At 45.3% G+C, this 142,271-nt stretch overlaps 4 protein-coding genes, 2 long non-coding RNA genes and 2 pseudogenes across 11 annotated transcripts; 5 read left to right on the forward strand and 3 right to left on the reverse strand.

The window, feature by feature from the left end:
- Window positions 1-7,004: 7,004 nt before the first annotated feature.
- On the reverse strand, window positions 7,005-23,121 carry C7H11orf97 (chromosome 7 C11orf97 homolog). Its single transcript, XM_016008826.3, has 4 exons — window positions 22,906-23,121; window positions 18,038-18,142; window positions 9,980-10,105; window positions 7,005-7,264 (listed from the first exon to the last, which is right to left on the reverse strand). Exons 1-4 carry the CDS (start codon window positions 23,042-23,044, stop codon window positions 7,260-7,262), a joined length of 375 nt encoding a protein of 124 aa, XP_015864312.1. The 5' UTR covers window positions 23,045-23,121; the 3' UTR covers window positions 7,005-7,259.
- Window positions 23,122-23,130: 9 nt separating this feature from the next.
- On the forward strand, window positions 23,131-23,663 carry LOC121830739 (uncharacterized). Its single transcript, XR_006073922.2, has 2 exons — window positions 23,131-23,268; window positions 23,552-23,663. It is a non-coding gene; the product is annotated as an uncharacterized LOC121830739 (long non-coding RNA).
- Window positions 23,664-38,023: 14,360 nt separating this feature from the next.
- Window positions 38,024-41,898, reverse strand: Ankrd49 (ankyrin repeat domain 49). Of its 2 annotated transcripts, none has more exons than XM_076575682.1 (3): window positions 41,760-41,898; window positions 39,787-40,135; window positions 38,024-38,584 (listed from the first exon to the last, which is right to left on the reverse strand). In XM_076575682.1, exons 2-3 carry the CDS (start codon window positions 40,042-40,044, stop codon window positions 38,123-38,125), a joined length of 720 nt encoding a protein of 239 aa, XP_076431797.1. In that variant the 5' UTR covers window positions 40,045-40,135; window positions 41,760-41,898; the 3' UTR covers window positions 38,024-38,122. The 2 variants fall into 2 exon arrangements, with proteins under 2 accessions (XP_076431797.1, XP_076431798.1); XM_076575683.1 differs by lacking the exon at window positions 41,760-41,898 and adding an exon at window positions 41,379-41,507.
- On the forward strand, window positions 41,873-93,353 carry Mre11 (MRE11 double strand break repair nuclease). Of its 5 annotated transcripts, none has more exons than XM_006990522.4 (20): window positions 41,873-41,944; window positions 42,659-42,772; window positions 44,173-44,305; window positions 48,296-48,456; window positions 53,162-53,249; window positions 54,498-54,639; window positions 57,929-58,043; window positions 61,526-61,711; window positions 63,494-63,665; window positions 66,940-67,020; window positions 69,397-69,523; window positions 71,400-71,503; window positions 72,494-72,667; window positions 75,269-75,331; window positions 81,241-81,466; window positions 82,747-82,827; window positions 85,516-85,574; window positions 86,998-87,062; window positions 89,565-89,640; window positions 92,298-93,353. In XM_006990522.4, the coding sequence occupies exons 2-20, from the start codon at window positions 42,753-42,755 to the stop codon at window positions 92,349-92,351; spliced, it is 2,127 nt and encodes a 708-aa protein (XP_006990584.1). In that variant the 5' UTR covers window positions 41,873-41,944; window positions 42,659-42,752; the 3' UTR covers window positions 92,352-93,353. The 5 variants fall into 5 exon arrangements, with proteins under 5 accessions (XP_006990584.1, XP_076431796.1, XP_006990583.1 ...); XM_076575681.1 differs by having other exon boundaries at window positions 41,881-41,944; window positions 48,315-48,456; XM_006990521.4 differs by having other exon boundaries at window positions 41,887-42,047.
- On the forward strand, window positions 45,002-45,685 carry LOC121830740 (large ribosomal subunit protein eL34 pseudogene; annotated as a pseudogene).
- An 18,183-nt stretch (window positions 93,354-111,536) lies between the features above and the next one.
- LOC102914262 (small ribosomal subunit protein uS14 pseudogene) lies at window positions 111,537-111,825 on the reverse strand (annotated as a pseudogene).
- Window positions 111,826-115,090: 3,265 nt separating this feature from the next.
- On the forward strand, window positions 115,091-127,731 carry Gpr83 (G protein-coupled receptor 83). The gene is made up of 4 exons (XM_006990523.4): window positions 115,091-115,974; window positions 120,025-120,150; window positions 122,237-122,370; window positions 125,133-127,731. Exons 1-4 carry the CDS (start codon window positions 115,591-115,593, stop codon window positions 125,755-125,757), a joined length of 1,269 nt encoding a protein of 422 aa, XP_006990585.1. The 5' UTR covers window positions 115,091-115,590; the 3' UTR covers window positions 125,758-127,731.
- Window positions 127,732-130,382: 2,651 nt separating this feature from the next.
- LOC121830741 (uncharacterized) lies at window positions 130,383-138,472 on the forward strand. The gene is made up of 4 exons (XR_006073927.2): window positions 130,383-130,517; window positions 136,642-136,780; window positions 138,118-138,183; window positions 138,361-138,472. It is a non-coding gene; the product is annotated as an uncharacterized LOC121830741 (long non-coding RNA).
- Window positions 138,473-142,271: the final 3,799 nt, after the last annotated feature.

The raw sequence follows: 142,271 nt of genomic DNA on the forward strand, positions 1-142,271 counted from the left end.
TATTTGGCCCTGCATAGGTCCTGTAATCCTACATAGCAATCTGAACTCTGCATACTTGAGTAGCGGCTCTTATCCACTGAGCCATCTAGTCTCTGCCCCATTAAATTCTTGATAGAAAAATAAAATGAACACAGGTGCTTTTCATATTGTTCAAATGAACCATTTCACTAAGAGTAAGTTGTTAGCCAATATAAGAATTTGTTGCATTTACTTTATAGTTTTAAGCATATCAGTTCATGCACAAATGTTCTACCTGTACTCTTCCTCAACTGAACTGGGAATTCAAGGATTTTGAGTGTTTGGAAAAATGAACATAGGGAAATGTGAGGCAAAATCAGAAATATTTGCACAGTTTTAAGCATTCCAATCGTTCACTGTTGGTGGAGGGCTTCTCTCCAGGCTCCACCAAGCCCCGCAGTTCCACAATCCACGTATAAAAAAATCACTCAGACGCTTATATTACTTATAAACTGTATGGCCATGGCAGGCTTCTTGCTAACTGTTCTTATATCTTAAATTAACCCATTTTTATAAATCTATACCTTGCCACATGGCTGGTGGCTTACTGGCGTCTTTACATGCTGCTTGTCCTGGCGGTGGCTGCAGTGTGTCTCTCTCCTTCTTCCTGTTTCCCCAATTCTCCTCTCTCCTTGTCCCGCCTATACTTTCTGTCTGGTCACTGGCCATCAGTGTTCTATTTATATAGAGCGATATCCACAGCAGTTCACCTCTACATTCTTCCACACAACTCTTTCCTGAGGTAGTAGTCATTTGCAATCATATATAAAAGTTATGGGATGTGGAATACAAGACTTACTCAAAACAAAGTTGTTTTGACTGGGAAGAGAGCTGAAGCCCAGCTTCCCTTGAGGAACCTGAGTCCTGGTAAGGTACCACATAGAGATGTGGTTGAGACTCTTCCTGGACTCAGCAAGGTTTGCCTGTGCTTGTTCATGCCTGGTGTATATATCCACAAGTTCAGTGATGGCAGGGCAAGGGACAAAGGGTTGTTTATCTTCCATGTCAGTCAAGTTTGGTGGAAACAGATGGGTATATCTCTGAAGCTCGTCATTACTGTGGGAATTACTTACTTTTCTGTTGCTCTGAAAAAACACTACGACCAAGGCAGCTTTTAAAAGGAAGGGTTTATATGGGCTCAGGGTCCCAGAGGAATAAGAGCTCATCCTAGCATCAAGTAATAGGTGTGGCAACACGAAAGAAAGCTGAACGCTCACATCTTCAAGCACAAGTGTGAAGCGAAGAGAAAGCTGGAAATGGCAAGAGCCTTGAAATTGTCAAAGCCACCTTCAGTGACATACTTTTCCAACAAGCCACACCTCCCAAACCTCCCCAAACAGTGCCACCAAAGCCACCTTCAGTGATATACTTCTCCAACAAGCCACACCTCCCAAACCTCCCCAAACAGTGCCACCAAAGCCACCTTCAGTGACATACTTCTCCAACAAGCCACACCTCCTAAACCTCCCCAAACAGTGCCACCAACTGGAAACTGAGTGTTCAAATCCATGAACCTATGGGGGACATTCTCATTCAACCTACCACACTATGTATACAAGGACTTGGAGAATACTGATTAAGAAGCATTTTCCTGACTGATGGAAAAAAGTCTATTATGAACATCTACCTCTGCTAGCCAGCTATAACATATACTATGTAGTATGTAATGTCATGAAATTCTTAACAAAAAAGATAAGTAAGGTTGGGGATTTAGCTCAGTGGTAGAGCGCTTGCCTAGCAAGCACAAGGCCCTGGGTTCGGTCCTCAGCTCCGGAAAAAAAAAAAAAAAAAAGAATTTGGCCAGGAGGTGGTGGCGCATGCCTTTAATCCCAGCACTTGGGAGGCAGAGGCAGGCAGATCTCTGTGAGTTCGAGGCCAGCCTGGACTACCAAGTGAGTCCCAGGAAAGGCACAAAGCTACACAGAGAAACCCTGTCTCGAAAAACCAAAAAAAGAAAAAAGAAAGAAAGAAAGAAAAAAAGAAAAGTATTTTGACATTACTAACACCCATGGATACTGTGTACATGAGTTACTGTCACACAGTGAAGCACATGGCTTGTGCCTAATGAATGCTCACCAAATAAATGAGTGAGCATTGCTACTAATTTTGTACTTCGTGAGGTACTAGTTAAGTAATTCAATTTCTGCAGGTATTCAAATAATGCAAAAGGCTTTAAACTATAAGGCAATGACGAAGGCTACACATGGGCCTCGTAAGTGTTGAGTAAAAAAAAACAATAATGACTGACCAAATCTAATCAGCAGTGATCCCTCAACCTGAGTCTCCTTGAGTTGTCACACATTCTGTTCCAGGACTCTAGACCAACCTGGTTTGGACTTACTGTGGTGTGTACCACTCAATACAGCTGTGTTCCACGAGGTGGCTAGCCCCAGCTTGGACAGCCACCTACCTGGTGATCTGTAGATGGGGTTGGGTCTTGGCTAGCCTCCTCCTCTTACCGTCAGACCTCCAGTTCTTCCACAGACCCAGAGCACACATCAGGGAAAAGAGAATGGAAAAATAACGCCCTCCGCTAAGTTGGATGATTCTCTCTCAAGCAGCTAATAAGCACGATAGGAGGATTGGCTGGGCCCCATCCCACCCATTCCTGTGGTCCTTCCTCCACTCCAAAAGGGGCCTGGGCCACTTAGGTATCAGCAAGCACTTGTTGGATTAAAGCAAACAAGATGACAGACCTATTAATTATTGTATGACACAGAAAATGGCAGAATAAATGCAGACAGCTCCTCGGCAAGGGTGAAAAACATTTTCTAAACATTCAGCTTACAAATTTGCATAAGCCAGCTAGGTGCCAGGCACATGGGGTGTAACTAAACAAACAGAAATCTCTGCCCTCACAGCACATGGTGTCACATTCACCCCATTTATCAGAGTCACAGCTTCAGAAAAAAAAAATTGCATGTGGAGTCTAAAGGTTACATTAGAAGCCATGCTGCATGGGAGTCTGAAGGTTACATTAGAAGCCGTGCCGCATGGGAGTCTGAAGGCTGACTGCGTGGCTTAGCCTCCAGGAACTCTGCCACCCCTGGACTGACTTCCCTGATTACCTTGACTCCTTCGTTGCCATGGATCAATATTGTTTTGTAGTTTGAATTTGTCTTTCTGTTGCTGCCCAAGCCATCCTCTCACCCCAGCCCCCCGAGTAGCTGGCTACAGGCATGCCAATGTGCCTGGCTAGATATTTTATTAGGCACCCGTCTCGATGTGTGCTCAGCTTCCTTTACGGCCTTCTCAGCAAGGGTTGTCAGATGGTCAAACAAAACTTCCAGGTTAAAAGGGAGCAAGTTTCATATGCGGGAGGCAGGAGGCCAGAGCCATCCTTTCTCTGCTTTAGTTACAGAGATGAAATGAGGGATTATAGATTAGAAGGAAGCTCTTTGGCCATACACCTGCTCTAGGCAAGAACTGTAACTAAAATAGCAAAGTAAAGGCAGCTGAGGAGTCCTTCAGTTTTAAAACACAGGGAAGTCCACCAGCCAATGAGCCCTGTCCACACACAAAGAGGTGGAATCAGAATTGTAGTCCCTTGTGACTTTTTTCCAAGTTTATTTTATTGTAGTAAGAACATTTAACAAGAGGTATGCACGTATAATAGGTTTTTAAGTATGTGAGACAGTAATGCTGTCTGTAGCTATACACAAAACTAACTCATCCTGCATCTGAAAGTTTTTAACTTTGTTGTTGTTGGTGATAGTGATGGTGGTGTGTGCATGTGTGCACACGGGAGCACATGTGTGAGTGTGCAGAGGCCAGAGGTACATATCAAGTGTCTTTCTAGGCTGCTTTCCACCTTATTCTTTGAGACAGAGTCTCTCACTCAAGCTAGAACCCATAGATTAGACTGGCTAGTGAGTCCTCGGGATCCTCCTGTCTCCACTAGTGTTCCAGACACGCACTGTGGTGCCCAGGTCTTATGTGGGTACCTAGAATTTGAACTCAGATCCTTACAAAGCCAATTTGTATTTTTGTCTGAGTCAGATCCCTAGTTCCTACTCCTGTTGATTAGCTGTGCTCTTCCCACCCCCCCCCCCCACCCCGCCTCCAGCATCTGGTGCCACAGTCAGTTCTCTCCTTCCGTGTTTGACTATTTAAACTCTTTCTTTCTTTCTTTCTTTCTTTCTTTCTTTCTTTCTTTCTTTCTTTCTTTCTTTCTTTCTTTCTTTCTTTCTTTCTTTTTCTTTTTTCCATTTATTTTTTTTATTTTTATTTTTTGTTTTTGTTTTTCGAGACAGGGCTTCTCTGTGTAGTTTTGGTGCCTGTCCTGGATCTCGCTCTGTAGAGCAGGCTGGCCTCAAACTCACAGAAATCTGCCTGTCTCTGCCTCTTGCATGCTGGGATTAAAGGCGTGCACCACCACTGCCCGGCTGCTATTTAAATTCTTAAAAGAACTAGAATCCTGACAAATTGGTCACTCCATGAATGGGCTTGTTTCAAAATCACCCATGTGGTGGACATTGAGGTGGTTTTGTTACTTGATATTATAAATGATGCTGGTTTTTCAAAAGCCTCTGTATCTGTCTGCTTGGGAAATGAGGCAGTGACCGTAAGTATGGTGTTTAACTGTAAAAGCAGCCTGGCCCTGGAGCAATAAGGATAGAAAGCAGAAGGCCATGCCTGGAGCTGCTGCTTGCCAGCACTAGAGGCAGATCAGAGAAGGCAGCAAACCTGAAATTCAGGGTGTGGGGTGGAGGACTTGTTTATTAGTAAAGTGGTGAGAACGGAAATCTCTGAGCATGTTTGTAACGTCACATTGGGAACCTAAGTAGGAGCAGGGTGTCATTTCTGCTGGGTGACTCTGAGCTGGTGTGTCTTCTCTCCACGTGCACACACTCACAGAAGGGGACATCCTTGGGAAGAAAGATGGGAGCTTGCGATTTTAGACCTGTAGGATGTCGGTGCTTGGCCCTAACTCTCAGCCGTTTCTGGTGTTTCTTGACCACTTGAAGACGCAGTCTCTGGACTTCCACTTCTGGCTCATGGTGCTGTTTTTGAAGTAAACAGTGATGACGAGTTCCGGAACATGGTGGTGGCTGCAGACACACCCATACCCACCCCTTGTCATACACACACACCTCATTCAGGGCGCTTTAACTAAATGGAAAATTTTGTATTTAGCCTGGAAAAGTTTGGATCTTGACTCAAGACACCGACTGTTTCAGTGTGGATAACTCTACGCAGGGGCAGGGCAGACCAGAGAGCAAATTGCTGTTCACTTCATTCCATTAGAAGCAGAGCTGGACTTGAGAATGGGAACTGAGTGGGCTTAAGTGAGCCTATGTTCCGGGGGGAGAACACGGCAGCACAAGCTGGAAAACTCGAGAGAGACAGAGTCTTTACCGTCAGATAATCACAACTGATGTTATAGTACAAACCCGGAAAAGCCCAAACTCCAAGCAAACAGACCAACACATGAGTAAATTAAGTACAATGTGCTGTTGTTTTGAGAGGTCTCCCTCTGTCGCTGGGCTGGCCTAGAACTCACCATGTAGCCTAAGCCAGCCTCAAACTCTTGGCAATCCTCCTGCCTTAGCCCCCAAATACTAAGATTACAGGCTGGAGTAACCACATTCAACTTTATACACATTTTTGTGCAATTATTTATAATGCATAAATGAATTGGAAGTTAAGCATTGTTCCATTAAATAGAATAATAAATGTATATACTCCAGTGATTTTCAACCCTCCTATGGCCCTTTAATACAGTTCCTCCTGTTGTGGTGACTTGGAACCATAAAATTATTTTTATTGCTACTTCATAACTGTAAATTTGCTACTGTTATGAATCAAATATAGGTATCTGATATGCAGGATATCTGATGTGTGACCCCTGTGAAAGGGTCATTTGGCCCCACAGGGGTCATGACCCACAAGTTGAGAATCACTGCTCTACAGCATGATGTCAAACAAGTACCAAAATAAGCGTAGAAGAAGAGGGTAGAATGTCGCAGTGTGCTGCTCATGACTCTGGAAGCTCACATTTTTTCCTTTGTATTTCTGTTGTTGTTGTTTGGGTTAATCTCATGTAGCTCACACTGGCCTCAAACTCATTGTGTAGTCAAGGATGATCTTTAACTCGGATCCTCCTGCCTCCGCCTCTCAAGCGCTGGACACCCAATGTTTACCACAGAACCATGGCTTCAGGCATGCAAGACAAGGACTCTATCCACCAAGTTACATTCCCAGGTAGGCTTCCTTCACAATCTTTTTTTCTGGGATTGAAGACATGCATCACCACTGCCCAGCTTACAGTTTTTTAATTTTTTTAGATTTATTTTTACTTTATGTGTGTAGATGTTATGTCGGCATGTATGTTTATGTATCACATGCTTGTAGTGGCCACAGAGGCTAGAAGAGGGTGTCAGGTTCTCTAGAACTGGAATGACAGTTAGGATTCATTGTGTGAGTAATGGATTCTCTGTGAGAACAGCAAATGCTCTCAATGGTGGGGCCGTCTCTCCTGCCTTCCTTCACGTTTCTTTATCTTCCAATTTTTCCAAACCATGTGACCCTGTCTGTAAAATGGGTGAAAGAATTTTTCTCCTCTCGTTAAACTCTTTTCAAACTCATAAGATTATATATATATATATATATATATATATATATATATTCATGTATATATGAATATATATATATAATCTTATGAGTATATATGTCATGTATATATGAATATATATATATATATTCATGAATATATATATATATTCATGTAAATGTAATAGATAGATAGCCTGGCTCCTCGCCACTTAGTAAGCAAATTCTAGAGAAACAATGAACTCTACTGAGCTGTAAGAAAATAATTGTCTTTGAACCAAAGCTCTTTCATTTGTCATTCACTACTGTGCATTCTGCTCTGGGTCACCCATGTCTGGACCACCCTCTATACCAAACAGGAAGTGGGTTAGCCCATTGCACTACAAGTAGAGTTTCGATTTTATAATGTTTAATTTGAAATGAAGAGCTGTGCCTTTGTTTGATACATTTAATAGAATAAGCTGAACAGAAGCTTAATACATCCCAACTGTGAAAACTAAAAACAAGTATATTTTTCTTAGCACATTTTCCCAATAGTATTTTGTGGCTTGGACTGATTTATATATTGGTATTACAGACTAAAAAACTTTTTTCCATACATCTTAGATTGAGAAACAAGCTTGAGTTTCTTTCTGTCTTTGGACATTAGGAGAACGAAAGTTCCATCTCTGTGGAAGGATGTGTTCATCTTATCCTAGAGTGAGAAAAAGAATATGTGAGCAAATGTGTTTTATTTGGGGAGATGATCTTTAACCCCGTTTCAACCCAAGTTTGGTTAGATTGAACCCAAACACCACCATCCTCACGGTGGTCCACAGGCAGAGCGGAGCAGGAAAGCCATGTGCTGCGTTCTGAGCCACAGTCCAGCCACTGAGCCCCCTGCTGGAGCGTGGTCTGGGCAGTGCCAGCATTACTCAGGTGCTGTCCTGAAATCGCCTGGGACCCCACCTGACTTGAAGCAGAATCGAGTTGTCATAAGGAACCCACGTAATTCATGGGCATGTTCAGGCTTAGCAGTGGCTAATTGACTTCCTTTCTGTTTTGGTTTGTTAGCACGATGCAGACTAAGCAAGTGATGAGAGCAGGTGAACAACCCCTGGGATGTGATGAGGACAGACAGATGAGACAGGTGCTGTGGAGTCCCTACGGCAGGCTTCAGGACTAGCTGAATAGCCATGACTGTAAACTTGGGAAAGTCACACTATCTTGAACACACACACACACACACACACACACACACACACACACACACACACTGGGGGAGAGGTATGCATGAGACTGTGTGTACACACATGTACATGTGACAATGGAGGCCAGGGGTCAGTGTTGGTGTTTCTGGATTGTCCCCACCTTATTCTTTGAGACAGGGTCTCTCCCTTGAACCTGGAGTTCATTGATTTGGCTGGGCTGCCTGGCCAGTGAGTTCCAGGGATTACAGGTTAAATCAGGTTTACTAAAATCACTGATTTCTCTGTGGGTTGTAAATGTGCTCACCTCTCAGATTCTAATGCTGCCTTGCCACGGCCCTGGTATTTGTGCCTGGTTAACCACAGCTATGTGACTTGATGGTTCCACCCTATTGTCCAGTGACCAGAATCTCTGTAACGATGGCCAGTGGGTTACGGCACAGTCTTGGAAGCCCCAGGGGCTTAGACTGGTAATTTCCACTACACCATCAGAATAGGGACCATGTCCTTCCTGTCACCAAATTCTCTTGCCTGGAAGATGGAGCATATCATCCTCAACTTTTGATCATGTGGGCTATACAACTATGTAAAATGCTTGCTGTCCTGCCTTGCATGTGGTAAATAATGGCAACTGCTTTATTATTGCCACCCCATGCTCCGTGGCTGAGTCTTGTTTTATTCTATCCTTCAATCTTTTGTCTTAGTTCTCGGTAGCTGCATCATTCATATTGCACAAACCTGTTCCGGCCTTCTCTTTTGTGGTACTTGTGTTGTGCCCACATGTCACTTAGGGTCAGTAGATATCCCAGTTTCCAGGCTCTGGGCACAGGAGCACCTCATGGTTGAGGGCTTGGGCTCTGGAGATGGGCTTCCTGGATTCAAAGCAAGGACTTCCTCTCAATAGCTAAGTAGCACCGGATAAATTCTTCATTCTTTCTGTGCCTCAATATCCTCATCTGGAAAATGGATTCTGTCTATTCCTTATGGTTGGTGTAATGCTTAAATAAAATAACATGTTAAGAATCTGAAACAATAGTGTTTATAGCATTTGCTGAGGTGATTCATATCCTGGCTAAGAATCCATATTCTGCCGGGCAGTGGTAGCACGTGCCTTTAATCCCAGCACTGGAAGGCAGAGGCAGGCAGATCTCTGTGAGTTCAGGTCAACCTGGTCTACAGAATGAGTTCTAGAACAGGCTCCAAAGATACACAGAGAAACCATGTCTTAAAAAAAAAAAGAGAGAAAAAGAAAACAAAGAACACATATTCTGGGGCTGACTCAGTGATTAAGAGCATGCACTGCTCTAACTGAGGACTGGAGTGTGGATCCCAACATCTACATCATAAAATGACTTTAACTCAAGCTCCAAAAGATCTAATCCTGTTTCTGATTTCTGACCTCTATGGGCACTTAGCAAACACAGACACACACACACACACACACACACACACACACACACACACACACACACTTATAATTAAAATATCTTTAAAAAGAAAGAAGAAAAGAAAAGAAAAGAAAAGAAAAGAAAAGAAAAGAAAAGAAAAGAAAAGAAAAGAAAAGGACGCCCACGCTTGGCTTCTGTGTGCTGCTGTTTTTCCACCCAGGGTCACCTCCCAGTTGTGGACTGATGTGCAGGACTCAAGACTCATGCGCCAGCTGTGTGTCCCTGCACTATCTGCACATTGCTCCCGTGTCAGACCCCTGTCTCCTTTCCATATTCTGCTACAGATGTTGTGACAAATAGACACTGTGACCGTAAGGAGTGAGGAATGCTTCTCTCTGAGCTTATGTCTTCTGAAGAGTGCACTATGCAGGTGACCCACGTACCTTGAGTAAGGTGAAACTTTCGCCTGGGCAAAAGACTTGCCCAGCCCCTCCTTAATTCCCTCACCTCCCTTTCATCACCTTCAGAAGAAAGGGATGCCCATGATGCCTCCCTTAGAGCCTGGCTGTGTACCAGAAACTCTTGTGCATAAGAAGTAAAGGAAAGAGTCAGATGTGTAAGTCTAGATATGAACTTCTCTGCTGTCTGTAGAGGTGTGCTTCTCAGCTGAACTGCATGAGTCCCAGGTGGACAAAGTAGGTAAGTAAAATGTGACCTGACAGAAGCGGGGCAGGGAGGCTGGCTTTGGCTGAGGGTCTTCGTGGTGTGCCACCTGTTCGCAAGCTGAGCAGTCCCCCAGGGCGCCTGCGGGAGTCAAGGGAACAGGGGTCTTACTTCTCAGCCCTCCATGCCTTGAATAGTACTTGGCTTGTGGGAGTGAACTGTTTCTGCTCTGCTGTCCTGGTATCATGCCTCCCACAGGGAGATTCCTTTTAATGCTCCAAATTCCATCCAGGGCCACTGTGAACATTTTAAAAACAAGACAATGATGGTGAGTAGTGTATTCTCTTCCCAGCACAAAGTGTTTCAAAAGTACTTTCCTTTCAGTTAATTGGGTAGAGGTATATTTGACTTAATTAATCAAGCCACCCTAGGGTTTTCTCATCTATTTATTCTTTAACACGTTTCATGCATCCAACTATTACTACATGGAATTAAATCACTATATGCTGTTACATTTGAGTCTCCACAAAGACATGGCAAGTCAATACAGTAACATATTGCAAAACAAAAGAATCAAGAATAAATAAAATAAATTCTGTATACTATTCAGTTTTCCATAGCTGATTCTAATTCAATTCCCTCAATAAGTGGAAATATTTCCACAAATAAGAAAACCATTCACAAGACTGAAGAAATCTTTTAAAAGCCATGAGCCAGGTGTGGCTTAAAGTCCCCATGAAAAATCCACAGCTCACTGGCTCTGCTGTTACGGTTGAACACCTGGGAAATGGTGTCTGTACTGTCACCCGGCAAATGACAGGTCTGGAGTCCTGAAAAGGGTGTCTGCACATTAGCACATGTCTAAGTATTACTAATGCTGTGTGCTAATGCTTTGTACTTGGATCCCCTCTGTATCCTAAAATCATCTGTTTACGTATTTCTTTAACTTCTGTGCTGGCTAGTTTTATGTCGGTGAGACACAGCTAGGGTCACTGGGGGAGAGGAACCTCACTGAGTAATTCCAGCACTAGACTGGCGTCTGGGCAAGCCTGGGGGGGCATTTTCTTGATAGATGATAGATGAGGGAGGGCCCAGCTCACTGTAGGTGGTGTCACACTTGAGCAGGTGGCCCTGGGGTATATGAGAAAGCACAGAGTGAGCCAGAAGCAATGTCCCTCCACAGCCTCTGCATTAGCTCCTGCCTTGACCTCCCTTATGGATGAAGTGTGACCTGAGAGTAATGAGCTGAAAGAATCCTTGCCTCCTCAGGTGCTTTGCTCATGGAGTTTATCACGGCAACAGCAACCCTCTCTAAGACAATTTAACCACAGAGAAAAGCGCAGCCGACGCTGACTGAGGTAGTGAGCTCAGGTGAGCTGCTGACTTCTTGTTCTGACTTTGAGCATGTAAATTGTATTGCTGAGTATTCTCCACAGACCCAGGGCTCTGTGTCCACGGCGGTCTCACTGACACTCTCACGACACTTGGCGTCTCCCTAAAAGGTTGCACAGTAAGTACTGCCCAGGAAGGAGTGCGATCTCTGGGCCCAGAGTGGGGCTTCAGGCCCAGCTCTCCCTGCAGCAGCGGTGAGGCCTGCACCGACTGTTCAAACCTACTGTGTCTGCTTCCTGAGATTTGAAACAAGGAGACTACCACCACCTCGGAAGGCTCTTCTCGGATGGGGATGAGATGATACAGAGTGCTTTGTGTTTAATAAAAGGTTGCTATCATCTTCACGAGGACAGTGACTTCACTGTCCCAGTGTGGCCTCTGGCTCTATCTCCACAGCCGCAGCTCAGAGGGCTTGCCAAACTGAGTGCTAGCCCAGGGCAGTAGCTAAAGCTGCCTGTCGAGATGAGTGTCATCCTTTTTCTAGGTCCTTAAAGGAAGACTTCACAATCTCTTTCTGTCGAGATCTTACAAAACCGAAAGGTTCTTCGTATCTAACCTAAATCTCCTCTCCCGCTCCAGCCGGTTTCCTCTTCTGTCCTGTCTAGAGAGAGGAAAGGCTTCTCCCAGCCGCTGCTCCCAAGAGCAGGTGAAGACAGCCCGTGAGAGGCCAATAATAGCTTCGGATTTGCCCTATTTCGGTAGAAAGCAGTCCAGGCTCTGAGGCAGGGTTCGGCAGACCGGCCACTGAACTGGATACGAAGTGTTGCACCGGCCTTCTTTGGCTCTGCTCCTTCTGATGCACTTCACGGGGTGCTAACGGTTACAAGGGAACAGAAAACACCCAAAATGCACATGAAGATGCTAAGAAGTCTTAAAAACCGCCAAGTCAAACACAGTTGTGCACAAGTGATGACTGCTTCGGAGATGGAGGCTGATAGAAAACTATCAACAACACTGTTTATGGGATGTGCTGTTTGGGTGAAGAAGTTACCAGAGCTGAGGTATCCAAGTGGAACAGGAGAAGCGCTGAAGCCTTAGGGCAGCTGCCCTTTGGGGGAAGCGACCTCCCTGTGTTCCAGGCATGCAGCTTTAAGAAGGTAGCCAGAGGACAGGCAGGGACAGAGCCGAAAGGCCTCAGAGCTGGCACACCTGTCGAGGGAGGGAAGAGAGCAGCAGGCACAAAAGATGCAGATCCTGTCCTAGAACCTTCTAGATTCTTTTCTCTCCTCATGTCCTTGGATCATTTCTATCCAGAGACCTTTTTCTGTGGATTTTTATCCTAAATTTAAAAATTATAAAACACCATACCACAAGGACACTTGCACAACTATGTTCATAGCAGCATATTCGTAATAGTCAGAACCTGGAAACAACCTAGATGCCCCTCAACAGAAGAATAAATAAAAAAAAAATGTGGTATATTTACACAGTGGAGTACTTCTCAGCAGAGAAAAACAATGACATCATGAAATTTGCAGGCAAATGTATAGAACTAGGGAAAAAAATCATCCTGAGTGAGGTAACCCAGATCCGAAAGGCAAAACATGGTATGTACCCACTCATAAGTGAATATTAGATGTAAAGCAAGGGATGACCAGGCTACAATCCACAACCCCAGAGAAGCTAGCTAACAAGAAGGACCCTAAGAGGGACGCATGGATCACCCTGGGAAGGAGAAATAGATGTGATCTTCTGGGTAAACTGGGGGGGGGGCAGTAAAGAAGAGAGGATGGGGGATGGGAACATGAGGGATGGGGATGGTCGAGTTGGGGGAGGGACAGAGAGGGAGAGCAATGAAGGAAATAACTTGACAAAAGGGGCCATTGTGGGGTTAGGGAGAAACCTGGTGCCAGGGAAACTCCCAGGAATCCACAAGGATGACCCCAGCTAAGACTCCTAGCAATGGTGGAGAGGGTGCCTGAACTGGCCTTCTCCTGTGATTGGATTGGTGACTATCCTAATTGTCATCATAGAACCTTCATCTGTAAGTGATGGAAGCAGATGCAGAGATCCACAGCCAAGCACTGGGCTGAGCTCCAGGAGTCCAGTTGAAGAGAGGAAGGAAGGATTATATAAGCAAGGGGGGGTCAAGATCATGATGGGGTAACCCACAGAGAGAGGTGACCCAAGCTTGTGGGAGCTCATGGACTCTAGACCAACAGCTAGGGAGCCTGCGTGGGACCGACCTAGGTCCTCTGCATGTGGCTGACAGTTGTGTAGCTTGGTCTGTTTGTGGGGACCCTAGCAGGGGGACCAGGATCTGTCCCTGGCACACGAGCAGGCTTTTTGGAACCTATTCCCTTGCTCAGCCTTGATGGAGGGGGAGGAGCTTAGTCCTGCCTCAACTTGATATGCCATGCTTTGTTGACTCCCATGGGAGGCCTGCCCCTTCCAGAGGAGTGGAGGGGGTGGTAGAAAGGAGGTGGGGGAGGGAACGGGAGGAGAGGAGGGAGGGGAAATATTGTGGTTGGTATGTAAAATAAATTTTAAAAATTTAATAATTAAAAAAAGATTAAAATTTTAAGTAGTGAAATAAAATACAATAAAAATTATAAAACAACCCATGCTTTCCCCACCCCCAAAGAGTCTAGCCATTGTCTCAGGTTGATCTCACTGGGAAGTTAAACTTATCTTTAAAAATATGTTTTGATTCTTTTGGCTGTGTGTGGACTGAGAGATGAACGGAGAGAACTTGAAAGGCCGGTTTTGAGTCATATCTCCCAGTGTGAACATGTCCAGAGATTTGACCAGGGGAAGGAAAACTTCAAGAGATTTGATTTCTGCTCAGTGATTCCCAGGATCTTGACCTGACAGCTGGTATGTAACGAACCCCTTATACATTACAGATACACAAATCTGCAGGACTCTGGGGGAGGGGATCAAACCCAGCACCTTGTGCATTCTAGGCAAGTGCTCTACGACTGAGTTGTATCCCAGGCCCTTTTCTGGTTCTGATTCTTCTTTTATTTTTTAAAAGAATTATTTATTTTTATTTTATATGCATTGGTATTTTGCATGCATGTATGTCTGTGAGGGTGACAGATTCCCTGGAACTGGAGTCACAGACAGTTGTGAGCCACAATGTAGGTGCTGGGAATTGAACCAGGGTCCTCTGGGAGAGCAGCCAGTGCTCTTAACTGCTGAGCCATCTCTCAGCCCACCTTTTCTGGTTCTTTAAGACAAGGTCTAATATAACTCAAGCTGGCCTCAGGCTCTGTGTAGCCAGGATGACTTTGAACCCCTGCTTATCCCTGCTTCCACTCAAGTATTTGGATTACAGGCATGGGCCTGACTTTTTAATGTTGACAACTGGTTCTGATACAGTATGTACTCGAGAGAAAAATAGACTATCTGAAGGGTGGACTTAGCATATGGCCAATGGTTTGAGATCTTGAGCCAAACTAAGCCTTATTAGATGTGGGCTGTAGCTGCCTGCGGAGGGAGGGGCTTTGGAGTGGCCCTGTCACTTAGTGGATACTGATGCAGGGGAGGGGTAAGCTGGCCAGGTGTGGTGGGGTCAGGAGGGAGGAGCTTTGTCCTAGACATGCTGATCCTGAGGGCTTAAGGGCCACCCGGGAGAGAGTCTGCCTAGAGACGCAAATGTCAAGAGTGTCCTAGTAAGGTCACAGTGGAGGAACTCCAGGAGAGTGAGTGGGACAAGACTAGAAGAGGTGGACATCACCCTGGAAAACCCGAATGTTGGGCAAAGGGGGTACCAAGAGTTCTTAAGAAACAACAACGACAACAGGTGTTCCAGGGAGAAAGCCGGGACAGCTTAGAGTCACAGACCCTGGGGAAGAAGCATCCGGCACATTAAACTCTGAGTCGGTGAGGAGTGGCCCAAACCCCACTGGTCATGGCTGTGTGTCACCAGACACCATCCTGAGTAGAAAGCCAATGGGTTTGGGACAGACTTGAATGTAGAGTGTGATTCTGCCACTTACTGCATAATTCGGGACAACCCAAAAATCCTTCAGGACCCCAGAGCAGGAGAATGTGACTTACCCTAGTGTTTGCCTTTTTCATTTTTTTTTTTTTTGAGATGGAAATTCTGTAGTCCAGGTTGGCCTTGAACTTGTGATATAGCCAAAGACGACCTTCAATTCCTGACCCTCCTGCCTCTACCTCCCAAGTACCAGAATTTAATTTTAAACGGTGAAAAGACACTGTAGAAGTCTGAGTGTGGCTGACATGATTCATCTTGTAGACCATCTGGTTTCTGTGTCGAGAACAGACTGAGGAGACCACAGTGGAGTTTGAGGCCAGCCTGGGCTACACAGAGAGTTCCAGGACAGCCAGGGCTACATAGAGAGACCCTGTCTCGAAAAAGAAGAAGGGGGCTGAGTTACCCATATTTTAGAGGCCAAGTGGAGGCAGAGAAGTTACAGAGAAAAGGTGGAAAGGGGATAGGAGCAGAGCTCAGGGAATGGGGCTTGGTGGCCCCGAGGCCACGTTGAGGCTTTCAGAGGGAAAAAAGGAGTAGACGTCTGTGCCAGATGCCACTGGGAATATGAATGTGCTGGAGGAGTCACAGGCTTTGGTCTTCAAAGGATACTTGCAATCTGGAAATGTTTGCAAACTCATGGGGACCAAACTGTACTTACAACAGGGAAGAGGAGGAACAAAGGATGACCAAGACACGGAGGCAGCCTGCCACGTGCACTCACTGGTAGCATCTGTACATAGCTACTACCGCATACTTGAAAGCTGGATGCAGAATCTGGGCTGTCAGTAATGATGTGTGAGAAGCTACAGCTGTCATCAGGTATTCAAAGATCAGTCTGTCCCCACACACTCTGCTAGAAGGTCTGGTGGCTAGTTAGGGGCTGCCCACACTGCTGCTAGGAAGGAGGAGTTTGTCACCCTCTCTGGGTACTAGTTCCTTATTCTGGACTAGCCCTTTAAAACACTTGGAAAGTTTTCTAGGCAAAATAGTACCTTTGTGCGCCCTCTGGTGGATGCTATAAAAATGCAGCCTGGATAGCTGCGTGCTAAATGAATATTTGAAAATACTTAGAAAAATGAATATTTATTTCCTATTCTCTTAGGCTGTCTTATAGTCAAATGCACTCAGTAAGAATGATACAACATTTGTTTCCTCCTCAGAGAATGGCAAATATGTTATGTAAGGCAAATAGCTTCTGTGTGGTCCCTAAAAACAACAAAGCTGAATCCAAACTGTTATAATTACTTGGAAAAAGTTGCTTAATCACCAAGAATATAGTTCACGTAGGCTCGGTAGGTCATTCTACATCTATTCACAGCATGTAGGGTAGATTTAAAGCTCTTCTTGAAGATGCTCTGTGTCATTGGCCATACAGTAAGTCCCCAAAGTAAACACCATGGCTCCTTAGAAACACACAGTGGGCTGGGGTCTAGATGATACACCTTGAGGTTGTCAGAAACTCATAAGGGGACTGCGCCCCACCTTCCCAGAACAGTCCACCCCAGGAGATGGCCAGTTCTCTGAACACTGGAGTCTGAGGTTCATGGTTCCTCCATTTATTTTACTTTTTATTAGTATGTATGTGTGCATGGTGTATGTGAAGGAATGTATGTGCTTTAGCATGCATGTGGAGGGCACAGGACAACTTTACGGAGTTGATTCTCTCTTTCCACCTTTATATGTTGTGATGATTAGCTCTAATTTTCAACTTTACATAACCTAGAATCACCTAGAAGACTCTCAATGAGAGATTGTCAAAATCAGGTTGACCTGTGGGGCATGTTGGTGGGGACTGTCTTGATTATGCTAATTGACATGCAAAGACCCAGCCACACAATGGGCAGCATCATCCCCTGGGCTTGGAGTCCTAGACTAAATTACAGAGGGCAAGCTCAGCAGTGGGTATGCATGCATGCGTTTTCTCTCTCTGCTCTTGACTGTGGATATGTCCAGCTGCTTCAAGTTCCTGCCTCAACATCCTTGCCATGCACTGTGACTCAGAGCTGTGAGTTACATAAGCTTTCTCTGCTGAAGTTTCTTTTGTCGGGGTATTGTACACCAGGAACATGAAGGGAATTTAGGGGTTGTGGGTTCCAAGGATTGAACTTCCAAGGTCAACAAGGCTTTCTTTCACAGCAGATACCTTACCCTATGAGCCATCTTACTGACCTAGGTATTTCCTCTGGCAAATTCAGGACCCCGTGAACATTGTAATGAAAACCTGATTATTTGAAAGCCAGGAAGTACTTTCCAAATGATCAGTTGCTGAAAAGAAATCATGGACATGAGGGGCCTGTCATCTCAGAATGATGTCTGTAAGGGAGTACGGGCATCACATGACCTATCCTGAGAACTGTCAGTGACTCATGAACTGTGTATTTCTAAAATGATCCATGGGTGGTTTGACCTAGTTCGGTGGCTCACAGTGTGCTGGGACAGTGTTGGCGGGGAGGGTCTCTGCATGAGGAGCACAGACCATCCGGGAACTCGGTAGTCGAGGCATCCGGTCCAGGAAGCTGCTTTTAACGAACTCCCGGGTAACCAATACAATGTAACATTTGGGAACTCCTGCCATTGAGCAAATCTATATTGATAATCTGAAAATGTTACTGTGTGTCCTAAGCATGTGAAACATTCTACTTACTATTAAATAGAAAGAACATCATTCACAAGTATGGACAGAAAAACATACATTGAAAATCTACTTCGTTTTCCTCTACATGTAGATTTGGACATAGGCAAAAAAAAAAAAAAAAAAAAAAAAAAGGCTAAGATTTCCCAGGAACTGACTTCTCTTGATGGTTATAATTTCATCACTAATAAAATAAGCACGCTGCCATCAAATAGACAAATTCATATCCATTTAGCAAACACACTTCCTTGTGGCTTACCAGCAGGTGGGCTTTTTACATGGCATTCATCCCTCTTGATAGAAAGTTCTTCCTCCAAAACCTCCTTGATTCTTTTATGGGGCTCGCAGTATAAAAATGTCTTCCCTGGAAAGGTATTCATAATTAGCTTATCATCAGCTTTACCCAGCCTTTTAGCCATTACTCCTATATGAATAGGTTTTTAAAAAACAGCCTTTCATCCTTTAGAAATAGACAGCTTGCATTGCAGGCTCTCTCTTGGGATGGCCTCATCTATCTATCTATCTTTCTATCTATCTCTGAGACAAGGCTTCTTTGTGTAGTTTTGGTGCCTGTTTTGGATCTCGCTCTGTAGACCAGGCTGAGTTCGAACTCACAGAGATCCACCTGGCTCTGCCTCCCAAGTGCTGGGATTAAAGGCGTGTGCCACCACTGCCCAGCTGGGATGATCTCTTTCATCACAACTTCTGGTTTGGAGGACTTCATACTTTTGTGTAATTCCTGAGTGTGCGGGGTAAGCTTCAGGATTCTCTCTCAGGTATGATGAAGAAATATACAAAATGTTCTCATTACCTTCGTGAACTTTCACTTATCAGTAAGGAGGGGTCCGGGGCTTGTTGTTGGCATTGTTTTGTGACTGGTCCTCCTGTGTTTCCCAGCCTGCTGTACAACCTAAGACCATCTTGCCTCAGCCTCCTGGTGCTGAGATTACAGGCATGCACAACCATGCCCAGCAATGACTTCTGATTAAAGGCCTACTCTGTTCCTGACGTTTTCCTTGGGGATGAGGACAGAGTAAAGAGTAAGGTAAAATCCAGATCTGTGCCTGGATTTTACACTCCAGGTGAGTGTGTGTGTGTGTGTGTGTGTGTGTGTGTCATGCATATGCTCCAGTGTGTATGTGGAAATGAGAGGGCACTCAGATTTCAGTCCACTCCGTCCAAATTGCCTGAGACATGGTCTCTTGTCTCTTTGTTACTTGCCACTGCATGTGCCTAGCTATGTGTTCTGGAAACTTCCAGGAAATCTCCTGTGCTAGCCTCCCATCTCACCACTGAAATTACAGATGGATGCTTCTGTGTCTGGCTTTATGTGCTCTTGAGGTTTGAACTCAGGTCCTCACACCTGCATAGCAAATGCTTAGGCCAGCCTCTCCAGCCTCCCCTCAGCCTCCCCAGCCTCCCCTCAGCCTCCCCAGCCTTCCCTCAGCCTCCCCAGCCTCCCCAGCCTTCCCTCAGCCTCCCCAGCCTCCTCAGCCTCCCCTCAACCTCCCCTCAGCCTCCCCAGCCTCCCCAGCCTCCCCTCAGCCTCCCCAGCTTCCCCTCAGCCTCCCCAGCCTCCCCTCAGCCTCCCCTCAACCTCCCCAGCCTCCCCAGCCTCCCCAGCCTCCCCAGCCTCCCCAGCTTCCCCAGCCTCCCCAGCCTCCCCTCAGCCTCCCCAGCCTTCCCTCAGCCTCCTCAGCCTCCCCTCAGCCTCCCCAGCCTCCCCTCAGCCTTCCCTCAGCCTCCCCTCAGCCTTCCCTCAGCCTCTCCTCAGCCTCCCCAGCCTCCCCTCAGCCTCCCCAGCCTCCCCAGCCTCCCCTCAGCCTCCCCAGCCTCCCCTCAGCCTCCCCTCAGCCTCCCCAGCCTCCCCAGCCTCCCCAGCCTCCCCTCAGCCTCCCCTCAGCCTCCCCAGCCTCCCCTCAGCCTCCCAGCCTCCCCTCAGCCTCTCCAGCCTCCCCTCAGCCTCCCCTCAGCCTCCCCAGCCTCCCCAGCCTCCCCTCAGCCTCCCCAGCCTCCCCAGCCTCCCCAGCCTCCCCTCAGCCTCTCCAGCCTCCCCAGCCTCCCCTCAGCCTCTCCAGCCTCCCCTCAGCCTCCCCAGCCTCCCCTCAGCCTCCCCAGCCTCCCCTCAGCCTCCCCTCAGCCTCCCAGCCTCCCCAGCCTCCCCTCAGCCTCTCCAGCCTCCCCTCAGCCTCCCCTCAGCCTCCCCAGCCTCCCCTCAGCCTCCCCAGCCTCCCCTCAGCCTCTCCAGCCTCCCCAGCCTCCCCTCAGCCTCTCCAGCCTCCCCTCAGCCTCCCCAGCCTCCCCTCAGCCTCCCCAGCCTCCCCTCAGCCTCCCCAGCCTCCCCTCAGCCTCCCCTCAGCCTCCCAGCCTCCCCTCAGCCTCTCCAGCCTCCCCTCAGCCTCCCCTCAGCCTCCCCTCAGCCTCCCCAGCCTTCTCTCAGCCTCCTCAGCCTCCCCAGCCTCCCCTCAACCTCCCCTCAGCCTCCCCAGCCTTCCCTCAGCCTCCCCTCAGCCTCCCCAGCCTCCCCTCAGCCTCCCCAGCCTCCCCTCAGCCTCCCCTCAGCCTCCCCTCAGCCTCCCCAGCCTTCTCTCAGCCTCCTCAGCCTCCCCAGCCTCCCCTCAACCTCCCCTCAGCCTCCCCAGCCTTCCCTCAGCCTCTCCAGCCTCCCCTCAGCCTCCCCAGCCTCCCCTCAGCCTCCCCAGCCTCCCCTCAGCCTCCCCTCAGCCTCCCCAGCCTTCTCTCAGCCTCCTCAGCCTCCCCAGCCTCCCCTCAACCTCCCCTCAGCCTCCCCAGCCTTCCCTCAGCCTCCCCTCAGCCTCCCCAGCCTCCCCTCAACCTCCCCTCAGCCTCCCCAGCCTCCTCAGCCTCACCTCAGCAGCCCTAGCTTCCGTTTTAAAAGATTACAACTGAGTGTTTGCTGCTTCTGTAGAGAACTGGAATTCTATTTCTGACCCCCACAGGGTGGCTCACAGCAGCCTGGAACTCCAGCTCCAGATTATCCAACACCCTCTTCTGGACGCTGTGACCACACACACACACATACACACACACACACACACACACACACACACACACACACACACACAGAAATGATACAGTGAATCTTAAAATAAACAAGCGATTAAACCCATGGAGACTAACCACAGATGAGGGTTCAGGACTTCTCCCTGGCCCCTGAGGCTAGCCCCGCCTCTCACAGCTGCCCCTGCCCAGGCAGGACTGGCATCTGTTCCCAGTGCCCTGCTGCCTCCTTTCCAATCTCCCCAGAGAGCAGAACCCTCGGAGGACAAAAGCACCGTGTGCTTCCTGGCCTGGGGAGTCTGCAGACTGCCCTCACTGTTGGCGTCTCCATGCTCAGTCCCCCTCACCAGCCCTTCTATCAGATCCCACCTCTGCCTGACCAGCCTCTCTCCTGACTTTTTGCCTAAGGAACTGCCACTCACATTTTAAGTGTCAGCTTTACGACATGTCAGTTCCTGGGGAAGATTCCCTGGTTCTGCAACCCAGAACCGTCTTTTTTTTTTTTTTCTTTTTTGCCTAGTAGCCTTTCTTTTCTCTCTTGTTTTATTTATTGTTGTTTCGTTGGCATAGTTCTGTACAATTATTGCGTAATTGATGGCTTGATGTCTTTGAAAACCAGCCATCAATACTTAGAGGCAGAAGTCTTTCTGTTCCACCCATTGGAATATTAGAACCGAGCTTGGCATAAGAGACGGACAGCAGAGCTATGTTCAGGTAGACTAGCACCACACCGCTGCATACACGGCTGTAAACATGGCTTCCTGTCACAATTCAAGGAGCCCTAGAGAACTCAAGCAAATTTTTTACATATTTAAGACTTGATGCTAATCTCACAAAGATACGGCAGGCATCTCTTGTTCTGAGTTAAGCAACAGAGAGCAGGAGTGTACTTGTCCTGAGTGCAGACCGGCCACTTCTGATGATGGGGGCTCAGACACACCCCAGACTCAGAAAAAGTACTGCCAGACACGTTTAGATCCTCACGCTTGTTTCCTGAAGGTTAGGGGTCATGTGAGTAGAAGGCAGTGTGTTACTTTAGCCTATTTTAGACTTTCTCTGAAGAATCATGACCTTCACGGGAAGTGACTGGGCAAGAAAGGAGGCAATGTCTGCGGGCTCACAGAGAGAAGAGCTGCCTGCTCGGAATGCAGGTCTCCTGGTAGACTGCAGTGTGGCAGCCAAGAGAATCCCCGGAGGAAACTGCAGGAGATTTGTGGAGCCTTGAAAATTGATTGATAAAAAGCTAGTGAGGGAGAGTCCTTCCTCAGTTAAGAAAAAGGAAGGGCAGGAGGGAGGGAGAGGAGCTGGAGACAGAGGAAAGAAAAAAAAAAAAGAGAGAAGTCTACTACTGCCTCATCAGCTTCATTGATTGGTCAATAAGCTGTCATGTGCGGGACAATGGGGGAGGGGCAGGACTGCTGAAAACTGGGTAGCTCTGGGTTTGTTTTGGAGTAAAGTTTGCCAGGCTTGTTGACATCTAGCAACGGTTGATACTGATTTTTTTTTAATGCACGTAGGTATCTTGGTTTTTTTTTTTTTTTCCTCACAGTTACCTGTGGGCTAGTAAAACTGCTTATGTTTTATAGTAAGAAAAGCCTGGTAGGGTGGCATATTGATCCCTGGAGCTCACTGGCCAGCCAGTCATTCAGAGTCTCGCCTATCCTGCATGAAAACTTCCAGATCAGTGGTACACCCTGTCTCAACAAAACTTGGATGGAACCTGAGGAATGACACCTAGGGTTGTTCTCTGGCCTGTGTGCACGACACAGACACACACAGACACAGACACACACACACACACACACACACACACACACACACACACACACACACACACCACCACACCACACCACACCACACCACACCTCTCCTTGATTGCCTCTCTGGAGATTAGCCAGAGCATCTGGAGGCTGCCGCACCAGAGGATGGGGTGCTTTCTGGCAGTGTCTTGATCTCTGTCTTTGCCAAACAGCAGCTCTCCACCCATTCCCTAGAAATCTTCAGGGCTCCACCCAGTTCCACCCTGGGGTCCCCAGCCTTGTTGTCACTGGCCCCCCATGGCCCCACGACCCCATGGCCATGGTCTGAGGCTGAAGCTTAACTTACATTGTTGGCGGGGCTCTTGGGGGCCGCCGGGCTCTATACGAGCCCTGCACCCCAGCCCTGTGGGCCTCGGCTGTTCCCCGTCGCGGCCCGCCTCCGCTGCTGTCCCTGCCGTCACCACCAGCGCCTCCTGCCGCCTCATGCCACTGGGGTCTCTGCTGCCCAAGGCCACCAGGCCTCCCAACTCCGCCACCGGCTGCTCTGGAACGCGAGGCGTCTGAGGTTGCCATAGTGACCGCGGATGCTCCGGGCCTCCAGGGCTCTGCTAATTTCTCCCGGGCTGGGTGAGCAGACACCCCACGTGTAGTCGGGCGCTGCGATTCCTTAGATACAGAGCCACGCAAAGGACCCAGCTTCTCAAGAGAGGTGCGTCAGTTGCGTGGCTGGGAAAACGAGAGCCACAAAGGTTTGGGAAAGTGCCCAAGGCCACAAAACTGGGGTGTGACTCAGCAAAGTCTGATCCAAAGCCCCAAGGGTTGGTCACCACCTGGGACATAGAAGGTGTGAGTGCTGGAATGGGCCACCGGCCCATGACCGTGATTCCCTACTATGAATTCATAACTTTGGGGCTGTGAGTTACTAAATAATTGTAGTTTCCGAGTTTTGTACTCACAGTCGATGTCAGCTCACAAAATCACCAATTTTACAGGTGAGAAGCCTACAGAATTGGAAGTGAGTCAGAAAATCGAGTTTGTTTGAAGGAGCGGCTAATTCCGTTTTTCTTTTTGAAGTTATTAAAAAGTTGCATTACTTTTACCAAAGTTAAATGTGCATTATCTTAGAAAGTTAAATAATTTGACAAGGCTTTTAACAAATTCAGGAGATGCCCTCCCCCCATATGGCTGTCTTTACTGCATTCCACTTTTATTCTTTTTCTTCTTCTTTTGTTTGTTTGTTTTGTTTTTCAAGACAGGGTTTCTCTGTATAACCACCCTGGCTGTCCTGGAACTTTCTCTGTAGACTAAGCTGGCCTTGAACTCACAGAGATCCGCCTGCCTCTGCCTCCCAAGTGCTGGGATTAAGGGCATGCACCACCATGTCTGTCTCCCATCTTTAAATTCCAAAACAAACCTTTGCACATGCGTGCTGCACATCTGCCACTGATCCTTGAGTCCAGACATCGCCTGCCTCTGCCTCCTGAGTGCTAGGATTAGAGGCCTACACCACCACCGCAGGCCCACTTTTATTCTTAATTGATAATTTCATGTTTGCAACCATTAAACCACATTGGTGGGAGAGAATGGTTGAGAAACTGACCTAACCATGTATGAGCACCAGATATAAACAAAAGTGTGTGTGAGTTTGGGGTGTGGCTGAGAGAGAAGAGCCTTTCAAGCAGTGGTGTTAGATGAATTGGTTGTTCATCTGGAAAACACCTTGACTCCTGGTGTATTGTAAACACAAACAGCAGATTAGACGGATTATAGTCATAAAGGTGGAATACCAAGGCTTCTAGGTGATATCTGTTGAACATGTTCACAACGTTGGGGTTGGGAACAATTTCCTATGCAAGCAATAAAAGACATTAATCAAGAGAAAACAGCAAGTCAGAGAACATAAAAATTAAGATACCCTCTTGATTAAAGTCACTATTAAGAATGTGGGGAGTCAAGCCACAGAGTGGGAGAACATTTTCGAAACACATTAGCTAACAAACAATCAGGACCAGATTATATAAAGAACTCTCACAGATCAGTACGAGTAGGGCATGGAACTCAGAAAGAGCATGGAGAAAGACAGACAAATAGATACATGACAAAAAGAGGAGATCCCAATAGCTGAGGAACACGAGACACCGTTTGTCATCAGGCCAAGCTATGGAAGCTGCAAGGAGATGTGGCTTCCCCACACCAGAGTGGTTGCTGAACCCACAAACAGGAAACAGTCCCAGCAGCAGTCGCCAGGCTTGGAGGCACCATAGCAACTGGGCTCTCCTTCTCTACTGTTGAGGGACATCTGAGCTGGCCATGGAGGTTAGGCAGGATTGTTTGCACCCAGTTGGGGCAACATAGTGAGAGTTTGTCAAAAACAAAAGTCTAAAAGTCTAAGTTTATGTGACCAATTTGAATTTGAAGAGCTGTCCCGTTCCCACCCCCCGGCTTTTACTAAAGAAGAATGTAAGTACTTCATAGTCCTAATATCAGACACATACTAAACTGTGGAATGGGTGCACCAAAAACACTCACTAGAATTTTCCCAGTAACACCATTCACCAGAGCCCCAAAGGCTCGAGGAAGAATTTGAAATAAGATGTACCACCTATTAATTATTGTGTTCTTAGAATACCACAATGAAAAAGAGCCAGCTCCTTCTTTATGTAGGAATGTGGGAGAATTCCGCAGATGTGATGTCGTACACTGTAAATTATTCCATGGTGTAGTAGAAATTAAGTGAAGACGATGAAGTAAAAACAGTGGCTAGCTTTAAGGAAACACCGAGAGTGTGGGAGACAGGCTTTGGGGACCCCAAATATATTCTGCACCTTGATCTGAGGGTAGATACAAGTTTTGTTCATTTTGTATAGTTCATCAAGGTTTCTAAATTTCTTGTATGTTTGGTGTATCTCTACAGGTTAACAATTAAGCATATTTTAGTTAGAAAACAAAAGTTTGTCTGAAATTTTACTCATAAAAAAATAGTGTAGTTTATTTGATTAAATATAAAGAATCACACAATTCTTGTTTCCTATTTTCTCCAACATCAAAAACTTGGAGGTTATTTAATTTTCAGTGGCAGTAACTGCATTAATTTAGGTAATTTATTTCTTCTCTCTTCTATGGCTTTGTCTTTTAAAATTTCCAATCACCTGACAGGCCACACTAGTGGAAACCCATGAACTGTAGACTAGTGGCTGTGGAGCCCCTCTGGGACTGGACTAGGCCCTCTGGATATGGAAGACGGTTGTTTGGCTCAAACTGTTTGGGGAGCACCCAGGCAGGGGGATTGGGATCCGTCCATGGTGCATGGGCAGGCTTTCGGGAATCTGGTGCCTGTGGTGTGATGCCTTGTGCAGCCTTGGTGCAGTGGGAAGAGGCTTGGACCTGCCTAGGCTCAGTGTGCTGGGCTCTGCTGACTCCCCATGGGAGACCTTGATTTGGGGGATGTGGGAATGTGGGGTGGCTTAGGAGGGAGGGGTGGGGGGTGGGAGGATGGAGGAGGTGGGATTTGTGGGTGGTACATAGAGTAGAAAATTTATTAATAAAGAAAAATGAAAAAATTTCAATCACCATATGTGTATGCCACTTCAAACTCTTTTGTGTATAAATTATTGGCAAAAAAAAGTATATGATACGTTATTTTAGCTATAAAAACGGGGTAATTGGTTTACCCTCTTTGTAATGAAACGGAAAAGACCAAAATGGCCACTAGGTGGAGACAAAACCAAAGACCTAATCTAAACACACACACACACACACACACACACACACACACACACACACACACACACACACACAATGCACACAAGCATATAACTCAGTCTTTAGCAAAAGAAACAAAGACTATTGTGTTATCCAAGTTAATATATTAAATCACATGGCTTTATAGTATTTGAGTAAAAATCTAGGTGGATGCATTTAAATTAATGTTTAATTCTTTAGATTTAGAACAGGTCTCAAGAACTCTTACCTGCTTGTTTAGGTTTTGAAAATGAGTTAGTAATGGGGTGTTCCCTGCTGTTGTATTTCTTCAGAGAAGTCGATCCTGTACTTGAGTCAGCGTCTCATCTCAGTTCCTGCAGTCCCCAGTTACTCTCAAAACCAACCAATCCTCCTTCTATAGTCAGTAGCCATCATTTCAAATTTATTGAAAGTTTCCAAGTGGATTAAATTTCGGGGCAATTGGCTTTAATTCCTCATCTATTAATGGGGAAGCTGTTTCCTACAAGGGCTTGTTTGCTTGGGATTTTAAAACTCCAGTGAATTGGTAAAATACAATTTTTTGGTAACTTGCAAGAACTCAAAAGCATCCAAGAAAATATACTTCCTAGAATTTGGACAGGAGGTCATCATGTGTCCATCCCTACTTGCTATAGAAAAATAAACGGATAAAATTAGCCATCCTTGGATATCTACCTTCAAAAATCATCCTCAATGAAACTGGGTGTGGTGGCCATACCTATAATTCCAGTCTTCTCTGTAGGCTGAAGCAGACGGCCATGAGGTCAAGCCAACCAGTACAATCTCACAAAACCAATGTGCTGGGTGCTAGTGGTGCACACCTTTAATCCCAGCACTTGAGAGGCAGAGGCAGGTGGATCTCTGTGAGTTCAAGGCCAGCCTGGTCTGCAAGATGAATCCGGGACAGCCAGGACTATTACAGAGAAACCCTGTCTTGAAAAAACAAAAACCAAAAAAAAAAAAAACCAATGTAATTGCACTATGCTTTCTGTGCAAGACCTGCATTCTGCTCAAAGGACTGTGGAAGCAAATGGTTTTTGAAAGTCGTGCCTGCCTAAAGACCACCATAATCAGTAGGCAGAAAGTTCTAACAAGCCTTGAGATTCCCTTGTCCAGCCAGTCTGCATTCTGACCGTTATCCATTTTACTAGACAAATCTAGGATTTGTCTTTCTGTCTGTAAATGAGTTATTTCCCCCGACCCCAAAGAAACATTCATTTGAAGAAAAAAAAGTCAACTTGTTATCTACATCTGGATTTTGGCTAATGCAAACAATATTAGGTCCAGCCTATATTGTTTGCTTCCAGGGTCTGGGAAGAGTCTACCAACCAGTTGAGGATTCTAATCTGAGGGATATTCAATGAATCTAAGCACACTGAGGTCTTTAGTCCATTCACTTTATTCTTCTATGACGATTCCATCTGCACAGTTTCTTTTCTGCTCTCTTACTTAGCTCCTCTTGGTCCCTCCTGCTGTTCTCTCATCTCTATCTAGTTCTTTCCATCTCCATCCTCATCTCTGTTCTTCTCCATCAATCCTCTTCTCCCAGTGCTCTCCGAGAAGCAGCATATATACCCACACAGTAGTTCTTTGGCAAAGCAATGCGAGGTTTGATGTTTTCAGGGTCGCAGAGAGAGGTGATAAGGACCCACACATAAAGCAATTAATGGTCAGCTTCCAATCACAACCCAAAAGGGGAGTGACTAAAGGGAAGTTCTCTGGGAGGGTCAACTAAAGGCTAAGATCAATTAGGGAATTTATGTGCTCAAACTATAATCTAGCAATGGCTAGGTAGAATGTTAGGGGTCAGTAAGTCACAAGAAAGTAAACTGTCTTTGGCGCCACTTTTCCCACTCATCCCAGCTGCAGCTGCTTTCTGATAGGGAGGGGGACATATGATAGGTGGCTAAGCAACCTATGTAAGAACATGTAGTATTTGATTTTAAAAAAGCACTTTCACTCAGAGTAATTGCTGAGGAGAAAATCTAGGAACAGCACCTGGCTGAGGAGGAATAAAAACTTAATTTGCACAAGAAAGAAGCTTGGCACCTATTGCTTGTTTGGCCTTGTAGGTGTTGCTGGAGGGCTTCTCTCCAGGTTCCACCAAGCCCTGAAGTCCCACAATCCATGTATAAAATAATCACTCAGACGCTTATATTACTTATAAACTGTATGGTTGTGGCAGGCTTCTTGTTAACTGTTCTTTTATCTTAAATTAACCCATTTTTATAAATCTATACCTTGCCACATGGCTGGTGGCTTACCGGCATCTTTACATGCTGCTTGTCCTGCTGGTGGCTGCAGTGTCTCTCCCTCCTTCTTCCTGTTTCCCCATTTCTCCTCTCTCCTTGTCCCGCCTATACTTCCTGTCTGGTCACTGGCCATCAGTGTTTTATTTATATAGAGCGATATCCATAGCACTTCCCCTTTTCTTCTTTTTTTTTTTTTTAAAAAGGAAGGTTTTAACTTTAACATGGTAAAATCACATATAACAAAACAATTATTGAGCAAGAATTACAATTACAACATTAAAGATGTCCTATATATCTTATATTTGTGAGTTTAAGGTTTTATAACTAACTTATCTTTTATATAACTGAGGAAATTACAACTATCTAGTCTTTAACCACATCAGAGACCTGAGAAGGAACATAATGGTACCTGAGAAATGGTAGATGGATGCAAGCAACTTTCGGGAATCTTGCAAGAGTAGACCAAGACAGCTGGCAGCCTGGACAGTCATCTAATGTTTCTCAGCATTGTTGGTGCATTCAAATTGGCTACAGGCCTAGAGTATATGACAGACCATTTTCATAAGCAGGAATTCTGAAAGACCATCTTACCCTGTCTTGGCAGAGTACAGTGGTCGCTTTCCTTGTGTCCCGCTTGTCCAAAAAGGACAGCATTGTTTTCGTACTGTCAGCCATCAAGGCAAGGGCAGTTCTTTGCCCAGTAGGCCATTTTGTGCCAAGAAGACAAACTTCCAAATGGAAATGTCTTAGAAGCCCAACATTCTCTCCAGATCAAATTGGTGCAGTCAGGAGCAATTGTGTCTCACATCAACAGAATTCTAAGTTATTTAAATGCCATATTCTCTAGGTCTATGAAGTGTTTGAAGATTACCTATCTATCTGAAATATATCTATGTATACCTAGAAGACTTAACTAACATGGCTACAAATATGATTATCATAGATGACTAATTAATCTATTTTTTAATTATCCATTACAATTTTAAATGAGTTACATAAACATAATACCTCAAACAAGAATAGAAATATATATATACATATACATATATATATATTATATATAGAAATATATATATACACACACAGTATAACAAAATTAACTTCAAGTTTGTATCTTTTTTTTTTTTTTTTTTTTTTTTGGTTTTTCGAGACAGGGTTTCTCTGTGTAGCTTTGCGCCTTTCCTGGAACTCGCTTGGTAGTCCAGGCTGGCCTCGAACTCACAGAGATCCACCTGCCTCTGCCTCCCGAGTGCTGGGATTAAAGGCGTGCGCCACCACCGCCCGGCAAGTTTGTATCAATAAACTAAAATTTATACCAATGTAAAACATTTTAAACATAAACTAAAATCTATACCAATGTAAAACATTTTAAACAAGTTGTTCTTTAAAAGTAGGTTCATTAATCTACCCTTTTATCTTATCATCTCTATATCCTCCTATATATCTATATCATATCCCCCTTTCTTTTTTAGAAAGAGATCACATTTATAATCAACCTGTTTTAAATAAAAATATTGGTTTTTCTCTGTCCCACACCAGAGGGCTCTTGTGATTTGGGACACAAGATTCTCTTAACCATTTTTTTAAAAACAATATGTCTGGGTTTAGAGGGGGAGTGAGCCAATTCCACCTCTAAAGCCAGCTTGGTATATTTGGGAATTTGGGCGTAGCGTCTCTTACTACTTCCTGCTGGAGGGGGCCGCTGTACCTTATGGGGACGCAAAGAAAATTTTAGGCCTATGGGGTAGTCCATGAGGCTGTATTGTGTGAACCAGTTGCCTTGAAACTGCTCTGGATGTTAGATCATCTGGGCCATGGTGTCATTGAAGACCTTTCGGGGGTCTTGGCTGGTGAAACCTGATGTATCTTAATCTGGAACAAATCCACAGCCTCTGGCTTTCTGTGGAAACAAAAGCAGAACCTCTTTTCCAAAGCAACATATCCTTAAATCCAAATTTTGAAGTCAAGGTACCTTTAAAATATACATATTGGTTTAATTCAACATCTTTTTCAATCAAATGTTTTTTTTTTTGCAGTTAAAAATCCCAAAGACAACACAATCCAGATTCTCTGTGTAATATTTATCTTTACGTGGCTTTTTTATATTAATTTATCTTTTTTTGTCTCTTTCAAGCCAACATACTGTAAATCTATTGCTTTAAACTGCAGTATTCTAAGACTGAAATGGCGCTGTGGCTGCTGGCTCCACCCATTTCAGTTTACCAACATGGCGTTTTCTGCCAGTTCTGTGAGTCATCAAGTCTCAGAAATAGTGGGTCTAAGCTTTTATCAAAGCAGCGTGTAGCCCAGAAACCTTTTTTATTTTATTTTTTTTATTTTTAATACTAGTAAAGACTAAATCTACCACACAGCATAATGTGCCGCTGGCAGACACCTCATTACCGCCATACTGCTGGTCAAACGCAAACGCCAGGAACCAGCCAGTAGTTAAAACCCAAGTTTTGTGGTGTCTAGCTGCCCTTATGAGACATGAAGCAGGAACCTGGTTTTGGCTCTGTTTAGAATTGGTTATTAAATATTCTCAGGTTTAAGGTGGAAACTCAAAGCTGTTGGGTGCCATTTGTTGCTGGAGGGCTTCTCTCCAGGTTCCACCAAGCCCTGAAGTCCCACAATCCACGTATAAAATAATCACTCAGACGCTTATATTACTTATAAACTGTATGGCCGTGGCAGGCTTCTTGTTAACTGTTCTTTTATCTTAAATTAACCCATTTTTATAAATCTATACCTTGCCATGTGGCTGGTGGCTTACCGGCGTCTTTACATGCTGCTTGTCCTGGCAGTGGCTGCAGTGTCTCCCCTTCCTTCTTCCTGTTTCCCCAATTTTCCTCTTTCCTTGTCCCGCCTATACTTTCTGTCTGGTCACTGGCCATCAGTGTTTTATTTATATAGAGCAATATCCACAGCATGTAGGCAATCTCTTTCCTTCAGTGGGAAGTAACTTCCTTAACTCAGTATCTAGCAAATGGCTAAAACATCATCCCAGGAATGTGAGCAGTAAATCTCTTAAGTTTAAGGCCTTGTGTAAATAACCTGGAGTGAAGGTAAGGGGTTGATGATTTAATTGTTAGTGGTTCTTTTCTCTATCTGTGGGTGAGATGAGCTAATGTTTATTTCTCTGCATTTGTCCTTGGAAAAAGTTATCTTTGCTGAAATACTTTTGTCTGGAGAATGGCCTTAGCCAGATATATGTTAATGAAAAATAAACGCAGCTTGGGACAGTTGTCCAATTACCCCAAATATATAGGGAAAGTTGTGCCCAAGTTTGAGATGCAATTGTGAGATTACATGTACATGTATCATGGAGATGCACGGTAAATGGGGAGACTCATAGCTGTTACTGCACAGGAAGTTTACAACAAGAGACAGCCAGTTCATTCAAAAGGCGTGATGGTTTCCTCTAATAGAACCCTTAGTTCTGATAGGTTGACCCTCTGAACACTAGCTGTCACTGCTGTATACTCTCATGGACTTTCACTACCAGCGGCTCTCAAAATTTGGCTTTATCCCGCTGACTGCTACCACCTACTGATGCCCCACTGCTTCATACTGCTGTCCCATTGCTAATCTTGAAATGATGTCCCACTGCTTCATACTGCTGTCCCATTGCTAATCTTGAAATGATGCCCCACTGCTTCATACTGCTGTCCCATTGCTAATCTTGAAATGATGCCCCACTGCTTCATACTGCTGTCCCATTGCTAATCTTGAAATGATGCCTCACTGCTTCATACTGCTGTCCCATTGCTAATCTTGAAACCAGGTAGTGTAAGTCAACAGCTGTTTTTCATTGCAATGACTTTTGCTTACTTGTGTTTTTATGCCACAAAGTGAAATTCACTTCTTATTGTGTAATTGTACTTCTGTGAGGTGGTTAAAACAAGTAAGCTCATTGATGTGGGGTAGGAATGTAGTTTCCAGGGTGAAAGGGAGTGGATTCCATTCTGTGTTCTGGCAGACTAACTAACAACATACACTTACTGTTGGCTAATATCTTCCCTTTCTTTTTCAAAGAGACAAGTCCGTGTAAAGTTCATTGCAACTTTATTCAGTAACACAATAAAATTTACATTTCTAATCATGCAAATTATGGAAAATCAGGATGTGGCTATGATCTCTATTGAATCACAGAAATCAGAATTTTCTAAAAATAAACTCATTTGACCCAAGGGATAAATTTCCTAGAGGCCAAAATTAGAAGTAGGGAATGTTTCCTTCCAAACAACACCTTGTATTGGGCAGGATTCTTTTCCTAACAGTATGTTTTAGCTTGGTGTTTGAATGTATTTAAACAAGTTCATCAAGGAATTATAAGAAATCTAAAGTAGAATCACAGATTATCTGATTTTTAAAGTGTGTAATTAGTGCCCTAATTCCATTTCTGTTGCCATGACAAAACATCCTGACAAAGAACAACTTGGGAAAGAAAGGTCTCTTTTATTTTAATATATGTGTGTGTGCATGTGATCTCGTCTAAGAAGTCAAGTTAGCGTATCTTCTCTGTCATACTCAGCCTTATTTTTGAGACAGAGTCTCTCACTTACCCTGAAAATAGCCTTTTCCGCTAGACTGGATGCAGTGAGCTCCAGGGTTCTGCTGTTTCTGCCTTACTAGTGTGGGGATTACAGGTGTGTGCCATCATGCTCCATACCCGGCATTTTTTGCAGGTTCTGGGGATCCAAACTCAGCTCTTTTTGCTTGCACAGGATGCACTTTGTCCTCTCAACCATCTCCCCAGACCCTCATTTTTTAAAATTATTATTAAAATGCCTCATGTTAGGGTGGTCAAGTGTGAAATGGAGCTCATGGTATCTCAAAAGGTCCATGTCCTTCCTGAGCTCAATACAATTCTCCAGTGTTTCCAGTTTCAACTACCGTGCCTCTCATAGAGATGAAATGCTGAGGATGTGGTACTCACAAAGAAAAGAAAAACAAAAGAAGTAGCAGCTTGCATTCAGCCTGGGAGAGCTATCTCTTTCCTTAAGCCTGTTCTGAAGCCTACAAATCTCCCTGCAGAAATGAGACTGACTGGAGGATGTGGCCATGTCATTGAATCCAGTGAGGACTGGAGGAAGTGGCTGTGTCCCTGAGTCCACAGTGAGGACTGGAGGATGTGGCCGTGTGTCACTAAATTCACATTGAGGACTACTAAATGAAGCTACGTTTTGAATGAATAAAATGATGAAACAGAAATGAATGCTTTTATGGATTTTTTTTCATTTGCTCTGTGTTAACAAGAATCCATCTTTAAAATGGGGGAAAATTGGGGGGGAGGGGCTTCAGGAAGATGCAAACAGCCATAACCTATTCAAGACCTGGCATTTCCCTACAGGTACATTTTCTCTCAGAATCTCATTTCTCTCCAGTCCTTGTAATTATTTCCTTTTAAAATGTTTGCTTATTCCTTTTTTCTTATTTTGTTCATTCCCTTAATTTTTCTGTTGAAGAAACCTTTGATACATGGCTGGAACCTTTGAAACTGGGGTTGGAGTTTTTTCTCTATGTCCAGTTACTTGGATTATTGAGAGAAGCTCTATGCTGCTAATTTTACTGGAAATGCGTGAGAGGAAACTAGAGCACGAGAAAGGAGCGCTGTCACCAGTCTTCAAAGATGCGAATACCTAGGTTGGGAAGGCATGTCTTCCTTAAATGCCGGCAAAAGCAACTGTAATGCAATGAATAAGCATTTTATTTTGCATGTATTCCTTGAAATATTTCAACAAGGTAAAGAAAGACCTGTATTTATTTTTCTGAAGTCACATACAGTCACAATTAAACACAGGCTTAATCTCAGGCTTGTCCATTTACAGCCTGCAAAGCCTCCAGAGTAGTAGTTCTCATCCTTCTTAATGCTACAACCCTTTAGTACAGTTCCTCATGTTGTGACGACCCCAACCACAAAACTGTGCTGCTACTTCATAACTGTAACTTTGCTACTGTTGTGAATCATAATGTAAATATCTGATATGAGACCCACCATTGCTTTAGGGATTCTGTTGAGTACCTAAACCTGTCTGTTCCATGCAGTAGCCAGCACCCTAGTGTGGCTGATGGGAAATTTGGCTAGTGTGAATCAAGATGTGCAATAAAACAAACACACTATACTTTGAAAATGTACTATGAAAAGCAAAATGTGTCAATTTAAAAATAACACATTTATTTATTCATTCATTTATGTGTGCGTCTGCTATGTGCATGTGTGCAGGAGAGGACAGCTTCTGGGAGTCAGTTTTCTCCTGCCACCATATTTGTCCCAGGAATCGAACTTAGGTTCTCAGGGTTGGTGGCAAACCCCTAATCAACTGAGCTGTCTCTCCAGTCCTCAGTTTTTAAATATGCAGATCATGTTGAAATGAGCATTTTAGATGTACTGGTTTACATATATGTTTTTTTAAAAATTAGTGTCACTTACTTTGGCTGTTTGTCACTTATTGTGGCTGTTAGGAAAATCCCCTTAAAGCTATTTATGAGGCTTATACTATGTTTCTACACAAATAGCATTGACTTAGATGTCCTACTTAGGTTCTCAGAAGTAACAATTTGAGGTTTTAAAGGAAAGTTTCAGTAATTAAAATCACCAATGTCTACACTTGATCATTTCTCTCTTCTGAACTTAACAGATTTCAAGTTGATTTAGAGAATGTATTTAGTCTTACATGAACATTTAGGAACCCCACAGGATTATACCATCCCCTTATTAGAGAAAAAGGCACTGTGGACGAGTTGGGGACCGTATTACAGAACAGCAAGCTCCACAGATTCTAGAGCCACTTCAGGTAGGATGAAGAGAACCTGTCATCTCCCTGTCAGTCTATCAGTCATCCATCCTTGTGTGCATGTGTGATGGAGTCACTCTGGAGATTTGGTTTGGTAAGAGAGCTGTGTCTCAGGTAGCCTCTAGACTTCTTTTGGTTCTATCTTTAGCATGGTAGTGGGATATCATCAACTAGAAATAATGCCCTCAGATCTCTAGTGTAAGGATTCCACAAATCACATCACTGTGATAGGTTTTGGGCTGGAAGACTCTCTGGAACTGTGTCAGACTTGATAAGGCAACACCAACTAGTTTTACTGTGAGCCTATGAATTTTTTTCCACTGAACAATAACAAAAGTTACTTCTTCCTTAAGCATTTACGTTAATCAAAATTAAGCCCCTAGTTATTTAAGACTTTAAACTTCTTTGGAATAATTCCCCAAGATTAAAGAAAACGTTGCTTATAAACTGAGCTATTCAGCCTGCATAAACTGGAAAGTACAGGTATGTAACAGAACCCAAAGTGAGGGCCTTTTGTGGACAGGAGTCTCTAAAATGTTAAAAGAAAATTAAGGACGCAAACAAGTAAAATGGACTTCTGGGAAAATGGACTTCTATATGCCCATTGTTTTCTATAACGAGTAGTCAGATCAGCTCCTGTTAGGAATAAGGAAAGTGTGGAGGTAGGACCAGGTCATCATCCTTGGATAGACAGCCAGTTTGGGTTACACAGAACTCTGTCTTAAAAGGCCAAAATTAAACATTTTAAATACAGAGGCTTCTTTGGCTCTGTATTTACACAGTAAGGTAAGATAAAGGCAGGCATACAGCCCATGCAATGCCCACGGAAACCAGAATAGGATTTTAAATTCCCTGGAACTGGAGTTATAGATGGTTGAGTCTCCATGTGGGTGCTGGAAATTGAATCTGGATTCTCTGGAAGAGCAGCCAGTGCTCTTAACACTGACTCAACTCTTCAGCTCCACATATATTTGATTAAACAATCATTATTTAATCTAAGTTGACAGAGTTATACGGGTTAGCACAAAAGACAAAATTAGGTCAACATTTAAAAATGACATTAGAAAGGACAACTATTTTAGTGTGTTCCTTTTCTTCTTGCTGTGACCAAACACTTAAAAAACAAAACAAAACAAAATCCACCTTAAGGAAAAATGTATCATATGGTGTAAGAGGCAGTCGACATGGTGAGCAAGACGTGGTAGTGTGTGTGAGGTAGCTGGTCACACCGTACCAGTGAGGAAGGCGTGGCAGTGTGAGGTAGCTGGTTACACTGGACCGGTGAGGAAGGTGTGGCAGTGTGTGAGGTAGCTGGTCACACCGTACCAGTGAGGAAGGTGCGGCAGTGTGAGGTAGCTGGTTACTGTACCTGGTGAGGAAGGTGTAGCAGTGTGTGAGGTAGCTGGTCACACCGTACTGGTGAGGAAGCAGAGACAAACACTGGTTCTTAGCTTGCTTTCTCCTTTTTATTTAATCTGGGACTTGAGCCCATGTGATGGTGCCATCCACATCTGGGTATGTATTCTTGATTCAGTTAAATCTTTCTAGAAACTCCCTTTCAGACATGCTAGCAGTGCATCTCCTAGGCAAGTCTAAGTTGACAACGAGGATGAGTCCCAGTGGCCTTTCCCTAGGACCCAAGTTCTCACGGTGAGAAGCCCCTTTGGGAACAGAGGGGCTAGGGAGTCCATCACAAACTATGTTGCAGGCACCAGGAGGAGAAAAGTTAATGTAGTCTGAAAAAGTGTTCCACAGATGCCGGGAAGTTCTATCAAGGTGAAAAAGAACTCACGCCTCCTGCAGCATCAGAGCTCACACTCTATTTCTACACACCGTGTTGCCATCCATACTGCCTGCTTCTGTAAGAAAGCCTCAGCCTCTTGTCAGTCTGTCCCGTGTGACAATCACTCCTCACCGTTCCAAGTCCTTGTCCCTTCGTCATGGCTTGTAGAAAATGAGGGCTGTGGGGGTAGTGGTGGACATTTCCTGGAACTCATGAGTTTAGGTAAGGAAGGCCCGATCCAGCAGGGAGAGAGATAGGTGGACCCGTGGAGGGCAGTTTTAACCTCCTGGACCAAGGTTCAGTTTTGTGCATGTCTAAGAGGAGACACTGACTGGTCATAAAAGAAGGATCACATGGGTTGACCAGGGTGAGGTAGGACTGTCCACAGGATTATGAGGAATGTGGTGGGGGAGGCAGTGTACAACATTCAAGGATTAGACATCTCCCTAACTGCTTTCCTCCAAATGGCCTACATCTTACAAAACACCTAAATGTTTCACTATTTTCTGAAACTTCGAAAGATGGAAGTCACTAATTTGTTAGTGTTTCCTGTTTAGAATGAAAGCAGCTGGAGATGCAGAGAAGACAGCGGAGCTGCACCAGTGGAAGATGAGAATCTGGAGTCATCTTAGCTTATAAAAATACAAGTCAGTATGCTAAACACTGAACAAAGACCCAGGGTATGGGATATTTAAAAATACTTTTCTTTTGGATCAGCACCAAAAAAATATCCTTTGCTTCTGTATTACCCATGTCCAGCTAAAGTTATCTCTGATAAAAATCACAAGCTCTGCATCATTCACCACAGATGCATCCAAACACCTCTCAAATACATTTGACATCAAGGTTAGGCATGTTACCTGGAAGAAAACTGTGATGCATACAACAAAATTTCTGTAGTGAGACATCTGCTCTCTGTATATGGGGTATTTTACATCTCATACATAGGAGGCACTGGTACTTTGAAGCTTAAGAAAATCACTAGAGCCATTAAGACGGAGGTGAAGAGTTTGTACAGCCTTCCACGATTTCAAAGAGGTAGTGATAGATGCTTGTCCTCCTGGCGATATCGGAAGCAGTTTCTTGTGAGTTGTTCTTCAGCCCTGGTTTGATGTAGCGATTCATCAGGAGGAGTTCCAGGGTGTCCCTGCTGTCTCTGTTCCCAGCAGCAAGATGCAAAGGGGTCAAGAGGCCTTTTGTTTGGGCGTTGATGTCTGCATCGTGCTGAAGTAAGAAAGAGGCCACCCTGGTGTTATTCCACTTACAAGCACTGTGCAGTGGTGTCCAGCCATCCACAGTCACTGCATGAACATCTGCCCCCTGAGCGACTAGTTCACGAACAATATCTAAGTGTCCACTGTAGGCTGCTCGGTGAAGAGGGGTATACTCATCTTCATCCCTAGTGTTCACTTCAGTGGCCTTCTCAGAAAGTAGTCTCTGCACTGTAGCAAGCTAAGGAAAAAAAAGAGAACTTTAAAAAGTCCCACTCAAAGCAAAACAACAAAGATAATTACTTCATCCAGTGGCTTTAGTCTTTAAGATTCTCTTTTAGAGGGAGAAGGTAACTAATGATGAACAAGTTACAGCTCATTACATGCAGGTGCATCTCAAGAATGATTCTCTGGCCGGATGGCGGTAGTGCACGCCTTTAATCCCAGCACTTGGGAGGCAGAGGCAGGCGGATCTTTGTGAGTTCGAGGCTAGCCTGGTCTACAGATTCGGGAAAGGCACAAAGCTACACAGAGAAACCCTGTCTTGAACCGCCCCCCACCCCCCCAAAAAAAGAATGATTCTCTGAATATCACACAATACATTACTCCTACTCTAATAAACGTTTATTACCCAGTGCTTTGGCCCTAGATGAACAAACGGTTTAACTGTATATTTCACCTGTGAAGCAAATTTAACCTTCCTATAACAGATTATATCAATATACATAGTATATGAACCAAAAAATAAAAATGAAACTTCCTTTAACAATAAAGTGATGCTTCAGCAGCCCAGAGACTAAAGAGCTCAACTCCTCCTACAGACAAGCTCACAGACATGCCATGTTGCTGGGCATCAAGCTTAGGTTTGGTCTATGGACCTCTGGTAGAATACATTGTGCTCTGGGATCAAAAAGCTATTGTAAAGTGTAAAACCCTTTCAGTTTTTAGTTTACCAACACAGACATGGGAGAACTTAGTAAAATTAAGTACAAATGGCCAAGTGGGAAGAACTGATTTTGGGTCCTGTTTTTGGATGACTGGGCAAACATGTCTTGCCTTCCTTGTAGGGCTTTGTGAGGACTAAATAAGTGCAGTTAGACACTTGATGGAGTTGTCCTCTAAGTTAATTTCTATCTTACCTATCCTTAGCTATACTTACCTACAGAGTGCTCCTAATGATTTAATCAGAGGGTTGTTTATAATTACCCCCAAACCTCCCAACACCTAGTCAGTTTATAATGTAGTGTGCACTTTTATACACACTATTTCATTCGACACTCCTACACGAGACAAATATTAAGCTGTCATTTTTAAAGACAAGAAATTGAAACGGTCAGAAATGGTGGAATATGCCCAAAGATAAAGACAGAGGTTCGGGGGCAGGTCTTTGGACTCCAAACCAAATGCTTTTCCAGCTCTGTAATGTTTTTTTTTTTTTTTTACCCGATTTTTTTCAGCAGCCCAAAGAAGCAATTTGCTTGGATCTTTTTCCATTTTTTTCTCTTGCAATTGATACCACTCTTCATGTTTTTCCTCTTGCTCCTCATCTTCATCAGAATCGCCTATCCAGAGACTCTGAGTACCAGTAGGAATCAGGTGTCCATGGGTTTCCAACAATTCAAGCTGATTAAACTGTTCAGAAAAGTCCAAAGAGTTTTCTGGGTCTGGTTTTTCACCATCCCTTACTTTTTCTTTTTCCATTTTTGCTACTATTCTAAATAAAAAGCATTTCAAGCACTATGGCAGTCTTTCTTGAGATAAATTATGTCTGCATTGTTTGACTCGTTCCAATCTGAAAACACAAACGTAAGTGTTAGACATTGTTAACTAGGCATCATCAACATGGATACCAACCTTGCAGACAAGACAAATAAACGCTGTCATAACTCTGGTGCTTTCTCATAATACCCATTAGATGTACTAAATACTGGACCTCAGAAATTTCTGTTATTTATGATCATTTACAGTCTTTATCTTTTTTTTAAAAAAAATGTTTTCTTCTACTAAGTGGTTACAACTATCTAAATTTGACTCTATTAATTTAGGTATGTTAAGATGGATGGAGTCCAGGTACAGTGAGTACACAGGAGGGTCATAATTCACCCGGTCCTAAAAGATGTAAGTGCTCCTGCGGGCAGAGATGATTACTCTGCTAGCCTGCCACATTAATTCAGAAATTGACATCAGCTTAAAGAGTTACCCAGAATATAAACTTCAATTAAAGAAAATGAGAAGTTACGGTGCAAACTATTTATCAGTCTCTTATCTATATTTGTTGAACTTTGCTATTTTCAAATGTTACCACTTTCATTGTCTGTTGAGCCAATTAAGATTTCTCTAATGTTTGTTCTCTGAGGTGCTATGTCTTATATTTTTCTGCCATTAACGTTTTGAGGATACACCATCTTCAACTTAGATTTCTGTGCCATTTGTATGGAACTTGCATTAAGAACTACTTGTATCATTGAACTTAAGACCTATCATTTAATTTTGCTTTGAATGGCCTCTAACAGGAACTAGTCAGTTATACATACTCCTCATGATTTTTTTTTTTCTACTTCATTTCATGTGTTTAACATTCTGTTGTCCTAGTAAGCTTCATTGCTAGTGACAAGAACACCAAAATCATGACTGTATCTTCTTAGGGCCTGTAACTGTATTGTAAAATGTTCAATTCCACTAAGGGGTTTGTAAGGTCTTGACCAGACTCATATTTTAAAAGAGCTATCCGAACTATTTTCTTGCAGTTTTCATGTCCTTTCATCTTAAACTATTTTCTAATAAGTAACCATATGTCAGGTCAGTTCATTAAACGTTTAACATGTCATTACCACCATATAACAGCACAGGTTTCAGTCCCCTTCCCCCAGCTTTCCTTATGAAAACTCATACTGATTCTGACTTTACTGTTTCAGATGTAAGCTATATATAATCATTTTGGTATATTTAATTTAAAAATAAAATCCAGATGTCTGTCCTGATTCAAGGTATAAAACTTGATGCACACTATTATGAAGGAATAGGGTGTTCCCTACATTTTCAGAGATACGAACTGTTCCGATTCTCATCTCGGTGAGATGGAGCCCCACGCCCCATTTCGGAGGACTGCGCTGAGATTCTGACAGTTTAAGACAAGTTGCGGTCCACCAGGACCTGCTGGGGTCTGATCTAGTTCAAAGTGCCACATTATTTTTACTGCACTCTCCTCACGGTTCTCTCAGCACACAAAGCAAGCAAGGCAAAGATGGTGAGGCGGGGATTCTGGGGCGATCGTTAGGGGAAGCAGGGAAGAAAGGCCTTTCGTCTAGCGGGAGAGGGCTTCCGAATCCCAAATGGAAGAGGCTGCCTCGGTGCTACCTCCGACGTGGCCCGCCACCCATGCCTGCCCGCCCCGCCGCTCCGGACACCCGCCTCACCTTCCACAGAGAGAACCTCGCAGGGAACATCGTTTCCGGGTTCGCCCCTCTGCTGCCTGTGATTGGCTCCTTAAGGGGGAGGAGCCATTCTGGAGCCAATGAGAGACTAAGGAAGACCTGTGCCGCCGACGTCATCAATGGATCTCGCGAGAAGGACGGACGCGGCTCTCCCGCGCCTAATTCAGGTTTCTGCTTGCGGTGTTCTTGTTGTGGTGACTCCCGCCCTTGTTTTCCGAGCTGGAGACGACCTGGGGTCTCGCCGGTGGGCTCTGATGAGTCCAGGCTGGGGTAACTTAGGCCTCGTTCCGGTGTTTGAGTGGGGGCTCACGGCGGAAGCCCCGAGTGCGTGGGGCCGTTGAGGAAGAAGGGCCGGGTGGACCGGGTGGACCGGGAGGGCTGCGGGCTCTGCGTTCCGGCCCGGAGTCCCGCGGCTGCAGGGTCGTCTGTGGTGGCAGCGCCGGCTTCGCCGTGACCACTCCGAGCTGTCACCTTGGCTCTGAGAGCTGCTCCACGCAGACCACGTGTTCGGTTATTTATTCTAGCTTTAAATGTGGGCTGCCCCATAAAAGCCCTATTAATGTTAAGTGTATGTGGTGGCCTCTCCTCCAAAGCCCCGTGTAATTGCAGCTTAAATTTATGCACGTAAAGTGACGTTTGAACCTCTCTGTCCAGGGATTTACTACACATCAATCTCATGAGGAAAACAGGAGAGAAGTAGTCATGATAATGACTTTCTCTTAGTCTTAGGTTATGAAACAATTATAGTAAGCGTTGAAGATGAAAACTAGTCTTTCTCAAAATTGCCAGTGCTTATTTAAGAGGTTTACCCCGCAGCTGAACTCACGTTAGTGAAATACATGCAACCTTTATAAAATGTGTATTTTAATATTTATTTTTAGAATTTGGAATCGGGTGGCTTTTCTGACATACCTGAACACAGGACCCCAGGGGACTTGGAGAGGAACCTGGCCTCAGAGGAGCTCTACCATAAAAATGAGTCCCACAGATCCACTGTAAGCCTGACATATTAACTGTGATGACCTTAAGAGAAAACTTGGCACTTTAACAAAAACAGCACAGAACTTAATAATGAACAGAGTATCACCAAAAACATGCCTGGCTTGCTTAAAAGAGCATATTGTGTGCTTATTATCAAAAAGATAATATGGAGCTGTTAGAGGAGTGTGTTGCAGTAGTTTATTACATGGCCGTGCAGGAAAACTCATGCTCTTATGCTTTGTTTAAATTGCTGAGTCTATAAATAGTCTTTTAGAGTAAGTTGCTGTAGTACTGAGTAAGTTGGAATTAATTTGAATGAAATGGAAATAGATCAAAGGACTATAGAAGTTAAGTTTCGGGGGAGGAGCTTGCACATGGATGGGATCTTCCCCTCTGGTTTCAAGTTCTTGGTCAAAACTGGCTGTGTGTTGTTAGGAAGTCAGCAATTCTCAGGGCTTGCCTTGTTTTGTTTTTCATTTGTATAACTATAATAATTGAGAGAATTTATGTGAAAATGCACATACTCAGGAAGAGTGTAGCAGTGTGAGCTGAGAAGTTTGTGGAACAGCCAGGACTCAGGCACACAACTGTTGACGCTTCTGAGTCGTGGAGTTGTATTTTGAATGCTTGATAACTCAGTGGAGATAGCCTACATTTTAATTCCCTTTAGTCTTGTTTCTGCTACTAGTTGTGTGGTTAATGAGTTATCTCCGTGTCTGGCCTTTTTCTTCTTCAGAGATAGTGACCATGCCTGCCTCTTTCCTTGTGGGGACTGAGATGAGATCTTAGATATGAAAGTATCTTAAAAAATTAAACTTAACCCTAGGTTTAGTGAGTGATGTAACGGTTAAGAGAGAGTAGTAACAGTTAAGCTACTGGTTCACATGAAAATACCTTTATCAAACTGTGTTTGGATTTAAACAACTCTATTTTGTTACTTGGTGAAATTATTGAAAAACTGTGTAGAGAGCAGAGTCAGGCAGATGTTTTCTGGGTTTGGGATGTAAGCAACTAGTATTTTAGTATAAAATCTACTCTTAAACTGAGAGGAAGACTTTTAAATGACTTTCCCAGAAAAGTGTAAGTCAGATAATGAGGGAGCAAAGCCTTTGGGTTTTTGTGTAGTAAAGTAGGGAACAGAGCTGAGGGTGTATAAAACTGGTTATAACAAGGCTATGAGTTTTCAGAGCAGACAGGGAACACTTAGAAATGTCATTCATATCTGCTCTGTATTGAATTCCGAATGGAAAACTGTGATGTTAAAGATCTGTTGAGTACTGCAAATTTTCATGCCAAGTCTGAGGCTAGAAAAATGATTTTGCTTTACAATTGCTATTATTTATTTTATGTTTAGGTCTCCATTTGCTTGAATATCCTTTTAATGAATTGCATTGAATTTTGTTTTTTTATACAGTGATGATGAAGACACATTTAAAATCCTGGTTGCTACTGATATTCATCTTGGATTTATGGAGAAAGATGCAGTTAGAGGAAATGATACATTTGTGACACTTGATGAAATTTTAAGACTTGCCCTGGAAAATGAAGTGAGCTGGGGTTACATTTGTGTGTACTCTACTGTACTTCCTTGGCTAACAGGCTCTTTACCATTAAGTTAGAGTTAATTGTATAATCTCAGGCAGTCACATTTCCTGGCTAAATATCAATGTACTAAAAGCCCAGTTAAAATTTTGAGTACTTTGTGTTCATAATTGGAGCAGAAACTGCCTTGACAAATAGCCTTCAAATTTAGAAACATAAGGTCTTTAATGATACACTAACCTGTTGCGATTTCTATCTGAAATAAAAAGGTGGCTGTTAGTTTTCAAAGAATAGATAGCCAACTGGAATGTGAGACAAAAAAATCCCAAACATTCAAGCACAGGGTTATTTGTGGAAAGGCCATCTGAAGCACCATTTCCTGGGACTTCAGAGGTAGAGGAGATTGGTGTTTAGATGAGACTAGTCACATGAGCTTAATTGAGGAGGTGACATTTAACATGTGTTGAAGGAATTGCAGTCTTTAATGCTGGGTGACACAGAGTGGACGTTCAGTGTGAAGCAGAAATGAAGGCATAGGTGTAAGACAACATGGAGTATGTTAGGCCATGGCTTGCCTGTGGGCCTGAGAATGTAGCTCAGTTGGTAGAGTACTTATGTGCCATGCACAAGACCCTGGGTTTGATCCCCAGCACTACATAAAACTTGAGTGTTGTGGCATACCTTAATCCCACCATGAGGGGGTGGAGACAGGAAGTGACTTTGAGGCCAGCTTAAACTATATGATTGAGACCCTGTATTTAAAAAAAAATGCTGAAAGACTGGAACTGAGAGTATTTGAACTGTATTAATGAGGAGAGCTGCAAATGTTAGACTCAGTTTGTGCCCTGTGCAGTAGAATGTCTTCTGGTGGCCTGGTGTTGCAGCAGATATTGGAGAGCATTTTAATGCTTTTAAAAACTGATGGTATTCACCGTAGGCTTTCCTACAACACAGCCTCTAACAAAACTAGGCTGTCTCAGACCCCTGGCAAGAGGATTGTTTACCTTTATACCAAGAAGGTTGGAAAGCACCTAAATCCGCATGCGGTGTGTGTCCAGGCAGGCTTCGAGGGGTTCGTGCTGTGAGACCGAAAGTCCTTATGAGGTTGTCTAAGATGACGCATGTCCGCAGGGCCTACAGTGGGTCCATGTGTGCCAAGTGTGTCTGTGACAGGATCAAGTGGGCTTCCTTATTGAGGAGCAGAAAACTGTTGAAGGCACAAGCACAGAGTCAGAAAGTAAAATAAATATGCAGCTTTTTTAAATAATGAAGGTCAGAGCTTGGTCCAAACAAACAAACAAACAAAAAAACCCCAGAACTGGTGGTATTGGGGTAGAAAAGAGAAAGTAAATATGAGAGAAATTACAAAGAGAAGGTGTACATACATTCACTCTCAGGATTTGAAAATGAGTCAAGTCTGTTGAACCTGGGCAGATGATGGTGGCATTGCTAAAAACCACCTAACTGAAGGAGAATCTGTCGTGTGGGAAGGTGTGGAACTCTGACGTGACGCCAGGATGGAGTTGGAGATTGCCGTGTGGGGCGTCCCAACAGGCCGATGCCTGTCCACAGAGCCCAGGAGGGAGCAGGAGAATAAACATACCGGTGCCCTGCCTCCCCAGCAGTTCCCTTCAGCTTATGTGTGAGACCTCTGGTGTCCCTGCAGTTAGTTCTACAGCCCTCCTCACTGTCCTGTCCAGCCCATAACAATACCAGCATAGCTTCCAGTCACTCCAGTTGGTCTTTCTGCTTCACACTTGCCTCCTGAGTGTATTCAGCATCATAGCCAAAGCAAATGTCATCCTCAGTCAGACCCTGTCACTGTGCTCAAAACCTTCTCAGAAGCCTTCATTTGAATCTAGATTCAGACTCAAATACAAGTCTATGCCTTGACCTTGGTCCTGCCAGGGCTCTGGATTCTTATATTGTATGCTACCTGGTTCCTGCTAGGAGTCTGGATCCTTATAACTTGACCTTGGTCCTCTCAGGGCTCAGGTTTCTGGTTGCTCTGCCTGGTCCACACCAGTGGGTTCTTCTCTATGACCTTATAAGTCAACTTTTCTGATTTACCACCTGGCTTTGGGCAGGGTTGACATCTCACTTCACATTTTACTTTTGGGGGTGTGTGGGATGGGGATTTATTGAGGTAGTCTCATGGTCCATGTTGCCTTTGAACTCATACTGTAGCTGGCTGCAACCTTGAAATTCTGGTCCTCCACCTCCTAAATGCTGGGTTATAGGCACTTGTCACCATGTGCAACCATATTTTACCTTTTTGAAGAGATTTTCTTTCATACCTCCAAGTGCTCTGTGGCATTATGCTGTCTTTTTTTTATGGCCTCATGAAATTACTTTATTGTTTACATATCACTTATTTTGTTCCCCTATGGGAGAAATTCTATGACAGTAAAGTCTGTTGCTTAGTAATGTGTTCTTGTGTGATGCCTAAGAAATTTAACTCTGTACCAGTCACCCCTTAGTAGCTGTTGGTCTTTGCCCTAAAATTCCCAGGGGCTCCTAGGATCCTCCCTAAAATGATATGACAGTTGTGGGATAAGAATGAAGGAATGCTGTGTGTGCCTGCTAGGAGATAATTAGGTGCTTGCTCTGGCTTTTGTAAACGGCTTATCATTGTGGGGAAGGGCACAAAGCAGTGTCCTCTATCCTGTGTAACGGGAGTGAAAGACAGTGAAGGGGGTAAAGCAGTTTTCCCAGGCAGCTTTGGATTCCATTGAAGCGAAATGATTGTGATGCCCACCTTTAAATACCCTTCCTCTGGCCCTTTATGGTGTGACATGCTCTTGATTTGGTTCTAAGGCTGTTGTCCTGCTAGCAGTGAGAAGTTCATTTAGTTTTAATCTAAGTGTAGATTAAGTCTTTGGTCTTTCCCAGTGGATTCGAACTCCATAACTTGCACCTTGAGAGGATATAGGAAGCTGTAGAACCCTTAGAAATTGGCTGAATATGCTGTTTTTATGTTATATTAAGCTGGGGCCTTTCCTTTAGGGCAGAGAAACTTGAGGAGGCCTGTTCCTTTCCACAGAACCCTGAGCATGCTCTTTGGTAACTGGCTCTGAAAACACCTCTCCCCTGAGCCTGGCTGTTTCTGCTTTGTTCATTTCTACCCCGTTGCCTGATTCGCTTCTCTCCACACTCTCTCATGCTGGATCTTCCAAATGCATATTTGTCTTTCAGGATTTTTTCTTTTACTGTATTTACTATTTATTTTTGAAATCTAAATTCTTGACATTTAAGTTCTCTTTATATGGACCCTTGTCATCCAGCTATTCTCATTTTATTCCTTTGTTCCTTGATCCCCCGTACCCTCAAGACAGGGTTTCTTTATGTAGCTCTGGATGTCATAGAATTCTTTATACAGACCAGACTGGCCTTGAACTTAGAGATCTGCCTGCCTCTGCCTCCCGAGTGCTGGTATTAAAGGCATACGACACCACTGCCTGGCATTCCTTGATATTTTAAAGCTGTGTGTGTGTGTGTGTGTGTGTGTGTGTGTGTGTGTGTGTGTGTGTGTGTTTGTGTGCTTCAGAGTGCATTGCATCTTGGTATATGAGTACATGTGTTCATGTGTGCATGTAGAGGCCAGTGGTTGATGTTGGATGTGTTCCTCAGTTTCTTTCCACCCTATGTTTTGGGAGTCTCATTGACCCCGAAGCTGATATACTAAAGTTCCTTTGACTAGTGCAGCCATAGCGATCTGTTTCCTTGTCTTCTGAATAATTAAAAACTAGCAATCTTTGTTCCTTTCTGTCTAGCTCCATTCTTTTGTGCTATGATTGAACCTAGGGCCTACTGTGTATGTCATCTGTGGCATTTTAAAATGGAACCAGTAATCTCATGTCACTATGTTGCTAAGACTGGTTTCTTAAAGTAGAAGCCTTAAGTGATCACATCAGGCTGTGAAATCTATCTCTTCTGTACTTTAAACAATTTTTACCTTAAACTTACCAGTTTTAACACTGTTTTCTGTTGATTAGGTGGATTTTATTTTGTTAGGTGGTGATCTTTTCCATGAAAACAAGCCCTCGAGGAAAACCCTGCACAGCTGCTTGGAGTTGCTTAGGAAGTACTGTATGGGTGATCGCCCTGTACAGTTTGAGATCATCAGTGATCAGTCAGTCAACTTTGGTTTTAGTAGGTAAGTACACTTACATTTGAGGGAAGGTTTTCTTGGGTATGATTTCTGTATAGTATACATGTCTGTGTTTTGTTTCTTATTTATGTGACAAAATACTGACAAAGCAACTTTAAGAGAAAAGGGTTTATTTGTCTTACAATTCCAGGTTACTGTCCATCATTTTGGGAAAGCCAAGGTAGGAACTTCAAGTAGCTTTTTGCATCCACAGTCAAGAGCAGAGAGAGAATGAATACATGTGTGCTTACTGCTCAGCTAGCTTTCTCTAGTCTCATACAGTCCAGGATTAAACTTAGGGAATGGTGCTGCTCACAGTGGGCTGCGGCTTCCCTTATCAGTTACTGTAAACAAACATTTCCCACAGACATGTTCACAAGCCAGTAGACCACCCTTTGCTGAGACTCTTCCCAGGTGATTCTAGATTGTGTCATGGTGATGCGCCCAACGCATTACCTACTATCTCTGTTGCCTCCATTCTAGGCAGTTCCCAGAGTAAATACAGTTCTTTGAATTTTCTGTATATCATTTCATTAATTTGTATTTTTCAACTACTGTTGGGCCGAAGTTTATTTTTAGATTTTTTTCATCATCTTTGGTATCTTCTGGGTTTTGTTTGTTTTGTTTTGTTTTTTCTATTTTAAAACTTGGTATTTTTAAATTTTTCCTTTTCTTTCTTTCTTTCTCTCTCTCTCTCTTCTCTTTTTTCTAGACAAGGTTTCTCTGTGTATCCCTGGATGTTCTGGAACTCTCTATGTAGACCAGGATGTCCTTGAACTCATAGAGATCTGCCTGCCTCTGCCTCTTAAGTGCTGGGATCAAAGGCATGCGCCACCACTGCCCAGTGGTATTTTTTATCTTTTGACATGATTTGTGCCTCCTCCTCCTCCTCCTTCTTCTTCTAGAACTGCTGAAGTCTATTTCTATAAAGTGAAAAGGGCCCTAAGCTTTAGTTCTGCCAGCCAATAGCTAATGTTGGCTTCAGACTTCAGAATCCTTTGAAATCATGCTTAGGTTCCCATAGTCCCTTTCCTTTTAAATGTTCTTACTCCTTCCCCCTTCACTTCCTAAAACTTGCTATAGATGAGGCAGTTTCTGGAAGAAATGATGTGCAAGTTTCTTATGTATGCTAGCTACTGAGCATTTTTAGGCTTAGTAAAGGGCTTAAGCTTTTCACAGTCATTTTCTTTTGGATGTGTTTATAGTTTGTTGTTGCTACTGCCAGATATAGTTTGGATGTAGACCTTATATTAATCTAGAGATTAATAAAGATTAATAAATCCTTACATAGTAAAGGTTTCTTTTTTCCAACCTGCTATGTTGGGATGGAACCCAGGGCCTTGTGTATATTAAGCAAATACTCTACCACTGAGCTCTATCTCCATCCCAAGCCATTGTTTACCTTTTCAGTATTATGAGGACACCATGGATATTTTAGTGAAATGTGTTTTTAGTTATTCATGGTGTCGGGTTCTCTTTCTTTCATCAAAGTTTCAGACAAAGTTTGTCTTTGATGACCCTGGTACTGACTGGTTAGTGTTTGTAGACTACCTCTCATTTGCTTTTTTCTCTTATTTCTTCTAGACAGGGATTGTGGGCTTGGAGGGAAGAGTATCACTGAAGTGAAGGGCTCTTCTGATAGCCTTGTGTTAGGATGGATGTTCGTGACCTCTGCTTGATGTCACTGGTGTCATTGACCTTGATCATGAGGCCAAGGTCTTCAGGTTTCCCCAGTGCAAAGCCATTTTTCTTTCCATTGCTCTTGGTTAGAAGTGAGTCCCTAAGTCCAGGCCACACTCAGTGGAAGAGGATTAAAGTCCTCCTCTGGAGGGAGAATATGTGTTCAACTACCTCCGTCACTGAGCTCCTTCCTTAGCCTCCTTATTTTCCCTAGCATCTTTCTGCATATCCCTATTGGCCTCAAACTCACCATCTTCCTGCCTCAGTGTCCCTGCTGGCTGTGATCACAGGTGTGCACTACTGTGCATGCCTACCTTCTCTGTGAAGTTGTTTTCTTTAGGCATATGTGAGTGATGAGCTCTTAGTTTGGTTTTTTAAATTGGTGTTGAATCTGTTGTCAGTTTAATTGCTGGAAAGATAGTGAAGCATGGTGGTTACGAATATGGATTCCCTGGATGTGGTTATGCATGCCTGTAATCTCATTATTTTGGAGGCAGAGGCAGGAGGATTGTGCATCCTAGCCAGTGTAAGCATGCATCAACTTCAAGGACTATCTGGCCTATCTACCCAACTCCCAAAAGAGCGTGGATTCTGGGTGGTGTCAGTTTAGACCCTGACTCTGTCATTTAATGGTCACATGACGAAGTCATTCACTTACATGCTGTGCCAGGTACATAAGTTATGGAGATTGAGATAGCGAGAAAACTGTTTAGAATATTCTTTGACCTGAAGAGAGCATTCGGGTGACTGAGGCATTCTTAATCATCTTCAGCCTTTAGCTGTGGGTTGGCTTCTATTGATCTGCTTGGGCTTTATCATACACTTCACTTTTCATTTGCTCATATAATAGTGCTGAAGGTTGATTCAAGACCTCACATGCGAGGCTCAGTTTACTATGGAGCTGTGTTCCTCAGCCCTTCCTCCTGCATTTTAACTTAAGAATTCTTTTTTTGCGGGCTGGAGAGATGGCTCAGAGGTTAAGAGTATTGACTGTTCTTCCAGAGGTCCTGAGTTCAATTCCCAGCACCCACATGGTGGCTCACAATCATCTGTAATGAGATCTAGCACCCTCTTCTGTATACATAATAAATAAATAAAAAAAAATTCTTTTTTTGCAATTTCAGGAAATTGATTCCTTTTTTTGGGACGGTGGGGGGTGGGGAGTGGGAGGAACAGGGTCTCACTATGTACTTTGGCTGGCCTGGATCTCACTATGTAAACCAGGCTGGATTTGAACTCACAGAGATCTGACTTCCTCTGTCTCCCAGGTTCTGGGATTCAAAGTGTGTGCTCCCAGACCTGTCTTAATTTCAGGAAATTCTTATCTGTTACTTTTTCAAACAATAGTGTGCCATTGTTTTTCCTGAATGCTTATATCTTTTACTCTTTTTTGATGGGAACACTTAATTTCACTTCATCTCTTTCCATTGCATTTTGGTTAATTCCCCATTCTTGTTTCTTCATGTCATATGGGAAAAATGGACGAACACAGAAGGGAGATTCTGAAATAAGGAAAGATCAAGTAGCATGATTAGATTATAAGTGATTAAAAATGTGATTCATGAACTGGCAGCGAGATGGGAGAGACTAGGAACTCCAGAAAGAGCCTCATGTCACAGGCAGTTAGTCTTTGATGGAGGTGCTAACTCACACCTTGGGGGAAATACCTATTATTCAGTGCAAGTTGTACAAGAAATTATTAAGTTTTAAAGAAAGTCTGTAGGTAGAGGACTTGTAAAGCATCTCTTTCCTTGCTGTAGGGAGTGACTCCTACAAAGATGTTAAATCTTAGAGGCCTGTTAACTAATCAGCTACCCACTCTTTCATAATACAAACTATTTGTGGTTTGAATTTATTTGAAAGGTCATGTACAAAACCCAGGAGCTAGAAAAAAAAGAGATTGCTACGTTTGTCTTCTTAAAAATAAATATATTTATGCTAAAAGAATCCCAGAGCAAACTTAAAAGTCATAGTTCACTAAGGAAGAGTACTTGTAGCTCAGCACAAATTAAGGCTGAATTTCCAGTGAATATTTCTTTCTGTTGATTAAGAAGTCCATTAGTTTCTAAAACGTAAGCAAAGAGTGTGCGTCGTACACAGAAATGGAGTAGCACTAATGTCTGTCAAGAGGAGCTGTCGCATTTGTAAGGCAGCAGATGAGTTGACCTAAGTGTTTGCTCATGGACACTGGTATAGGCAGACAGTTCTCAGTGCTCATGTCCAGTCTCCATGCCAACTGGGGAGTCTCTTGGAGTATGGCATGGGCAATGGTATTTCTTAAAAGATCCTTAGCTAATTAGAGCTTGTGGCAGAGTTCAGAACCTCTGTTGTAGATTGAAAGGGTTGATAATAACCATGCTGCTGAGGTTGGGAGGAATGATCTCTGAGGTTGGAAAACAAGACCAGAAAGAGTCTAGATGGTGGGGACCTGCTTACACTCTATACAGTAAGCCTTACACGTGCGTACATGCAGCTGGCAGAAAGCTGAGGGGAGCTCTTTGTATCCAGGATCTCTGAGGAAAGAGTTCAAAGTAGGTTAAGCAGGGACAGAAAGCCATATTGTGCTAACATATGTAAGAAGGAAAAGTGTACTTTTTTATACCTATATAGGTAAAATTTTCGAAAGATAGAATAGAATTGCTCACCCTACTGTCAGAAGAGGAGCCTGATGGCTGGGAGAAGGGACGGGCAGGGACTGCATTGCAGATGGGGAGGCAGTGGAGCTGGTGAGAGGCTACGAATCTTGGTGGTTTGGATTCCAGAAGGCCAGCAGCAGCACCACTGTGTGAGCACAGATTGTTTCTCCCCTCCTCCGAGCTATAAGGAGAAGCCTTTTAACTTCCCAGTTACCAGCTGTCTATTCTTAGACATTCATATACTTTATAATTTAACTGTTTATTTCCAGCACTGAGCGGGGATTGTCTGCAGGTAAGGGTTTGTAGTTGCCTAGTGCATTACTGCTTGGAAGGTAAGTTTTGGGGAAACTGCCTTTATCCCTCACAGAAACTCTCCTTCTTTGTTTTCTTTTAAGGTTTCCATGGGTGAACTATCAGGATGGCAATCTCAACATTTCCATTCCAGTGTTTAGTATCCATGGCAACCATGATGATCCCACAGGGGTAATTACAAATTCCGTTGGAATCTTAAGAATGACATTGAATTAGTACAAAGCATCCCCCCCTTTTTTTCTAATAATTTGCAGTCAAATTGAGCCATGAAGTCAAATTAATTTATTATCATTAATGATGTTTTTATATTTCTTTGTCGGTTTGTTTGTTTTTTAATATGGAGTAAGAATTGTATGAGAGAGCCACGCTATTTTCTCCTTGCAATACTAAGGGTGGAAACCAGGGCCTGATGCATGCCAGGCGACAACTCTACCATCCTCAGCCCTCTTTTTACTCTTTATTTTGAGACAAGATCTCATTAAGTTGCCCAGGCTGTCGTTGAGCTTGTGATCGTGCCTCAGCCTGTAGTAGCTGGAATTACAGCCCCTGATGCAGGACCTGCTGGGGCCTTGCTTTGGCTCCTCTGGAGTCTGCCAGCAGTGAGTCGCTGGCAGTAGGAGTGACTGCCTACCCAGAGCTCTCAGCATACTTGAGCTCCTGGATTCCCACCATAAAAAATGATCTTTTCTTTAGGATTTTAAATCTAGATTTAATTATTTTATTCCGTTTGATATGGAAGACTGGCAGTCCTAATACAAAGTAGCTTCGTGTCTTCTCCGTCACTCTAAGTCATTAGTTTAATCTGTGGTTACATATGCTTTGTGCCCCCCACCCCAAGAAAACCCCAACAATCCATTGTATAAAAGGCCTACTTCGTGCTCCAAGGCACTTATTTCATAGCTTACTTTGTATTTAATGGCCAAGGTATCATGACAGTGAGCAGATACTAGCTTTGCATCTGCTGTATGCTTTCAGCTGCTGTGGGTAATCTGTAGTTGGAAGAAGGTAGCAACTGCTCAACTTTGGGATTTTGTTTTGAGAAGACACTGCCATAATCTGTTTTTGTAATTACAGGTTTAGTGTCCTTAGTTCAAAAATTAATAAGCTAAACGTGCTACAAAAAAAATCTCAAAGTGAAGACTCCTAAGTTTTTGGTTATAAATCATTTTAGGTTTTGAGTTTTCACCTTGGGATTCTCATCTGGTAAGATTTGCACATTCTAAAGTCAAGAAAACCCCAAATCTGAAAACACTTTGATCCCAAGTTTTGTGAGCAAGACACACTTAACCTGTGGTCTGCAGAGTGTGCTTTTGATGTGGGAGTGTGATGCTCGCTCAAACCGTAGATAGGTGGTATGATTCTCACCCAGACCATCCATTTCTGTGGACACACTCAATGCTCTTTGAAACTTTCAAACAGGCAGATGCCCTCTGCGCCCTGGATATTTTAAGCTGTGCTGGGTTTGTGAATCACTTTGGGCGGTCCATGTCTGTGGAGAAGATTGACATTAGTCCAGTTCTGCTACAGAAAGGAGGCACAAAACTCGCTCTGTACGGCTTAGGTAGGTGGCTGCCTTGGGTCAGACATGCTCGTTCCATTGTCCATGTCAGCCGGTGATGTGTGAACGGTTGGCAAGTGCAATTTTCGAGATAGTTTGGACCCAAGGGGCTCCAAAGGAGGAAAAGTCAGACAAATTTGATTATTCCTTATTGATAACTAAAAGATGGTGGAATGCTTTGGTAAAAATGATTTTAGTATTTCTAAGGACTGGTAGCTATTCATATTCAATGGAAGTTTTGGTAGAAAAAAACAAGCAAATGAAACTTTGCTTAGTTGTAGGATATTATTTTAAGGTGTGTTATTTTTGTTTATGTTTTATTTGTTTAATTCTGTGAAGCTGTGTTACTGTGCTTGTCTAAAACACCTGATGGTCTAATAAAGAGCTGAATGGCCAATGGCAAGGCAGGAGAGAGAGGTAAGTGGGGTTGGGAGGAGAGAGGATAAATAGAAGGAAGAGAGGAAGAGAAGAGATTGAGGAGTGAGTGGAAGTAGTAGCCAGAGAGGGAGGAGGACGCCAGGGGCCATCTACCCAACCACCCAGCTACACAGTAAGTCACGGAGTAAGAGTAAGATTTACAGGAGGAAGAGAACAGGAAAAGCCCAGAGGCAAAAGGTAGACAGCATAAGTTAAGGAAAGCTGGCTAAAAACTAGCCAAGCTAAGGCCAGGCATTCATAATTAAGACTAAGTCTCTGTTTGTGATTTATTTGGGAGCTGGGTGGTGCCCCCCCCCCCAAATAGTAAAAAACCCAGCAGCATTGCTTAGTTTCTGTTTATTGTTTTGGACCTTTTCTTTAGAGTCACATTTACAAAGCTGGATGACAGACATGCACACTGCTTAGCAGAACTGCATTTGGTGTCGTAGAAGTGTGTAAGAGGTCAAGCATCCTGTTTAGTACAGTGACACTGGCCTTTTTAGTTTATGAGATAAAATCTGGCTGCTGTGAGTTGTGACACTCTGGATGTAAGAGATGGAGGAAGACCCATTATTACAGATTATGTACGTTAAAATTAATTTTGCCGTTTTACTTGTTTTTCCATGTGACTGGGAGAAAATCATATATCTGGTCATTAGTGGCTCACATTATGCACCTGCTCTCCACCTGACATCTTATTATTAAAGCAGACTCAGAAATCTGCTTTACCCTGGGTGTGCTGTTATGTGCTTGTAATCCCAGCCCTGGGTAGGTGAGGAGGGGGAAATCCTTAGGGATAGCTGGGCAGCCAGCATAGCCAAATCGGGGTACTGTAGACCAGCTGGAGGCTCTGTCTTCAAAACAAGGTGGATGGTACCTGAGGAATGACACTCAAGCTTGATGTCTGTTCTCCACACACGTGTGCGTGTGACACACACACACACACACACACACACACACACACACACACACACACACTTTGTCAATTTAATTGTCCTCCCTCCCTCCCTCTCTCTTCCTCCCCCCGTTCCTCCCTCTTTCCTTCCCTCCCTCTCTCCCTTTTTTCCTTCCTTTCTTTTTTATTTGTTTGGTTTTTGGTTTCTTCAACGCAGGCCCTCATTATGTAGCTCTAGCTGTCCTAGAACTCACTCTAGACCAGACTAAACTCAAATTCACCTGCTTCTGCTTCTGCCTCCAGAGTGCTGGGACTAAAGGTGTGTGCCACTACTCCTGGTGCTTCTGTTTTCCATTTCTTTAGTGTTCTGTAGGAAAGCCTTTTTGCTAGACTTTATTATACATGAAGGAAAAAATAAACACTTTAAAAAAAAATTTACTATTATTTATACAGAGTTCTGCCTGTATGTATGCCTGCAGGCCAGAAGAGGGCACCTGATTTTATTACTGATGGTTGTGAGCCACCATGTGGTTGCTAGGAATAGAACTCAGGACCTCTGGAAGTGCAGCCAGTGCTCTTAATCTGAGCCATCTCTCCAGCCCCCTAAACACTGTTTTTGAAGAACACACTTTAAAAATTCTGTATATTTTATATCAAGCCTTTTTGAGGCTAGAAATAATGTGTAAAGCCCATTTGTTGTGCTTGATGTTTGAATCTGAGATAGAACACGAAGGGGATAGACATTTTAAAAGGCCACTGGCGGCGGTTTTAGTGTCTGCAGTATTGGGTATTGTGTCTCCTGAAAAATGGCTTGTTCTTACATTTGAATTGTGTCTTGGCTGTTATCTGGGGCACCCCTTTTCAGTGATCCATTTTCCTCCCGAGTTACCCATCCTGTTCTGTCCTTAACTGGCATCTGCTCCGTCCTAAACCTAAAGCATATGTTTTGTTATCAGCAAGTTCTCAGCACCCTCAGACTCTTCTGGAGCCCCACCTCCACCTTCTCCCTTCAGTGATGCCCAGCTGGAGCCTACTCCCTGTGTCCCCCTTAGTTCTCACACCTGGGGCTGCTGGGCAGAAGTAGGGTCCCTGTTCCCCTTGCACTGACAGCCGGCCGTGTCCACATACTCGGTCCCGGGAGGCCGCTGCCACTGGAGGTTTCCCTCAGCCGCGTCTCCAGGTTTTACCAGCACTGGCAGTTCTTCAGCATGCGGGTTTTCCTACCAGCGCTGCGGGCCTTGTGTGCTGGACTTGCCGGTCCTGTGTCCACCTCACTGTTTACTCCATACACTCAGCTGTCTCTGCATCCAGTCACTGGCTTTCTTCTGTCGTCAGAGTGTGGAGTAGCAGCCTTGTTCAACCCTCCCCAGCTCCACAGTGACTCTCTGTGATCGTGTCTTGGCCTTTCCTTCTAACATAACAATGACAATTTTTATTTATTACTGTCTTGTTACTTGTTACTTGCTTTCTTGGTGTCTTCTACTAGACCAAGGCAAGCCTCTGAGTATAGGAAGAGTTCCTTAAAATCACTGAATTATTAAAAAGCACAGACTCAGTATATATAATAGTATGATACCTTAAAGTACATTTTAGAAACTCCCCTCCCCTTCAGTGTTCATTTCTGTGCATGTTATATGGCATATCAGAGTTGAAAAGTGCGTTTACTTAGCATTCATGTAAAGGGATGAGAGATGATGTTACCAGACATTCTGGTGGGAATGTAAGCATGGGAACCTTTACATATTATCCTGTTTCCCAGAGTGGAAAGTATTCTTTGGCTGCAACTGAATGCTGTTGTGCATGAGCCTGGAGCATTTGTTGGTAGATACCATTTATTCGTGTGGTTCCAAAATTCAGATCTATATCTGAACAGAAAAATGTAGTCCTTTGAGAAATACGTAATTTAGAAGTAAAACCTGTTCAACCTTTTAAATACACAGTAGGAAAACAGTTTTAAAATAGTGTTGTGTTCCTCCACAGGGTCCATTCCAGATGAAAGGCTCTATCGGATGTTTGTCAATAAAAAAGTAACAATGCTGAGACCAAAGGAAGATGAGCACTCATGGTTTAACTTATTTGTGATTCATCAGAACAGGTAAAAACACGCTAAGTGAAGCACCGAGGTTCTCAAGACCTGTTTGCACAGGCCCTTAGTAAAGGCCTGACTCCTTCACCGTCTCCAGGATCAGTTCAAGAGGGCTTCACTGCTTTGTGTGACTTCAGACTGAAGCCAGTTGATGAGAATTAATAACCTATGAAAGAATGTTTGCCCAGAATGGCTGAGACAGAAGAGTAACCATAACAGACGCATTGCTGCAGCGAATAGTGGGACATTGCCAACCTGCCCCATCCCATCTGCTTTCTCGTATCCCTTAGGAAACACTATTTTTGTTGTGAATTAATCATCCCATGTGCTTTACTGTATTATCCACAGAAGATACTTAGTATATTAGGAATCACTGTGTGTCCTAGACAGCAAGTGTTTAATATTACTTACTGAACTTCATCCTTCCTGGTACTTAGAAGTGTTACTGATCTGTAGTTGTATTTTTCTTCTGTCAGTGAGCATTTTATTTCACATTTTATGCTTTATAAAATTTGATGCACTGAGCACTTCCTCTATGCATCTGTGTTTGTGTGTGCTGTGTATGTTGTGTGAATGCCCTTCCAGAAACATAGCTAGATCAGCTGTCTTTGCTAGTGGTTGTAGATAGTTTATTCTGTTCATAGAGTCCACGGTAGATTGGGAGGAAGAGAAACCAGAGGAAGCGAGGTGTGTCCTGTGATCTTTATAGTGGAGAAGTGAGACACCGTGGTAGGAGTGATTGCAGGAAGTCGGAAGGGGAGAGAGACAGAGCTGGGAAGTCTGAAGAAGACTCCAGGGATGTGGGCCTGACCGTGCAGTGTGTTTGAGTCATTTAGGCTAAGTGCTGGGTCAGTGCAGCTCTTGAGGAGGCAGACTTAGGAGTGGGAGACTGTGTCTCAAGTGTGCTCTGGTGTGCGTGAGTTCCTTGAACCTTTACACCACTGCTGAGCATTTCCTTTTCCGCCTCACCTTGCACCACACAGGGAAAGGTGGAGGGAAAACCCATTATTCCAAAAGATTAAGCCATAATGGGAGGTGGAGAGCCCCGCCGCGGGTTATGTCTGACATCTGCCGCAGAAGATGGTGACGCTCATCTGATCTGAGGGGTGTACTACAGTTCGCTCCTCAGTGCAGTTCTCATTTTCTCTTCTGAAATTAGTATCTGAGGAAGATACTTTATAACCATGTGAATTCCTTGTTTCCCATGATACTGTTGTATCTAACTTGAGCCTGCAGGGTGATTGTGTCCAGCAGTTAGCATTGTGGTATAAGACTTGTGCTGTTTGTTGGCCTTTGGCGAGGGGAGGGGGAGGACGGAGGAGGGAGAGGAAGAGAGACAGAGTGAGAGAGAGAGAGCACATCTGTGTGTTTGTGTTTATTAATTTATTTGTTGAGCATGGCCTTAGATTCTTGACCTCACAAGATGCTGCAGTCCAATCTTGTGTTTTCTTGCCCTCACCTTGGAATCATCCACTTCTCCAAGGAGTTCTGATGGCTTTTGTTGGCAGTACTTAGAAGTAGCGTTTATGTGAGCTTTGGGTGTGCTTGTTGATGCTGGATCTCTAAGCCATCTCAGTGAACCAAGTTAAAGTATAGTAACTACACATTTAAACATACCTAATTTCTCAACTGTATGTGTGTGCACAAAAAATACAACCATAAGTTCATGCTGATTCTAATTTAATCCAGATCTGCACAGTCCATTTTTGTCTTCTCTTTTGCATATTTGTTACTTTTTTTTTCCTAGAAGAAGCCTGGATTATAGTGCATTGCACATGTGTCCCCTTGCACATGCTCATCAAGTGCTCTGCCGCTGAACTCTGTTTTTGTCCTGGTGGTTACTGTTGTTTGTATGAAGTGTACAGAGAACCTTTGTTACTTCTCACCTGCATCCCTGTGAGGAACACATTAGACTACAGTGTCTGTGACTTCAGTCCATGGCCCTTCACATCTAGTCAGGATGCCAGGTTCAAAGCTGTACTGCTTCATTCCTGGCTTCCTTCTCGCTGTTGGGTGTGTGCTTCTTATAGACACTTAGATCCATTCCTTCCCCTTCTCATTCTCAGACATCTGCTGTTATTACATCTGTCAGAGTTCTGGAAAACTGCTCAGTTGGGTGTGTGTCCTTCAATCTTTGCGTTTTACTTTATTTCCACTTTTTTAAAAAAGGTTTATTTATTTATTATGTATACAGCATATATGACTGCAGGCCAGAAGAGGGCACCAGATCTCATTACAGATGGTTGTGAGCCATCATGTGGTTGCTGGGAATTGAACTCATGACCTTTGAAAGAGCAGTCAGTGCTCTTAACCTCTGAGCCATCTCTTCAGCCCCTATTTCCACTTTTTAAGACCAGCTTTGCTCTTGCTGCAGGAGGGAGCCTGAAACTGGTGAGAGACCGTTTGCAGTCTCTCAGCAAGCTGCCGGCACCATTGTCCCTTTCTTCCAGAAAGGATTGTGTGGCTGTGAAGGCACCGTGGCACTGTGCAGCGTTTGAGCGTGCCGTGCTTTTCCTCACACCCCCCACTTGACCCACACAAAGACACACACAGCACACAGGCCCTCTGCTGCTTTCCTAACTCCACTTTCCATCTCCCTGAGTTTCTACACTTCTCCTTGCTGTTGGCACTGTCGAGCCATCCTGGCTTGCCCTTCCCTGCTGGGCATTCTGTCCTCCAATGGATTCCTCCTCTGTGAGGAGGGATCTGTTCTGCTAATTCTAAGCACAGCTTTCACATGAGGTCACTGCAGTTCAGTGTCCTGAAAACTCTTAAAACGACCATTTTAGTCCTTCTTTCTATAGTCAGTAAAAGAAGCAGATGATGTTAAGTCACTGGACCCATTTAGGAGTTTGTTATTTTATTATGAAGTTTAGATTTAACTCACCTTTTTTTTTTTAGATTTATTTATTTATTATGTATACAATGTTCTGCCTGCATGTATGCCTGCACACCAGAAGAGGGCGCCAGTGCTCATTACAGATGGTTGTGAGCCACCATGTGGTTGCTGGGAATTGAACTCAGGACCTCTGGAAGAGCAGACAGTGCTCTTAACCTCTGAACTATCTCTCCAGCCCTCTTAACTCACTTTTTTAATCTGTCTTCTTTTTGTGGTGTGTGATCAGATCTGCTTGTGGGTTTGTGGTGTGTGATCAGATCCACTTGTGGGTTTGCGATGTGTGATCAGATCCACTTGTGGTTTTGCAGTGTGTGATCAGGTCTGCTTGTGGATTTGCAGTGGACAGATCTTGTTTTCCTTCTGTAAATTCTGTCATCTCCTTTCAGTGCAGACCTGGCCTCTTCCTACTTCCTGGCAGGCCTCTAGCTTGATTATGTCCTGCCATTTTGTAAACCTGTGCTTTGGAATTCCATACAATACCCGTCCCTTAGGCAGTTTCTAACAAGGATAGAGAAAAAAGATCTGTGTAGACCTAAGATGGAATTTTCCTTACTCCTGTGAACTTATATTCTGCTCTTAAATCTTGGTGTAGGAGTAAACATGGAAACACCAACTTCATCCCAGAACAGTTTTTGGATGACTTCATTGACCTTGTTATCTGGGGCCATGAGCATGAGTGTAAAATTGGCCCAATGAAAAATGAGCAGCAGCTCTTCTATGTGTCTCAGCCTGGAAGCTCAGTGGTGACTTCCCTTTCCCCCGGAGAAGCTGTGAAGAAGTGAGTACTTACATTTCTAAGACAGTTCTTAAGACATCCTGGCTGTAGTCTGCTTACCCCACATCCATGGTGTTGACAGCAGGGAACAGCTTGGTCAGTTTTTAGATTTCATTCATTACTGTGTGTGTGAGAGGAAGCTTGTATACCACAGTGAGGTCAGAAGACAGCTTTGGAATCAATCAGTTCTCTTCCACTTTGCTCAGGTTCTGGGAATCGAACTCAGGTCTTCAGGCTTGCAGACAGGTGTTTAACCCACTGAGCCGTCCCTCCTCCCCTGAGGTCTCATTGTGTATGAAGGTTGGTTATTGTAGTTGCACTGTTTTTTTGGTTTTGAGGCCTTTTTTTCCACTTTGTCTCATTTATTTTTAGGTAAATAAAAAAATGAAAAATCAAATAAACACTGCTTTAAGAGAAGGAGTACAGATATCCATAGTTCACTTTGAAAGACAAATATACAAAATGCAGTGGAAGATAATAGGGAAGGGTAGGTAGGTAGCTGAGTAGATAATTTAATAATGCCTCACAGTAGAATCCAAGAATTCTACTGTGGGTAAAATGAGCTCTCTACCAAAGTTCTGACTTTGCTCTGCATACATTTTTTTTCTCCACAGTAAAATGGGGGAAACAGTTTTTCTGTAAGTTCTGTGGTCTTGAACAACTTCTGGTTAGCTTGCCTGGACGTGGTCTTGCTCAGTTACCAAGGAAAGGCAGAGGCTGAACTAGTTAATTGCCAAGGTCTCTTCTGGGCCTCAGATTCTTTTTTCCCTCTTCCTCTGTGACAGGGAACACAGGGTGACCACCACAGAGAGCAATCATGTCAGCCACCATGATCTGTCTCCCTCTTCTGATGGAGTTATAGCCATTTGGGGTAAACATCCCAGTTCAGCCTTGGCTCATGCAGCGCCTTCCTCAAGTCGATGTTCCTGGACGTCTGCTTCTCTCTAGCCTACAGTTCTGCAGCTGCACAGGGTCACTCCTGGAATTTCCACTCAGATGTGATTAGATTCAGATTTGGGCAGCTCAAATGGCAGTTGGCAAAGTCCCTGCATAAGCACATTCTCATAAAGTCACTTAGCTGAGCCTTTTCTGGTTATAAATATACTGTTGCAGCATATCTACTTTCTTTCGGGTCCATGCTGGGAGGTGGCTTTTAAGATGGTGTCTCACGGTATGGACAGGCTGCCCTCGAACTCATGGTCCTCCTGTCTTTGCCCCCAAGTGCTGGGATTCAAGAAAGTGTTACGGTGCCTAGCTTTCTAATTTGATTTAAGTTGTTGACATTTCGTGAACTGGGCTTCTGTGGAAGGTCCTACCCAGTGATCTGCTCAGGTTTGGATGGTTATCTTAACGTTGGGATAAAGAGCATGGCAGTGGAGTGTGTGCTTGTGGGTTTTCCTGGGGCTCTGTCATGGTCTGGATAGCATTTTAGTATACTGCTGTGAGGTTTCTTCCTTTAGGAAACTCTATATGTTCAGACAGGAGATGATGGGGGAGTACATTTTATTCTTACAAAGAAGAATGTTTGCCATTTTCTACTATAAAAAAATTAAAGTTAAATTGACAGAAACATCTATTTTTAAGAGTATTTTATAAGAACTAAGAAAAATGGAGCCTTTTGTTTGTTTAAGGAGGGTTGCAGCTGGCCTCTAACTTGTTGTGCCCTGCCTTGGTCTCCTGGGTGCTGGGATCACAGGCATGTGCCCCATGTCTGGCTGATAGCCGTGATGCGTCCGTCCTGCTGAGGACGCCTCCTTTGTGCCTGAGTCCCCGGTTCCTCCGCAGACACGTGGGCTTGCTGCGCATTAAAGGCAGGAAGATGAACATGCAGAAGCTGCCTCTCCGCACAGTGCGCCAGTTCTTCATGGAGGACGTGGTTCTGGCTAACCACCCGAGCCTCTTCAACCCCGACAACCCTAAGGTGACCCAGGCCATCCAGAGCTTCTGCTTGGAGAAGGTAACTTTCTCAGAACAGCAGTGCTGTCCGTGTGGTTTGAGAAATCACTGAGCTTCCGTCACAGGGCTGAGCAGAGCAGAGGGAAGCTGCAGCCCCGCTGGCGCTCAGGAAGTGAGGTCTTTCCTTTTTTAAGTAGATTATTTACCGATTAAATTTGTTCCTTGACAATTTCACACATGTATATAATGTCCCCCTTCTCTCCCTTTCACCCTTGACAGCCCCTCCCCCAAAGTCTTTCCACATTTGTGTCTTTTTGCTTTGTGACTCATTGAGTTTAAATGGGGCCATCTGCTTTGCCCCCGTGCCTGGTGGGCTCTGAAGATGACTGCCCTGCCTTCCCCAGAATCCGTCAGTATCCAGCAGTTGATCTATGACTAACTATTGGTCTTATGCAAGCCTGATGCGGCCGCAGTGAGTTTATGATCGTAATAGTTATGTCACGCCCACAAGGTGATTCTTTGCAGCCATTCTTGTCTCCTGGCTCTTACATCCTTCTGCACCTTCTTCTTCGATGTCCCCTGAGCCTTAGAGGGGGAAGTCTAAGTAGATTTTTTTTACATAGAAGAATGATAGATCCAAAGAAGATGTTAGTTGATTCTCCCAGAACTTCTTTTCAAGAGCATACCCATCCATCTCCTCACTTTGATCCGTGTTTGATAACTGGTTCATCTTCCTTGTGAAGGCAGACATTGACTTTGGAGATGGGAGGACACTATGGTCCCACACCTTATCTCCATTACACATTCCTCCCACCCTGAAAACTACTCCAAATAAAACTGAGCCTTCCTTTGTGCCGTAGCTGGCTGCCCTCCCTCAGCCTCCGAGGTTCTGGGTGCCCTGCTGTAGTTGGGCTGTGCAGTTTATCACATACAGACCGGCAGCTTGACAGCCTGAACTGCTGACATGCTCAGTCCGTACGCGGCTGCCAGCTTTGCCTTTACTTTGTAGTCTCATGGAAGGTAAGAAATGGGATGATAATGACGGTCAGTGGTACGTGCTGACTGCCTCTGTGTGCTGTCTCCCGGGTATCATTTAATCCGTTCACAGTGCTGTATGTGGATAGGTTCTACCTCCCATTTTTTCTTTTTGTTCTTCCTTTGTTCCCTCCTCCTCTTCCTCCTTTTCCTGTTGTTATTTCTAGGAATTGAATCCAGGGCTTTACAGATGTTAGACAATTTCTCTGCCATTGACTGCATTAGCCTCCTAATCCATGTTCTCTGCCACAAACTGGACCTCAGATTAGGCAGCTGGCCAGTGTCACAGCTGAAGGAGCAACGTGTGTGACTTGCGGAACTGAAAAGCTTTAGTGTGTGCAGTTCCACAGTGACTGGCTTCCCAGATCCGGCTGACTAGGGCTGTAGGCCTCTCTACTTGCGGTTCTCCCCAGAATACTCTAGCCGTGTCAAGTTGATGTAAAACTAGCCATCACATCCCTTTCCCCACAGTCGTGATAAGACAGACTGTGAACTGTTCTCTGAGGGTTGAAATCACCTCCTTTGCAACCCCTGCTCCTAAATTCCAATTTTTTTTGCTTTCTTTTTTTCTTTTTTCTTTTTTGAGATGGGTTCTTGACTTGAGGCCTGGCTAGTCTGGAATGTGAGTTCGTTGTGAACCTCCTGCCTGTCCCTCTCAAGTGCCAGGATTCCCAGCATGCCCCACCCTTAGGAGAGTCATAAGAACCCAGAGAGGAGAGTGGTTGCTAGCAGCAGAGACTCAAGCTGTGTGCATCTTGGCCGTTCTGCTATGGTCAGTAGTCATGTTGTTATCGTCACGCCTGTGAGGACAAGGCCATGTGTGAAGTGTTTTGTATTTTAAACTTTTTTCTTTTTTAAACAGCCTTGTTCTGTTGTTAAGCTGGCCTAGAGCTCACTATGACACCTTAAACTCTGTCTTTGTGCCTCTGGAATGTGGGGACCCAGGGTGCCGCCGTGCCCAGCCACCTAGCTCTTCTGTGTACCCTTGTGCTGCCTGGCTCATGCATGCTCGCGGAACTGCAGACTTCCAAGCAGACCTCACTCTTGAAGCTCTCTGTGTCCAGGAGCAGTCACCAGCACAGGTGGCTGCAGACTGTAAGACATTCCACACCACTCTCTCGATTGTACTACCTGCTTTTCAAGTTCCCCGTGTCCGTAGGCTTTCTGGCAGCAGCACCAGATACTGCTGAGGTAAAGTCACTGCTGAGGAGCTGGGCATGGCGCTGCACGCCTGTCATCCCAGAGTGCGGCAGGTGGAGGCAGGGAGAGTAGTAGAGCATTATACAGTCTCAGACTTGGAGAGGAGCTCAGGCTGACAAACTTCTGCAGCCATTAGGAAGACATGTTGGAATGAAAATCTACCCTCTTAGACCTTAGCTCTCTCTCCGAGGCAATATAGGACAAGTGCTTTTGCTTTTGGATCTCTGAGACTTCATAAGCTTGACCTGGTATAGCACGAGGCAGCTTCAGATGTTGGAAACATCTTGTTTACTTAAACTTTTCCAAGGTAAACATTCCAAGATCCTATGGATCTCTGCAGAGTCTATGATGCCACTGAAAACCTTGATTCATTTGGCTTAAAGTTAAGGCGAGGGAGCCCATGTTGAAACATGAGTAGCAAATTGGAACAGAATCGGCGTTTACGTTTTCTTGTGAAGGAGTTACATTAGAGATTGAAAAATTGCTGAGAAAGTTTGAAAAAGAAAAGTGCTAAGGGGTGGTGTTGGTGGTGGCATGGCAAGGTGTGTTCAGAAGATGCTGCCAGTGACGTGGGAAGCCACGGTGGCCATGGAGTTCTGCCGAATTCCGTGGTGTTAATCCCACCGAACAGAGTAAAGACCATTGCCCATTCCTTGATCAGATCAAGCAAGATTTATTTTCTGCCAGATAGGGCTATCTCCCTGAAGCGGGGTTTGAAAATATAGAATTGAGCACAGGAGAGTGTAGGGTTTATATAGTCCCCAAACTGCAATGTGAAGGGGTTTTCGAGGAATGGAGGATTTCCAGAGGAATTTTGGCTATGTAGGAACTGAATATTTTAACATAATTTGGCAGACCATCTGATCTTATCAGGGTGTATTCAGTATGTGAGTCAACTCCATAGGGTGGGGAGCGAGTCACATTCCAGAAACAGTTAAAGCATGGTCAACTTTGGCAGCAAACAGTAATGAACTTGTTCTGACCTTATAACTAAATGGCCTCCATTCTTAAGATGGAGTCAGGCCAGTCCATCAATAGCAGTAATATAAACTGTGTTAACCAATTTACACAAAATTTAACACTTTGCCATTTCATTTGAGATTGAAGGAATGCTTGAAAATGCTGAGCGCGAACGGCTGGGGAATCCTCTACAGCCAGAGAAGCCTCTTATCCGACTACGGGTAGGTCCTTTGTGAATTCACCCTCACTAGTTTTCATAATAATGCAGACTTTACGTGCTTTTCTGAAAAGTAGTAAGTTAAGTGCTTGAAGTAGTGAGAATAGTCTCCCCAGAGGCTGAAATGGGAAGCCATGCGGCTTGACGTAATCTCAGGTGAATTTGGTAGGCTTGGTACTTTATTCATAGTCTGTCATTTCCTAAATGATTTGTTTCTTGCCTGTGCTCCACTCCGGGCACTTTGGCCTTGCTGAGGCTCCAGGGAGGAATCCCTTCTATTCTCACTCTCCCTGCTCCAGTGCCCCGCAGCCCGATGGTTTGTGTTATCTAAACCTAAGGTTTCATTACATTCTCTCTGCCCTGTGTGGATTCTTGTTCTGGTTGCTGTGTGCGCTGCACTGTCGGCCTGCCTTTCCCACCCTGATACAAACATGGAGGAGCGGGCCTTCCATTTGTCCCAAAGCGTCTTCCTTCCCGCCAGCCCTGCTGTGTTTCTCTGACTGTCTTCCATGTGCTCAGACACACGTAGCCTGCAGTCCTGACATTCTGTTCCTCAGGTCACCATCCTCAAGCTCTGATGGAGCAGGTAACCTTTAATTTTGAGTTCACCTCAGTTTTGACCCTGAGTTACTCAGGCCCTCCCTGAGCTATCTCCAGCTCCTCCTGACTCTCAGCTTTCTTTTCAGTCTAGGCATATTAAGGTTTTAACAGCATTTGGTAGTGACTCCTTATTTACCTGTAAGCCCCGATGCTCAGGAGGTGTGGCCTTAAGCGTCACCAGTGTTTAAAATGTGGAATTCCCACATTGCCCTGCTGCCTTCTGACAAGGTCCCCAAGAGATTTATCTGCACATTACCATTTGAGAAGTCCTGGGATACACCCGAGGGGCTGAGAACCTGAGGGTGCTCAGTCTAGGAGGCTGGTGCCTCGGTGGTCAGAGTAGTCACAGCCTCACACTGCAGAGGCCAAGAACCCTGTGATTGCACGGTCCTGGAGGCTAGTGCCTCCGCACTGCAATCCGGAGAAGACCTGGAGGGCTCCTGCAGAGCCACCGGGCCTGCAGTCCATGCTCGATTAATAGCTGCAAGGGACTCGACAGCAGCAGGAACAGGATGAATCAACTCAGCAGCAAGGAGGACGGGCAAGTGAGGACAGTGATGCTCTTCCTGCCCTTTTTATCTGCGCTCCTACCAGAAAGTGCCGTCCACATTGCAGGGGCGGTTCCCACAGTAATTACGGCAGTAAAGACAAATGTGGTGTCAGGGTTAGAGTCCATGCTGCTGGGGCAGAGGCAGCAGGTGACCGGCATGGTGGCCATCCTAGAAGCTGAGGGCTCCGGTCTTGTGAAGTGGAGAGTGCACTTAGCAGTAGTTGAGGCCTTTTACTCTCAGAGCCTCCTCCAGAAACATACTTCCTTGAACGAGGCCACACCTGCTAAGCCTGAGACTTTGGGGGACATCTCATTCAAACCACTCTAAGTAGTCGTTTCTCAGAACCCGGACGTGGAATTCCTCACTGCCTGCATTGTGCTAGCACTTGTCTGGGTCCAGTCTGGAGACGTCTCCCTGGGACACGGATGAAGAAGCTGACATGTGTACTGAAGGTGTTTTATCTTGTTAAGGAGTCTTAGGGTTTCTATGCTGCATCGAAACACCATGACCACAGAGCAAGTGGGGGGGGGGGGTTGTGTGGCTTACATACTGCTGTTCTTCACTGAGGGAAGTCAGGGCAGGAACTCAAACAGGAAGGACCCTGGAGGCAGGAGCTGATGCAGAGGCCGTGGAGGGGAGCTGCTTACTGGCTTGCTTCCCATGGCTTGCTCAGCCTGCTTTCTTAGAGAACCCAGGATCAGCAGCCAAGGGATGGCCTCACCCACCTTGGGTTGGGCCCACTCACACTGGTCATCAGTTGAGAAAATGCCGTACAGCTGGAACTCATGGAGGCATTTCCTCAACTGAGGCTCCTTCCTCAGATGACTCTAACTTGTGTCAAGTTGACACAAAACCAGCCAGTACAGGGTTTATCCCTTTATTTTGAAAGTTGAAAAATTGACCTAAGAATCCCACCTTGTTTTCAGATGGTACCTCGGCTGTCACAGGAGACAGAGTACATTTCAGAATGCTGGGATGGCATTGCCTTGTTCTCTTAAACAAGAAGTGTGTTTGTATAAACCTCACCTTCTGAGTATGATTCTGTCAATAGGACAAGTGGTTTAACATAATCATGACCATTACACATAGGACATGAGTTTGGAAAGATACAAGTATTGAGCTTTTAGAGTGATATAAATACTATAGATACCAGACTATAGATTCTAAACTGTGGATGCAAAAAAAGGTGCATTTCTCAAAAATTGGTACACTGTTTCCTGTCTTTCCAGGTGGACTACAGTGGAGGCTTTGAACCTTTCAGTGTTCTTCGCTTTAGCCAAAAATTTGTGGATCGCGTAGCTAACCCCAAAGATGTCATCCACTTTTTTAGGCACAGGGAACAAAAGGAAAAAACAGGTAAACTCGTTATTTTAAAAAGTTAGAGAATGCTCTGGTGGAATTTGTGTAAATCAGTCTTTGGTAAAATCAATGCAAGATAGTAGTAGACATTTTAGTATTTGTAATGTTAGACAAAAAAATGTAAGGCAATAGTTTATCTTTTGAAAATGAGCATTTGGGATATTTTCTAGTTGTTTGTTGACTCGTTCTTCTGTAGCCTCTGGCCTCACACTCTAGATCCTTCTCCAGTGTCCTGAGTGCTGGGACTGCGGCCTTGCACTGTCCCGCCCACCGCACTGTCCCACCCAACTGTATTCGGCTTTTAAAGTTGTGGTCATTAATGATGGCTTGGAGGAAGGCTTTGTCTGCAGACACAGCTTTTTTATACAGTGGTGCTAAGTAACAGTACTCAGACTTGAGGTGTCTCTTCTTCACAATACATGGAGTATTTCCTACCGTGGAGTAATAGTCAGAGTGCATACTTTCAACTTTTGCATTTTCAAGTATTTTGACTTAGTAGTGACACTTTGAAGTCAAAAGTGTCCTGTAGTTTGGTATTTTTGATAATTGAGTAGTTCCTTTCCAGTTAAATTTTATAAACACTTAGTGTCCTGTTAACCATAGAACAAAGTCATCAACTAAAATAATACTTTTTCATAAGAAGTATCAATCATGTTCATTATAGAAAGTCCTTCCCTTTATAACTAGTAAGAGACTTTTCAGCAGTGGTAAAAATTAAGAATAATGGGTTGGGAGAGATGGCTCAGAGGTTAAGATTACTGGCTGCTCTTCTAGAGGACTCAGGTTCAGTTCCCAGCACTCACATGGTGGCTCACAACTGTCTCTAACTGTAGTTCCAGAAGATCCAATGCCCTCCTCTGGCCTCTGAGCACTCCTTATACATGGTGCATAGGCATGCATTCAGATAAATGTTCATACACATTAGGAAAAAAATAAATAAAATCCTTAAAAAAGTAACTTACAAATGCTGTGAATTCAACCTGAAGCCATCTTTCAGATATTGAAGTGTAGGTCATACAGTGTTGCTATGGGAACAGAAAGCCACATGCAAGAACTGTTTTGGATGTGAGTTTTATCAGTTACTACTTGTTGGTTCCTTGACAAGAACCTTGTCCTGTTTGAGTTTTATCCCCAGTAGGTTTTGGCCTGGGAATACTTTTTTATTTAAATTTGAATTGTTTGGTGGAAATGATGTCACGTGGGTGTGTCTTAACTGAGTCTCTTATTTTGACCACTTTATTACATATGTGACATGGTGTAAATTAATAGCTTCTCCACTGTTAAGATCCCTCATGCATAAAACTGGACTTGTTTTGTAAATGGCCTGAACGCAGTGTCTGGCAAATACAGTGTAGTCATTGTATTTAAAAGAAGTATCAACGCTTTTGGAACTTAAAAAGGTATTTGTCCATCTGGCCAGAGATGCAGTGCACCAGGTAGTCTCTGCACTGCGGGCACTGTTGTGTGTCTGCTGCGCTTTGGTTGACTGCTCTGCACAGGAAGTCAGCAGAAGTGCGTTGAGCATACTTCCTGCTAGTGCTCGCACAGAATGCTGACAGGGGCTCAGGGCTGAGAGCCAGTCTGTAAGAGGCATTGTCAGTGAAACTGGCTCCTTCTATTTGAACTGGGTGTGGTGGTGACAGCAGCAGCCTTTTTGGGTACTCTGATTTATCATGGGCCCTAGAAGTTCTGTCCACCCCCTTTCGGACTGTGTGGAAAAGGAAATAAACCCAAAATAACACCAAGGCAATTAGCAAATTTGAGGCCCTGTTTTTTTTGCCTCAAAACTGATGTGGAGCCACTAAGGATGGTGAGAGTTTGACTATTTGTGTGTTATAGAAGCTGCTGTTTCTTCCTGGCTCCCTTCCTGTAGGTGAAGAGATCAACTTTGGGAAACTTATCACAAAACCTGCTTCGGAAGGAACGACACTCAGAGTGGAAGACCTGGTGAAGCAGTATTTCCAGACTGCAGAGAAGGTAATTCCTTACAGCTCACAGCTCTAAGCATGGCTGACAGCAGATTTTAGTGTGGCGTGTGTACAGTCCCTAAGTAAAGTGACTCCACGGTGCTTCTGTGAAGTACGCAGTGTGAGGTAGTCCGTGTCAAAGGGTTGGGTGGACATTCTGATATAATTAACAGAACAATTGCTGGCACTGTGCTGCTCTTCTGTCTCCGTTCTAAGTCTTGATCTAAGTTTCTATCTTATGTGCGAATGTAATTTTTCCTTAGTTACATGTTTTTCTTTCTGAGACAACCATATGATAGGAAAGCCACTTGGACGTCTTTAGTCATATTTATTTGAAAAAACACAGATCTGTTACCTGGCAGTTGTGTAGGTCAGAAATGGCATTGGTCTCTGGGCAGAAAGCAAGGTGTCAGCAGGGCCACGTTCCCTCCGGCGCTTCTGAGGGAGAGTCTGTTTCTTAACGTTCCAGTCTCTAGCAGTCCTCAGTTGTCCTGGCTGAGTCTCCTTTGTCCATGTGCACAGCCAGCAGTGTTCCATCTCTGTCCATTTTCCCACCTGTGCCTCCCTCGTCTCTTTTCTGAAACCCTGTGATTATGTGGGACTGCCTGGAGCCCCTCAGTCTCCATAGTTAGAGCCAGATGATGAACAGACACTGCCCTCTGCAGCCTCAGACTTCTCACCGTCAAACATAGTCAGAGGTCCCAGGGTGAGGTGGGAGACTTTGACATCCATCATCTTGCCTCCTGCCATGGTCTCGCCTCATTCTAGTCATCATCCCGGGCTCTTTGTGGGGACTCTCAGCCATTTAGACCTCTCAGGCTGCAGCTGTCTTTGACTGCCCTCCCATGTTTCTGGCTCTTTACTTTTTAGCCATTGGCCGAGTGCTGCCTGCTGATCCCCACCCCCAGCTTATCTTTCCCCATAACAGATTGATTTTCGTTCTTGGGTAGTGACTGCATGAGGAGCTTGTGCATCGAACAGCTTGTGTGTTCCTATGCAGAATGTTCAGCTCTCACTGCTGACAGAAAGAGGGATGGGTGAAGCAGTTCAAGAGTTTGTGGACAAGGAGGAGAAAGATGCCATCGAGGAATTAGTGAAGTACCAGCTGGAGAAAACACAGCGGTTTCTCAAGGAACGCCATATCGATGCCCAGGAAGACAAGATCGATGAAGAGGTGAGCTGCTGGTGGACAGCCAGCTTTTGTTTTGTGTTTGGTGTCCTCATCTGTGAAGTTGAGGGGATAAAATGAGGAGTGAGTGAGGCAGTGTCTCGGCAGCACCCAGGAGAGTTTGACATGTGGCTGATGCTGAGTCCAGGTGGGCTCTATCCAGAGACAGTGTCTGTCAGAGCTCCCGAGAGTGCTTCAGAGTGAAGCTTGCAGAAAAGACTTGCTGCTCCTTTACTTTTTCGTTAGTCTCGACTGAGTCTCACCTAGAGCATGTTTCCCTCTGCATGTGAGGGAGCGACAGAGAAAAGGCTTCCATGGGGTTACATCGAAATTTAAATGTTGGCATGTCAAAAAGAAAAATTAAAGGGTATGAACATGGAGAAAATGTTTGTGACTGTACAAAAGAAAAGGCTAACATTTTCAATATAGTATTAAAAGGCTCATAGAAAGCTTTAGAAAACATTAAACATTTCAGTAGAGCCATGAACAAAAGACATGAAAAGGGAGTTCACAAGGAAATAGAAATGTCTAACAAGCTTGAGAAGATGGTATTTAATCACAGTCAACCAAGGCCATTAATATTAAATAGATTCTATTTGTCCAATTTGACTTCAGAGACTGGCAGTAAGTGCGCTGCTGGAGAGACGTGCTGAGACAGCGTCGTGAGAGCAGCGTGGCTGTGGGCACTGGGAAGCTGAGAAAGTCCCCATAGTGTGGCCCGGGAATTGTCCTGAAAAACTGCAAGACAGAACAATTACTGCTGGTGCTGTCCTCAGTGGGGAATAGCTGGGAACCTTGTCTCACTGAGCACTGTCATGTAGAAATCTCAAGTTTTCATAGCTGTGAGCTATTAGGATTTTGGTCAGGTGCAATGGCATGCCCGTAACCCCCGTGTTTAGAAGGTGGATGTAGGAGGATCAGGAGTTCAGGGCCATCCTCAGTACATAATGATTTTTAGGCCAGCATGAGACCCTGTCTCAAATAAACAAAGTATGTGTTTGAAAGACATGGAAAAGTATTCTCAGTATGATGTCACAGGCAAACAGGACTCTAAGGATGCAGAGCCATACACACTGACACACTCATTTTCATCACACACGTGAGTGTGAGTAGATACTTGGAGGTTCCAAACATACTGACAGGCATCATGGTTACAGATTTGGATTACCTTCTCTATAGGACAAAGCACTATTGTAAGCATAGTCCCTCACCTTTCATCTTAATGCATTTAGCATGGCCTTCTTAAAGCTTTGCTGTTATATGTAAATAGCATGTTCAGTGCCAAGTGCTGTTCAAGTCAGAGCAGGTGCGTGCCCAGTGCCACTCACTCTGTGACTCTAGATGTGTTGTCTTGGTTGTTTTGTCTTTAGTGACACTGGCTTCTGAGCTGCACAGTGTGTGTGTCTGTGTCTTTGTGTCTCTATGTCATGGTAGCCAAGAACATGGCCTCCGAACTACATTGTCTGTGCTCCGTCAAAAGCCTCATCTGTGTGCTGATCCTTGAATTCTCTTCGCTTCTGTGCCTTATCTGTAAAGTGGATGAATAATAGAATCTCCTCCACAGTTGTGAGGATCAAAACAATGTCTAGCCGTCTGCCTCCTCCCTGACCCAGTGCCCTCTAGTTTTGCCTGCTCCACCTGCATTCTCTGTGAATGACAGCTCTTGGTACCCACAGCACCATGCCTTACTGTGTCAGCCTTTTTTTTTTTTTTTTTTTTTTTTTTTTGAGACAAGGTCTCTCTGTGTAGTCTTGACTGTCCTAGAACTCACTATGTAGACCAGACTGACCTTGAAGTCACAGGGATCCACTTGCTTCTGCCTCCCAAGTGCTGAGATTCAAGATGGGTATCACCATGCCTGGCTCCCATGCTGGCTTTTGACCCATGGTTCCAGTGAAGCTGCTCTTGTCACGGTTTTCTGTGACTCGTTTACCTACTTTGACTGCTGCCAAACTTCTTATCGAGGCACTTTGAACTTAGAGGTCTTACAGGACTCCACATGTGAGGGCTGCTGTCTTCGCTCCTTGATGGAGAATTTTCTTTCCTGGTAACTTTCATCTCTCTGTCCTTTTAAGCTAGGCTCTCCAGGGCTCAGTCCTTGGACCCCTCCATCTACATCCCTGCTTTCTAATTTCATTCAGCTTCTTGGCTTTGGTGGTGACTTTTCACAATTCTCTCCCGAGCCTTTCCTCTGAGTTCCAGATGTTCACAGCTCACAGTGTCTTCCTTGTATGATGAACAGATCTCCCAAGCAGAACACCCATGCTCTGTCCTGCTCTCCTGGTAGAGTTCTAGTGGATGCTTCAGTCTTTCAGTTGCACAGACCAAAAAACCATCAAGTTGCCCATGACTGTCCTTCTGTCACCTGTATTCTGATTGGCTCTGCTGTGAGGACATACACAGTGTCTAACTTTCTATCTTTTTTTAATAACTTTTTTTTGGTTTTTCGAGACAGGGTTTCTCTGTGTAGCTATGTTTCCTGGATCTCACTCTGTAGACCAGGCTGGCCTCAACTCACAGAGATCTGCCTACCTCTGCCTCCTGAGTGCTGGGATTAAAGGCATGCACCACCACCACCCAGCTCTAACTTACTTTATTGTGGTCTAGGTCCGGCGTTTCAGAGAAAGCAGACAGAGAAATACCAACGAAGAAGATGATGAAGTTCGAGAGGTAATTTTCTGGCTGTAGTGTATTGTGTCCATAGGTTGGTTTGTGAACCAGAAGAGCCAGTGGGTATATTTGGACAGCTTGCCCAAGGGTTTGGCTGGGAGTGAAGCCTCTGGCTGCCCTTGGTTGATTGGAGCTCAGCTCACGTCAGTGACAAGTGTGTGGCTGTCATTGCCGTTCTCTCTTCTGCCCTTGTTGGAATGTATTTGACCGTGTGGTGGAGCAGACTCAAAGAGTCCTCACTAATGAAAACAACATCTAGGGTTATTTCTGAGTTAGACCGTTGAAATCCTCAGTCTCCTTGAGTGTCAGGAAAGGAAGGTTTGAAACTGCTTACTGAAGTTCCTGGCCTCTGTCTAGTGCTTGCTGAAATCATGATTGAAATGTACACTCTAGTTTTCTGGTTGTGTGTTTATGTTTTGATTACTGCCACCATTTCATGGTTATTTCACACATTATTGGCTCCCAAGGTTTTGTCTAGATTACATTCCATTGGCAGTTTTTGTGGCTATTGTGGTGAGCATCCTGCTTTTTACTAGGAGTACACGTATGGAAGAGGTCTGGTCTCTGACCACAGAGTTTCCTGTGCAGTCAGTGAGGTGTGTGTGAAGGAAATATTTATTGAATTATTTTTGTACTGTGTACTGTACATTTTGTACAATGTACTGTGCTTACACTGTCATCTCCTAGTTTACAAATGAAGAGACTGAGACCAGATTCAAGGTCACATGGTAGTACTGGAATTTGAACATGTTTCTGCCTTGAACTCTTGACTTTGTGCCAGCCAGTGTCTTTTCCAGGGTCCAGGTTATCATAACATTTTGCATGGCCAGTGAATGGTTAAAATCGGAAAGCTTCTGAGCCCTTCACAACCAGTGCTAGTAATGTGCCTAGATGCACCTGCTGTGCTCTTTGTAGGCTGTGTTCTGAAATTTAAGGGAAAAAAACAACTAGTTAGGGTTGGTTCACTTACATTTATTCCATTTGTATTCATCTTACAAGGTGCTCTTAAAATAGAAAAGAATGTGCTAGAAAGAAATACTTACTGATTCTTAGATCATCTGGTTCATCTCGGTTCCCCTTTTAACTGAACATATAATGAAAATACTTTTTATATTGAGTCCGTTGGGATTGAAGCCACTAACCTTAGTTTCTTATTAGTCTTTTTAAAGGGGTAGGAGCTGGGGCTGAGGGCATAGTCAGTGGTTGAATGCCTACCTAGTGTGTGTGAGGGTGTGAGATTCATCCCTATCACCAGTAAAAAGAAATAAGGAAGTAGTAGGGATTGTGAACACTTTCTATGGAAATGTAACATTTCAAATGGGAGTCCTTCAGAGGAATAAAATTAACTTAAAACTTAGCTGTATTTTTAAAACATTTACAGGTAACAGGATTTCCTGAGCTTTTTAGTCTCTTTTCGGCTGCTATATCAAAATGCCTGAGACCATATCATTTATAAACTATAAAAATTTTTTGAACTCACAGTACTGGAAGCTGGGAATGCCAGAGAACATGGTGCCAGCATCTAATGAGAGTCTTCCTTCAGGGTTCTGATGTGTCGGATGGCATGGCACAGTGAGGTAGTGAATGTGCTAGCTTTCGTTCATACATAACAGAGCCACTTCCTGTAAAACTAATGGATCCACCAAGCCCATGAATAGATTAATCCATTCATGAGGGCCGACGTCATGATGCAGTGCCCATGCTGTTGATATGTGTGACTTTGTGGATGACGTTTGTAGTACTGAAGTCTGGAGAGCATATTAAACCATAGCAGTAAGCACTTCCAGAATGTATAGGGTGCTGACCGAGGGTTCACCCTCAGCGTCCTACTTAGGATTTGAGTAATAGAGTTGACACTTTCCCAAGATGTAATTCACAGCTTTGTCAGCATCTCTGAGCTCAGAATATGAATCCTAGTACCATGCTTCAGTTATTTTAACAGACAAATGGAAGTATTAGTCCTTTTATTAAGAGGGGAAAAAAATACATTCTATAGAGCTCCTTGTTCATGTGGGGAAAACTCAGATATTTCTTTAGACACGAGTTGACTTGGAAACATAGGACCAGGTCCAGTAAAGATCAGGTTTTATAGGCTACCATGATCTCCAAACTACATACTAGAATCCTTTAAAAATATAAGGCTATTCTTAGTCTGGCGCACAGTCCTTGATAAATTCTTAGGTCCTGTCTGAACTTAGATAAGATTTAGATGCTGATGAATTTAGATGCTGAGCTCCATCCAGAGTAAAAGGGGATTCACAGGATGGGAGGGAATACTTATGAATTATACACACAAGAAATTGGTGTCTACATTGCTTTAAAAAGGCTTCTAAAATTCAACAAAAACAGCAACTTAAAAATGAACAAGGGCCTTGGATACATCTTTTCAAAGGTATTCAAGTGCTCCACTAGCACTTAGGATTCTAAGTATTCATAATGCAGAGAAATGGCACCACCCACATAAGAGAAGTAAGAATGAAACCCAGGGAGAGAGATGAGAATACAAACAGGAAAGAACAAGTATGAGTACTGACACCTGTGTGGAGAGCTTGGAGCCCTGCACCTCCTGGTAGGTGGACCTGCCTGCTGTCATTGGGGCAGAAAGCAATATGCCCTCCCCTGAGAGAGATGAGACACAGGATTACCATGTGGTCCCCATATACTCCAGCTTAAGTACACAGCCAAGGGATTGGAAATAGAGTCTCAAATGGATACTCATGGCAGTGCTCTTAGAGTGTGATTGACAGTAGCCAGGTTAGACACAGCCAGGTGTCTGTCAATAGCCCATTGGATAAGCAGGATGTATCCTGCAAGGGAATGTTAGCACATCGTTACAGTCTAACACATGTGCCATTGTGCATGAAGTCTGAGTGCACACTGAGTGGGAAAAGGCCACTCAAATGGACAAGGAAGTATTTCATCTGTATGCCATACTGTGTTATCCAGTCACAGGACTGGAGCAGAACAGGGGTCCCCAGGGACTTGGGGGAGTTTCAGTTTGAGATGAAGAATAAATCCTAGAGTCAGTAAATTTTGAGCTGTTGCACAGAAATGGTGAATTAGAATACTGACTATAAAGATGGTATTTAGAAAAAGAAAAAAAAAGACAATTCAGAAATTGTGGTTGGTCACTCAAAAATAAACATTGCAGTAGGACATGGGGGTTTAAATGCTGCTGGATATCGCTGCTACTGCAGAGGTGTGGTACTTGCTTGCCTCTAACCACTGGCGTCCATGACTGCATATTCCCCAGAGCCCTCTCATCATGTTGTGGTACTACAGATTTGATATTTGTGCATCTTAGGGCAAGGTCTTCTTTCTTGGTGCTGTGTTTGTTTCTTAATAGTGAGCATTTCCCCCACCCATTTCCTGGAGCTGAGAACTGAACCTGGGTCCTCGGACATGCTAAGCTAGCGCTGTACCACTGAGCTAAATCCCCAATGGGCAGTTTTTTTAATGTTTGTAAAGTATGCATGTGGAGCACCTGCTTATAGTGGGGTGGAGGATAACTCCCTCCCTCTCCCCCTTTTTCCTCCCTCCCTCCCTCCCTCTCTCCCTCCCTCTCTCTTCCCCCACCCTCTCCTTTCCTTTTCATACTTAGTGTTTTTTCTCATGTAGAATAAATATTCACCTTCTCCTGAAGACCGTTGGCTTAAATCCGGACTAGTGGAAAGTTAAAGCCTTTTGGCATCTGGGGAGGGAGAACATGGGGCTTCCTCTCTGCATTCTGTCCGTGGGGTTGTGTCAATATACACCCCGTGTTGCCTGTCCTGCTGTCACTCTGTAAACCCTGTTAGTTACATGCCTGGGTACTCTGGACTCTGCTGTATTCATAAGTCCGGTTCGGTTGTTTTCTCTTTATATGTCAGCGCTGTGTCTGTGTCCTGTTGGGCTGGCATTGGGGAACTGGGCACTTGTTTTGTGCTTCAGCTCTGCTGAAATAGCAGTGAGCTCTGTTCTTTGGAAATTTGCCTAGCTCACCTGTAAAACTTTCTTGGTGGTTTTTTGTTTGTTTGTTTAACTTTATGTGTATGGGTGTTTTGCCTGCATGTATGTCTGAATCACAAGCTTGCCTGGTATCCAGGTCAGCCAGAAGAGGGAGTTGTACTACCTGAAAATGGCACTACTGATGGTTGTGAGCTGCCTTGTGGGTGCTGAAAATCTAACCCAGGTCCTCTGCATCAACAGCCAGCACTCTTAACCTCTGAGCTGTCTTTCCAGCTCCTGGATGGTGTTTTTAAATAATTTTCTCAAAAATGTCTCGTATAGTTAGACTGTTGATGCCATCTGTTTTTCTTGAGTCTCTTTAGGTTGTTTTTGGGACTTACAAGTTATTTATTTATCTTAGCATTGTATTTGCACATGTGGACATGTGTGTAGAGAACAATCTTGGATGTCTTTCCTCGGTGCTACCTTCTGTGTGTCTGCCAGGGATCGACATAGGGCATCCTCCTCTGAGTCTCGCTTAATGTTTTGAGACAGGGCCTCTTACTGAACCTGGAGCTCACTGATTGCACTGAGCTGGCTGGGCTAGCCAGCTCCCGAGGTTGTCTGCCTTTTCCCCAGTGTTAGGACACTAGACACATGCAGTGGTACCCAGCTTTTCATGTGGGTTCTGGAGACCCACACTTGGGTCCTCACGCTTGTACACTTTACCAAGCAAGCCATCTCCCTACCCCATCCCACTCCCCCACCCCCACACAAGACAGCATGACTTGGTGGCCTGGAGCTCCAAGGTCTGGGCCTCCCCAGTGCTGGAATCCTAAGGTGTGGATCACTGTGTGTGGCTTCCACATGGTTGCTGGGGCTTCAGCTCAGATCCTGACTTTGTCTACTGCGCCATCCATCTCCTGAGCCTTCCTAACCTGTGGAAACTGAGTTAACCCACCTCCTGCCTACCCCGTGTCCTGCAGCTTCACCCAGCACTCCTTTCCTGGCCTGCCTGCCTTCTGCCCACACATCTCCCCTCTCATCCCAGTGGTGTCCTGCTGGAGCAGGAGAATTCTCTGGGCTCCTCCTCTTAGACACACTTGCTTTTTAGGTAAGAGAGACAACTGTAGCGGCTGGGGAGCTGTGTTTCAGCACTTGAGACAGCTCACTTCTCGGCTGCCCCCAGGTGCCTGGATTTAACAACGCTCTTCAGAGGCAGTCTTTGTGGGCTTGAATTGTGTTCTAGTTTTATTAAAAACCTATTTTGGGTTTGTTCCCTTTGTTATATTTTTGACTGATTTGGTGAAGAGGTCAGGGCACAATTTACTTTCATTCTATTTTTAATGAAAAATCTGTTCATTTTAGAGTTAGAATGTTTGGCTAAATCTCAAATTTGTCTTTTCTGGATTTCTTACAAAATGAAGAAAGTGGATATTCTTCATTCTAAGATGTTAATTCTTTCTCAGAAGCCTTTTTTGTAACAATTTATATGATTACTTATTATTCATGTGTCTCTGAGTATAAAAGTATTATTTTAGGTGGAAATGTCATATTCAAAAATAAGAAAGAAAATAAATGAACCCTAAAATTTCACCTCTCAGAGGTAAGAGCTATTTCTGCAAGTGTTTTTTTTTCCTCCTCTCCTCTTCCTCCTCTGAATTCATTCTGAAAACGAAGCTCATGACCATCTCTACAAGCATTGTGTAGGGTGCGGAGCAATGTCCAGCATGGCTTCTGGTTCAGAAAGTGCTGACGACAAACTGAGTTTCTTGGGACCCTTCTAAGAGGTCTCCTGCAGGCTGTAGTGCAGGTAATTGAACGTGATTGGTAGAACAGTCCTTTACGAATGTGTAGCACTCAGTGTGCAGGGTAGTATTGGTGGGAATAGTATACAGTGTTGGATGCTTGTCATGTGCCTGGATGAGTGGTGGGGAGGAGGATGCTGCTGCTTCCTCTGATGTGCTGTCCCTGCTGCACAGGCCATGAGCAGGGCCCGGGCCCTCAGATCGCAGCAGTCAGAGAACTCCGCCTCGGCCTTCAGTGCTGATGACCTGAGTTGTGATGGAACAGAACAGACGGCGAATGACTCTGACGACAGCCTGTCAGCAGTGCCGAGCAGAGGCCGGGGCCGAGGCCGAGGCCGAGGGCGAAGAGGAGGCCGAGGACAGAGCACTGCACCAAGAGGAGGGTCTCAGAGAGGCCGAGGTCAGCATTCATCTCTGCTTTTCAACACTTCAGACTTGCAAAGCTAGAAGAGGAATGCCAAACCGTGTCCTTTGGTCAGATTTGAATTCTGAATGAGGTTTCGTTTCTAAAACAGTTCTTTGTTTAGTTTTTTTCTTGATGTGTAACAGCTGCCTATAGTGCAGCTGTGACATGCACCCTTGGCTCAGGTGAATTGTAACTGGCCGCATGCACCATAGGGTTTTAGTTGTTCTAAGCTGTGCTTAAGAACCTCACTGTGCACTTCTTGTGCATGGATGGAGAGCATGAATGACACAATGGGAATGAAGGAAAATGGCTAGCAAACTGCAGCTCCAGTCACAAAAACACTGCTACTATTAGAAGAAACACTTACATGCTTAGAGTCTCCAGGAGCTTGTTTGAAAATGATAACTAAACAACTTGATTTCTAAAGGCAGTCACAGCATAACTGTTACCATTGCTGGCACTGTTGTCCTGAGGTGGCCCAGATGACAGAACATGGCCACCCAGTGACTTCCTTGTGTGATCCATAAATCTATCACTAGGAACAATTCTTAGTTGTCTTTATTGAACCTTTACCCATGGGAGGGCTGGAGAGATGGCTCAGGGGCTCATAGCACTGGCTGCTCTTCTGGAGGACCTGGGTTCAATTCCTAGAACCTACACAGCAGCTCATACTGTCTGTAACTCCAGTTTCAGGGGACCCTATGCCCTTTTCTGTTTTACAGGGTCCTAATACATGTGGGGCACATAAACTTACATAAGCACACTCACATACACATAAAGATAAGAGATCAATAAAAATTTTTAAAAAGAATATTTGTGAGGACTTGAGCTGGTACCATAAATTGTGACTTAATATAAGTGCTCTGAAGATCTGGGCATGGTGGAGCACACCTATAATCCTAGCACTTGGGAGGCAGAGGCAGGTGGGTCTCTGTGAGTTTGAGGTCCTCCTGGTCTACATAATAAGTTCTAGGACAGCCAGGGCTACACAGAGAAACCCTGTCTCAAAAACCAACCAACCAACCAACCAACCAACCAAGAGCTCTGACGAATCTGTCCGTGATCAGTTTTATCATTACATTTACAGTGTGTGTGCTTAAGCTGTAAAGGAGGACCAGAGTGACTAAGCTCAGTCTGCAGTCTGACCCTCAGCTCTGGGGCTTCTTCACCTACACTGCTGGCTTCCTGCGTGCTTTGTTGCTGAGCTTTCCTCCTGCCTTGTGCTCCCTGAGCTGCCAAGGGACTGTTACTGAACCCTGTGATTCTACTTGCAGACGCTGGGCTGGAGTCGGCTGCTCGAGGCAGGGGCTCAAAGGCCACAACATCGACGTCTAGAAATATGTCCATTCTAGACGGTGAGTATAGAGGTGGTGACACGTTTGTAAGTCCGGCACGGAGAGGTAAAGGGGACTCGTGAGTGACTCTCACTGGTAGTGCATTCGCTGTGGTCAGTAGCTGTTGCGATGACAGGGTGAATTATTCTTCAGAGATATTTCTTAGGGCTGGAGCTGCTGCCTTGCAGTAGAGCGATGGCCTTGCATGTGCCAAGCTCTAGTAGATCTCTATGCTACTGAGAATACAAAATGAAAAACTGAGAAATCTTTGTCATGCATCAGAGTTATTGGAGCTTTCTCACTTTTTTAATGGATTGTTAACTTCCGCAGTATAGCTTCCCTTCTGACAGATTCCTAAATACATAGAGAAATGAGGGCAGCGAGGGTGGGTGAGGATGAGAGAAGCAGGCGGCAGAAGTCACTTACCTGATAGGATGTCCTCGGACCTTCTCAGTGTGCATGAGGGACTGAGCAGAGGTGATAAACCTGCCTGGGAAAACAGTTGGATCCCAACGCCTGGTGCACCAGTAGGCACTTAGAAAAAAATTATTGCTGCATAAAAAAAAAAAAAAAAAAAAAGGAAACAGTGACATGCAGAAAGAGAGTGCTTTTTGTGTGTATGTTTCCATTGTTGCTAAGGTATCAGCTCTTACTTAAGCTTGCTGCCTTTTCCTAGTAACCTCTCCTTCCCTCAGCCTCCTGTCTCTGGTCTTGTGCAGTTTTGCGATGAAATCTAAATGGTGTTCTTCTCTATCCTGTTTAGGACTCATTGAGCTCATAGAGAGGTGTCTCATTGTGTCTAGAAAAGCCTTAGCTGTCACCTCTCAGATACTCTGCTGGGCTCTTGAACCCCTGTCTCGCTGTTCAGCACATCCCCCGCCTCCACCTCCTTGTCACCCTCCTCGATCCCATTAGTCTCCTTTGTTCCTCGAGACATGACTGATTTTTTTAGCATGGATACACAAAACGGTTTTATCACATTAAGTTTGGTGAATTTTTTTTCATATTTCTATCTTCCATGTTTTTTTCAATTATTTCTTTTATTTTTTGTTATAAATACACCATTTCACCCTTCCCTTTACTCCCTCCAAACCCTCCCCTGTACCCCGTCATGTTCTTTCAAATTTTTTTCATTAATGGTTACATGTATATATATATATGTACATGGTGTTTTTAACCTGGAGGTGCTGGCTGTCAGCACCCCAGGAAGATGCATCCTTGAAATTGTCCTTCTAGATGTCCACTGTAGGCATAGCAGTGGACAGGTGAAATTAGGCGAGCTCCACGGAACACAAGATTGTTTACCGTTGGGAAAAGAAGAAATTAAATGCTATAAATAAGAGTTGGCAGCCAGATGTTTTCCCGGAAGTCAGTCAGCAGAGGATGGTGACTGAGCAGATAAACACACGTGGCCACCGCCTTTCTGTGTGATTTACTGCCCTGAGCCCCTGTTCGTTCTCATGCCAATAGCTCTGTGTATGGACGCCTGCTTCCTGCCAGGCGCTTGCCAAAGCAATTTGCATTAAGCACCTCTTTATCCTCTCAGCGGTTTTCAGTGTGAGAGACTGGCACTGCTTTACAGGTGGGGAAAATGAGACTCGAATAAGCCAAGGAACCTGGCAGTAGTTGCGGCTGGAAGTCAGAATGGGTCCGGCTCCATGGCCAGACCTCTGAACTGCTGAAGCACATGGCCTTCATTACAAAGCCTAGTGTGTCTTTGGTACGTTACTGGTTTCATAAGCATCCTTCATCCTTTGCTGTACACTAGGGATCAAAAGAAAGTTTTCTGAATTTCCAGGCCCTCAGGATTTGGGGACTGTTAGTAGGTACTGACAGAGCCTTCTCTGAAAGCACCATGCTCCCCGGCTTTCTGTTCGTTTGCCCTGTTTCTCCATTTTAGCACATGGGGTGAGGCCAGTGAGCAGATGGGACGTGGGCGTCTGCCTTTCACCTTCCTCTCAGCACAGGATCTGACAGGAGTGTGAGGTCCGAAGCTCGAGCAGTAATAACATTGGGCTGGGTAGAAAGACTCCACTCTGAAGGATACCTTGCCTTTTAAATGGCTGTCTTTGCCCCGTTGAGAGTGGAAGGTGTGTTGGAGAAGCTGTGTTGGATGTGCTTAGGAGAAAACAGACCTCAGCCAGGTGTTTGGATCGATTGAAAGTTTTGATGTCAAGTGACAAGAAGGGGACAGGTTAGCCACACCTCAGGTTTCTGTAAAGCAGAATGTAAGGGTTTAAGGGAAGTTTTATCAGGTGTCAAGGATATATGACTCATTGAACTCCCTCTGTTCTCATGTGCCCAGTGTGGCTACAAGGGAGAGGAGTGAGAGCTAATGAGACCTCAGGACCTGCGTCAGCTGCGAGGGTAGGATGGCTAGTGTAGTTCACTTGGCTGAGTGACAAGTCTTCATCTTCCAGGTGTGTTTTATCAAGTATTTCTAATGCGAGTGTATGTATGAATCCTGCTTGTTACTGTATTTGAACAAGCTGGGAAAATGTGAGATAGATAGGCGGACTCTGTGTTCTTCAAGTGGATATCGTCTCACAGCTTTTCAGACTCCAGAATATAAATGGTTTTCTAGTTGATCAGTCCAGGTTTTTGTAGGTAGGACTTTAAAATCCTTCAGCTGAGGAAGTGAGCAGATTTTTTTTTTTTTTGAGTTATTTTAAGAACTTTGTAACAGACATTTCATCTTTTCCATGATAGCTTTCAGATCTACTCGACAGCAGCCTTCCAGAAACATTACCACGAAGAATTACTCAGAGGTAAGAAAACTGCTGGAGATTTGATTTTAATAATCTATTTTCTGGGTTATGGAGTTCCTAATGGGGATGAAGTGTGAACATCAACACTGGTGAGAACTTGATGATTGTTTAGGCTCATTTAAAACCAACAGCAAAACCCAATGGTTCACATTATTAGAACTCCATTAGTTTTGTGTGTATGGTAGTATTTTAAAGGGCAACAGTGCCGAACTAAAGGCCCTACCTTTACACCCTGACACAGAGGTGTGTTCCTCAGGTGGAGGTGCTCTTTTCATACTGGTGGGGACTAAAGACTGAGCAGACCAAAGTCTCAGGACCCTTGTGCCCGTTACAGACTTAACATGGGCCTTGCTGCTCCTTGGGATTCTGAGAGAGAATTCGGGACAGGTCTGATCTGCTGTCTCACTGTCCGAATCCATGTATCTTAAGTCCTAACGCTTCTTCCTGTGCCAGGTAGTTCTGCTTGGGGAAGGTACATCCTGTGCCCTGCAGGTGTGGAGCAGAGCCCTTGACCTTGCGTGCTGCTCTTTAGAATTTTGTCCTCGGTTCCTTCCTCATCTGCACTCTAGTTAGGTGAAAACACAGCACATACCTGTCACATGTCAAGATAACACAAAACATAGAGCATGATACAATTATGTATATCTTTACTGGCTCTTAACACTTAATATCTGCCTATCTGCTACTTCCTGATCTGATACCTTACTTAAAATTGGATCTGATAAGTGGGTTTGGTAGCACAAATCAAAAATCTCAGCACTCAGTGGGCAGAAGCCAGGAGATTGCAAGTTTGAAACTAGCCTGGGCTACTTAAGAAGAGAAAATCTTGGAGCTGAAATACCGAAAGTCCATCACTTTATCAGAACCTAGAAGAAAGCTGCAGGGCAGGGATGTATTAGCCCTTGTGTAAGCCACTCGGCATTCTGTGTCCTTTAGGGGCCCTGGCTCGTGATTGCTTGAAGAGAAGTGGGCCTTGGAGCAGTGAATTACATTTATGAAGGAAGAGGGGCCTTGGTGGGTCTTTTTCTCCCTGATCTGGAGATCAGACCTCACTGCTAGACATTGTTCTACCACTGAGACACACACACACACACACACACACACATACATCAGACCTCACTGCTAGACATTGTTCTACCATTGAGACACACACACACACACACACACACACACACACACACACACATCAGACCTCACTGCTAGACATTGTTCTACCACTGAGACACACACACACACACACACACACACACACACACACGCGCGCGCGCGCGCACACACACACACACACACATGGCTGAGCTTTGTGCTGATCGCAGGCGTTTGTGTAGTTTGTCTGTATACATATCTACATGTGCGTCTTGATATTTTATCATTAATTCATATGTTGGTATGAACTCGTTGCTTTGTTTCCTCCCTTCTGTAGACTATTGAGGTGGATGAATCTGATGAAGAGGACATTTTTCCTACCAGTTCCAAGGCTGATCAAAGGTAGGCCAGGGACCTCCTTCAAAAACAAAAGTACAGTGATCCAGAATTCTATGCCAATATATCGTTCTATGCTAGAAAGGATAAATAGAATTCTTTTCATCTAGCATAATATTAGAAATGAAAAATAGTATGATTCAGCATTGCTGTGTGTATTCTTCTGAAAATAGCCTGTGATTCATGTCTTCTTGTCTTTATTACCCAACTCCCTTCTTTAGGAAAGATTGTCTTCTCAGTAATAGAGAATGCTTTTGTTAATTCTGGATTTCGGCTTTGTTCATTGCTATGTAAATTTTTCTGTGCTTTATGTGCATGGAGCTGTGTCAAACACATGAAAATGCTGATAGGAACTTTGGAGTGCTTATGTCTGACTGGACTTCCTCTAGAGTACTTATGTGACTGACTGGACTTCCTCTAGAGTACTTATGTGACTGACTGGACTTCCTCTAGAGTGCATATGTGACTGACTGGACTTCCTCTAGAGTACTTATATGTCTGACTGGACTTCCTCTAGAGTACTTATGTGACTGACTGGACTTCCTCTAGAGTGCTTATGTGACTGACTGGACTTCCTCTAGAGTGCTTATATGACTGACTGGACTTTCTCTAGAGTGCTTATGTGACTGACTGGACTTCCTCTAGAGTACTTATGTGACTGACTGGACTTTCTCTAGAGTACTTATGTGACTGACTGGACTTCCTCTAGAGTACTTATATGACTGACTGGACTTCCTCTAGAGTACTTATGTGACTGACTAGACTTCCTCTGGAGTACTTTTGTGTCTGACTGGACTTTCTCTGGGGTACTTATGTGTCTAGTTGGACTTCCTCTAGAGTACTTATGTGACTGACTGGACTTCCTCTAGAGTACTTATGTGTCTAGTTGGACTTCCTCTAGAGTACTTATGTGACTGACTGGACTTCCTCTAGAGTACTTATATGACTGACTGGACTTCCTCTAGAGTACTTATGTGACTGACTAGACTTCCTCTGGAGTACTTTTGTGTCTGACTGGACTTTCTCTGGGGTACTTATGTGTCTAGTTGGACTTCCTCTAGAGTACTTATGTGTCTAGTTGGACTTCCTCTAGAGTACTTATGTGACTGACTGGACTTCTAGTACTTATGTGGGTGATGTGGACTTACTCTGGAGTGCCTGTTTGTCAGATTGGACTTCCTCTATAGTCCTTATGTATCTGACTAGACTTCTAGATTACTTAAGTGGCTGATGTGGACTTACTCTAGAGGACTTATGTGTCTGATTGGATTTCCTCTGTAGTACTTATGTGGGTGGCTGGACCTCTTCTGGAGTACATTTGTGCTGACATAGACTTACTCTGGAATACTTACCTGGCTGACATGGAGTTACTCTAGAGTACTTAAGAGGCTGATGTAGACTTACTCAATTCTGGAGTACTTAATTGACTCACTTTGGAATATTTATTAAACTATTTAAAAATCACAATTTTGTGTATTAACATTTTGGGCAAATACCATTACTTAAAAATCATTAAAAATTTCTACCTATATAGAAAATGATCAAGGGGGCTGGAGAGATCGCTCGCTAGTTGGGTGTACTTGGTGCTCTTGTGGACAACCTGGTTTGGTTCTTAGCATCCACATGCTAGCTCACAGCCATGTAACTTCAGTTCCAGGAGGGTTCATCTGGCCTCGGGACACTGTATGTACCTGGTACATACATATCCTGTATGTATTTTCCTTAAAAAGAAAATCATCTGTAGCCCCCTTTTCTTTTGTTAACACTTACTGTTTTCATGTTCTATTAGGTCTGATGGTACATAGCAGATTTTTGATTTTGGCTGCAGACTTAGGTGACTTAAACTGTTCTGAAAGGGGTTCAACAGAGACAACCGCATTAAGGATGATTGAATTAGTTCAAAGTTTTGTGTGAAATGTTGTGATTCGGGCCCTTGATTGTGAGTGCTTATGGAAGAGAACAAGTGTTGTGGGATGTGGTGGAGATGCTCTGGAGAGCAGTGAGCTTGTCCCGAGATCCTGTGCAGCTGTGAAGGGGAGCTGGTCCTATAGTAGTGGTACAAGGCGGCACTTGGGTGGGGCTAACATCTCAGACCATGGCCTAGTGCTTCAGCGCATTAGCGCATAGCTCTTTAAAAAAACCAACATTTCCCCTCTTGACAGATGAGGAAGTTTAGGTGCAGAGGGGTAACAAAGCTAGAAGATGGTTTTCTTACCATTAAGGTTTTTGTTTCTTATTAAAAATGTTTATTGTACTGTTCACTAATTGAGAAGCAGGTAGTGCTGTTCTTCGGACTCCCCAGAGAAATAGAGCTTGTAGGATGCACACACACACTGTGTCTATGTAGTATATCATCTCTTAGTGCACATAGATACGTAAATTATTATAGATACTAAAGGGAACTGTGTGTTGTTTCTACTCAGTGGTTGCTATGGGACTAAACACTTCTAACTAGTAGTGCATTTTTTCAGTGTTCTCATTCACTCTTGGTTTTTCTCTCTTCCTCAGGTGGCCAGGCACAACATCTAGCAAACGGATGTCCCAGAGCCAGACAGCCAAGGGAGTTGACTTTGAATCAGATGAGGTAATAGTCATGTCATTGGCTTTTTCTTCCCTTAACTGTCTATGAAATGTAAGTGGAGACCACTGGCTACGCACTGCAGCTTGTATTTTTAGGCTCGCTGATAACCTCGCTGTGACTTGTAATGTTGAAAGTCAGTAAGTGCCCATCAGTGTAATTACCCATAAAGGCCTGTGGGTTTTTAAAGCACAATCTTCACTCTGCTCTCATTTGTCCCATTAACAGATCAGAGCTGGCTTGGCTTTTTTCTTTTAGCTTCTGCTGTTTCTATTTGGAGAGTGGGGTGATGCTGGTGTAGAGCTTTTAAGGTTACCCAGTGAAATGTTCCCTGCAACCCCACCCCACCCCACCCCCACCCCCGTTTCATACCCTGGACAGAATGCTTCCTCAGCACAGGTACGCGGCAAGGACAGAGTGTGGTCTACACCCAGCTCTCACGGGCTTTAACTCACGAGGAGTGGGAGGAAGTGCACGCACCTCTCCTGTGTTCATCTGTTGTTTAATGAAGAGGGCATAGCTGTGAGACACAGGACCCTGGCCTTTCCTGTTCCCATACGGCTGCCACTTGAACCGCTGCAAGCTTTGTAGATGTTTTTTGTTGAGCCTGTCTTCACTTTCATTTAGTTTCTTAAAAATTATGATTGTAGTGAGAACGCATAACAGAAAATCACGTCTTAGCCATTTTAAATGTAGCTTGGTAGTATTAAACAGATGTGTGTTGTAAAACAGACCTTAAGAACTTTTGTCTTACAAAACTGTAAGTATGTCCTTTAAACACACCCCAGTGTCTCTACCGCTGTCCCTGGCCCCTGGCACTCACCACTGTGCTCTCCCTTCTCTGACTTTGTCTGCTGTACATCCTTGTGTCATGAAATTTCCCAGCGATTTTTGTGTGATTGGCTTATGCCCCTTGCGACTGCCCTTCCTTTCATCCATGGTGTGTGTCCTGACTCTGTTCAGAGCATCTACTGTTGTGGTCCTGTTCCTTGTGTCTTAGCTGCGAATTTGTGATTGATTGCCAGGCTTGCTGGCCCTTGGGCTGTGTGTTCAGTGTGCCTGTTGAGCGGTGACATGTTGCTGCCACTGGGGACACAGCTGATGTCCATGGATGGTGGTTTCAGATGAGTACACCAAGGGGTGAGGGACGATCTGATGGCTGCTGCACAAGCAGGGGACCTGAGACCTCGTGTGACACTCACACAGAAGCTGGGCGTGGCCACACACCCCTGTAGTCCAGTACTGGGAACGGGGACGCCTGGATCCCAGGGGCTTATGAGCAGATGCACTTGAGCACAAAAATGCATACACACAGAAGAAAAGAAAATGGATATATACTGTTTGGCATTTAACTACAGAGAACTGAAGGCACATTATCAGTTTTCCTTTGTGTCTTTGGCAAGGCCTGCCTTTCATAGTACAGAAAATGAATCAGCAACAGTTGAATTTGTGACCCTCAAGGCATCCATTTCTCACTAGAGAACTTCATAAAACATGGATTTGTTCATGTCATAAGTAAAGTCAAATACTAAATAGTCACTTGCTTTTACTAACATCTTAATGGAAACAAATTTATAAACATAAATTTACCTTTCAAATATGTAGCTTTAAAGTACCATTCATTTATTACTGTCTTTCATCAGATTATATAATTAGGCTTTATATAAGGCTTGCTAGCTGTTTTTTCTTTATGACTGGGGTTTGAACCCTGGGCCTGGCATATGCTAGGCAAGCTCTCAACCACTGAGCTATAACGCCTGCCTTTTTGTCTTTCCCTTGAGACAGGGCCTCACACAGCTACCAAGGCTTTGCACTCGTTCTGTAGCCAAACAGGACTTGAACATGTGATCCTCCTGCCTCATCCCAGCCTCCCAGCAGCTGGGATGACACACCTGTGCCATAGACCTAGTTAGCTGTTCTCATTCTCATTAAATTCTTAATGGCTGATATTCGTATTTATTCCGACATCCCATTAGCTTGGGAACACCGGAAATAGACCATCTACCTTTTTCTGCAGAAGCTGAAAGTCAGCTTTGCTCGGCTCTTTCCTCCACTGGGCTGAAAGCCATCTTCTCTGTCATGCAGTGGGTGACAGGAAACGAGAACCTTGGTCCTTCAGACTTGGGGCAGACACAGTGACAAGTGGAATTGAGGCCAGCCATTCAGTGGGTGAAACCGCTGCTGCACAAGCCAAGCCTGGCAGCCGAGTGTGAGCCCTGGAGCCCACAAAGGGTGGATGGAGAAATCCAGCTCCATGAAGTTGTCCTGACAGGGCACACAACCATGCATGTGTGTGCATGCACATATACATAATAGTAAAATAATAATAATAATAATAATAATAATGTGAGTGAGAAAACTTCACGAACGGAATAGAAATGACTTGAATATTTTCTGTCCTGGAATTCCCACACCTTGTTTGCCTTTATTAAGATTTGTGACTTGGAGAAATGTGTGCATTGTATTTTATAGATATATTATCTCACACAGGACCTGGTAGATTTTTATTCTAATACATAAAGAATTGAGCATTTACATTTCACAGTATCAGAGGAGATAGGTGAAATAAATGTGATTTCCCTGATGCTACTTTGCATAAGAAGAATTTCTGTCTTGGCTCAGCAGGATGAGTGGTCGCTGACCTAATGTTTGTGTCATTTCAGGATGATGACGACGACCCTTTCATGAGCAGTAGTTCTCTAAGAAACAGAAGATAATGTTTTTAATGGAACCTGATTTTTGTAACACAGGCAGAAATCGAAGCACCGCATGCTGACTCTGCAGCTGAAGATGTTTTAACTGTGCCGTAAGCTAAGGAGTCTGAAAAGTCAGCCGACGGGAAGCTAGTATATAGGGCTTATACTTCATTGTTTCCAAACGTGACTCCATTAAGCCATTTCCTAGCCCAGTGGTAAGGAGATTGCTGCTTCTCCTTAGTCTTTAATCTGGTTGTTGGCACCCTCTGGGGATGCCCTGCCATGTTGAGAATGTTAACTTCCTGACATAACTGTGTTTCCTGCTTGTCAGAGCTTTGCTAAAATGCCATTCTTGAGTGAGGATTAGAGGAAAACCTTCCATTCTTCATTTCTGCTTCATGATCAAAGACTGTCAGCCTGTTGTGCCACAGCTAGTGGAGTTCACAGGAAAGCTCACAGACCTGGCCTTTCATGTTGTAATTTTTTTCCTGGATCTCCAAAAAGCCAGGCCCTTCAGTAGAGCGGCCTGAGCCTGTGTTTGTCACCGGGTGTGGATTTCAGCCCCTGAGAATGGGGGCTAGAAGGACCTTGTATTTCAATAGTTAGTGTAAGGTGTTTGTTAAGTACATTTCTTTCTGTTCACATTGTAGCAGAGATTCAGGTTATATTCCCATTGAGTGGTAGTCATTTTCTTGATCTGTATCATTAATGACACACTTTCTCTTTCTCTCTCATATACCTGTCAGGTGGAAAAGGATTAGAGAATTTTTCTGTCTTAAAAATATTGAAAAGCTTAATTTAAGCAAAGCAGCCAGCTGACCTTTGTGGTTGGGTCAGACTGACATACTGAAATACAGCTACCTAGTATTAATGCCAAGCTTCCTCACCAGCAATACTTTATCATGGTTTTGGCTGTTACAAAACATCTCTGAATAGACGATCTGAAAACTGACTGAAACAGCTTATATCAAGTTTATATTTTCATATTTGTTTTAGAAAGGAAATAAAAATGTTACCCCTTCAGAGTTGAGTTAAATAATCTCATTCACTCTTCCATCCTCTAAAGACCTCTGCTGGTCCTTTTCGTTCTATGAGGCAAATATGTTCAACCACTCCTTGAGAAAATGTGGATCCTGCTGACACAGCAGTGTGACGTTCTTCATAGACACTAGTGCCTGGGCTCAGCAGTGTTCATGGCCATCGAGTTCATCCTGTCTGGAACTCACCGAGTATTGGAGCCCAGCACCTAACAGGAGTGCCCCTGTACCACAATGTCCTGGAAGTGGTCTGAGTCGGAACTAGAACCCAACACTAATGAGCTGCTTAGAGCATGCTCTGTAACTAATGTGAGCACAGGATTGTCAGCCAGGGAGCATTGACAGCAGAAGGCCTGGTCCTGTGACATCCCTTCAGGTAGTTCTCCCACATCTTTACCACTTTAAATACAAAGTCTGCCCAGATTTGAAGGGAATGCACCTGGAGTGTGGGGCTCTGGGGAGGAGGCTAGTGGAGAGGTGGTGGTACTCCTTGACACTGAGTTGTGGGCAGCATCAGCTGGCGCCTTGTCTTGTGTGCCAGTGACATGTTCCCAGGTGAGTGACAGGACGTGGTCGCTAAACTCACTGGCTGGCTCCTGGAAAGGTTATCGAGACTTTCCCTCTGTTAAAAAACCATGGCTAGGGTATGGAATGATACTGAGGGGAAGTGAGCTCTGGCAAGTGAGAGCATGGAAATCTTCCATGTAAGTAGCATGCATCACACCCTAGCAGTATGATAAGTACAAAGGGGAGACGTTCTTGATTGAAGGTCACTGTGTAATCGGCTGTACCACAAAGCAAGCCTTGAACTTCTTTAGAGGCAGCAAAATCTGGGTGTCAGGTGGATGGGGTCTTCTGACCTGGACCAACAGGTTGTTCTTCCATGACAGGTTTCTGAGAGGGAGTGCCGGGGCTTCAGAAAATCAAGATGATAGTAAAGTTGGGTTCGGGAAGTCTTGCAAAGCTATGTCTTTATGCTAAGTTTATTAAGTACAACATCTGGTATACAGTCTCTTGAGAGAAAATGGGCCAGAGTGGAAAGCAGTGAGCTGAAGTCAAGTGAGATGAACTAATCAAGGCATGTTGCACAAGGGGAACACAGGATGGCTCAAGTCCTTGCAGACTGAGCATGCAGCAGCCTTGGAATGGATACTGCAGCCTCTTCAAGGGGAAAAGGTAAGTTCCCAGGAACTGAAACCTTAACTCCTTCAGGGCCCTCGCCCCAGCCCAGCCCTTGCCAAGTTGCCCCTGGGCGAGGCAAGGACACAGAACTAGGTTTGCTTTGTCCTTTCATAGGGGCCTCCCGAGGATGCCTTGGATCAGTCTGGGTTTTGAGCGCTTCCATTTGCTCTTGGAGGATGTGATAGATCCACGATGAGGAAGACCTTTGTCCTTTATGCTAACCAAAGAGTCCATCTCTCCCTGGGCAGTGCTTCCTATGAGGACATGTGGAGAGTGCGCTGTGCTTCTCGCTGCTTACAAGTCAAGCCTAAGTTTAATCCAGGAACACAGAAGACTTACTTCATAAAGTTTTAAAAGTGCTGATGACAAAATTATAGAAAAGCCATGCCTTTAACTATGAAGTGAGACCTGGAGGTGCTGCTGCCTGGAGCCAGTGGGATGTGATGGCCACTGGGAAGCCCGTGTCTGCAATCTAAAACACTCGCCCGGGCTGCACGGGCATGCTTGTGCTGTTGGAGGCACTTAGGGTGTTTCAACAGCAAATCTCTGAGTTTTGCAACAATTGAGAATCTGTAGCAAAGCTGCAGTTATCCTTGATTGTGTGTGCAGGCTGTATTTCACCTGTTTCCACCCATGACATAGAATGGCTCACTAGGTAAGCTTTACATGTAAAGGTTTAAGAGTTGACAGCTGATGCCTTCATAAAGGGGGAAAAAGATCCTTCACTAGAAAAATTGAGTAAAAATGGTCTCCTGGCATGAAAAAAATTTAATGTAAAATTTTAGAAGCAATGTTTCTTCCAAACTGAGCTGGTGTCCTTTTTTGTTTGTCAGACACTTAAATCCAGGTTGTGCTTTGAGGTCTTTAAGAGCTGACATTAAAACGTTACAAAAGAAGCCTCTGTTTTAAACCACCGCGGGCTGTCTTAAGGACAACCACGCTATTTCCTGACAGGTGATTTAAGTGCCATTGTTCAATCTGTCACATGGAAGGGTGTGACGTGCGGTACCTGATGTCAGAAGTGAAGGCAGTTTTCAAAGGGCCCTGGGCATCGTACAGTCCAGTAGCCGCCAGTGGGGCATTGCGTCTCTTGGGGCAGTCCAGGCCACGCTTCTCTGTCAGCTCCTGTGCAGCCCAGTGACTGCTTAAGTTCCTTTACCACAAGGCCTGTTTAGTTTCAAGTTTGTTAGAGCCTATTTAAGGGGAAACATTTTCCATGCCACAATCTTTAAAATGCCCTCTACTTGTTCATGTGTTTGAAGTGATGGCGGCAGATGCCTGACTCAGCTCGTTTTTCCAGAGTCAGGAAATACATACATAAATAAGGGCGTAGCCAGTAGGGTGAGACTCACAGCTGCTTTTCTCTTGAATAGGACCCAGGAAATGACGGTGTGTATTTTACATTAAGTGCTTTAGCCTGCCCCTCCCCCCTGAAGACCCTGCGACTTCTCATTTCAGTGTTCATCTGTAAGCTTTGCATGGGCACTTCAACTCCAGATGATAGTTTATTATTGCTCCGGTTTTGTTAGGAATGGAGCCCAGGGTCCACTGCAGACTCTACCACTGAGTTGTATAATTTTAGCCCCCTAAAATTTTTGAAATATTAATTTTATAGAAAGTTGGTGAGATTAATGGACTTAATCCCTCATTTAAATTTAATTAAAAAATTTTCCCATTTTACTATATATATGTGAGTGTTACAGATATATCCATACATAGGTGCATGTATGACTTATCTACCGATATATCCATGCATAGGTGTGTATATGAGTTATCTTCAGATATATCCATGCATAGGTCTGTGTGAGTTATCTTCAGATATATCCATGCATAGGTGGGTGTGTAAGTTATCTTCAGATATATCCATGCATAGGTGTGTATATGAGTTATCTTCAGATATATCCATGCATAGGTCTGTGTGAGTTATCTTCAGATATATCCATGCATAGGTGTGTGTATGAGTTATCTACAGATATAGCCATGCATAGGTGTGTGTGTGTGTGTGAGTTATCTACAGATATATCCATGCATAGGTGTGTGTGTGTGAGTTATCTTCAGATATAGCCATGCATAGGTGTGTGTGTGTGAGTTATCTACAGATATATCCATGCATAGGTGTGTGTGTGAGTTATCTTCAGATAAATCCATGCATAGGTGTGTGTGTGAGTTATCTACAGATATATCCATGCATAGGTGTGTGTGTGTGTGTGTGTGTGTGTGTGTGTGTGTGTGTGAGTTATCTACAGATATATCCATGCATAGGTGTGTGTGTGTGAGTTATCTTCAGATATATCCATGCATAGGTGTGTGTGAGTTATCTACAGATATAGCCATGCATAGGTGTGTGTGTGAGTTATCTACAGCTATGTCTATACTTATGTATAGACATACATATACTAATGTAGTCTGTATTTATGTATAGACTACAGCTATGTCTGACTTACGTACAGCTCTATCCATACATAGGGCATATATGATTTGTCTACAGACATATCCATACATGGATGCATGTATGACTTATCTTTGATCTTTGCAGAGTAGGTTGAAGCCCTCCACTTACCTTCCTCTCACCTGCATTGGATGTTCTCAGGAAGCAAGGATTTCTCTTGTGTATAACCATGGAATAGTGGATCTCAAAAGCAGTTGCTCCCAGGAACTGGAGCACAGCATATTTTTCTCTCTGGGTTTTAGTTTTATTTTTTGGCTGTAAGATATTAACATACTTTTTAAATTCTGAACCAATGAATATATACCCAGATCTTCTGGACCCCTTTCTGCCGACCTAGTGTCATTTACTAGCTCCATTTAAATTTTCCTTTTCTATATTTTTTTGCCAAAATAATTAGAATTATTTTATCATTTTCTCTTTGGTACACAAAAGATTTTTGCTATAATAGAGGCCTTTTTTAAATCTGAGTATTATGCCCTGCAAATTGCTTAATATCTTATACAGATCTTCCTCACTTTTGTAGCTTTGGATATACACTTGAATTTAAATACCAGTGGTTTTTATTATCGTGGGTTTGTGCATTATGATAGTTCTGGTTCTTATAAATGCTAGTGTTGTGTTAGTGTATTCACAATTTTTGAAGTTATTTTTTTTTTCGGGTTTTCGAGACAGTTTCTCTGTGTAGCTTTGCACCTTTCCTGAAACTCACTTTGGAGATCAGGCTGGCCTCGAACTCACAGAGATCCGCCTGCCTCTGCCTCCCGAGTGCTGGGATTAAAGGCATGTGCCACCACTGCCGGGCTTGAAGTTTTTTCTTTAGAGAAAGTTCTGAGAAGTTCAATCCCTTAATGAAAGAGTAAATGCAGATGTTTTGCTCGGTATTGCTGAATTCCCGTTACAGAGGCCGCAGCAGCTGTGTGAGGCTGTGTGTGCCCCACACCTCCCAGTCTCTGATGATGCTCTTAGTTCTCAACCAGCAGTGCCGAACGGCTTCTCGGTACAACCATGTCTTGCATTTCTCATGAGTGAGCATGCTGAATGTGTCTGGGGCCATTTCTGTTTCTCTTGGGAGATTGCTCAGTCACGTATTTTGTCCATTTGGGGGAGATCTTAGTTCTCATTGGATAGAAAAATATATTGATATTGTTGATAATCTTATGATTTTCCATTTTTATTTATGTTTGAAATGGCAGTAGTCCGAGGGCTTTTGGTGTTGGTTTTTTTAATTTTCCCTCACAGAGTTTCCAGTTACGTAGGTAGATCTTTTAATTGCCTTTGGTGAGTCTTTATGGAAGCCATCGCCTCATTTGAGTCTGTAACAAAGGGCGAAAGTGCCATCAGTCTTGGCTTTGTCTGTTCAGGACTGAACCCTGGCACTGTCTGCTGGGCAGCTGCTGCGTCCCCGGCTGCACATCTGTGCACGTCCGCGTACGTTTAGAATTTACCGAGTTTTTTAGATTACAGGGTGAGGAACTTCATCATGGCATGGTCATCCATGTACTCACGTTTAGAGTTTACTGATTTTTTTAGATTACAGGGTGAGGAACGTCATCATGGCGTGGTCATCCATGTAGTTACACTTTGTTCTCATTTGCTCTTCCCCACTGCACCCTTTGCACACACACCCCCCCACCCCCCGTGGTTCCTCCTCCCTGTTAGTCCCTCAAAGCCTTCTTAACACAGGCCTTCCATTGCCCTCTCTTCCCCAAGGACAACTTCTTCCCTCCTCTGATATCCTTTCTCGTTTCATGATCTACACACACACACACCTTTAAATACAGCTCTCACGTACAAGAGAAGATGGCACTGTCTTTCTGACCTATTTCACTCAACAGTGGTTTCCAGTTACATCAATTTTTCTACAAATGCCATAATCTCCTTTTTTCTTTACAACTGAAAAAATTACAGTTGATAAAAATGTTTATCATCCATTCATCTGCTGATGGACCCCTAGGCTGATTGCATTTCCTGGCTGCTGTGACTAGTGCACCAGTGAACATGTCAGCAGTCTCTGGGATACAGCACACCATGGAATAGTTAGATTGTAGTTTTTGAGAATTCCCCTACTGACAGCTCTGCACAGTTCACACCCCTGGCAGTGGGTGAGGGCCCCATCTTTCCCCACACACTACAGCTCTGCACAGTTCACACTCCCCCGGCAGTGGGTGAGGGCCCCATCTTTCCCCACACACTACAGCTCTGCACAGTTCACACTCCCCCGGCAGTGGGTGAGGGCTCCTCTTTCCCCACACACTACAGCTCTGCACAGTTCACACCCCTGGCAGTGGGTGAGGACTCCTCTTTCCCCACACACTACAGCTCTGCACAGTTCACACTCCCCCGGCAGTGGGTGAGGGCTCCTCTTTCCACACACACTACAGCTCTGCACAGTTCACACCCCCGGCAGTGGGTGAGGGCTCCTCTTTCCCCACACACTACAGCTCTGCACAGTTCACACTCCCCCGGCAGTGGGTGAGGGCTCCTCTTTCCCCACACACTATAGCTCTGCACAGTTCACACCCCTGGCAGTGGGTGAGGACTCCTCTTTCCCCACACACTACAGCTCTGCACAGTTCACACTCCCCCGGCAGTGGGTGAGGGCTCCTCTTTCCACACACACTACAGCTCTGCACAGTTCACACCCCCGGCAGTGGGTGAGGGCTCCTCTTTCCCCACACACTACAGCTCTGCACAGTTCACACCCCCGGCAGTGGGTGAGGGCTCCTCTTTCCCCACACACTACAGCTCTGCACAGTTCACACTCCCCCGGCAGTGGGTGAAGGCTCCTCTTTCCCCACACACTACAGCTCTGCACAGTTCACACTCCCCCGGCAGTGGGTGAGGGCTCCTCTTTCCCCACACACTACAGCTCTGCACAGTTCACACCCCCAGCAGTGGGTGAGGGCTCCTCTTTCCCCACACACTCATGGGCGTTTGTTGTTATTTGTTGTCTCAGCTGTGCCCATTGTGACTGGTTGAGATGGAATCAGAAAGTGGTTTTAGTTTGCATTTCGTGATGGCTAAAGGTGCCAAACAATTTTTGAAGTATTTATTGGCCATTTCTGTTTCTTTTAGTTGAGAACTGCTTATCCATTCATTAACCCATTATTGAATTTTATTAGAATTTATTTATTAGAATTTTTTGTGTTTAATTTTCACACTGTCTTAAAGATATCAGCCCCCCTGTTTGATGTGTGCTCTCATTCCATTGACTGTCTCTTCATTCTGGTGGTTGTTTTCTTTATGTATAGAGTTTAAATTTTCTGATAATCACATTTATCAGTTCTTGGGAGTATTTTCTATGCTATTCAAGTCCTTTCAGAAAGTCCTTGCCCATGCCTGTGTGCACAGAGCTCCAAGGACAACTTTCAGGAGTTGGTTCTCTCCTACCATGAGTCCTGGACATTGAACTCAGGTTGTCAGGCTTGTTCCCTAGTGATCCATCTCAGCAGCCCCTAATAATTTGTGTTTAATGTAGTCAGGTTTATCTTTTGTTCCTACATCTTCACAATTTAATTTCATAGTTGGATTTTTGTCCAGTTTATTAATGACTAATATTCTTACATCTGTTTCAGGAGACCATCCCTACCATAAAGGTGATTCTTCTATGTGCCTTCTGGGAGTCTATCTAAAGTTTGCCTTTTACACGTCACTGTTTAACTGGGAATTGATTTTTATGTGTGGTGTGAGGTAGGGATCATGTTTCATCCATTCTATTTCACAGAGATGATTTCACTGGCACCATCTCTTGAGACGGCCACTCTTTCCTGTGAACCGCTGGGCTGCGTCGGTTATTGAGTTCCTGTATACACCAATGTTTTTTAATCCTATTTCTTCCTCAAGGCTATTTGAAATGAATTACAATTAATTAATGTAGTTTTATAATGAGTGCTTAACTGAGAGACTACTCTTTGCTACTTTTGTTTTTCTTAAAAGCCGCCTTGGAACTTCTAGGCTCTTTAGATTTTCAAATACATTTAATAATTGCACTACTGTGACCTAATAAAACGTTTTAACAAAATCTCATGCATTTCAGCTTTATTATGGTTCATAGTCATTGACAATTGCAGTTGCTTAATTTAAACCTTGGTCTTGTTCCCAGGGTTTACTAGACATTTCCTTTGACAGAGAAGATAATGTGTTCCCCAGGGCTAAAGCTTGCAGTGTGGGCTTAGCAGCATTCCATCGTGACTGGACTCTTTCCACTTCCCCTCTGAAATGCTGCCCGCCCCACTGACTAGCTAATATTCGTTTGCCCATTTGCAACACAGCCCAGTTGAGAGAATTATGTAGTTTCTCATGGCCAGACCTTGTCTGCCTTCCCTCCTCCCAGCCATGGGAAACATCAAATCCTCTGAGCCCTGTGAAGCATTGCACCCCTGCAGCCCCTGTGAAGCATTGCATCCCCTTCCCTCCCTCCCTCCCTCCCCTGTGAAGCATTGCATCCCCCTCCCTCCCTCCCCTGTGAAGCATTGCATCCTCCCTCCCTCCCCTGTGAAGCATTGCACCCCTTCCCTCCCCTATGAAGCCTTGCACCCCCTCCCTCCCCTGTGAAGCATTGCATCCCCCTCCAGCCCATGTGAAGCATTGCACCCCCCTCCCTCCCTCCCCTGTGAAGCATTGCATCCCCCTCCAGCCCATGTGAAGCATTGCTGTCCTCCCCTGTTCTTTTGAGACTGATGTATCAATTACTTTTCTCATCTCTGGTCAAATGTCTGGCACAAGGCACCCTGAGTATGGAAGGGCTTACTGTGGCTCATTTTAAAGGGTATATACAGTTCATCATGGCAGAAGAAGCATGGGGACAAGAACTTGAGGCAGATGGTCACATTGTTTCTGTAGTCAGGACTCAGATGCATACTGCTGCTCAGCTAGCTTTTTCTGTAGTCAGGACTCATGCATACTGCTGCTCAGCTAGCCTTTTCCATATCCCCACCCCACGTTTGGAACAAAATCTCACAGTGCAGCCCAGCCAGCCTTAGACTAAAACCTTTGCTACAGACATGCACTACCACACCAGTCCCATTCTTTTCATATGGCCACACTTCTCCAGTTCACCAAGGCTTGAAACATAACTTATCATGACATAACTGAAAACACTGGCCTCAAATCCAAAAGTAAATTTGAACAGAAACTATGCAGAAAATAAAATAAGTGCTCCTATGACCATGAGTCATCTCTAAAGGCAGAGCCTGGCACGTGTAAGGTGAGTGAGGACAGGGCTGTCTCTTGGAGAAAGGCATTTCAGATGACATGGGCTGCATAGCAAACACCAAGCTGGAACCGTTGGTGCTCTTCACCAAGTTCTCATAAGCGGTGAAGATGTAAGCAGCAGCCAGCTGGTTTAGATGAGTCTGTAATCGGTGTAATCACATTTATTGGTTTTCCCCTAAATATTAAAAATATGTGGTATTCTACAAGACCCAAAAAGAACTAGAAGCATGCAGAAGGATAGTCAAGAACCGGCCTGCCTCCATCTTGGGCTTGAAAGTCATCTTACAGTAAAGACAAATTAGGCCCATTCCTGTTTATGATTAAATCTGTTTCTCAAGGATTGGGCTCTGCTCTACCTGTGACCTTAACTACAAATGGGTCTGCACTGCCTGTTCCAGGAACGGCAACTATGTCTCTGTTTCAAAAGGTTGCTGTGACTACCTGTTGTTATGACCACCTTGTTATGCCCATCTTGCAACCATGTCTTTGTTTCAGGGGTCGTTAGCACTAACTAGTTATGCTTATGATTCTGCTCCTGTGACCCTATCTGTTTTGCCCACCAAATCCTCCATGTGAAAACCTGTACCCATGAGCTGTAAAAGCCTTGCTCTCCTCACATCCAATCCTGACCTCTTGAACTCCATCTTATGGGGAGGCAGCCTGTGCACATGAATAAAAAGCTTGCATTAATTAATGGCTTGCGTAAATTAGTTTGGCCATGATGATTTTAGTCAGTGTTCCTTTCCCTCCTATCTTCGGGATTAACAATAGATGTGTGTGTTTGTGGATGGCTGCCTTGTAACACAATTGCTAAATGGTCTTATTAATAGAAAAAACCCAGAGCCAGATATTAAGGTGAAAACTGAAAGATCAGAGAAACAGAACAAGCCACAGCCTTACCCACTCTCAGCCTCCAGAGCAAGACTCCTGTTTACTCATGCCTTATATACCTTTCTGTGCCCTGCCATCTTCCTTCCTTCCTAGTGCTGGAATTAAAGGCATGTGTGCTTCCCAAATACTTGGTAGCAAAGGCATGAGATCTCAAGTGCTAGGGTTAAAGGTGTATGCCACCACACCTGGCTCTGTTTCCAGTGTGGCTTTGAACTCAGAGAGATCCAAATGGATCTCTGCCTCCTGAGTGATAGGATTAAAGGTATACGCTACCACTGTCTTGCCTCTGTGTCTAATCTAGTGGCTGGCTCTGTCTCTGATCCCCAGATAAGTTTATTAGGGTACACAATATATCACCACACTGCCTCGTTTCTTTAGGACAAACTCTTGGATATGAGGTGTTGGTCTTGGTGTGAGGTTGTATTCAAAGATGTAGTAATGACTCATCACATTGCTTGGCTGAATAACAAAAGGATATGAAGGTAAAACAGAAGACTGGAAATGCAAATAGCTAACCAGCCTAGGACTTTGTCAACTTTAAGTAGCACACCACCTTTGCCTGTCTGTGAGCATCTCACCACTGGCAAAATATGAAGGAAGGAAGTTCATTTTCCCTCAGAGTTTCAGAGGCTGGAACCCATGGCCCACTGGCTCCATTGTTTTTGGTCTCTATCTGTCAGAGGCAGAACATCATGTAGCTTTCTCTGATAGGGAAAAACTCACTTCGTGGTGGCCGGAAAGGCTAGGGACCAAATATATCCTTCAAGGGCATGTCCCTCAGGACCTGCCTCCTCTAACTGGGCCCCACCTCCTAGTTTCTGCCATCTCCCATGAAGATTTGAAGCCACCAGTGGTTAATCCATCGATGAAGATGGATCTCTCCCAATCCGAGAAACTCAAAGACCACCTTGGGTCACTTGTTGCATTGGAACCAAGCTTTCAACACAGGAGCTTCTGGGAGACATTTCAGGTCCAAACCATAACATGAATGTGGTGGTTTGAAAGAAAATGACCCCTAAAGGGAGTGGCACTATTAGGAGGTGTGGCTTTGTTGGAGTAGGTGTGGGCTTGTTGGAGGAAGTGTGTCACCGTAGGCGAGGGCTTTGAGGTCTCCTATGGTCAGGCTATGCCCAGTGTAACAGTGGACTGAGATGTAGGACTCTGAGCTCCTTTTCCAGCACCATGTCTGCCTGATTGCTGCCTTGCTTTGCACCATGATGACAATGGACTAAACCTCTGAAAGCCATCCCAATTAAATGTTTTCCTTTATAAGAGTTGCTATGGTCATGGTGTCTCTTTACAGCAATAGAAACCCTAACTAAGACAATGAATATACAGCTTTGTCCTTCAGTATTGAATACCAGCTGTGCACCAGGCACTAGGAAAATAGCCAACAGTGAGCCTTAGCTTTTAGTCTAAAACAATTAATAAAACTGCGTTCTTTCTCTGAGCCAGGCCTGCCCTGGATCACCACAAAGCCCACTAGGGTGAGAACTTTTGTTGACTAAGGGGAAGCACTGCTCCAAAACTGACTTGGATGAATCACACAACTCTAATTTCCGGAAGGTGAACGCCCAGGTCTCACTGACCAGCCATCTCACCATTAGCTTATGGGTGAGGAAGGATTTTAGAGCCCAGAATGGATAGAAGCATCCTTTTACAATGCATTTCACTGTATTGGGTGGGGTACAGTGAACGAGGTGTTCTCTCCTGCTGCTGGTGGGGGTGTAAAAACATATATCCTTTCTACCAAGCAATCTAACAAATTATCATAGGCCTTAGAGCATTTCATCTCTGTTACCTAGAATTGTGTGTTTTGGACTCTATCCCAGCCTCTAATCTAGGCCAGTGGAAAGGCAATGAATGAGACTGGGAGATAAATGTATGTCTCCAAGTAAGAAGTCTAGAAAGATGATATGAAAACATTACCAAGCATTATTCATTACAGTGAAAACTATATTATGCTGTGGTATTCCACAAGATAAAATACTATCCAGCTTTTTGTTTGTTTGTTTGTTTGTTTTTTGAGACAGGGTTTCCATGTATAGCCCTGGCTGTCCTGGAACTAACTCTGTAGACCAGGCTGGCCTGGACCTCAGGAAGATCCACCTGCCTCTGCCTCTTGAGTGCTGGAATTAAAGGCGTGCACCACCACCACCACCCAGCCTATCCAGCCATTTATAAGAAAATTTTCATTTCTCTTAAGTTTTAATCTTTGAATTAAAATTTTTGAGAAAAACTTGAGAATGCAGAAAATGCTTAAGAATAATATAACCCTGACATGAAACTGATAAAATTGCATTTCCAGTATATGGAAAAAAAAAACATTAAAATGACACCAAAATATTAGTGGTAAGATTGTGGGGACTTAAAAAAACAAAAAACTCAAGTGTGCGCCTGAGTGCAGGTGCCTTGAGGAGGACACACGAGGGCGTCACTGCCCCTGAGCGGAGTTAGAGCTGGTGGATGCTGGGAAGTGGGCTTCTCCCCGCGAATGAAGCCATGCTCTCAGCCAGAGCCCGTGATTGTTTTCTTTATGTTCTTTGGTATTTCTAGGGTTTTCTTTTTTCACAAATACCATTTATATCTAGGGAAAAAAGGCTTTTAATACTCTGACAGGAGAGGCTTGCAGAGAGGATTCTAGTTTATTCCAGTACTTCCTACAGCACAGCCATCTGTGCTCAAAGAGGCGGGGGGGGGGGGGGGGAGCAGCTCTGCTGGGGTTCTCTGAACACTTCGCATGCTTTTCTTTCAACAGAGTCTACGTTTTCTTATATTCTTACATTAAGTGTGCCTCCCCTTAAGAAAGCTGCTAGGGAAGCCACCAAAGGTAGCTATTACACCATGTAACAAAAGGCTGGTGTGGAGGAGAGAGCAGGTGAGTCCAGCCAGGCCCAGGAGGAGAGGGCAGGTGAGTCCCACTGGGGGTCCAGGAGGAGAGGGCAGGTGAGTCCAGCCGGGTCCAGGAGGAGAGGACAGGTGAGTCCAGCCGGGTCCAGGAGGAGAGGGCAGGTGAGTCCAGCCGGGTCCAGGAGGAGAGGGCAGGTGAGTCCAGCCGGGTCCAGGAGGAGGCGAGGGCAGGTGAGTCCAGCCGGGTCCAGGAGGAGAGGGCAGGTGAGTCCAGCCAGGTCCAGGAGGAGAGGCCAGGGTGAGTCCAGCCGGGTCCAGGAGGAGAGGGCAGGTGAGTCCCACTGGGGGTCCAGGAGGAGAGAGCAGGTGAGTCCCACTGGGGGTCCAGGAGGAGAGGGCAGGGTAAGTCCCACTGGGGGTCCAGGAGGAGAGGGCAGGTGAGTCCTGCCGGGTCCAGGAGGAGGCGAAGGCAGGTGAGTCCAGCCGGGTCCAGGAGGAGAGGACAGGGTGAGTCCCACTGGGGGTCCAGGAGCTTTGAGGAACTCACTTGGTGTTCAGAATTTTTATTTAGCAATTGAGCCACTAGGTGTCATATAAGTGGTATGGTTATTTTTTCTCACATAATTTAAATTATATTTTATTACTCTACCCTTAATCAGAGTCTTTCAAAATGTCAAGTGAATTTTTGGAATAGTCTGACAGGTGGGCCAAAATCTGACTCCCATTCTGATCTATGTTTGTAGCATGGTGAGTCTTTCTTAATTCTGAAACATGGCCATCAGGCTTCCAACCCATAGTGGCCATTCTCAGGCCACTGCCTGCAAGCAGGAGTCTCAGATATAATTGCTAGAATTTGTCTTTATCATAGATGAATCTTCTAAAATAGAAGTCTATAAAATGAATGTGAAAAAAGACAAGTTTTCCTTCCTGGAGTTCAGAATTAATGCCCCCCAAATGGTATTTTTAAAAAAGTCTTATTAAAGCACTTTTTCTAAAGCGCGTGTCAAGTGACAGCTGTAGATTCATCTTCAGAGAATGACTGCACGTCTATCCATTGGTGCTTCCTAGAACAGCTTTTGAAAATATTTTCATTTTACCTTTAAATTACATTTGTTGTGTGTGTGTGTGTGTGTGTGTGTGTGTGTGTGTGCGCGCGCGCGCGCGCGCGCACGCGTGCCACGTGGAGATCAGAGAACAACTGTTAGCAATCAGAACTCGTGATTGAAGCCAGGTCTCGGGATTGATAGCAAGCCGCTTTACCCACTGAGCCATCCCCCTGGCTCCACCCAGAAACAGCTTTAACAACATTTTGATTTGTTGTTTTTTTTTTTTTTTTTTTTTTTTTTTTTTTTTTTTTTTTTTTTTGGTTTTTCGAGACAGGGTTTCTCTGCGTAGCTTTGCGCCTTTCCTGGAGCTCACTTGGTAGCCCAGGCTGGCCTCGAACTCACAGAGATCCGCCTGGCTCTGCCTCCCGAGTGCTGGGATTAAAGGCGTGCGCCACCACCGCCCGGCGATTTGTTGTTTTTTTAAAATACTTTGATCACCATTCTTCCTCTGTAAAATGCAGCATTACTCAAGTGGCCTAAATCCCGGGTGATGATCCTCTCACGTTCTGAGGGCCTTATTTGAAACAAAGCACACAGCAGGAATAACTGAAGGAGAAAAACAGCTCAGTGGCAATTAGCATAAAATCAGAGCTGATGCTGAAGAGAGCGCGTCAACAGGGAATTGCAGTTCCTTGTGACATCAGTTCCAGGGCTCTGCCTTAGAGGGACTGTGTCTTTGTTCCATCCAAGATCAAGTCAATAAGTGTCCAAGTGGTTAACTAGCAGCAGAATCAGAAAAATAGTCATTTATAGAAGATGGAGGTTTATCTGCTTTTTAACTTTTTCATGTACAAGTATGTATGGGTGTATGATGTGTATGTGAGGTATATGTATGTGGTGTGTGTGTGTATGGAGTGTACATGCGTATGGTATATGCACACATATTTGTACAGGTGTACATGCACATGGAGGCCCAAACAGGAAGCCAGATATCCGCTGCTACTCTCTACCTTACTCCTTTGAAGCGGTGTCTTTCACGGAACCTGGAACTCATGGTTAATTTCTTATTTCTTTGTTTGTTTTTAGTTAAACTGGCAGCCAGTAATCTCCAGCTCCCCAGCAATCCTCCTGTCTCCATCCCCCTATTCTGGGGTGACAGTCATCCATAGGACGACACCTGGCTTTTATGGGTGCTTGGATTTGAATTCTGGTCCTCTTACATCTGCAACATGATAGCCTACCTGATAGACAAAGTGTCAGAAATGATAGTTTGCACCCTGGTACCTGCCTGCCTCAGGATATGCCCCTGCCTGGTTCTGCACCGCATGTAGGAGATGGTGTTAGGACCTGGGGAACTAGCAGTGAGGTGGGAAAGAGTCTTAGCTACAGCAAGCTGACAAGGACAGGAGCATGAGAGACGGGCTCTTGTGTTAGAGTACCACCACACAGGGTGATTTGGGAGCCCTCGCCTTCCTGTCCTTCGGTCTGGTGGTAAAAGGGTTTAGAGATTCTTCAGAGAGGAGGCCACGTTAGAACTGGGTCTTGAAAAAGGAGGAATTGGTTTGCAGAGATGGCTCAGTTGGCAAAGGGCTGGTGCAAGCCTGAGGACATGCTGGAGTCCCAGAACTCATAGAAAGGTTGGTTTGATATCCCACCACAGGACATCTGGAGACTTGCTGTCCAACTAGCCTAGCCGAGCTGGTGAGTTCCAGGTCCCAGAGAAAGATGGTCCTGTCTCAAATACCAAGGTGAATAGAGCCAGAAGACTGACACCCAAGGCTGCTTTCTGGCCTCCATACAGATGCTCACATGTATACAAATTTGCACACACACCTGCATACACACAAAATGAACAAGGATATTTCTGGCCCACCCGTGGCAGAGGCAAGACCATAGTGTAGAAACAGCATTTTCAAGTGCATCAAAAAACTGATGAGACGCAGGCAATCCAAAATTCTCACTCGGTTAGACAGGAGAAGGGAGAGTTAGGACAAAGTAAGGGAAGGATGGGAGAGGAGGCATCCAGTTTTTAGCTTCCCACTAAGTGTGAGTATTTCAGGTGAAAATGGCCAGTCAGCTACCAGTGTGAAGTACAGGTCTGGGCTTTGCAGAGAGATGGCCAGTGGGATACAGGTCTTGGGTCTCAGGTGGTGATGGAATGATAAGCCAACAGAGGTGGCTGGGTTACCCAAAAGATACATTTGAACCAAGGGAAGCCGATCATGGAGGATGGTACCCTGGAAACCCAGGCTGTGGATGCAAACCCCTTACGCCACTTGGCTGATTAGTTTGATGTGAGTTGGCTCAACACTCATGCCACCATTTATAAAACTTACATGTAAAAATGGAAAGTGGGCTTGTGAGATGGCTGAGTGTGTAAAGGTGACGGTCGTGCAACCCTGGTGACTTGAGTTCTATCCCCATGACCCAAGTAAAGGTGGAAGGATGGAACCAAGTCTTCAGGGTTGTCCTTTGGCCTGTACACACATGCCTGAACACCCCCCCACACACATGCATCATTCATACATCCACAACACACATGCCATGGCACCCTGAACGCCCACCCACACACATGCATCATTCATTCATACATCCACAACACACATGCCATGGCACCTTGAACACCCCCCCCCACACACACACACATCATTCATACATCCCTAACACACATACCATGGCACCCTGAACACCACCCTCATGCACACACATGCACATGCAAGCATCATTCATACATCCACAAAATCTTCTCTATATATTAATATATTACAAATTAGTGCTGAGTGTGAGGGCACACATGTGTAATTCTAACACTCAGGAGGCAGAGGTAGAAGCATCACCACACATGTGGGACCGGTCTGTTCTGTGGAGCAAGCTCTGTGCCAACTGAGATTGCAGAGTGAGTGAGACTCACCCAAGGTGGAATGTGTTAACCATGTCCAGTTCAATTTGGATGCACGAACTGTAGGCAGGCCTTGGGTATAGCTCCTTTTCTGCACGCTAAGCATCCTCTTATACTCTGGCTCCAGTGTCTTGCTTGGCCTCTCCATGGGCTTATTTAACGTTTTTGCATGTCTTTGAGCATTTCTCCAGTAGTATTTGGTATTTCAGGCGTATTTGATTCCTTTGCAGGAATGTGGTCACCTGTGATGGGTAATCGTGATTGTCAGCTTGACCGGATTGAAAGATGCCGAGGGAATTAATAACATACACTTGTGAGTGTGTCTGTGGAGGCATTTCTGGAGAGGCCTGAAATGCTGCGCAGCTGCTGGGGAAAGGCCTACCATGCATGTCGGCGAGCCATTCTTTAGGCGGGGCGACCCAGTTGGATAAAGCGGAAGAGGCTCTCAGGCAGCAGGCGCACGCCCCACTCTTCCTGAGTAGCTGTGCCTGGTCCACTGCCGTCACCAGGGACAGCACACTGCAGCTTCTTCAGCCTTCCACTGCAGACTCCAAACAGCACCTTTGGCTTCATGCTGAGCTGGGTCACTGTTTCCCACATCTGGAGGCTTCCTGCTTCTGAACTAAGCAGCTCTCCAGGTTCTTTGCTTCACCCAGCAAACTGGCTAGCCTCCAACTGTGTGAGCCAAAACAGTAAATCCCCTGTAGTGGTTTGAATGTGAATGGCTCCTATAGACTCATATATTTGAATAATTAGTCTCCGGTTGGTAGAACTGTTTGGGAAGAAATAGGTGTGGCCTTGGAAGAGGTGTATCATTGGGAGCAGGCTTTGAGAGCTCTAGACCCAGACCCACAGGCAGAAGGAAGAGAGAGCCACTGGGCCTGGCATGGGCATTTAAAAACCTAAAGCTGCCCTCAATGACACACTTCCTCCAACAAGACTACACCTACTCCAACAAGGCCACACCTCCTAATACCTCTCAAGTAGTGACTAATCATTCAAGTATATGAACTTGGTGGCCATTCTTATTCAAACCATCACATTCCACTCCCTGGCCCCCAAAGGCTTGTAGCCATAACATAATGCAACAATACATTCAGTCCAACTTCAAAAGTCCCCATAGTCTATAACCATCTCAACATTGTTTAAAAGTCTGAAGTCCAATGTCTCTTCTGAGGCTTATAGTAATGTCTTAACTGTAACCCCCTGTAAAATCAAAATAAAAAAGCAGATCAAATACTTCCAACACACAGTAGCATAGAATACACATTACCATTCCAAAAGGGAGGAAAGGGAGCATAGTGAGGAAATACCGGACCAAAGCAAGACTGAAAACCAGCAGGGCAAACTCAGAACTCGGCACTTCATGTCCGATATCAAAGAGATCTTCAGATCTCCAACTCCTTTCAGCTTTGTTGACTGCAAAGCACTTCTCTCTCTTGGTCTGGTTCTGCTCCCTGTTAGCAGCTCTCCTCAGCAGGTAGCCCAGCTCTCACTTCTCCAACATCTGGGGTCTCCACCATCATCCAGGCTTCACTGTCACAGCTTCATGCAGGGACACCCCTGACACACGCCTGGCCTCGGTAGCTTTCCTTAGCCTCAAAGGGAGATTCCACAGTCCCTTTATTGTATCCTTGATTCTTTTTTTTTTTTTTTTTGAAGGTCTTCATTTTTATTCTTTATGTACAAAGACTAGCATGATCTGTTTCATGGTGGAGAGTCTTGAATAATCCATTCAAGGTCGCTTAGTCCAACTTAATGAAGCCGATGTCCTTCGCGTACTGGCGGAAACACTGGCGGCACATGTTCAGGCCGTATTTCCGGATCAGACCGTGGCGGTTAGAGCAGACGTGGCAAGAGCGAGAACCCTGGCCAAACTTGCGCGAGTGACTCCAGAAGAGCTGCTGGTGACCCATCTTGCCTGCGGACGGCCAGGGAGGAGAAAGGCGCGCGCGCGCTCTTCAAGCTTCCTGGAGCCACACGCTACCCAGAATTGTATCCTTGATTCTTAAGCCAGAACCACGTGGCTGAAGCTGCCAAGTTCTGCTCCTTGCTGGGGCTGGAACATGGCCCCTCCTTGAATTACGTCTGCATAAGCTTTCTGTTGTTAATCATTTCCTTCAGTGCTTAAGTTTTTCTTTAATTCCTTTTCTCAAGTAGTGCTGCTCTCTGATGACCAGGCCGTCAAATACGAGTGCATCGGGGCATTCTTACTCCAACTTGCCACAATGTGATTCTCAGAAAACTCGTTGTTTTATTTATTTATTTATTTATTTATTTATTTATTTATTTATTTATTTATTTGCTCTTTTCACTTACTGAATGTTTATTTATTGTTATAATTTAGAAACACCTCTTTGAACCTTTGTGTGGTATCCTCTAAATTTTTGTCTTACAAAGTGATGGACTATGATTCTTCAAGATCACTTAAAAAACCCTAGACTCTGCACTTGGGCGTGTTTGCTTGTGTAATTATGACTAGAGATGTAGAAGTCTAAGAACCACTTTCACATTCTGACTGCATATATGCACATCCTCAACTTTCTCCGTTCAGAATGCACAAAAGGAGTTGGCTCCTTTGCTAAGAATAGCTCCTGTCTCCCCATCGGCTCAGTGTGATGGAAACTTACAGACTAACAAAGAAGCCTCTGAAGAAAGATGGACTAGCTCAGCCTTGGTGTGGGGTTAGGCGAAGGGATGCTCTCGCTTTGTCAAAGGTCAGGTAGTTGCACAAGTCAGGGTGAACTGTGTTGCTATGCTAGGGATGGTGGAGTGCTCAGAGGTCCAGCCTAGCTGTGTGCAGGAGGAGGAAACGGTTTGGACTACATGCCTCCTCTTGGGCATGCTCAGTAGATCCTTTCTCCCTAGAGCACAACAGTGCAGCTTCAATCCCCCAGCACCAGAACTGACTACCCAGGGGCCTTCTGCTTCTCACACCCACTTTGGCTAAGTAACTGTTACTTACTCTGTCTGATGCTTTCTTTCCCTTAGGATCAGTCCCACAACCCCCCTGTTCTAACCCTGAGGAACCTGTAGGACCTGTCAGGTCCATCTGCAGGACTGGGGGATTCCCCTCCTCTCACGGTCCTGCTCCCAAGTGTAGCGGCTTAAAAGATGAATGCAATGTGAAAATGAGAATATTTTCTGGAACTTGCTGATAAAATAATGGAGAAATGTGGACTAAAACTCCAGGGAGGCTTGAGATCAAAGGAGGATCCTTTAGTGTTTTTTTTTTAAATCTTTACTATTTTTCTTTAAAGATTTATTTGTCCATTTTATGTTTATGAATGCTCTATCCGCATGTACTTTTTTTGGGGGGGGAGGGGTTTGAGACAGGGTTTTCTGTGTAGTTTTGGTGCTTGTCCTGGATCTCACTCTGTAGACCAGGCTGGCCTCAAGCTCACGGAGATCCGCCTGGCTCTGCCTCCTGAGTGTTGAGAATAAAGGTGTGGGCCACCACCGCCCGGCCTGTACAATTTTATGCCAGGAGAGGGCATCAGATCCCACTATAGATGGCTGTGAGCCACCTTGTGGTTGCTGGGAATTGAACTCGTGATCTCTGGAAGAGCAGCCAGTGCTCTTAACCGAGCCATCTCTCCAGCCTCACCCTCTTTATGGTTTTTATGTTGGACTTACAGCAACCAAACTGAAAATGGGACAGTCATCCTGATTCCTCCCTCCAGTCTGCCGTCCTTTCACCCCTGCCGGCACCTTGAGGGCCAGATGACAGCTGCACTCCTCGGTCACTTGAACAGCCTCCACACTTGTTCTAAGTCACAGCCTTGCACCCACCCACCCACGTGCTGAAGTAAGTGCCCTTTCCAAAATGCAGATCAGATCATGTCGAGCTCAAGATTCATTGCTCTCACTCTCAGGAAATGGTTCCTATCCTTAGCGCACCCTTAAGTTTGGGTCCCTGCCCTCTCTTCCACACGTCTGCAGTTCCACCTTGTATCACACTACTGCTCTCCTCCAAACTCTCTCCTACCCACTTTCCTCTGCCATGACTTGTCTCCTAAAGGACTGGGCTAAGTGTCACTCAGCATGGAAAGACTTCCCTGACTCTTTCCAACCCAGATAAGTGCATCTTGTATTTTGTAAATGGTGACATTTAATAGACCCATTTCAAATTGCTTATTAGCAAGAGAGTTTGGCCTCTGTCCCTGGAGCTACAGAAAGTGCACAGGGTAACGCCCACGGTTCCAGGAGAAGGTCCATGACTGAAGCCTTGATGGAAGGGGCTGGCTTTTCAGGGTTTGAGTGAGACAAAATGCATGCTTTCGTGGGTCCAAGTGACCCAAGGGCACCTGTGTTGGAGACGTTTGTATTCCAGTCCCAGCCTGAGGATTGCTCACCGGAGCCAGCTGACACACTGGAAAATCTCCAGGGGCTTAACTGGCAGAATGAGGAGTTGAGGACTGTCTGTCAAGATTAGGTAGATACACAAGCAGAAAGGGGCCTAGAGGCCCTGGAGAGCCGTGAGGGACGAGAGAGCAAATCAAAGTACGGATGATGTGCAAGTGGGAAGAACTATTTTGCCAGAGGAAGGGGACCGGAAAGAGGGGTGATGGGAAGCCAGGAGGAGGGTGAGCAAGAATGAAGTGTGATATATATGCGTGAGAGTCTCATGATGAAACCCCCCACTCTGTGTGCTAACTATAATTTTTAACAAAATTTAAAAAGTCTGACAGGAGAAGTGGGTGGGTGGTTGAGAGGCAGCTTCCCTTTTAGGGCAGCTTCCCAACCTCTATGGCAGCAAAGCTACTGTTTGCAGAGGAGTGGACACAGAGCCCACTGTGTGTTATTTCTTCCGTTTCTTGGATGTGTCAAGAAGTGTTTGAAGTTTCCTTTAAAGACATCAGTACCCATGTCACATTCCCAAGGGCTGTCAGTGAAACATAGGCCTTGACGAAGCCCTCCAGTGTGTCTAAGGGCTAGCTAGGGAGGAACTATTCCAGGTCTATTTCAGGATTTGCCACATCCCAGGATCCACTTGGATCAGGAGCCACCTCAGTATTGGGGGTGTGCCAAGGCTACAGTTCAGATGGAAACCAAGGTGGTGGATCCTCTGGACTGCACAAACCCAGCCTTGCAGTGTGACCTCACATAGTCCCCAAGGCTGCTTACACCTGTTCCCTGGCTTGCTGTATAGAAAGCTGGTGAGCGGGAGGGAGGGGGCGGCCCGAGTCCGGACTGCAGTGCTGGGGGGCCGGTGCAGGCTGCGCTGGGGACTGCGGTGCGGCAAGCGCAAGCGGAGAGAGGGGCAGCCGGAGCCGAGCGCGTCACGGGAAACGGAGAGACGCTGCACAGCCCTATAGGCGGAGGCGCTCTGGCCGCTGCAGGAGCAGAGGTATAAAAGTGCTGCGAGACACGGGCGAGCGCCACGAGGGCTGGGGTGACAGAGACGGGTGGCAGTCCGCACGATCCCGAGTCCCTCTGCGTCCCGGAGTTCCCTCTGCGGTCCCGACTTCCCGCAGATCTCCGTTGCCTCTCCAGCCGGGACCCGGGACCCGGCGTGGTCCAGGTTCCTCAGAGATCGGGGCTTCCTCTGTGCTCCGCGCCCCTCGCGTCCTGGTTCCTTCTGCCTTGCGGAGCCCTGTAGCCCGGTGCGTTGAGTGCCCCGCGCCCAGCCTTCACGCACCGAGCCCGGTGGGGAGTCTGACCCTTGCGCCCAGAGCCGCAGTGGCTGGGCATGACGGTCCCTCCTGTCCTGCTGTTCTTTCTCCTGTCCTCAGTGCGAGGCACTGAGCAGCCGCAGGTCGGCACTGAGCATCCCAGCATGGAGGCATCCCTGACCGGGCCCAATGCCTCGCACTTCTGGACCAACTACACTTTCTCCGACTGGCAGAACTTCGTGGGCAGGAGACGCTACGGGGCCGAGTCCCAGAACCCCACGGTGAAAGCCCTGCTCATCGTGGCCTACTCTTTCATCATCATCTTCTCGCTCTTTGGCAATGTCCTAGTCTGTCATGTCATCTTCAAGAACCAGCGCATGCACTCCGCCACCAGCCTCTTCATCGTCAACCTGGCAGTGGCAGACATCATGATTACGTTGCTCAACACGCCCTTCACTTTGGTAAGGATAGGCCCTCCAGGGCTGCCTCTGTTTTCCTGAAGCATTGGGTCTATTCTCTCTCCCTCTCTCCTGTCATTCTGTCTCGTCCAGTCCTACCGTCCCCAGGCTCTCCACCCTCCTCCTTTTACCTCCTAGCCTCTGCCACCTCAGCCTTGGTCTTGTCTTCATGTCTTAATCTTTGCGCGTCTCTTCTCTCCTGTCACTCACCAATATTCCTTCCACCCCTGACGCCCCCCTCTTCTTTCTTTTCCCCCTTCCTTTCCAAGCCAGAGTTTCTGCAGTTGGTAGCACGGACTCACAGTCAAGTGTCTGCAGTTGGCTCTGAAGGATTGACCATTCACTGGTCACTGGCACTTGGAATGAGCAAACAGTAAACCTGGTCCCCGAAATTTTATCAGAGGTTATTAGGTCACTTCTTGTCCCTCAAGTCAGCCTGTGAAAAGCCTGCCTCCCACGCAATGGGTGCTGCTGGCTGGGTCATCAGAAGCAGCAAGTGTTGGTTGTTAATGGAGTCTGAAGCATCTTTCTCCATGCTGGTGGGTTAAGCTGTGTTCCCTTGGTGGCTTGACAGGGAGGCCCTGTGGGAGGCTTGTGCTGGGAGGGAATAACATGGAGGTGGCCTGGAGCCTGGGGCCTGGGACATTTGCACAGGGTAAGCAAGTGGCTCCCTCTCCAAGCCTCTGCTCTTCAGCATCACTGGCACTGCTTCTGTCCCTTAGTGATCAGGGAGCTGCTCATGGATGGTTTGAAACAGTGAGGGTGTGCCTGAGCATCCCAGTGACAGACAGCGCATCTCTATAGCAGAATCACATCCCTTTCAACGTACGGAATGAGTTGTTATTAGAGTCATTAGCCAAGCAGAATCAATCTCTCTCTCTCTCTCTCTCTCTCTCTCTCTCTCTCTCTCTCTCTCTCTCTCTCCATCTATCTATCTATCTATCTATCTATCTATCTGTAATCTATCTGTCCATCTAATCTACACAAATAATAGACAACGAAAAGATGAATAGATGGATTCTTGCAAGATCATTGGCTCATGTGATATCCTTCCAAATTTTCCATCTTCAAAGCATTCTCCTTCTCTCTCCCACTCTCTCTTATGAGAGCATATTCACATAATATGATGAGGAAACCAAGGCACAGCAGTCCAGTTCTTGTCCGAGGCCACCTGCAGACCAGGAGAACTGTGCCACTGCACTCAAGTCCACTGCTGTGTCCACTAAGCCACCAGTGGGAGTGGGGACTCATGACCCACGTTCTGATTCCACTGCTCTAAGACACCAACTGTCTTCAGCCTATACTGACCGATCGGTGGCCACTCGGCTTCTAGGCACCGACCAAGGACATAAGGGCTTCCCAATAATGCCCCTGTGCCTTCCTGATCCTTAGGAAAGCTGCATCTTGGCTCTCGTGGCTTCTCCCTGGGCTTCTCATCAGAGAAAGGACAAGCTGGGGTGGGTCTTGGATAAGAGCTGCAAGGCTCCAGGGCCTTGTCACTGCTGTTCAGGGGCAGGCTGCAGGGTCAGATATACGTAGACACAAGGGGACAAGAAGCAGTGACAACTGAGAGCTGAATGCCCCAGGGACCTCCTGTGAGAAGGGACTTTCTGCCCTTCCTACATGACAAACTAGAGCAGCCTGGCTTTGAACCTGACCCGTGGAACCTCCCAAGTCCAAGCTCCTTTAGAGCTTCCAGGGTGTCACCATGTGCACACAGGTGGTGAGTACTGGGAGAGGGGGTCTTCAAATCCCTCCACCTTCTCAGCACAGCTTTCCCACAGGGTGAGGCATTGCCTTTGCCTGCTTGGTGACAGTAACCTCCTCCTGGGCCCCTCTTCCAGCCACTGTCCTCACTGCAGTCATCACAAAGACTGGCTCTGCTCACCGAGATGATAACAAACACTTGCTGATGGTTCCCATGACAGAGACACGCAGACAGTGTAGCGGAGCCTGGAGGAGGCAGGCCTTCATTCTGACTCACCAGAGGGTCAAAGGAGACTTTGCAAAGGATGTGACATTTCAACAGTTCTGCAAGAGCCAGATCTCCTGGGTTGAGGTGAACGACCGGTACAGACAGGTACAGAGGGGGCAGGGAACACAGGAGAGGAGCCACTCAAGTTCACCTTGTGTTGAGAGGACACTGAGTGGCTGGGTGAAGGTGGAGAGGCAGAAACAAAAGGCACATCAGAGTGAGCCAAGGGAAGCTGAGGTGGGTCAGAAAGAGAGGCTGGACCAGGTGCGTCAGGCCTGGGACCTCCAGAAGCATCCGTGTCTGTCTGGTGAGTCTCACAGCCAGCAGCAGGGTTCTGCCCGATGTGTGGGAGCAAGATCAAGAGTGGGGGGGGGCTTCCTGGGAGGTAGCAAGGGGGTGGCCCGTCAGATTTAGGTTTGCTCACTTGCTGACTGTGGGTGGGAGGCAGAGGGGCTGTGGATGTCCTGCTCCGTAGCCTCAATGGCTCCTCCCAGCCACAGGACAAAGCCCTGGATTTTCTGTCTCCCTGTGGAGATGTAGCCAAACTTGACCCAACTTTCCTGTACACATGCCAGGCAAACACCCCACTCCACGTTTCCGAACAGCCCCTGATCCACAGTTGATGGACTTTATCCTGGTTTCCACATACATGAGTCCTTGCTCATCTTACACGTCCCCCGAGTAGTCGTGATGGCAGGTTAGATGCTAAGGTACTTGCTAATGAAGGCATGTTGTACCTACTCTACACCTGGTTTCTATCAGGCATGATTTTCATCACTGTATGTGAAAGTGTGAGCCTGCTTCACAGACGCAAAGGGTGAAGACTCAGAGCCCCCAGAGTGGCCATGATAAGCCATGCTGGGGAAAGCCTAGTCGCTAGACCTCAGCACAGCACCTGGAATATTTCTTTGCTAAGAGGGCTAAGAAGCCTCCTGAGAGGATGCTCCTCAGATACCAAATAGAGGCCTAACTGTGTATCAGTCAGGGCTGGTCCACCCTCTGATCTGTCTGTCACCTCCTGGTCCACTGAGGTGACATCAGGAAGTGGCAGACCCTCCACTGTAAATCCAAGTGGTGAGGAATTCCTGTCCAGCTGAACTGCCTCCTCTGTCTCTGCTGTCAATCTCTCCCTTTGCCCACCCCACCCCCACCTGGTGACCCATTTGCCCTGTATCTGACCCTCTGTTGGGCATGCTCTACATTCAGTCCCCTCCTGGATCAGACATGCCTTGGTCAGAATTGATGCTCCATCTCTCCTGGGCACAGACATTCCTCACAGGAGCTGCCCCAGGCCTGAGTGAGCATACAGCTTTGCATGCTGCTGAAGGGGGACCTTGTCCCCACCCCACCCCCAGGGTCCCATTTCTCTCCACCCTAACCTTCACCTTTCCAGGTGTCTCAAGATGGGCATAGACATGGGGCTGGGGTGTAGCTCAGTGGTGGATTGCTTGCACGCTGTGTGTGGCTCTGAGTTGGAGCACTTACACACACACACACACACACACACACACACACACACACACACACACACACCTTCTAAGCACAGTCGACTCGGTATATTGTGACTTTTTGGAGATGTTTCCCCATTAGGCTGGGTTCCATTCAGCCAAGAATTTTATTACACTTAAAAATGTCAGCTTCCACTTTTTAATAATCACCTTCTAACAATTTGCTGGGCAATTTCTCCCATCTTTACAGATTTCATAATAAGCCTTTCAGGTAAGGATTTTGAAACCATTTTCTGCAAATGGGAAAACTGAGGTTATCGGAGTTTATTGCCAAGGCCGCAGAGCAATGAGTGGTGGGGGAAAGGCCAGCCCCCAGAGCCCATGTTCTTCCCAAGCTCTTCTGACTCCTGAGGGCCAGGGCCATCTTGGGGGTTTGGTGAACTCGATGAGCACGAGTGGGTTAGGCTGGGGAGAGCCGTGTGGTCCGTGCTTTGGCACAGTAGCTGCAAGATTCCTTGGCTGGGAGAGCTGAGAGGCTTCCTGAAGAGATGCTCTGCAGAGACCACTGAGAGGTGGAACTGGGTATCAGTCAAGGCCTGTCCACCCCTGACGCCTGTATTCTACCCACAGGTCCGCTTTGTGAACAGCACCTGGGTGTTTGGGAAGGGCATGTGCCACGTCAGCCGCTTTGCCCAGTACTGTTCTCTACATGTCTCAGCACTGACACTGACAGCCATTGCTGTGGATCGGCATCAGGTGAGGGCCTACCCTGGACCATCCTCCCCCCTCCGGCTGTGCCTGCCTGGCGCGTGTAGGGAATACTCTCAAGACTCATTCAACCCAGCTGTCAGTGTATACACTTGGCTCCTTATGATCAGTTCTGGCGAGGACATGAGGGATGTTAAACTGGTAGTTGCAAAGGTTATTTCCACTTTGTTGTTGGGAGTGAAGACTCACTGCTGGCATTTCCCACCTCTAAATTTAATGAATTTTTTTTTGGTGATAGAAAGTCAAACCCAGAAAATCACAGATGAAAAGGAAGAAGCAAATAACTACAGGTCGGAGAAGGCTGTCAAGTGGGAGAAGGAGATGCTCTGGCCCAGATTGTGGGAGGAGCAGAAGCCTGGGTGTCCCAGTACCAGGAGCAAGTAGGGTGTGGTAGCACTGGAGTGAGTATATTGGCTAGTGCCCCATGGTGTGAGGCACTCAAAGAGGACCCAAGAACATTCATTGTGAAAGAGGCCATCTCTGGGCCAGGTACATTGCACTTACCAACTCCATGACCCATGAGCACATTGTTGATTATCCAGTGATTCTCAGCCTTACTAATGCTGTGACCTTTTAATACAGTTCCTCATTTGTGATGACCCACAACCATAAAATTATTTCCATTTCTTCTCCTTCTCATTCCTCCTCCTCCTTCTCCAGAGACAGGGTTTCCCTGTGTAGTCCTGGCTGTTCTAGAACTCACTCTAAACCTAGCTGGCCTTGAACTCACAGAGATCTGCCTGCCTTTGTCTCCCTAGTGTGTACTGGGACTAAAGGTCTGTGACACCACTACTCTGCTCATGCTACTTAATTTTGTTACCGAGTGGTGTTTCAGTTCCTGTCATGACCCACAGGTTGAGGACTGCTGGATTAGACCATGTTAAATCAGGAAACAGGTTCAGAAATGTACCACACATAGCTTTCCCATGACCATGTGAACAACTAAAATGAGGACCAACATCTGTCTGGCTCCAAGACATGGTCTGACTACTAGTCTATCCTGCTCTGTGATGATTTAAGCAGACCCACAAGGTAAGTATTCTCAGGACAAAGAGAACCAAGGTTTGCTCTGAGATGACCCGAGAAGCATTAATGGCCAACAGAGAAATGGCTTCAAAGACTCATACTTCAAAGCATCATCCAGTGTGAGGAATGATTTTCTAGTAGAAATAAATGGTCCAAGTGGACAGAGCTGCCTAGGACACAGTGTCTCATGTCACCAGTCACATCTAAGTGCATCTGGATGACAACTTGATAAGGATATTCTTGAAAGAGTTTGCCCATCAGACGAGGAATGGACTGCCCAAATTTGAGATCTCTCTAGTTCCAAAATGCCATGATCGTGTTAGAATCAGGTCTTCATAGATTGCAGGTGCATCAAAGCAAGCTGAGAGAAGTCTGCACACAGCTATTCCTTATCCCTGGCCAACCTTCAGTAATTCAGTCAGAGCTCTTGCATACCTTTGCCACAGGACCCAGCCTCACAAATGAAAATGCTTTCAACTTCCATCTTTATTTAAGCTTCTTAGAGAGTTGATTGGCTGGCACAGTGTCAATTCTAAGATGCATTTTGGCCCCACCCCTGGGGTACTGGCTTCCTTTTAAGTGCATGGAAGCCAGTCTGTGTTGGGATTTAGTGGTGGCATCAAATCAGCTTTCCGCAGTGGGTGACAAGAAATTGCTTCCTGTGGTCAGAACCTTAGATAGCACCCGGGTTCTGGAGCCACTGAAAGATGGGTCAGATCTCCAGGAGGTGGGCTGAGCCCGGGGCTCTTCTCCCAACCTTGTACCCTCCTCCCTGCCCCCTGCTCTTCTCACTCACAAGAGGCCCTGGGACCGCCAGGAGCCACGGAGTCCACGCGAAGCCCTCTTCCCATCCCTGGAGTTGAGCTGTGGTGAGAGGGACCTCCCTTCAATGCCTCAGCTTCCTGGTGCAGCCCAGGGGCTGCCAAGGAATGGAAAGGGTGCTCAACCTTCGGTCAATAAGACCTGCCTTAGTTGACCCGTGAGCCTTGCTGCCTGCCCTTTTTTCTGCCTCCAGCTCGAGCGGGGACGCCTTTCACTTGTTTCCTAGGTCATCATGCACCCCTTGAAGCCTCGGATCTCCATCACCAAGGGCGTCATCTATATTGCTGTTATCTGGGTCATGGCCACCTTCTTCTCGCTGCCGCATGCCATCTGCCAGAAACTGTTTACCTTCAAGTACAGGTGAGACATGTTCTGGGGAGCAGCGGGGGACACGGGGAGATTGTACCATGCTGGTCTTCTCCAATGGACCTGGACCACAATCAAAGGGACCCGACTGGAGCCCCCTGATATGACTCTTCCTGTTAGGTGTACCTGCCTCACTGAGTTGTTCTTACAGCTCCCAGCCCATGCCTAGTCTCTGTATTGTGCACCACCCCCCCTTTCTTAACTTTAGCTCTGCCTTACTCTCCAGGCTGTTGGCAAGGACAAGGAAGTTGTTATCAGTTCTGCCACCAGGAGGCGTGTGCTCATACAGACCGAGATGTGTCTCCACTCTGCCTTGCTTTAAATGAGCAAGATTCCAAGTCTTGTAGAACTTAGAATCAAAATAAACATGAGTATATGCTGCTGAGGCAGGATTCTGAGACAGGCGTCTCTGCCAATACCCAGTTTGGTCCTTAACATATACTCTCACCAAACGATAAACTCCTTCTTTCAAATGCTCAGTTTAAGAAACTACAATCTACTTCATTATAGCCTGTCTCCATGCAGACTGAATGGAAGGAAGAGCTTGTTCATTCTGAAATTTGAGATCTCTCTGAGTTGAACACCTGACTCACTGCCTCCACATCATCACAGACCTGCAGTTCATGTGTCCACGTCATCACAGACCTACAGTTCATGTGTCCACATCATCACAGACCTGCAGTTCATGTGTCCACATCATCACAGACCTACAGTTCATGTGTCCACATCACAGACCTGCAGTTCATGTGTCCACATCACAGACCTGCAGTTCATGTGTCCACATCACAGACTTGCAGTTCCTGTGTCCACATCATCACAGACCTGCAGTTCATGTGTCCACATCATCACAGACCTGCAGTTCCTGTGTCCACATCATCACAGACCTGCAGTTCATGTGTCCACATCATCACAGACCTACAGTTCATGTGTCCACATCATCACAGACCTGCAGTTCATGTGTCCACATCATCACAGACCTGCAGCTCATGTGTCCACATCATCACAGACCTACAGTTCATGTGTCCACATCATCACAGACCTGCAGTTCATGTGTCCACATCATCACAGACCTGCAGCTCATGTGTCCACATCATCACAGACCTACAGTTCATGTGTCCACATCACAGACCTGCAGTTCATGTGTCCACATCACAGACCTGCAGTTCATGTGTCCACATCACAGACCTACAGTTCATGTGTTCACATCACAGACCTGCAGTTCATGTGTCCACATCATCACAGACCTGCAGTTCATGTGTCCACATCACAGACCTGCAGTTCATGTGTCCACATCACAGACCTGCAGTTCATGTGTTCACATCACAGACCTGCAGTTCATGTGTCCACATCACAGACCTGCAGTTCATGTGTCCACATCATCACAGACCTGCAGTTCATGTGTCCACATCATCACAGACCTACAGTTCATGTGTCCACATCACAGACCTGCAGTTCATGTGTCCACATCACAGACCTGCAGTTCATGTGTCCACATCATCACAGACCTGCAGTTCCTGTGTCCATATCATAGACCTGCAGTTCATGTGTCCACATCATCACAGACCTGCAGCTCATGTGTCCACATCATCACAGACCTACAGTTCATGTGTCCACATCATCACAGACCTGCAGCTCATGTGTCCACATCATCACAGACCTACAGTTCATGTGTCCACATCACAGACCTGCAGTTCATGTGTCCACATCACAGACCTGCAGTTCATGTGTCCACATCATCACAGACCTACAGTTCATGTGTCCACATCACAGACCTGCAGTTCATGTGTCCACATCATCACAGACCTGCAGTTCATGTGTCCACATCACAGACCTGCAGTTCATGTGTCCACATCACAGACCTGCAGTTCATATGTTCACATCACAGACCTGCAGTTCATGTGTCCACATCACAGACCTGCAGTTCATGTGTCCACATCATCACAGACCTACAGTTCATGTGTCCACATCACAGACCTGCAGTTCATGTGTCCACATCACAGACCTGCAGTTCCTGTGTCCACATCATCACAGACCTGCAGTTCCTGTGTCCACATCACAGACCTGCAGTTCATGTGTCCACATCATCACAGACCTGCAGTTCATGTGTCCACATCATCACAGACCTGCAGTTCATGTGTTCACATCACAGACCTGCAGTTCATATGCATGGACCGTGAACAAAGCAGGAGCTTTGAGTGGTTTCAGTTAGTTCCCTGTGAATCAAATCCTTCCCTTCTTCTATTTCTTTTCTAGAATGTGTAAAAAGTTAATAAGCCACAGACACAGCTAGAGACATGTTTACTTTACCATGTATTTTCCCTACCTTTCATCTGTTTTAATGATTTGTCAGTTTCTCTTTGGGTTGAGAGCTGAGTACAAAGAGGACTCTAAGATTTCCCCAAGAAAGTGCTCGTTTTCTGAGCAGGAACACTGCTGTTTCATTCCTTCATTGATTCATTGATTCATTATTCATTGATTCATTGCATGAATACCTGTGGGGCGCACTGGGTGCAGAGAATGATGTCAAATGCAGGGGGCACAGGGTCTGGAGTCTTCCCACCCTCTGTAAAATACCCTACCTTGTGGGGAGACTGAAGCATGATGGGATGATTAGGCCACAGTGTCAAAAGGCCATAACAGATGTGCCTAAGCCTGGGGTAGGGAGGCCAGCATTCCTCGGTAGGAAGTGGTAATACTGACTTCCTCACTCATAGTCTGCCTTGTCCCCATCTTTTTTTCCCTGCCTTTTGGTCCAGTGAGGACATTGTGCGATCCCTCTGCCTGCCGGACTTCCCAGAGCCGGCTGATCTCTTCTGGAAGTACCTGGACCTGGCCACCTTCATCCTGCTCTACCTCCTTCCACTCTTCATCATCTCCGTGGCCTATGCCCGTGTGGCCAAGAAGCTGTGGCTGTGCAACACCATTGGTGACGTGACCACGCAGCAGTACCTGGCCCTGCGACGCAAGAAGAAGACCACTGTGAAGATGCTGGTGCTTGTGGTGGTCCTCTTTGCTCTCTGCTGGTTCCCCCTCAACTGCTACGTCCTCCTTCTGTCCAGCAAGGCCATCCACACCAACAATGCCCTCTACTTTGCCTTCCACTGGTTTGCCATGAGCAGTACTTGCTACAACCCCTTCATCTACTGCTGGCTCAATGAGAACTTTAGAGTTGAGCTAAAGGCGTTACTGAGTATGTGCCACAGGCCACCCAAGCCTCAGGAAGACAGGCTGCCCTCCCCAATTCCTTCCTTCAGGGTGGCATGGACAGAGAAGAGCCATGGTCGGAGGGCTCCGCTAGCCAATCACTACCTGCCCTCTTCCCAGATCAAGTCTGGGAAGACAGATCTTTCTTCTGTGGAACCCATTGTGGTGATGAGTTAGGAGAAGCAGGAAGAGGTGGGGAAGGGCTCGCTCACAACCGGCTTAACGCTCACAGTGTTGGAAGGTCCCACAGAAGCAGGGAGATGCTTGAGTTCCTAGGAACCTGTCCAGCCTCCTTCCCCATCTGATGTGCAAACCATCTTGAAGATGCCACGAGGTGTTGTAATGATCGTTGAGCAAGATCTCTGAAAGCCGCCTCAGCTCCAACAGAGGTTGGCTCAGTCCACCACTTCGCTGCCCAGCACCTGCCACCTTGTCCTTTCTACTACTGAGCACCCGCAGGGGGACCCGAGTCATGCTATTGCTGGGCCTGACCCATGTGCCCAGAAAACAGCTTCACAAGTCAGGAAGAATGGACGCAAAGGCTTTCTAAAGTTATCAGACCAAGTGTAATCACAGATCTTCAATGGCAGTGGCCCTATCTGTGACCAGATAGGACCCATTTTGGTTTCTTAAAATAAAGAGACATTAATGAGTGTTACCATTTTCAAAAGTTCAGGAAAGTACAGAAATGAACTAAGATCACCCTGTTAGCTCATCAATTTGTAAAAATGCCTGTAATGTGCTCTGAATTTGTCTGTAACTTGGCCCTCTGTGTGCCTGCCTGTGCGTTTGTGGTTTTAAAATCCTAAACTACATGTGTCCACTTAGATTGTGATAATGAGCAAGAAACGGGGCACATCACAGTGCTACTGAACTCCTCCATGATGAACGGGGTCCCTCAGCACAGCTGAAGAGAAGAGAGGAGAGCAAGGTGAAGATTGACTCCTTCAAGAGGCAGTGGTGGGTGGGGCCCGGCCCTGTCCTAGGTTGCAGCCATCAAGATGAGCAGCACTGGCGAGCTGAGAGGTAGGATCCCTGCCCTCCAGCCCCCAGAAATGAGATGCGGTGAAGCACTGTTCTGTTTTCTCGGGCAATGAGGGAACTTGCTTTCCAATAAGCTGGAAATAATTGAGCTCAGACACCTCATCTGCCCAAGCTGTCTAGACAGGACATTTCTCTTTGTTGTCTGAAAGATGAAATTTTTTTCACACCAATTCCTGAAAGAAGATTCCCCTGTCAGCATCACCTGAAAAATTCATGTGTCGTTTTCGAAAACCTACAGGATTCTTGAAGCAACTTTGTCCCGTGAGGGCCCGTTTCTCAGAGAAACCGCGCTCCAGGAAGCCAGTGTTCTCGTCACTTTGCATGTGGTCTCAGTGGCTTCAGTATCACCCAGAGAGCGCTGTGTCCGGCGGGACAAAGAGGTTCTGGGCCCTCAGGTCCAGAGCAGCCTCTGTGGCTGCTGTGCTTGGTTCGGATTCCGTCTCGTCACAGAGAAGTCTCAGAGACAAACAGTCTTGGTGGGAAACTGAGGTCTGAGGGAGGAGAGGCTCCTCCAAGACTTATTTAGAACTCTCAGTTGCTAACTGAAGTACAGCTTGGTTACCTCTGCTTCCCTGTAATGCACGATGGAAGTTTCTTAGACTAGTCTATCCACAAGAATGCTAGAAAATTCCCAAGATTTAAAAAACAAAACAAAACAAAAACAAACAAACAAAAAACAGAACAGCAGAATTTTTTTTTTAGTGTCTTGGAGAGGGCAGAAGGAGATTTCTAAATATAAAGTGGGTTTGGGGGCCACATCTTCTGCATCTGTCTTGGTCTCTGTGATCTGAGCTGGTAGCTGTGAGTTACATTTTCCATGTGACCATAAAGAGTTTACTAGTCTGAGGACAGGCAGCAGGTTCTTACAGTGTGTCTTCCCCGGGGAATTGTGGGAAAAGCTCCAGTCACGCCCTCCTGAGGGCAGCTAGAGACATGCCATATCACAGAGTTAGGCCTCAGGTCCCATGGTACCTGTCTGCTCCCCGCCCTGGTCCCCTATATGCTTCCCAGCAAACGTGACTGGTAATTGTGAATGTGGTCCAACATGCTGTAAAGTGTGCTTTATTGTAAATCACTCTCTGCTCAGTAAAAGCTCTACTCTGTGTGCAGGCTGTACTTCTTGGAGTGGCGACCGTGTCCAGTCGGTAACCTTAAAAACAGGGGTTGGCGTGGGTTACAGGAAGAGCACATGGAGATTCTCAATGCAAAGGCCAGGACTTTAGCTTAGGAAGTCTGGGCACAGAGAAGGTGAAGAGAGGGTAGAGAGACCTCTGACTGTCAGGAGCTGCCATGTCCGCTTTGGTGGTGATACGTCTGTGCTGTTTGCTTGAACATCTGCCTCTGCTGATGGAGAGACTCACAGCTCCTACTGGAGGCTGCTCGACAGCCGTACACAGTGGACAGCCTCCCCTGGGTGTGCTGTGATCGATGCCATCCGAGGCCTGGATTTCCTCTGTAGAGAAATACCCTTATGCCATCCTATGCAACCGTTCAAGTCAGTTTTTAAGACAGATGTAAATGAAGGTGATCCAATGACTGAGAAGAAAATTTAAAAAGAAAAGCAAAAGATGATAGAGATGGAAACTCAGATTTGTAGAGGCTTCCTCGTGTAGTGGATGCCAGAGCCTTCAAGCTCATCGTCACACCCTCCCTGCATTCTGTGGGCTGCGCATCAGTATTTCTGTGTCGTGGAGGAAGAAAGTGAGTCTCAGCAAACTAGATAGCTTTCTGATCACACTCTAAACTGAAAAATATTGCCACCTAGGAAGTCAAGTTCTGTGAAAGTGTAGAAAAGAATCCTGTGTTTTTATTTTGATCCATGTTCTCCAAAGTGTCTTGATGGCAAGGTTTTATTTTGAGGGCAACATATGTTAGCAACCCTAAAAACTAGGGCTTGATTTACATATTTTGGGAAACACTTGAATGAGTCCTAAAGCGTCCATTGATCAGGGATCAGCAGGTCAGGGGTCAGCAGCATGGCATGGCTGCTTCCAGAACACAGGCCTGGCAAGAATCATCCCCATGTTGCTGGCACCTGTGAGACACTGGCAGGCTGCTAAGGTCAGTAACCACCCTGAGCCTCTGGGTGTATCCATAGGGTCTTTCAGAGAGGATTTACTGTGAAGGAAGATCCGCTCTAAGGTGGGCAGCATAATCCCTTGGGCGGGGGCGTGGCGGGGTTAGACTGATTGAAGAGAGGAAAGGAGGAAGCTGGCGGAGTACCAGCATTCCCCTTCTGTTCCCCCGATCTGCTGTGACGTGAGCAAGCAGCTGTCCCCACCTTGGAGTCGTGGGCCGCACCTCTGTACCCTGATGGGCTACATCCTAAAACCACGAGCCCAAACAAACCCGTCCTCAAGTTACTTGGGTCAAGTATCTGGCAACATCAAGAAGCAAAGTAACTAACACAGAGCCCACCCTGCCAGGCTCCGGTGCTGGAGAGACCAACTCTTAGCGTCTTTAGCATCTCCATGCCCCCTCTAGGGCCAGTTCTCTCTCATTTCAAGTAGTAGTTAGGGAAGAGAGAAAAAACAAAAACAAACAAACAAAAAACAGCGGTATTTCCCCTCAACAAAGCCTGGGCTAAGTCTCTTCCTGAGCTGTCAGAAACAGTCTCGCAGACTGTGCTGTTGCAGCTTTGAGGGGCAAAGTGGCCGATTTCCACAACCTCTCCTTTACGTCTGTTTCCAACCCGTCAGGGACCATTGTCACATTGGTGAAGGGTTTAAGGTGCTCAGTTTGCATACGAGGAGACAGCAAGGTACCACAGACAGGAAACTCATGACACTGAGCATCACAGTTGGGGTGAAGAGTTGGTCTCAGGACAGGATGTGGACCATAGTGCTAGATAGGAGTTATTCTCCAGGTTTTCGCTCTAGCTTAGGGAAGTAGGGGATCTATTATGTATTAAAAGTAATTAATCAAATCACTAATCAGATAGGAAAGAGCAGAGTCATGCCTGGACTCTGCTTAAGAGTGTGCCATAGACCAAGGACTGCAATTAACCTCATCATGACTCTGTGGCCTGTACACCATCAAACCCACCAACAAAAGGCCCAAATAGCAGACCCACTGAAACAGAGAGCCAGAGGCCCAGGCCACACCTGGATCATTACAGTACACAAATCAATCATGCCCTTTGCCTAAGGTCCAGGGATCATATCAAAAGAGGAGCTCAAAAGTCGGTAAGAGCCGAGAGGGTAGAGGACCACGTTGAAACAGTGTTTTCCCAGGCACAGTGGGGCGGCTGAACATACGAATCCATCACAGTGTTCTACCAGCATGCACAAGCCCTGTGCGGGGATCTGGCCTGACAGGATCCCAGAATGGGGTGCGGAGGGAGTCACGGAGTCCCACCCCTAGTTACGGGGTTATTGGCAACTGATCGTTGCTAAGGGAGAGTGAGGGCTGGTTTTCTGTAAGAGTGTGACCCTGGTTGGTCGACCATGTTCCAGTGATGGCCCCACACCCAGGAGTATATAGGAAGCACACATTAGATTTGATGATTTAAAAAAAAAGTTAGAAGGAGGTTTGGGGGGGTATGAAATTCTCAAAGAATTGGCAAAACTATTTTTAATGTGCAAGTAGAGCTCACTGTCATGACAACAGGGATGGAGCAATCATTTCTTTCTTCTCAAAACAACCCGCTTGCCTGGAGTTGACGCTGCCTCTGCTCTTTGCTTGGCTTCTACGTCATTGTCACTAATTCCCCCGATCTTTCACAATAGTGAAAATCCGCTGTGTGACAGGGGCCTTCGTGAGAGTCAGGCCGAGTACCCTGCGGGCTATGCTGGGCCCTCAGAGCTCCCACAGCCTCCTCCAGGCCCCGGGTGATAGGCTTGTTCTCCACACCCACATCTGCTCTTGAGGGCCTCCACGCTACCTGCTCCAGGGTAAGTCAGCTGCTTCTGTGCCCTCTGTCTCCATCTGTTCCCTTATTTTAGGAGACCACATCTTCCCCAAGAAAAGGTGCTTAGGAGCTCAGATTTTTTGAGACCTTATTTGTCTGAAAATGGGCTTAAATTCATACTTAACCAGTAGTGTGTCTGAATTTAGGTAATGGGTTAAAATCATTTTCTCTTGCAATTTTGAAGGCATTTGAATTAGTTTTAAATTACTGCTATAACAAATTACCACAGTCTTAGTGGCTTTAACAACAAAATTGCTCATCAAGGCTGCAAAGTCTGACACACACTGGGTGCTTCTTTCTGCTGGTCCCGGGGGAGGCCTCCTGGTCTTCCGAGCTTCCAGAGGCCACATGCAAGCCTTGTTTCTCGGCTTCCTCCAACTTTGAAGCCCGCAGCACTGAATCTGAGCTGCTTCTGCGACCACATTTCCCTTGGACTCTCTCAGATCTTCCCTCACCATTTTTCAGGGTTGTGTGACTGTATTCCACCCACCTGGGTAATCCAGGATACTCAAAATCTTAAATCCATTTACAAACATAACCCACCTCATCCTGAAAATATTCTCAGGGCTTGGACATTGAAAGGTGGGCATTTGGGGGGAGGGCCACAGTTCTGCCCACCAGCATGGGGGGGCTCCATTATCTCCTGCTGCAGAACCTGGTGCTTCCCTTTGTCTCTGCGCTGCTCAGGAGTGGGTGCTGGCACAGGTGCCATGGTTCTTCAAGGCCCACTGTCTTCAAGAGAAGGGGGACTTCAGGGACTTCTCCCCAGCATGAATCGCTCTCACACTTGGCATCTGTCAGTTGCTTAGGCATTTCAGCTCGGCTTGGCAGCTCAGAAGTCGATCACAGAACAGACAGTGAGTGCTCAGGAGCCCAGCTCTCCTGACCCCATGACCCAGAAGTCAGTCAGTTGGAGGGAACATTGCTTACTCTGTGCCCTGGGACCAGCGCCTCCTCATCCAGCAATGCCATCCTGATCCTCAGTGCCTCAAAATCCATGAAGGAAGGCAACTCCAGATGCAATTTCTTGAAAGTCTATATCCTGCTTCCACGTGGGGGACAAATCTGTTGTTTATCAGTGGTTTTGGTGTGTGTGTGTGTCTGTGTCTGTGTGTCTGTGTGTGTGTGTGTGTGTGTGTGTGTGTGTGTGTGTGTGTGTGTGTGTGTGTGTGTATAGCTCGGGTACACTAACTTGTGGTGGAGGTTTGGTTCTCTGAGCAGCAATGTCTCCAGGTGACTGGATCATGAGGGCTCAGATTTTACGATGGCTAAACCTTCGGTGTGTTCATAGCTGAGTGGACTACAGGGCGTCAGCAGACACTGTAGAGGTGGGGCCATTTGGACAAAGAATGTCACTAAGGGCACAGTCTTGAAGAGTGCGGGCTGTCTCCAGGCCTTTACACGTGCTCTTAGCTTTAGATAGCATGAGGTGAGCGGCTCTCTCTACCACAGACTCCTAGTTCTGCCCCACTACAGGCCCCAAAGCAATAAAACCAAGCGGCCATTGAGGGGGGAACCACTGCAAACGTAAGTCAAAATATTTTCTCCTTAAGTTATTTTTCATGGGTATTTTATCACATCAAGGGAAAGCTGTAACAATGCTTCTGAAAGTTGAAATCTGAACGCAGTTTGTTACAGGGTCTCAGAGAGGTCGCAGGACTTCTGGGATTACTGTGGAATGAGGTTTGGATGCTGTACAGGCAGAGGCAGCTTGAAGATGTGCTCAGTTACCCGGTTGGTATGTGAAGAGCAAACCCTGCTGGCCAACACTCAGCTCTTGGAGAGCAAGTCTCTGTCACAGCTGCCATGGGTGAAGCAGGTTCCTCCAACCCAGGGCTTCTGGGAAGCGCTCATTGACCTGAACACAGCTTTGCCCTCAGAAAGCTCACTTTGCCCTCTAAACTTCAAGACTGTTTCCCATTCGGGAACATGACGTGTGTATCACTGACTGCAAAGGAGTTGAGAACACAGTGGGGGGGTTTTTGGTTTTCGGTTTTTTTGTTCCGGCCTCTGTAGTATAAGAAAGCAGTGGGAATGGGTGTCAGATAAACTGATCTGATACATTTGACATGACAGAAATTAATGGAAAGAATTTCTTTGGAGGCTTGAGACTTATTAGGCACAGTGACACATAAGTGGAAATCCAGCATTTGGGAAAGTGAGGTACAAAGGTTGCTAATTCAAGGCAAACCTGAGCTACAAAGAGAATTCAAGGCTAGCTCAGGGAATTTAGCAAGACCCTTCCTCTAGGAGGAGGACCTCTTGTTCTGGAATGACAGTTTAACAAGCTATGATTTGGATCAGGGTCCCCAGAGGCTCACTTGTCAAAGGGTTGATCTTAGTGACTCTAGTTCTCTGTGGAAGTGGAGACCTCTAGGAGGTGGGGCCTAACGCGAGGAAGGTAGGTCATTGGAAACGTGGGGCGTCCAGTTTCTTCTCTTGTTCTCCCTTTGCTCTGCTCCACACCATGTCCCACCCCTACCATGATCTACAGCCACAGGCTTGACGGCCACAGGTCAGCCGGCATTGGATTGAAATCGGAGTCAAAATAAACCTTTGCTCCTTGTAAGCTGACTGTCTCGGGTACTTTGTTAGAGTAGCAGAAATCTGACACATCGGCTGCACAGTGAAAACAAAGCTGGCTGCCACTTTTCCTAAGTCATGGGAAGACATGATTGTGTTGCTTCTGACAGCTAGTGTTTGTGACAAGGGTCTGCTACCTGAGTGGCATTCATTTGTAGGAAGTGTTTTGTGTTACTTTATTTTTTTAATTTTCTAATCTTATATAGCCATCAAAAATGTAGACATTGCCTCACATTTGCTTGTGGTGAGTCTTTATTTCCTATCTACTGTTTTAGCATTTCTCGGTCTGTAGTCTGCTGGTGCTAGCTGATGTCACTGTGCTGTGTTGTCCCTTATACGGACTTCTGCACCCTTTAACTGACACCACAGTTCTCTCACATCCCCATGTCCCTCACCCGCAGCAATCACCATTCTGTGCTCTGTGAGCCCAATGTTTAGAGTCCACAAGCTAGGGCCACAAGTTGCCATTTTATTTCTGTGCCCGGCTTATTTCACTTAACATGCCTGCCAGCTTCCTCGTAGGCAGCTTTTATTTTATTTTATTTTTCCTCTTTGCCTTTGACATTTAGACTTCTGCTACTAAGTTTGTGGGTGTGTATTTGTTTCAATTTTATTTTGCATAGAACTCTGTTTAATCCTTCACCCTGAGGATTTGTCTTTTATTTCTCAGTTCTGCAAACTCACTTGATAACATCACCTCAAATATTAGCTCTTCCTGCTTTCCCTTCTTCTCATTCTGTAGCTCTTGTTATTTTTTTTTTATTGTTTGTTTTGTGGTTGTTTAGTTTTTCATGTTTGTAGCCAAGGATAACCTTGAACTCCTGATCCTCCTGCCTCCCTCCAGGTGCTCGTTCACTAGCACAGCTGTTTCCTCTTGGACACCTCACTTCTTTTCCATCTCTGTGTGTCTCTGGTATTTTAATTTATTTTCTTTGCCTGAATCCAGTCCCCTTATTCATTTTTAAAATTTAAATATTTTTTCATATTCCTAGTATAACTACATATTTAAGATTTGTACGTGTGTGCCTGTATGCATACATGCATGTGTGCCTGTGTGTGCCTGTGTGTTCGTGTGTGTGTGTGTGTGTGTGTGTGTGTGTGTGTGTTTGTGTGTGTTTAGGTACTGAGGCCAGAGGCATCCTATCCCTTTGTAATAAGCTGCCCAGTGTGGGTGCTGGGCACTGGACTCTGGTCTTCTACAAGAGCAGCAAGTGCTCTCCACCGAGGCACCATCTCTCCAGCCCCTAGCTCCATAGTTCATTTTTGAACTACGTCTATGCTTTCTCTTTCCTTTCCCTGTTTATAGAAAGTATTTCCCCCCTTATCCCTTGCAACAGCTCAGTCATTTTGTGTTAAAATCCCTGAGTGATGATCAAGCTGGGCAAGAATTGCTTTTTGTAGACTGGAGGCACCAGGTTCTCACAGGTGCCCTGATGAATGAATCAACAGTGTTGATGAATAGCCCTGTGATTTACTCAACTTTAGTGCCTCACTCTATCATAGTTTTAAGTTTTACTATGTCATTCTCCCCATTCCTACATGGAGAGGTTTCATGTCTTTGTGAAATAAAAACTTCAGACTTGAGGGAAATTATAAAGCCAGTACAATTCATTTTCACTTATATACCATAGCTAATTTTCCTGAATGCTAACATCGTATGTGTTTCAGTTAATAATCTAATGTTGGTAAGTCATTCTTAACAAGTTAAGGTTTTGTTTTGAGACAGTCTTGCTCTGTGTCCAGGTTTTTCTCTTGTTCAGGTTCCTGAGTGCTGGCCTTACAGGCCTGCAATACCATGCCAGCTATGTATACTGTTTGAACAGCCATTTTCTGTCTCAGGAGCCCATCAGAATACTACAGCTCACTTACATTCTGAGCCTCCTTGAGAACAGTATCAGATTATCCTTGATTTTGGTGACCTCAGTAGCTTTAAGGAGCACTGTTTGAGGGCTTGTGCAGAATGTCACTTGACTGGGATTTCTGTGATATTTCCCATGATTCCCTAGGAGAAAGATTATGAACACAAAGTGAGTTCTCATTACATCTTACCAAAGCTGAACACTGGACGTGAGTCACCACCACCAATAGTAATTATGGTTGTCTCACTGAGCCTCTGCTCCCGGAATTTCCCACTGTGACTGTAATGGTTTGAATAAGAATGGCCCGCATAAGCCGGGTGGCGGTGGCACATGTCTTTAACCCCAGCACTCAGGAGGCAGAGCCAGGCAGGTTTCTGTGAGTTCGAAGCCAGCCTGGTCTACAGAGCAAGATCCAGTGCAGGCACCAAAACTACACAGAGGAACCCTGTCTTGAAAAACCAAAAAGAGGAGGATGAGAAGGAGAAGGAGAAGGAAGGAGAAGGAGGAGGAGGAGGAGGAGGAGGAGGAGGAGGAGGAGGAGGAGGAGGAGGAGGAGGAGGAGAAGAAGAAGAAGAAGAAGAAGAAGAAGAAGAAGAAGAAGAAGAAGAAGAAGAAGAAGAAGAAGAAGAGGAAGGGCTCCCATAAGCTCATGTATTTAATGCTTAGTTCCCCATTGTTGAACTGCTGGGAAGGATTAGGAGGTGTGGCCTTGCTAGAATAGGACACATCCTTGTTGGAGGAGGTGTGTCACCTGGAGGTGGGCTTTGAAGTTTCCCCACCTGCTGCTTGAGGATAAGGCTGTAAAGCTCTCAGCTACTGCTATAGCACCATACTTTTCTGCCTGCCACCATGCTCCCTACCAAGACGATAATGGACTGACCCTTTAAAACTGTAGGCAAGACCCCAAGTAAATGTTTTCCTTTATAAGAGTTGTCTTGGTTGGGCTGGAGAGATGGTTCAGAGGTTAAGAGCACCGGCTGCTCTTCCAGAGGTCCTGAGTTTAACTCCCAGCACCCACATGGTGTCTCACATCCATCTATAATGAGATCTGGTGCCCTCTTCTGACATGCAGGCAGAACATAATAAATAAATCTTTTTAAAAATAAAAAAGAAAGAAGATAAAAAATATTAAAAAAGAGTCTTACATAATAAATAAATATTTTTAAAAAGGAAGAAAAAAATTATATGTAAAAGAGAGTTAGTTGTCTTGGTCATGGTATCTCTTCACAGCAAAATAACAGTGACTAAGAAAGTAACCTTTCACTATAGTCCACCCATTTTTATAGTGTCCCTTTGAAGGGCATTACCAGGCCTAGTCCACAGGAAGTAACACAGTTGCCCTCCACCTCCTAGAAGATGAAGGACTGCACACATTGTTTGTAATTCTGTTACATGGAAGATTCATCCTTCTACTTCTTGGCCATTTTGCTGTCACCAGAGACTGTAGCTGTTTTCTGTCTGGGCTGTAGCAATGCTGTTTCGTTTATTCTACTGCTTAAGTCGCAGGCCTTTATAGAAGACGTCTCCTCAGGCCCCACGTTTGCTTGGCATGCTCCCATCAGTCTAGGTCCGGATGTAACTTTTTGGTTTGCTTTAGAATTTTGTTGCTTTCTGAAACTGTGCTATGCTCCTGACTCACCTTGTGTATTTCTTGAGTTTTCCTAGAATTACCTATATATCTAAAAGGACTGGCTCCATTGATTGGAAAAAAATTGTAGGCATCCATTATTGGAATGCTAGGTATGCCCTTTCCTGCTGGGATGTCATTGCTTCTAAGACCTTCTTGGTGGCAGAACACAGAACTGTGAGTATGTCTACGTCCATGCTTGTATTGTGTGGCACATGAGCTCATCCTGAGGTTCTCAGCTCTGACCCATCATCAGATGATCATTCCAGTAATAGCTTCTGCAAAACAGTGATGCTAACTCTTAAAGTCTGGCTTGCCAATATTTTCTGTAATGTATAGTGTTTTTCACGTTGTAAGTGCTGTAACTATTTTTATTCTTAAGTAAATGGATTCATAAGGCAAATATATAGACTCAAATGTTTAAGTTCAGAAATTAAAATGCTGAAGGTAAGAATCAGCTCTCTCATCTTCATCCTCAGCCAAATGTCCTTCCCTAGCTGATGCCTGCAGCAGCATCCTCCCGCCTTCCGGATCATGGATGCAATTGGTTTCTACTCTTACATCCTTCAACACCCTCTGGACTATTCCCACCTAATCAGGGATGAGTCAAAGAGAGGGAAGGGAGAGAGGGCTCTTATGTGATGGGCTGACTTCATCCTCTCTGCTGTGGGCAGGTGGTTACCTTGTGGATACTTTGGGTGGCTCTGCAGACTCCTGCTGATGCCTCTTTAATCACAGGCACAAAAGATACATTTGAATCCCTGGAAAACTGTCCTCAACCTCTGGTTTACTAGAGGCCCTTTCCACAAACTTTCCATGCAAGATCCCCTAGACTTCCCCCACCCAGCTCTGGCTCTACCCTCTGTTCATGTAGCCTATGTTTATTGATAGACATGAAGTGGACATTCTTCATTCAGATGATTCCAACATAGCAGCTTTCTCTTTGTCCCATCACCAAAGCAGAGGGCCAAAATTTACTCAACCTCCTATGATTCCTGGACCAGAACTAGACACATGCTCACAGTGGTCCTATTGTGGGTTTTCCTGCCTTGTTTTTGATGTGTGGTTGGTACAAAGAATTCAGTCTTTCATCACTGAGTCTGAGCTTGTCTGAGACACCTTCTCTCACACCAAGGGTGTCCCCTTCATTTCTTGTGGGTCCTGAATTGTGTTAAATGACTTCTGTCAGTGGCCACATCTGCTTGGTTTTCTGCTTTGTTCCATGGTCATGGTACATCACATTCACAGTGGTTTAAGTACGATAAGGTTCTAGCATGCTTGAGATGACCCCTGTTTATGGTGTCTGAGAACATAGCCACAAGGACTGAAGCATGATTTGTAGTAGTGGAGCATGCCTAATTCTTGGTTGGCAGTTCTTTTTCTTTCTTTCTTTAAAAATTATAATAAATTATATAATGCCAGCAACAATAATTGTTATCTATAGCCAGAGAGACAGACTGCAGTGGAGTTATGCTGCCTTAGGACACTGAGATTTCTCTGCTTAAAATTTCCAGCTCCCACCTTCTCCTCTGTTGAGCCTGGTCCCTGGAGGTTTCCACCATCGTCGGCGCATTTTAATGGTAAGCCAAGGATTCAGGCCCTTCTGCAGTCTTCTATCTTCTGGAATTTCCCTTTCAAATATCCCGCCTGGCTGAATAAATCTCCTTTTCCTGGTATTACTTGTATTTTAATTGGCCTGCTGGGAATGGGTTGTTAGCACTGCCTGGGCCCAGACTGTTGCCTAACCGCCCCCTCAGCTCTCCAGCCTCAGCTCTCCAGCCTCAGCTCTCCAGCCTCAGCCTGCTGGGACCACAGTCCTGACCCACCACGCCCAGCCCGACCCTCTCTTTGGTCACTCAGCTGTGTTCTGTAAGTTATCGTTTCTCTTTATCATTTGAGATTTTAAAACAATTTCGATTTTTCTGAGGAGTCATTCATTCGTTAATAAATACATTTTCCTTTAAATTATTTGAATATTTATATTCGTGGCTTTTTGTTCTTTTGCTAATTGCAATGACTAGGTCATCTCAGGGTAGTTTCTACTGCCTGGCATTCCTCTAGAGCAGTGGTTCGCAATCTTCCGAACGCTGTGACCCTTTAATCAGTTCCTCATGATATGGTGACTTGCAACTATAAAATTATTTTTATTGTTATTTCATAACTGTAATTTTGATACTGTTATGAATCATAATATAAATATTTGATGTGCAGGATATCTGATATGTGATCCCTGTGACAAGGTTGTTGGACCCCTGTGGGATCTCAGCCCACAGGTTGACAACCATTGCCCTAGTGGGATCCACAGTAATCAGATTAACTCCCTCTGTTGCCTGTTTGCCTGGCTTTTTACTCATTACCTTAGAAGGATTTATCCGACCCAGCCCTTCCATTATTCATCCATCTGGTGAAGTTGTAGGATTGCTTTCAGCCTGGGCTGCGCGTACTGACAACCACTGTGCATTTGGCCTCATATTAACTGTAAGAGTGGCTTAGATTTTGACATTTCTTGGAGACTGTTGCATTTCCATTCTTGAATCAAGGTGTACCAGGATATTATAACAGTAAGTATATATTATATACATTTGTCCAAATCCACAGACGGTACACCACCAAGAATAAACCTGATGAAAGTTATGGGCTTAGTGAGGTAATGGCATGTCTACGCAGGTTCATCGACTGGAGCAGAAGAACTGTGTAGATGAATGTTGATGGTGGTGGAGTCTGCGTGTGGGCACAGTGGGCGCATGAGGGATCTTCATGTTTTCCACCCAATTCTGCTATAATTTAAAATTGCTCTAGAAAAGAAAACCTACCAACAGCCTGAGCTGGCTTGCTAACAGCCCCTCCTCCGATTGCTCAGCTTTTTTCAAACCTGTTTCCCAAGCTTTCTCCTCTCCTACTTTTTCTGGTTGAGTGATCTCGGTAAGAAGTTTAGCGACGTTAGATTAGCCTCCTCGGGCTGACGAAACACCAAAGGGCTCAAGCAATGAAGCTTATTTTCTCATGGTTCTGGAGGCCGGAAGTCCAAGAGGAAGCCACCAGAGCTGGTGTCTGATGAGGCCTCTCTTCCTGGCTTGTAGGCACTTGTCTGCGTCCTCACGTGACCTTTCTTGACCGAGTCTGTGCCTCTGCCTCTTCCTATGAGGACACCAGTCCTTTCTGTCTGTGCTTTACCTCAGGACGTCCCTTCGACAAGCACGTCCCTAAAGGCCCCATCACCAAACAATCACCTTGGAAGTGAGGACTCCAACAAATGAATCTGTGAGCACCACAATTCAACTGACAATGGGTATTCCTATGAACAATGTGTTGAATTTCCCCCTTTCGTTCATCACATTTCCATCATTTGATGCCCCTTTTGAAAATGTGTGCAAGTGGCTTCCATGTTGACTTCCAAGAGGAAGTCAGTGCGGTTGGCCAGAGATTAGAAGCCTGAGTTAAAGTGGGGAATGCCAGAAAGGTCTCTAATGTGTAATGTTGACAAGGCATTCGATCTGGACAGAAGGAGAATTCATGAGCGACTTGAAGACAGGAAGCATGCCTTTGGATAGAGTATGATTTGGAGGGTAACCAGGAGGCAGTGTGGATTTTCTTACATGTTAGCCGCAGAGGTTTGTCAAAGACTTGCGAGTAACCTTTAAAAATGTCAAGGTCTACCGTCTCATGTCAGCGAGACAGGGCAATTTGTTTTTCTTTTCTTCGAAGATAAAAAATGAAAACTTCACAATGAAAATTCATTTGTGAATAGTTGGCTCTAGATCCACCCCAGCACTAGAAATAAACATACGTGAGGGGACATGGAATGTGATTACACCCTCAAATTTAGCATGTGGGAAAGTATATGCAGCAATACAAAAATCATACACACAGGGAGCCAGCCACCAGGAAAGCATGATAGACCATTTTCCATGAATTAACCCTGAGGAAAAATGATTTTTTGAGCAATGAATAATTTTTATTTTGTAGTCAAAAATATTTTATTTATAGCAGTTGGGGATTTATCTTGGAGGTAAGAAATGAATTTCTGTTGCCAAAGGGTCAAGAGAAAAGGGGAACTATTTTTGATGAAGGGTGGAGATATATTTTAAAAATAACACTTTAATTTCATTTCTTTTATTTTTTTCCAACTAGACTCAACAGGAAGCAATGAATCGAAATTATAGCAAGAAACGACTGTGTGCTGCAGAACGGAGACCCTGCTCAGAGCAGCCCCAGGATAAGGCTTGAAGACCTGGACCTCTTCCTCAGGGAGGCTGAGCCTCTTTGTCCTGGGATGTGCTTCCCTGGGAGGAGGCCTCAGTGGAGAAGCAAAGGCTGGCCACTTGTCCCCCTGTGTCTCAGACCCAGGAGAGGTGGTAGGATGCTGCAGGGCTGTGCATCCCACTCTGCGAGGACCAGACAATAGGAGGGTCAACTCCAGCTCAGCCGGGTTCAGCCTGTGTGCAGCCAAATGGATTTCTCTGCGTCTCGCTGTCACTGCCTTCAGCCTGGGCCTGCTGAAGGACGAAAGCGAACAGATGAAATGCTTGCACTATGGCAGTAGCTGTTCCATGAGATGTAGTCTTTACTGAGAGAAGACCCTTGACTTTATTCAGAAAAGGAGACTGTGACTGAACCCCGAGGAGGCCAACTGTGCCCAGTGTCGTGCCTCAAGGTTCCCCAGTCTCTGTTGGTTATTAGGCTTCATTACCGTGACCAAACACCAGACAAGAAGCAGCTTGAGGAAGAACGCATTTATTTCCGCCCCTGGTTTGAGGGGCCAGAGTCCATCATGGTGAAGAAGCCATGGTGCAGGAGCAGATTGATGGATGGTGGCAGCAGGAGGTTGAGATGACTGGCTGCATTGCATCAGCAGCCAGGAAGAAGAGAGAGGCCAGAAAGTGGGTGTGGCTAGATACTGAACCCCTCCACACTTTCCCCAGCTTGGCCCCACCTCCAAATGGTCCCACAACCTTTCCAAAACAGCATCACCAATTGAGAGACAAGGATTTCACACCCAGAACACAATAATTTTTTACAACTCAGGGAGGCTTCGTTTTTCTCATGTATTTTGTTTTCTCTTTGTGTGGGAATTCTTGGGGCTTTTGCTCCAGCTTGTGACTTGTTGGGTTAGAGAGCAGCCACGCCAACTAGGGGTGAAGTCCACTCCTACAGAATATGCTAGCAATGCTAAGAAGCATGGAGCCTGACCTAAGATGCAGTGGGCATAGATGGACACTGTACTTGACCTGGTGGCTCCTAAAGCTAAGTTCAAATCCCACCTCTTGGCCACGTGCTGAGGAGCCAAGACCTGTTTTGATAAAATCCCTCCCACATCAGAAGCAAAAGCATCATTCTATTTCCCATGCTGGCGAAGGCCCGCCAAGAGTACAATCCTGAGTGGTGAGCCCTTCTACTGACTGCAGGAGAGGTCAATGTTTGGAGTAGTGCTGTGTGTTAGGTACTTCAGTATTTTGTAGTCTCTAGCCTGAGGCTCTCACTAATACCTTGGTTCCCATGCAGATGATCAGGAATCTGGGCATCGATTCATATTCTCCACCAGGGCTGGACCATGGTGAGGCCAGGAGAATGCTAGGGTAGAGTGTAAAGGGGCAGTTGCACAAATCTGAGCATGAGTATTTCCTTCAGCCTGTACCCATGGAACCTCATTTATTTCCTCCTGGTAACC

Source organism: Peromyscus maniculatus, chromosome 7, assembly GCF_049852395.1.
Source record: "Peromyscus maniculatus bairdii isolate BWxNUB_F1_BW_parent chromosome 7, HU_Pman_BW_mat_3.1, whole genome shotgun sequence".
Lineage (NCBI taxonomy): Eukaryota > Metazoa > Chordata > Mammalia > Rodentia > Cricetidae > Peromyscus > Peromyscus maniculatus.

Coding starts and splice junctions, on each gene's coding strand:
- C7H11orf97 (XM_016008826.3), bottom strand. CDS start 23,044: ATGAGGCGGCAGGAGGCGCTGGTGGTGACGGCAGGGACAGCAGCGGAG. Junction 18,143..22,905: donor CCAAGAGCCCCGCCAACAAT/GTAAGTTAAGCT, acceptor ATACCTTTCCAG/GGAAGACATTTTTATACTGC. Junction 10,106..18,037: donor TGTAAAAAGCCCACCTGCTG/GTAAGCCACAAG, acceptor AAATGTTCACAG/TGGCCCTGGATGGAATTTGG.
- Ankrd49 (XM_076575682.1), bottom strand. CDS start 40,044: ATGGAAAAAGAAAAAGTAAGGGATGGTGAAAAACCAGACCCAGAAAAC. Junction 38,585..39,786: donor GGGCTGCTGAAAAAAATCGG/GTAAAAAAAAAA, acceptor TTTTTTCCTTAG/CTTGCTACAGTGCAGAGACT.
- Mre11 (XM_006990522.4), top strand. CDS start 42,753: ATGAGTCCCACAGATCCACT. Junction 61,712..63,493: donor CCCGGAGAAGCTGTGAAGAA/GTGAGTACTTAC, acceptor GTTCCTCCGCAG/ACACGTGGGCTTGCTGCGCA. Junction 69,524..71,399: donor GGAACAAAAGGAAAAAACAG/GTAAACTCGTTA, acceptor CCCTTCCTGTAG/GTGAAGAGATCAACTTTGGG.
- Gpr83 (XM_006990523.4), top strand. CDS start 115,591: ATGACGGTCCCTCCTGTCCTGCTGTTCTTTCTCCTGTCCTCAGTGCGA. Junction 120,151..122,236: donor TTGCTGTGGATCGGCATCAG/GTGAGGGCCTAC, acceptor CTTGTTTCCTAG/GTCATCATGCACCCCTTGAA. Junction 122,371..125,132: donor CTGTTTACCTTCAAGTACAG/GTGAGACATGTT, acceptor CTTTTGGTCCAG/TGAGGACATTGTGCGATCCC.